This window comes from Schistocerca gregaria, chromosome 8 (assembly GCF_023897955.1).
Source record: "Schistocerca gregaria isolate iqSchGreg1 chromosome 8, iqSchGreg1.2, whole genome shotgun sequence".
In the NCBI taxonomy this organism is placed as follows: domain Eukaryota; kingdom Metazoa; phylum Arthropoda; class Insecta; order Orthoptera; family Acrididae; genus Schistocerca; species Schistocerca gregaria.
Genome location: NC_064927.1, coordinates 286,686,134 through 286,830,312, shown reverse-complemented (window position 1 = coordinate 286,830,312; position 144,179 = coordinate 286,686,134). Strand labels below are relative to the sequence as shown.

The 144,179-nt window shown below is 42.8% G+C and overlaps 1 protein-coding gene across 3 annotated transcripts; it reads right to left on the bottom strand.

The window, feature by feature from the left end:
- Positions 1 to 96,986: 96,986 nt before the first annotated feature.
- On the bottom strand, positions 96,987 to 124,676 carry LOC126284577 (endocuticle structural glycoprotein ABD-4-like). Of its 3 annotated transcripts, none has more exons than XM_049983598.1 (3): positions 124,569 to 124,670; positions 102,216 to 102,334; positions 96,987 to 97,577 (listed from the first exon to the last, which is right to left on the bottom strand). In XM_049983598.1, exons 1-3 carry the CDS (start codon positions 124,578 to 124,580, stop codon positions 97,295 to 97,297), a joined length of 414 nt encoding a protein of 137 aa, XP_049839555.1. In that variant the 5' UTR covers positions 124,581 to 124,670; the 3' UTR covers positions 96,987 to 97,294. The 3 variants fall into 3 exon arrangements, with proteins under 3 accessions (XP_049839555.1, XP_049839553.1, XP_049839552.1); XM_049983596.1 differs by lacking the exon at positions 124,569 to 124,670 and adding an exon at positions 107,262 to 107,351; XM_049983595.1 differs by lacking the exons at positions 96,987 to 97,577; positions 102,216 to 102,334 and adding exons at positions 118,105 to 118,697; positions 121,074 to 121,192 and having other exon boundaries at positions 124,569 to 124,676.
- Positions 124,677 to 144,179: the final 19,503 nt, after the last annotated feature.

Here is a 144,179-nt window from a genome sequence, read left to right as displayed (position 1 = left end):
TAATTATTTTATTCTTTCTTCGCTTTGCTCTAAATCTACATTCTTTACTCATAAGACCATTTCACTCAACAGGTTCTGTGATTCTACCTCACTTTCTGTGATGGATATCACTGTCATCTGGGAGTCTTGTAATTGATGTCCTTTCATCTTGAGTTTTAATCTCACGTTTGGCATTGCTTCACTGTCTTACACCCTTTTTAAATCCAAGGACTTCGTTCTAAGTCTTCCATTCTTACCTCTATGGACGTAGACTCTTCCCATCGTGTAGTGAACGGTCTAACATGTGCTGTCGCGACATTGTCGAATGAAAATCAGCAGACTTTGTATGCCCCAAAGGAAGTGCTACACGACAGTGTCAACATCATTTTCGTAACGCCTGAATATACTGTGATTACTTTACATAAGTGCCAAGGTACGTAAATCTACTAAAGTAGGAACGGCCCAATATGGTAGACATTTGTTTGGCAGATTGTCTCCTTATCAGTGAGGAAGACGTGTGTTCTCCTATGTGTTCTCCTACTGCGTCCTTGGATAGTAGTTGGCGCCAAAGGAGAAACAGTTTGGTCCGAGAGACGGGTTGATCGGTCTGTTGATTTGGGGGAGGGGACCAAAAAGCGACATCATCGGTCCCAGCGGGCTAGGGAAGGATGGTGGGGGAAGTCTGCCGTCCCGATTCAAAGGAACCATCTCGACAGTTGCCTGAAACGATTTAGGAAAATCGCAGAAAACCAAAACAAGATGGCTGGACGCAGCTTTGAACCGTCGTCCTCCAGAATGCGAGTCCAGTGTGCTAACGACTGCGCCATCCCGTTTGGTCGAGAGACAGGATTTGTGCTTGCAGTGTTAATTAATTAAGGTTTCGTTTGTCAGTATCATTTTCTTCTGTATCATTTTCTAGACTAACATTTGCAAACCACTATTAAAAATAACAGAAATGATGACAGAATTAAGGCTTTAATGACACTGTAGCTGATACACCTTTTGGGCTATAAGGTCATGATCCACGAAACTCCTCTGTTGCTGTCATGTTGTCCATAACTGCCCTGGACATTGCTTGTCCTTTGAATGTTGCCGTCGTCCAGCGCGTTTCCTGGCGAAATGTTAGGAGAAGAAGAGTTTCGTGGAGCACGACCTTATAACTGAAAGGTTTACCAGCAGTGTGGGTCGATGTAATGTATTCTTTCACTCGTACCGCAATCTGAGTGAAAACAAACGTCACGTCTGAGTAACTATTGCGGATGTTGTGCGAGAAACTGTACTTTGAGGTATAACATCATACACCGTTTTCTTCGGTGACGAAAGCACGTACTAATTGCCAGTCATAAAATTATATTGCTATCGGCCACGGTCACGGCACGAAAAGACATTCGACTTCTTCTTGCAAGGAATGTAAAATTCTAGGAGACTCACGAAACACATCTACGTTCTTTTTCTTAATGCTCATTGAAGCGCGTAGCGACATTAGCCTAAAATGTTCATAATTTAGCTTCTATACTCCCATTAAGATAGTGAAAAAACAAAAAAACCTAAATTATGAACATATTATAACGCACCGTTTTTATGACACTGCTTTGTAATATTTTTCATTCGTCAGGAGGATGATTTAATTATTTTTCCACTGAATACGATTTTAAGCAAATTTGTCTACGATGATTAAGAACATTACGTATAATACCAAAAAATTAATATTATTTGAGATAGTGAAGTATGTATTGTGTATGCAGAGAATGGAAAATGTTCTTGTATGAATCATTGCAGCGTCATAATGAGAAAAATTCACTCCATCTCAAAGAAGCGTCAGAACTTTCGACCGACTGTTAGCATACGCTTCTTGTTATTAAAATCGCAACACCATGAATGCGGCTGGCAAGAAACTTCAGATTACTCTGAATTATATTACGGTTTCGGATATGTAAATGATTAGCATTATAGAGCAATAAGAAAAAAGTAATCTACATAAGTTGTAAATTAGTTTTCCGTCATGTTTTCCTGTCTGTATGCGAAGTCTAATCTCAGCAACTACTGTAGGAGTTTTGACAAGGTTTTCACAAATAGATGGAATGATTTGTGAGGAATGTTTGTGGACATAATTGATAATTATAGTAATGATGAGTGTGTAATACATGTATTGTTATGTGTTCCACATTTAGGTTGCGTTTACAATTATCGGAGTTACTTTCTGATATTGTACAGAGATGGCGGTATCTGGCGGGAAAAGCAGTAAACAGCTAAGCTTGACCACAGTTTATGCGTAGGCCTAAACATATTTTAAAGACTTCCGCAGTGTTTTTATGAGAGTATCCGTAACAACTGGCGGCATTTTAATAAGACTTTCACTAATAGTTTAACGAGGAAGGTTTATGTATACCTATAAATAATATAAATTAAATACTCCGCTGAGTTTTCGCGTCGACAGTTGTCGCTGGGAACTCCCCTCTCAGTTCCTGCGCCAAAGAAAGCGTCAACAATGGTTGGATAGCTTACAGATGTAGTTGCAGTATGTTGTTGTGTTACCATAATCAATCAAATTTTCTGACTCAGCTTACGTAAGAGGGCTATGTGACCATGTTATCAGCTGGCTGAAAAATGATATCAAGAAATTACTAATGGGCTCAACTTATAAGAATTACCACTTTCGTCTTGAAATTTTCATTCAGATATGTAACGTATATTAGGGCTTCTGTAACTCCAGTATTATTTATATGGGCTACAGGTGATGAAAAATATATCAAGGTGCACTTATGGAAATGAAGAAAGAGATCATGACGTATAAATAGAGGGTACAGTGACCATTTAAAAAGTTAACTGACAGATCTGTGAAGAGGGAGGGGATCGACACAGACAAAAAGGCAGACCACCCCCCTCCCCCCCCCCCCCACACACACTGCTTATCATTATCTAGCTAATGAGTATTTAAAATTATTCCTTACTTTTCTCGAGCAAGTAGTTGAAGCGTCGCTCTATTTTACATTTATTTAATATTTTGCTTAGGTACCAAACTGCTGACCAAACTACTTGTATAACATGTTCATTCAATGAATGTTTTCACGTTCTGATACCTTAGCTGCTACACGATTTGTTAACTTTTGCTGCTGCAGTAAGCCCATTTTCAATTTCCGCACATCTGGTAAAAAAAAGGAGCAGCGCAGGTAAGTAAATTAGTTTTTCCAACCAGTAGTATAAACAGACCATTTTCAGAATGTTACTGAGTAAAAAACGTTTCAAATGACGAAAAGGGGATTGGTTCGTATTTTCAAAATCATGGCATTTTTTTATCGTTTTCACCGCAGAGTTTATAATCCCTTGGTTTCGTTACGAAACGGACTGCATAAGATGGGCAACACTTATCTACATTATGATTTCCCAAACCGTGTTCCACGAACACTAATGACATGCGGAAAATACACACATTAAAAAAAGTTTTGCATCACGCTGTTTCCGAGGGTTCTGGAACCTGTACAGAATACTGGGATAGAGATCGACATAAACATCATTTGAGCGATGCTCATGAATAGCACATATTGCATGTTGTACCGCCACTCAACGAGACCTTCAGACCTGGTGGTCCAGATTGCTGTACACACTGGTACCTCTAATACCCAGTAGCACGTCGTCTTGCATTGATGCATGTTTGTATACGTCGTGGCATACTAACCACAAGTTAATCAAGGCACAGTTGGTCCAGATTGTCCCTCTCCTCAACAGCGGTTCGGCGTAGGTGGTGGGTCACATCGTCAATAAACAGCCCTTTTCGATCTAACCCAGGCATGCTTGATAGCCTGAGTGGTTTTAGGCGCTACAGTCTGGAACCGCGCGACCGCTACGGTCGCAGGTTCGAATACTGTCTCCGGCATGGATGTGTTTGATCTCCTTAGGTTAATTAGATTTAAGTAGTTCTAAGTTCTAGGGGACTGATGACCTCACATGTTAAGTCCAATAGTGCTCAGAGCCATTTGAACCATGTTTGATAGGGTTCATGTCTGGAGAACATGCTGGCTACTCTAGTAGAGCGATGTCGTTATCTTGCAGGAAGTCATTCACAAAACGTGCACGATTGGGGTTGAATTGTCATCCATGAATATGAACGCTTCGCCATTATGCTGCCAATATGGTTGCACTATCATTCGGAGGATGGAATTCACGTATCGTACAACCGTTACGGAGCCTTCCATGACCTCCAGCGGCGTACATCGGCCCCACATTATGCTACCCCAAAACACTTGAGTACCTCCACCCTGCTTCATTCACTGGACAGTGTGTCTAAGGCGTTCAGCCTGACCAGTTTGCCTCCAAACACGTCTCCGACGATTGTCTGGTTGAAGGCATATGAGACACTCATTGGTGAAGAGAACGTGATGCCAATCCTGAGCGATCCATTCGGAATGTTATAGGGCCCATCTGTACCGCGCTGCTTCGTGTCGTGGTTGGAAAGATGGACTTCGCCATGGACGTGGGGAGTGAAGTCGTGCGTCAAGCACCCTATTGTGCAGAGTTTGAGTCGTAACACGATCCCTGTGGCTGCACGAAAAGCGTTATTCAACGTGGTGGCGTTGCTGTGAGGCGTCCTCTAAGTTATAATCCATAGGTAGGAGTCATCAACTGCAGCAGTACCCATTGCGCGGCCTGAGCGAGGCGTGTCATCGACAGTTTCTAGCTGTCCGCATCTCCTCCATGTCCAAACAATATCTCTATGGTTCACTCCGAGACGAGTGGACACTTCCCTTGTAGAGAGCCCTTTCTAGCAAAAAGTAATAATGTGGACGCAATCGAATAGAGGTATTGACCGTCTAGGCATAGTTAAATTACAGACAACACGAGCCGTGTGTCTCCTACCTGGTGGAATGATTGGGACTAATTGGCTGTCGGTCCGCCTTCGGAGGTGATGCTCATGCAAGGTTGTTTATATCTTTGGGAAGGTTTAGAGACATCTCTGAACAAAGGGACAGTGTCTGTAATACAGTATCCGCAATCAAGGGCCACCTTCAGGAATTCTGGGAACCGGGGTGATGGAAAACTTCTTTGATGTGTGTAAACAAGTGCACCGCAAGAAACTATTAATAACATAGCGTATTTCTTCGATACCTTTATTTTCTTTTGTATTTTCATTATTAATCCTGTGTTATCAGCTACGGAGGGTGGAGAAAAATTGTGTCACGAAATTTTAATCCTGGATAGCTGAATCCAGTAGGAACCAAAATTACTAATGTTGGTCGGCCCGTGTGGCCGTGCTGTTCTAGGTGCTTGGGTCTGGAACCGCTTGACCGCTACGGTCGCAGTTTCGAATCCTGAATCGGGCATGGATGTGTGGGATGTCCTAGGGGATTGATGACCACAGACGTTAAGTCCCATAGTGCTCAGAGAAATTTGTTTACTAATGTTGAGTAGGTCGACGCCGCCCAATTTTTAAACCACGGAAACTAGGCGCCGCGCGCTCCGACTGGCCGCATGATTTCCCAGTTGTCGGATGCTCTGGATAACGCATGACTGCGAATACTTCGCTTACCGGAAATCGCGACGTATCCAAGGCGGCCGGCACGCTTGGTGGTAGGGCAGCAGCCTTCCACACTGGAGGCCTGGGGGCGTAGTCACTGGGGTCCGACACATCGATTGTAGAGAAAGTCTTTTACAATTTTTGTAACAAAGACATTGTTTACATAAATCAGGTGGTCGAACTGGCGAGCCTCTGACGCGACAGAAGCTTGGCAACGTCGAACGGAGTTTTGCTGAACTCTTTTAAAAATTCCTGGCATTGCCCTGTTGTGATTGGCGGCATGTTGAATGCTGTCGATTACCTCCTCTTCGTTTGTAGGTGGCTGGCGTCGTATAGGAAAACGTACGATGGCTTGAGGTCTGGTGATCGCGGGGGCCATGTCCTATGAACACCTCTGCCAATTACACGGCCGTCTAAGAGTTCATTTAAATACCCGCGCACAGCACCACTGCTATGTGCGGGCACCCCATCATGCTGCAATCATATGCGTAGTCGTATGGTTCAAATGGCTCTGAGCACTATGGAACTTAGCAGCTATGGTCATCGGTCCCCTAGAACTTAGAACCACTTAAACCTAACTAACCTATGGACATCACACGACACCCAGTCATCACGAGGTAGAGAAAATCCCTGACCCCGCAGGGAATCGAACCCGGGAACCCGGGCGCGGGAAGCGACAACGCTACCGCACGACCACGAGCTACGGACGTAGTCGTATGTCCAGGGGAACATCTTCCAACAGTTCGGGTGGAGTTTCTTGCAAAAAGTGAAAGTAACTTGCACCGGTAAGTCGAGCAAATAGACGCACCGGCCCAATAAGATGGTCACCCACAATACCTGCCCAAATGTTGAGCGAATATCGATCCTGCAGTCGGTGGACATACGTGACGTAAGTATTTTCCCTTGCCCAGTAATGAAAGTTTCTAATGTAGTAAAGGCCGTCCCGATGGAAGGTGCACTCGTCGGTAAACAACACAATGGCGGGGAAGTCGGGATCACGTGCAAAAAGTCGCAGAAACCACGGCAAAACCCTAGCCTGTGTTCATAGTCCGCCACAGGATTTAGGTTCTGGACAGGGTGGAAACTAAATGGATGCTAGCATTCATCCCACAAAACCTCCCACACTAAACGATGAGTGACCCCCATGTCGTGCCCAACCGCTGGAGTACTTGTCCTAGGTGCTTCCTCGAAGCGCTTGACAGCAGTGTCTTCGAATGCAGCACCCGGTCGTGTTCGAGGTCTTCCAGCATCGTCGTGATATTCCGCTAACGAGCCTGGCCAAGTCACCGGTGAATTGCTGTAAACTTTTGCGGGTGTTGGTGGCACTTGCTGGGTTCCGTTCCTCGAACAACCGACGACTTCATGCGCATTAACGTTGGCTAGCTCATTAACATTAACCATATCTCGCTGTTCTTCAAACGAATACTGCGCCGCCATGCTTACTTTATGACTAAATCGCAAGTAACGTGCGTGTGCTCCGGAGGGAAACCTACGCGGGAATGCCTCTGACATGAGGTGGAGACAAAGAGCAAGACCTGTTCGACACGTATGCATATCACGTCGGGGCAGTGACTTGGCGATGGAGGTTTGTATGTGTGGACCTAGAAGCATAGTGCTGCCCGCCAAGCGACGAACGGAAACAGGGCAATCGGAGAGCGTGGCGCAAGTTTCCGTAGTTTAAAAATTGTGCGTTGTCGACCGACACAACATTAGTAATTTTGTTTCCTACTGGCATGCACAAATAGTAATTTACATTATTTACTATTTATACTGTCAATGTTTAATGCTAAATAAAAATTAAAAATTAAATAAATTTTGCTTTTTTACATGACAGTTTTTAGGCTAAGAGGGAAGTCAGAAAACCTTTTCCTTTCTGAAAGTGGCAATCTTTTGTTGTTGTAACTGAATGTGTCTACAGTTGTGTATTACACTACCACGTGGCTCCCGTCCATAAAGCGTAGGCCAGCATGACTCATTGCTTTCATCATAAAATACAAATTGAACTTACTTATTCACAGTAGGAAGTAATTAAAGACTTTATAGCTGTAGCCAAAATTATTGAAATAATTTTTCTGTTACATTACAGTGCACGCCTGACTCGTCACACGAAGAAGATATTTCAGTAGTTGTAGATTAGTTTTCCTTATTCCCTCTACAAAAAGCAATGTTGGGGTAAAGAAACATTTTAGAAATTTATTACCCAGCCACAGACACTATTGGTCACGGATTTACAACAGTTCTGGTAAATCCTCTATCATATATCTTGCATATGAGAGGGATCAGAGGAATAAATTATTTTCTTCTATAGTTGGACAATTCTCTTTCTGCCATGAGTCCAATACCGCAAACACAAAATAATTGAAAAGGATGAAATTAATTCAGACCAAACCAAGGTAACTGCTCACTTCAGCACCAAGAAGAACAATGCATATAGCATCTCCACCCATACTTATCATTTATTTAAAGAATACTCTTCGGTCGCAGGTTCGAATCCTGCCTCGGGCATGGGTGTGTGTGATGTCCTTAGGTTAGTTAGGTTTAAGTAGTTCTAAGTTCTAGGGGACTGATGACCACAGATTTTAAGTCCCATAGTGCTCAGAGCCATTTGAACCAGTTGTTCATGGGAGCGTTATGTCAGCAGGAACAATGAACAATATTGCCTTTATGTCTCTTTCAACAAACTGGAGTTGTTCAGTACTGGTAACACTCTAAAACGCCGTTTTAATAATTTTGGTACAGTACCCAATGCCAAGCCAGCTGATACGATGTTCAGGATCCGGTTCATATCTTTTAAGGCACAGACTGCAAAAGTTTTCGAACTTATTATGAAGCAGTAGCACACCAATTTTTAAGTATAAAAGAGAATATGGTCGAAGTGTTTTGACACTCGAATACATTTTAGACGTTTCAAGCATTTGGTACATTGATTCTATTATCGTTTCATCCGTAAATAATGAATTAATTTGAAGGTAAGTGATGCTCAATTAACTGGTTGCTCTGACAGGAAATTTCCCTTCTTGTTAACTGTATTAAATTCTCCTACATTGGGAAAATATGTACTCACTATCTTGAGTTCATCTTATTTCAGGTATAACGCACACTTTCTAGAAGAGCACATCAACAAATCGATAAATCTAAAACTCAGATTTTGGATCACATTTTACCGAAACATTTAAAGCAATAATTGAATCTGGTGCCAGAAATTATTAAAAACAATTCATATTTTTTCCGAAATTTTAAAATATAAATTATGTCACAATATTACAGTATTTCCAAAAGATGGGCGTGAAGTACCCATCTCTGCCCACTCTAGGCACTGTGAAACTTCATATTTATCCATATCAGATGATAGAAGATAAATGCAACATATATTTTATTTACTTCATCGTTGACACCTGTTGAAGTTTGTGTACATGTGTTTGTCATGAAGAAATATCCATCGTATTTGTTGAGATTGTGGAATATGACAGTGACTCTCCCGTTAGGCCTTTAATTCGTACTGCAACTGGCAGTATGAAACTGCATTTGGTTCTGTGTTTAATATGCCTTCCTCAGGCAGTTCCCAGCAAATATGGTAGACCTCTGCTGAATGAAAGGTTATTGCTTCTTCACTGATTATTTCTAACTTTTTATCCAGCAGTACAAAGTCTTTCACACTCAAGCATCAGTGAAACATTCCATGCAATGGCGTCCTCCGTACAACTTAAACTGGGAATGTCCCTGGTCATAGCCGCAGTGTATGTTGGTTTATGAAACTGTACATTACAGAATACGAACCTGAGTCTTGCTAAAATTGCATGTAGCAACTGGTCCCAACACATATCGTTTGTCCACATTAATTAGGAAAGGTAGATTCATTTTGTTCATAAACTCGTTCTTTCTGTGGCATGCCACTAATGACTGGTTTAACTGTTAACCAGGAGTTGCTGGGGTTTATCATTGAAAGATTAATACATATTGTTGTCAGATACAAGTACTATTGTTTGAACTTGTTATTATTCTCATTTGTGGGGTATTGATTGTTTATCAGTACCATAAATTGCTTTTTCAAATATCCTTATGGGTGTGGGCTGTGCAGTGTGTAATTTGGGGAACTTGAAAGAGAAGCTCACTTTCTTATTACTGTGTCTTTGCTCAATGTATTTTATTGATATGTTTTATAAGTACCAAAGACTGGCGTATTTGGCCAGATTCTGTGGAATGGCATTTTCAGTACTGTGAATTGGTTATCGGTTTGAGTCTACCACAGTTTAAGATAACTTTAAAAAGAAGCAATTAGGTTGTCTGTTGGCATTTATAATTATAGCGTAAATCTTTTTAGTTTTGTTATTCATGGGTGTAATGTTGGTGTACTTGAACAAAGTTATTGTTGTGCAAATAATATTTATTTCATGGTTTTTTCCCATCAGTACCCAAACACCTTGCACAATGGCCATATCACACGTTTTATCAAAGACGTTCGTCTAGTACTAACCACGATTAATGCTTGATGGCACTGAATTTTAGCACTGACAAACAGGCTGGCCGAGGTGGTCGAGCGGTTCTAGGCGCTTCAGTCTGGAACAGCGCGACAGCTATGGTGGCAGGTTCGAATCCTGCCTCGGGCATGGATGAGTGTGATGTCCTTAGTTTAGTTAGGTTTCATTTGCTCTAAATTCTAGGGGACTAATGACCTCAGCTGTTAAGTGCCATAGTGCTCAGAGCCATTTGAACCATTTGAACTGACAAAACGAAAACATAACGAAAATGATAGACTGCGACTCACCATATATCGGAGATGTTGAATCGAAACAACAATAAAAAGGCTACTAAACATGTAAGGTTTCAGTCAGAAGGCCTACTTCTGACCTAGACGAAATCCACACACACACATTCACGGAAATGCAACTCACACACACACATGAGCGTGGTCACGCAAACAGCGCTTTACCGTCCCCCAACCATGCCATGCTCTTCCCATCCCGATGTGCTTATCGCCCCCCCCCCCCCCCCCACCAAGACTGCTTCTCCCACCATGTGCAGTTTCTCACAGTCTAGCTTTGGCAGCATAGAGACATCGGTCTTATGCGTGTAAGTTGTATTTGCGTGAATGGGTGTGCGTATGTTGTCTGTTTAAGAAGAAAACCTTCTAGCCAAAAACTTACGTGTTTAGCAGTCTTTCTGTTGTTCCTATTTGTAATTCATCATCTCTGATATATACTGATTCTCAGTCTATACTTTTTATAACATTGTTATTATTTGCACAGATATAAATTTCTTTTTCCTAATCTGATATTTGGGCAAGAGAAACTTGTAGAGTAGCGATCAACTGATTTTAAAAGGTTTGTTCATTAGATGAATTCTGGTCTCGAAAATGTAAAAACGGGAGCCAAGAAATTTTTATGCGCTTTATACCCAGCCCCATTTACTGTCACCGGCACCATGATTCTTGCTGGCACTGACAGTGGGGCCTGACAGTCGTGTACTTCCTAGCTCTGGTCTCCGTATCCATCCACGGCTGAAGACGGAGGAGGACTTCTCCAGCCGTGTGTCGAACTGCTGAACCCTCTCTGACTGCCTCCTCTGCCCTGCTTCATGGTCCATCACTTCCTACCTCATTGCTGGACAGGGGCTTGTTACAGGTCTGGCCAACAACCGAAGACCAAGGAGTACTTTGCTGACCGAATGTGAAACTGCAGATCTACTGCCAAGTGCCTCCTTGCCACTGCTTCGTAGGACTTCACCTCCAACACTGTCTGAGCATTTTGCTTCGCGGGACTACATTGAACAATTGATTGTGGCCATATACAAGCGATCCAAGGACATTACAGTGCACAGTGATTGAATCTAAGCTTGTACCTGCATCTACATCTGCAGGGATAATCTGAAAATCGCAATTAAGTGCCGGGCAGAGGGTTCATCGAACCAACTTCACAATACTTTTCATTTATTGCAGTCTCGAAGAGCTCGCGAAAGAAATTGACAACCTTATTTTTCTGCACGATCTCTTATTTTATTATGATCGATTATCCCTATGTAGATCGGCGTCAACAAAATATTTTCACATTCCGAGGAGAAAGTTGGTGACTGAAATTTCGCCAAAAGGATTACGCCGCAATGAAAAACAACCTTTGTTTTAATGATGTCAACCCCAGATACTGTATCGTGACCGTGACACACTATCCCTATTTCGGGATACTCTTCTTTGAACTTTCTCGATGCACTCCGTTAATCCTATGTGGTAAGGATACCAGACCGAGCAGCAGTACCCTAAAAGAGGACGGACAAGCATAGCGTAGACAGTCTCTTCAGTAAATCTGTTACATTTTCTAAGTGTTCTACCACAAAAACGCAGTCTTTGGTTTGTCTTTCCCACAACATTTTCTGTTTGTTATTTCCAATTTCTGTTGCTCGCAGTTGTAATTCCTAGGTATTTAGTTGAATTTACGGTCTTCAAATTTGAATGATTTATCGTGTAACAGAAGTTTAACGGGTTCCTTTTAGCGATAAAGCAGATGGCCACAGTCTTTTCATTACTTAGTGTCGATTGCAATTTTTTTCTCCATCTTTCTCAAATACTTTGTAATTTGTTTTGATCTTCTGATGACTTTGCTAGACGACAACCGACAGCATCATCTTAAGACGGCTCCTCAGATTGCCTCCTAAATCGTTTTTATAGATAAGGAACAGCTGAGGGCCAGTAATACTATCTCGGGGAGCACTTCTGTTTTACTCGGTGACTTTCTGTCTTGTTACTACACACTGTGGCCTCTGTGACAGTAAATCACGTATCCAGTGTATCGGTGTCTTGCCACCAGCATACTTTAAATACACAGGTTTCGAGACAAAGTCTCATTGCGGTAACTATTTGCGCTAAATTTCGGGCTTCTGTGAAATATCACCAATCTTGGAGATTTTGCGTTATTTATTTATTTATTTAAGCATTTATTTTACCTGGCAAGATTAGGGCCTTCAGGCCTTATCTTACACCTAACCAGGCATACTCAGATCGAACGAATTACAGTTTCTACAGAACATTGAGGACATATAAAGTGTTATACAGTATTAATGTTAAAGAAAAAAATAGAAATTATAACAGTAGTGCAGTGATAATTATAACAATCAAAAAATAATTATAACTATGAATAATAATAATATTAATAATAATAATATTAATAATAATAATAATGACTATGTATATGAAAGTAAACAAATTTTTCTTTTATGAATGTCAGTCCTAATGCTTGTCGGGAATTTACTCGTTATGTTCTTGCAGCCTGTGAGTTATTCTCATCGAGCACAAAGACGATAGAACGGGGTGAAAAAGATATAGATGAGGTTGATTAGGTTAGAGGAAGAGAAATAGAATGGTAAAATTCGAAGCTATGATGGAGACGACAAAGAAAGAGATGAGAGTGGCACAACAATGGTGCCTATATCGTCCCTAATATGTAGGTTTTGAGTTCCCTCTTGAATGTTGAGTGGTCCTGGATAAGACGCAAATCACAGGAGTGCGTGTTCCATAGTCGTATGGCTGAGATGGAGAATGACACGGAGACTGATTTTGTGTTAAATGGCACGATTTTTTCTTTGTTTCTACAACAGTGTTTTAACCCGTTTTGTGTTACACGGTGGATCTGCTCCGATGTTTGTTAATTTATTTGGTGCAAATCTTTCATTTTCTATCGATACTATTTCTTTGAATACAAGCCGCATCTGGTCTACGATTACATTGTTACTTTGGAAGGAGTGGAGACTACCTCTCTGGAAGGTGTAAAGTGAATTTTTATTTGCTTTTATGAATAGATACATTTTTCGTCTATTTTTGGAGGATATGGGGGTTGCAATATTCAGTCTCGCTAGGAAACCCAGTGTTCACTAATCCCTGTATCCATTTTAATGCTTGCTATTAACTCAGGACTATTTGATGTTAAGATGTGGACTCTGACCGCAATCTATTGGTTATGAACTGTAGATTAAAACTGAAGAAACTGCGAAAAGGTGGGAGTTTATGTAGATGGGACCTGGATATACTGACAGAACCAGAGGTTGTAGAGAGTTTCAGGGAGAGCATCAGGGAACAACTGATAGGAATGGTGGAAAGAAATACCTGAATGGGGGGACTCCATATGGAGTAGAAGAAGAATAGATAGCTTTGAAGGATGAAATAGTGAAGGCAGCAGAGGATCAAGTAGGTAAAAAGACAGGGCCTAATAGATAAAAGGAGGAAATATAAAAATACAGTAAATGAAGTGGGCAAAAGGGAATAGAAACGTCTCAAAAATGAGATCGACAGGAACTGCAAAATGGCTAAACAGGGATGGCTAGAGGACAAATGTAAGGATATAAACGCATATTGCACTAGGGGTAAGATAGATACTGCCTACAGGAAAATTAAAGAGACCTTTGGAGAAAAGAGAGCCACTTGTATGAATGTCAAGAGCTCAGATGGAAACCCAGTTCTAAGCCAAGAAAAGAAAGCAGAAAGGTGGAAGGAGTATATAGAGGGTCTATACAAGGGCGATGTACTTGAGGATAATATTATGGAAAATGAAGAGGATGTAGATGAAGATGAAATGGGAGATACGATACTGCGTGAAGAGTTTGACAGAGAACTGAAAGACCTGAGTCGAAACAGGGCCCCCGGGGTAGACAACATTCGATTGGAACTACTGACGGCCTTGGGAGAGCTAGTCCTGACAAAACTCTACCATCTGGTGAGCAAGATGTATGAGACCGGTGAAATACCGCCAGACTTCAAGAAAAATATAATAATTCCAATCCCAAAGAAAGCAGGTGTTTACAGATGTGAAAATTACCGAACTATCAGTTTAATAAGTCACAGCTGCAAAATACTAAAGCGAATTCTTTACAAACGAATGGAAAAAGGGGTAGAAGCCGACCTCTGGGAAGATCAGTTTGAATTCCGTAGAAATGTTGGAACACGTGAGGCAACACTGACCCTACGACTTATCTTAGAAAATATATTAAGGAAATGCAAACCTACATTTCTAGCATTTGTAGACTTACAGAAAGCTTTCGACAATGTTGACTCGAATGCTCTCTTTCAAATTCTGAAGGTGGCAGGGGTAAAATACAAGCAGTGAAAGTCTATTTACAGTTTGTACAGAAACCAGATGGCAGTTATAAGAGTCGATGGGCATGAAAGGGAAGCAGCGGTTGGGAAGAGAGTGAGACAGGGTTGTAACCTGCCCCAATGTCATTCAATCTGTATATGGAGCAAGCAGTAATGGAAAGGGAAGAAAAATTCAGAGTAGGTATTAAGATCCATGGAGAAGAAATATAAACTTTGAGGTTCGCCGATGACATTGTAATTCTGTCAGAGATAGCAAAGGACTTGGAAGAGCAGTTGAACGGAATGGACAGTGTCTTGAAAGGAGGATATAAGATGAACATCAACAAAAGGAAACGAGGATAATGGAATGTAGTCAAATTAAGTAGGGTGATGCTGAGGGAATTAGATTAGGAAATGAGACACTTAAAGTAGTAAAGGAGTTTTGCTATTTGGGGAGCAAAATAACTGATGATGATCGAGGTAGAGATATTTGTTAACATCGAGTATTGATTTAAGTGTCCGGAAGCCGTTTCTGAAAGTATTTGTATGGAGTGTAGCCAGGTATGGAAGTGAAACGTGGACGATAAATAGTTTGGACAAGAAGAGAATTGAAGCTTTTGAAATGTGGAGCTACAGATGAATCCTGAAGATTAGATGGGTATATGACGTAACTAATGAGGAGGTACTGAATAGAATTGGGGAGAAGAGGATTTTGTGGCACAACTTGACAAGAAGAAGGGACCGGTTGGTAGGACATGTTCTGAGGCATCAAGGGATCACTAATTTAGCATTTGAGGCCTTCGTGGTGGGTAAAAATCGTATAGGGAGACCAAGAGATGAATACACATTATCAGATTCAGAAAGATGTAGGTTGTTTTTTAATTGCCTGTCTACTATGTTCCCAGTCTGCTCCCTGTGTATTTTATTAGCTCTGCCAATCCTTTGCTTTATGTTTTAACTTTCCACAATTTTCCGCCGTTTTACAATTTCAGCCACCGTTTCATCACCTGCTTTTACTGTTTCTTATCTTGTTTCTTACATTTAAAGAAGTCTGGTGGCTGCAGAGCAGCGTAATAAGTTGCTGTCAGCCCGCCCCCTTCGGAATCGAAATACAATAAAGGGGAAAAAAAGGAAATCGGAAGTATCAAACTGTGTTTTTCGTTATCTTTCAGTGTCTTGCATATTCGTAGCTGGCCATATTATTTGTATATCAAGATACCACATTTAAAATTAGTTGGGAAACCTTGACAGTTGCTTATTTTCGCTCTTCGAATTCTTTGTTTTTCCAATATTACCATCACTATGATTAGGTTTTACGTTTTCTGTACAATGTAACTTCTGTTGTCATGGAATACTTTTTGCTTTTTTTTAGAAGTATATAAAAGATTAATTGATCAACACTGTAATCCGTGGACGGACAGATTGAGTAGAGAGATGCTCAGCAACAGAATTAACTCTTATCCGAGGCCGTGTGTTTTAGGAATAGCCTTCGATTCGCTAATTAACTGGTACATATGTCACCTCACTGAAACGTCCTACGTCTGTTGTCGCAAATACTTATCGGTCGCATTACAGCTGCCTGCCGATAATGTGCTTCAGCTGGGGGCAGCTCCACTTACGGAAAGCAAGTTTGCTGACGAGACGTCGTAACACCTGTTCAGCGTACGAAATGTGCATGCAGTGATGACGAGCCATCCACGTAACGTTCGTATTGTTATGAAAATATCTGCTTATATCACATACTGGTATGTGTTGATCGACTGTGACTGCAACGAAATGTCAATAGCACTTTACCTCCCTCAGATCAGTCATTCTGCTAGACATCATAGTTAAAACTTATATAATTCTGTTTCACAGATATAGTGCCACAAGAACAAACGTCAAATTTTGTAGAGGACAGAGTGGACGCATAGGCTCTCAACTGGTAGTACATTTTTCCAACTCTAGAGGCGTAGTGAGACCTAATTTCAGCATATTTTATGGGGATACTGAATGGGATTTCAAAGACATTCAAAGACATTTCAATTACACCCTCCCTAAACGTCTCACGTGCTCCTGCAAAATGTATCATAAGCTTCGTCTCCTCCTCCCCCCCACCCTCCCACCCTAATTGTAGTTGGCAATTTGGTCTTTCTATATCCTTTCTTGCGGTCCAGTCGATGTAAAGCAGAAGTAGTGCATGTAAAACGTAACGCTATCAGCGTGATAACGATGCGTCACGGCTACCATCTGTCGTAACAGGAAAGACATAATACACCCACGTACGTACATTATGGATTCGTTTGTTCCTCCAACAAGTACTGCGTCGTGAGGACACAGTGACGTCTTAATTGTAGATGAAACATGTGCCATTTAAGGACAATATAGCTTCGTGCGTAGGAAGTCAGTTGGGCAGACGTTTGGGTATAGTGCAACAAATTTCGTGCATTTGACTCTTACTATTCGTGTCGTCGAGAAATAGACTCGCAAAATGATTTCTTTTGTGTGACGTTAGGCGTGAGCATGCCACTGTCTGGCTAACTGCTAGATGCAAGAATTTAACCGAAACTGGATTCTCGTTCGCGTATTTTGTGCCCATCTGGGAGAGTACATTTGGCAAGCAAGGTGAATCCACTGTTAGGCTCGACCAAACGGTAGCTTCCTCTAGACACAAAGACACGGTATCACATGGGAGATTCGATGTTTTGCCCACCGCAAGTTGACGCAGAACACTGTGTTAGTAATCTGCTGACAGCAATACCTGTACATCTACGCCACTCTGTTTCTTAGGGACATTATGACGTTCGAAGCCAATTAGGAGGAAACCTCTCTGTGGTAATGGTCACGCGTTTGTGGTTTATATAGGTGCTTGTCGTGACTGAAGAGCTGGTAGAAGCCTGGTGAGTGTTTGAAACTTTGGGGAAGCGGATGGAGGAAATTTGCCACATAGGGTGTATCATGTGATTTCAGTCTTTCAATGGCCAGTTCGTTCGTAGATTGGAATGTATTTGATTCCGTATTAAAGAAGAGAGTATATTTCATGCTCTACGAGAAACAACTGCAACCCTAATAGATTTATCACGGACTATCGTTGACACTCACAGGGAACTGGTCCAACCATAGTGGGCATTAGCATGATAAATGACGATAAACAGTAGGAAATGATTACTGAGAACATAATGATAAATTCTGCTACCTAGGTAACAAAACAAAAAAAAAAACAACAAAAAACACAATGGCGGATGGAGCAAGGAGGGCATTAACAGGAGGGTAGCACTCGCAAAGAGGCCATTCCTGGCCGAGAGAAGTCTACTATTATCAAACATAGGCCTTAATTTAAGGAAGAAATTTCTGAGAATATATGTTCCGTTTGTGAAATATGGAGTACGGGAAAACCGAAACAGAAGAGAATCGAAGTATTTGAGATGTGGTGCTACAGACGAATGTTGAAAATAAGATGGACTGATAAGATAAGGAAGGAGGAGGTTCTGCGCAAAATCTGACGGGAATAGGCGTAAAACACTGACAAGGAGAAGGCACAGAATGGCAGGACTTCTGTTAAGACACCAGGGCCTGATTTATATGGTGCTAGAGGGAGCTGTGGAGGGCAAAAACTGTAGAGAAAGACAGAGATTGGAATATATCCAGCAGATAATTTAGCACATAGGTTTCAAGTGCTACTCTGAGATGAAGAGGTTGGCACAGGAGAGAAACGTGGGGGGACCACATCAAGAATGATTACTCGCATAAGAAGAGCAAAAAAGGTTATCTGATTACTTGGATACATGGTCCGAAGTGCCTTCCACGTGACCCTTGGAGATGAAGCATCTTTGACAGAGTATGGGGAAATGGTCGGCAGGACACCAATCTCAGTGTGCGCTCGGGTCAGATGATGATGTCCTCGCATGAGATGTGGATGCCAGCTGGAGCTCCAGCACGTAGTAACCACAAAACCATTTATACAACCAAAAGCACGTCTTCCAGCCGGGGAGGAGAGGTCCCGCACAGACAGTACAGGTACGCCTTGTCAGTGAAATATGACTTGTCCCATGAGGCAGTCACAAATAATCCCTGCTAACGAGTGCTGATGGTTTACTGCCACCGTACCACTAATACAGACAGAACATTCCTTCTTGACGAGTGTGTTCTCACGTGTGTCTTCAGTAACGGAAACCAAAGTTGTCAAAGATCATTCATCTTCACCTTCAGGTTTGTGCACTGGCCTTTGAAACCCTTTTCCAGCTATATATCCTTATGAGATTTTTAGTTCCTTACTCACTTAGGGACAGTATATTTCAGTTTGGCCCCAGTTAGGAAAACCACCCTCTCTGTAATCTTTCCAATACCCAGACATATGATAGGGAACCGTTGTCCATCCTGTTTCTCTATAAGCTTGCATCGTATGTCGTGTTGTACGCTACCTCCACCAAAGTGCCACTTGTCGGTATGTTCGTAGTGAATTTTTGGCGTACATGTTATTGTTTTGCCTCGTTGTAGTTCCCTAACTTGTGGTAACATTGCTGGCGATTTTGTTTATTTCATCTTATGCAAATAATAGGGGAGAGCTCGAACAGATCGTATTCAGAAATGTGGCGTATTATGAGGTAGTTCGGTCTGTGATCACAGACTATTTGCTAGGCCTGTTTGTCCAGTAATTATCTGGCAGTACTGCAATATGCCGCTATGATCAGTTACTCATTTTTCTGTATCTGTTAGCATGTAGACTAATGAGCCAAAATATTATGACCACGGAGTAGCCGAGCGGTTATAGGCGCTACAGTCTGGAACCGCGCGACCGCTACGGTCGCAGGTTCGAATCCTACCTCGGGCATGGATGTGTGTGATGTCCTTAGGTTAGTTAGGTTGAAGTAGTTCTAAGTTCCAGGGGACTGATGACCTCAGAAGCTAAGTCCCATAGTGCTCAGAGCCATTTGAACTGGTGTGTTCCGAAATACTTGAGCGTGATCCAGCGTTGTGCTTTTACGGCAGAGATGTCACAGATCACCTTCTATCCGATTTTACAGAGCAGACAAGCCTCCGAACCCCACACTGTCTTTCTCCCTGCTTCCGTAGATGCTCACTGCAGTAACACGTGAACTTTCTACGAGCTTCGTCGGTTTTGAAATGCTCGTTTACACGCTTTGCATAACAATAATCTGCCCTTTATCAACGTCGCTTATCACAATGGATTTCCTCCGTCCTTGTCTGCTCAGCTTATACACTTTTTTTTACTATGTCACATATCCGCAACGCTCGCAGGTGCACCCATTGTAGCCGTGGGCGGAGGTCAGAGTGTTCTGGCTGATCAGTGTACTTCAGCTATCAGACTACGTGGGAGTAGCATAATTTCGTGAGCCAAAGCGATGTGACCACCCACTTAACTGCGCGTTGATCCAGACTTTGAATGCATTACAGCAATGATTCTGCATATCGTATATGCGACACCTCTTCCTTTGGTTTTCAGAGGAATGTGGCACGCGATGTCTACACACAGGTCATGCAGCTGTCATACGTTCCTGTGCGGTAATGTGTGGCGGAAAGGCGATGCCTGAGAGAATGTAGTACATAAGGTTAAGATCAGATGAGTTTGGCCACCAAGACATCAAAGTGAGTTATCCGTGTAGGCTTGTGTCGATCTTTTTTCCCGACAGGAGTCGTTATCTTTGACGGAGAACACAGCTGGGGGAGGGGAGGGGGGGGGGGGGACTTGAGGGCGTGTGTGGTGAGCGGAACGTGGTGTAAGTGAACAATGTTCGGATCAGCCAGAGGCAGTCGTGGAGTGACGGAACACGAAGAAGTGAGCAATACAAAAGTGAACGCACGGCGAGACGGGGCCAATTTTGGAGTTACTGAGGGACTGGATTTTAAGCAACTGGCCTCTCAGGATCGCATAACGATTCACCTGCAGGATTATTGAAATGAACTGTGCGGCCGTGGGTGGTGGAACGCCTTGCTCTGAATTTCATCCACTTTAATACCAGCTGCCTGTACCAGCAATGTGTTATTCTTAATCCTGGCCATTTTTTCAAGACTACAGTTGATTCGTTAAGAAATTCTGTTGTTTGTGTAACGTGGAACTGCCGCATTTATGTTGTTTTCCGGTGTGTGATTCAGTTTTAGATTGAGCGTAAAATCTGTAGTAGTAGCTTGTTCCATTTGGATCGTAGCAAACACTATTAGTGATTTTGGTAATTCATTGCGCTTGTGTTTGTGTTCTTCCATAGGTTGTCCCCTTGGATGAGTCTAATCAATGCAGCACCCATGCATGGTAGCCTTTGTTTGTCTGGTACTTAGCAGTTAGTATTCGAAGGCTACTTGAGGCCAAGCTGCGGAGCAAACTTTCTGAATGTTCCTAATGAGACGTTATTCCTTATTCGTACCACACTTGGACAGCATATCTTAAATAGCATAAAAGAGGAAGCGGGATGGAGTCATGGTTGGTAGTCACACCTTATATTTAAGGCACTTTATTGGCATTACGCCTTTAATAAAAATATTTGAGAATTACAAATTGTGGACGTCACTAGATAAAACTTTTCAAATACAATGAGGAACCCAACGTACTCAGTACTCTAACAAACAACTTTTTTAAAAGCATAATTGACAATTACAAATTGTGGACGAGCCACTAGATTAAACCTTGAAAATATAATTAGAAATCCAATGTACTGAGTACTCTAACAAAAAAATTCCAAATTAAGAAAAGGGTGTTACTGACAAACTTGAGACCTTCAAACTCCCATAAAGCACTTCCCTGAAAATAGATATAATGACTCAATTTCAAGTAAAGTGTGACTTAATAACTCTTGAGCACTAGTGCCAAACTAAGATGCCATTACATAACATGACAGAATCACTTTATTAAAAAAACTTCAACAGAGACACTGATCTTAATAAAATAGATGTTTCGTGTTAGTAAAAAAAATTACTGAAAAGTGCTGCACTAGAAACTCAACAGATGCTACGCAGTTAAGTTTTAACCAGTTGCCAGTCCTTAATGTTTAAGAAAAGAAGTTCATATACAAACAGATTACATACAAAATATATATTCACCTTGGCGGAAGGAAGATATATACTATACTTGTGAAGGGGATATGTGACCAGCTCCGGTAGTATCCACGTTCTTAAACACTGCCAGGCCTAGACTTAGGATGACACTTCACTCCCCCATTTCACTCCCCATCAAGGCACAATGAAAAGTTCCTGCCCGCATCACAAAGACATTCCAGTAACTCTGAGACATAGAAACACTGGGCAGAACCTTTGGCTCACTTACACATGGACTACTTGAGCCGTGGGAAAAATTGCTGTTTTGATGAGCGCGGCGCAGTGCGTAGTGTGAAGTAGTCGCCCTCCGTTTCTGGCGGTGGCGCCTCTGTGGCACTCGCAACTTTGGTGGCTCCCTCTGGTAGGAAAGGGGAAAGGCTTGCCTGTTCACGTGCGTTGAAAGGGTGCTATGAGCTCTCCAATGGGAGAGTCTGGGTCAGTCTCCCGTCCCCCCGCTTGCTAGTCTGTCTCTCGACCACATTTGTTAGGCAGTTAGTGTCTGTCGTTCGGAGTGGTAGTATGTCTTTCGTTCGGATCAACCTTTAAAGCAGGCAAAATGAGAGTCTTTCCTCTCCGCCAGTAAGAGATATCTGCGAGTGGTCGCCCGGTCAGGGCTCAGTTCCTGCACCTAAGTCTGTGCGTTAGGCCGCCAGTCTGCTCGAGTTTGCTCAGGCAATGGTCTTTGGCGGTTGGGTAGATCGGGTGGTCGGTCGCGCACTGAGACACGAGATGACTGGTCCGTCTTGAGCGTCTGCGCATGTGAGGTCGCCACGTGGGTCCAGTGGGCCGCGGCGTATAGCGAGGGGTAGTGACTTCGCGGTCGACACGAGAGCAACAGGGGTCAACCCACGACATCGGTCTGACCGGTGCGAGCTGCGACGCCGTGAGACGGGAGATCGGCGCGCCTTCCTGCGTCCGTTGAAGCAGCTGGCAGCAGACGGTTCGGGAGAGCGATTTGGGGATGCGCCAGGTCTTCTAGACAAATCGCAGATTATTAGAAGTTAAGTGATTGGTGACATGTTGTTTGATTTACTCTTGCTAAATTCTACCTGTTTTCTTGGTGAGGTCACCAGCCGTTTTCCTTTGGGGTCGTCCCACCATTCTTCTCCGTTTGCTCACCCGCGGGAAGGTGGTTGTTTATAAATTGGGTGGCCCGTTTTTCCCTTGTGGAGTAGCGGCGGGTTAGAGCAACCTGCGGTTCGGGTTGTTCGGTTATCTCCCTTCAATCTACCGTACGTTAGTAGCTGCCTCCGTCATGTTTGTCGGATTTGGTGTGTTAACGAATTTATTGCTTGGAGTGTAAAGGCATAATACTGAAATATGTTTTGATCTTTATAAACTTTGATATTACTGCCTATGATCTTGAGATTCGGTATCTGTGTACTGTAGAGCATCTTAACTATTGTTTGGCCAAACTTGAAGAATTATATATAAGGTTGCATTTCATGGGCTTTTATTTAAATGATCCTTTTAGTGTATAAAGTTGACACCTTTTCACCGTAAGACTTTTCTTAGAAGTTAAAATCAAGATGCACCTTCGGTGGCAAGGTTAATATTTTAGTTGTTAGTGTTTGTGCCATTTCCCCATTTCCTTCCCTCCTACGGGGGTGGTGGGGTGGGGGGGGGGGGGTGCCTAGTTTATGTGCTTGTGTAAATTGTTAAAACTCTTAGCAGATTTGCACCAGTGTAGTCTTTTAGAGGCTGTTGTGAGCGGCCGTAACTACGACCGTGTCAAAAGGGAGCGGCAAGGTTCTCTGCCCGAAAGCTCATACAGTCAAAACTTGTATTGCTCTGCTCTGAATAAATTGTAACTTTGATGTTTAGAGGGTGCTTTCTGATTACATTTTTAAATTTGTTTCTTAAAAAAATTGCTTTTAGGAAATATTAAAATGAATAAAATTCCCATTCGTTAAAAGGAATTTGGTTATGATTTCATCAGTTACTCCCTGGCAACTACTTCCATGCTTACATAGTGTGATTAAATGTGTTAATGTTCTTGATGAATCGCAAGTAAATAAAATGAATTCTTAAGAATATTTTTTGAAAATAAATCGCGGTTCACAACAGTATTAATAGAGTGCAGGTTTTAAAAACAGCAACATAAAATCATTTGATTGCCAGAGACACCATTTTCAATTAACGGCCACCATTTAACTAGGCAAAGAAAGTCTCACATAGTAATAAAAAAGTTCATAATTTCTGAGTGCGTCGGTGAACAAACAATTACGCCGTCTTACTCCGTATCAGGTACCCAATACGAGAGAACGGGTTCCACAGCTTCACCGCTTCCCTTCAAATTTAGTTCCCAGCGAAGACACAGAACTTGTATCTCTAAGCTGCCCATGTCGGCAAAACACCCAACCAGTTTCACCCCACACCGAGTAACGGTCATCACACTCCTTCGGCAGCCGTTGACACTCGTCGCCCCCGCGAATGACACCAGATCTCGAGTGATACCCGTCGAAGGCTAACAACCAACTCATTCGCCTGCAAATCCGCAAGATAAGACACGCAAAAAGCAAAGATAGCTTACCTCAACCACAATCGATCTCAACGATACACGAACAAAATAAGACTGGCGCCAGCTCGCCACGGCTCACTTAATAAGAGCAGTTCTAATATATTCTCTTATACCACTATGGAAAGCAAAGCTGTTTCAATCTTCCGTTATCGTAATCTTTAGAATTACATGGGTTCCTCATATTGCGCAACTTGACTAAAACGCTTTCGTAGCCTAGAGAAGTTTATGTCTTTCTTAAGTTGTAAAACTGCTGTGCAGTCTGAGTCAGGTTTTGCAGTCACTAGAGCTCATTAATCTCTGGGTCGATACTCGTCTTGTTAAGTAGTTTACTTCACAAACGGCTCTTGCCAAAGAAAGGCAGTTATGTGGCATTGTGGTAAACTGTTCGTTGCCGTCCTCAATTTCTTATAGTTATTAAACTTCAAGCAGGTATTTGTTCTTACGTTAAACATTTTAATTATTTTTGAAACATTACTTATGATTAGCGTCTTCTGGAAGCACACTGAAAATTTCTTAAGGAGACCGAATTTAAAAAAGGCAACGTTTAAGTTACTTGTGGTCCTTTAAGCCAAGCCAAGCTCCCTATCCACAATTGTTTTAATATTTACAAGACCTTTCTGTTGTGCCATGGTTTAATATTTTAAAGCGTTTTAGCGTTTTGGTCAGAATGCGTTGTGGCTCTATTTATATTTGAAATGTAATCTTACTTTTTGGTGGTGGTGGTTGTTGGGAAGTTTAAGGGGGACTAAACAGCTAAGGTCATCAGTCCCCCACTTACTTTTTGGTTTGCTGTAGCGACTATCTGCGAGATTCTTGCTTTACATTTGACTTTCTGTTTTTGTGGAAAAACATAGAAAAAAGATCTAAATACTTCCATTATAAATAAAGTATTAAAGTAACCTTTTAAAATAAATATTTATTGAACTTCGTTGTTTGTGAATGGCATTTGAAATATGATTTCCGTTCACATGCTGTAGCCTGGCCCTCCCACCCAACAGTTATTTATAGAGACGTAAAAATGGCACACTATTTCAGTGAGTTCATTACTCTACACCTTAGAATCGTTCAGCTCGATTGTGGCCTTGTTGAACGGACTGATATCCTTCTGGAAGATGCCACCGCGGTCAGGAATGACACCAAGCTTGAAGGGATGCAGATGATCCGCAATAGTGTTCGTGCAGATCACAGCTATCACAATGTCTTCAGTCACTAACACAGATCCGTGAAAGCTCATGTGGAAGTGCTGCAACGGCCTGTGTCCAGTGTTTCGAGCGGCGGTTCTCTTGGATGATGGCATATGCGGACGTGACCATAGACCTGGTTTGGAATCAAAGTGCTTCCGCCATCCAAGCCATTTGTTTCCGTTGAGCCATGGTTCAATCGCGATCCACTGCATTTCTACATCTACATCTACATATACATCCATACTCCGCAAGCAACCTGACGGTGTGTGGCGGAGGGTATCCTGAGTACCTCTATCGGTTCTCCCTTCTATTCCAGTCTCGTATTGTTCGTGAAAAGAAGTATTGTCGGTATGCTTCTGTGTGGGCTCTAATCTCTCTGATTTTACCCTAATGATCTCTTCGGGAGATATACGTTGGAGGGAGCAATATACTGCTTGACTCTTCGGTGAAGGTATGTTCTCGAAACTTTAACAAACGCCCGTACCGAGCTAATGAGCGTCTCTCCTGCTGAGTCTCCCACTGGAGTTTATCTATCATCTCCGTAACGCTTTCGCGATTACTAAATGATCCTGTAACGAAGCGTGCTGCTCTCCATTGGATCTTCTCTATCTCTTTTATCAACCCTATCTGGTACGGATCCCACACTGCTAAGCAGTATTCTAGCAGTGGGCGAAAAAGCGAACTGCAACCTACTTCCTTTGTTTTCGCATTGCATTTCCTTAGGATTCTTCCAATGAATCTTAGTCTGGCATCTGCTTTACCGACGATCAACTTTATATGGTCGTTCCATTTTGAATCACTCGTAATGTGTACTCCCAGATAATTCATGGAATTAACTGCTTCCAGTTGCTGACCTGCTATTTTGTAGCTAAATGATAAGAGATATATCTTTCTATGCATTCGCAGCACATTACACTTGTCTACATTGAGATTGAATAGCCATTCCCTGCACCATGCGTCAATTCGCTGCAGATCTTCCTGCATTTCAGTACAATTTTCCATTGTTGTAACCTCTCGATACACCACAGAATCATCTGCAAAAAGCCTCAGTAAACTTCCGATGTCATCCATAAGGTCATTTATGTATATTGTGAATAGCAACGGTCCTATGACACTCCCCTGCGGCACACCTGAAATCACTCTTACTTCGGAAGACTTCTCTCCATTGAGAATGACATGCTGCGTTCTGTTACCTAGGAACTCTTCAATTCAATCGCACAATTGGTGTGATAGTCCATACGCTCTTACTTTGTTCATTAAATGTCTGTACGGAACTGTATCGAACGCCTTGCGGAAGTCAAGAAACACGGCATCTACCAGGGAACCTGTGTCTATGGCCCTCTGGGTCTCGTGGACGAATAGCGCGAGCTGGGTTTCACACGATTGTCTTTTTCGAAACCCACGCTGATTCCTACAGAGTAGATTTCTAGTCTCCAGAAAAGTCATTATACCCGAACATAATACGTGTTCCAAAATTCTAAACTGATAGACGTTAGAGATATAGGTCTATAGTTTTGCACATCTGTTCGACGTCCTTTCTTGAAAACGGGGCGCGACTGCTACGGTCGCAGGTTCGAATCCTGCCTCGGGCATGGATGTGTGTGATGTCCTTAGGTTAGTTAGGTTTAAGTAGTTCTCAGTTCTAGAGGACTGATGACCACAGTAGTTAAGTCCCATAGTGCTCAGAGCCATTTGAACCAATTCTTTGGAACGCTACGCCCTTCTAGAGACCTACGGTACACCGCTGCAAGAAGGGGTGGGCAAGTTCCTTCGCGTACTCCGCGTAAAATCGAACTGGTATTCCATCAGGTCCAGCGGCCTTTCCCCTTTTGAGCGATTTTAATTTGTTTCTCTTTCCCTCTGTCATCTATTTCGATATCTACCGTTTTGTCATCTCTGCGACAATCTAGAGAAGGAACTACAGTGCTGTCTTCCTCTGTGAAACAGCTCTGGAAAAAGACATTTAGTATTTCGGCATTTAGTCTGTCTTCCTCTGTTTCAGTACCAGTTTGGTCACAGAGGGTTTGGACATTTTGTTTTGATCCACCTACCGCTTTGACAAAAGACCAAAAATTCTTAGAATTTTCTTCGTAGTCAGTACATAGAACTATACTTTCGAATTCACTGAACTTCTCTCGCATTGCCCTCCTCACATTACATTTTACTTCGTGTAATTTTTGTTTGTCTGCAAGGCTTTGGCTATGTTTATGTTTGCTGTGAAGTTCCCTTTGCTTCCGTAGCAGTTTTCTAACTCGGTTTTGTACCATGGTGGCTATCTTCCATCTCTTACGATCTTGGTTGGCAAATACTCATCTATTGCATATTGTACGATGGTTTTGAACTTTGTCCACTGATCCTCGTCGCATTCGGGAGGACGACGGTTTAATCCCGTCTCCGGCCATCCTGATTTAGGTTTTCCGTGATTTCCCTAAATCGTTTCAGGCAAATGCCGGGATAGTTCCTTTGACAGGGCACGGCCGATTTCTTTCCCAATCCTTCCTTAACCCGAGCTTGCGCTCCGTCTCTAATGACCTCGTTATCGACGGGACATTAAACACTAACCACCACCACCACTGATCCTCAACACTATCTGTACTTTAGACAAAACATCTGTGTTGAACAGTCAGGTACTCTGTAATCTGCTTTTTGTCACTTTTGCTAAACTGAAAAATCTTCCTACCTTTTTCAGTATTTCTATTTACGGCTCAAATCATCGATGCAGTAACCGCTTTATGATAACTGATTCCCTGTTCTGCGCTAACTGTTTCAAATAGTTTGTTTGTCACCAGAAGGTCTAATACGTAATCGCCACGAGTCGGTTCTCTGTTTAACTGCTCAAGGTAGTTTTCAGATAAAGCACTTAAAAAAATTTAACTGGGTTCTTTGTCCCTGCCACCCGTTATGATCGTTTGAGTCTCCCAGTCTATATCCTTCAAATTAAAATCTCCACCCAGAACTATAACATGGTGGGGAAATCTACTCGAAACATTTTCCAAATTATCCATCAGGTGCTCAGCCACAACAGCTGCTGAGCCAGGGGGCCTATATAGAAATCCAATTACCATGTCTGAGCCTGCTTCAACTGTGACCTTCACCCAAATTATTTCACATTTCGGATCTCCGTCATTTTCCTTCTTATCGCTATAAACACGCCTCCCCCTTCACTGTCCAGCCTGTCTCTGCGGTATACATTCCAATCTGAGTTTAGGATTTCATTACTGTTTACGTCTGGTTTCAGCGAACTTTCTGTCCCTAGTACTATACGGGCGTTGTGACCGTTTATTAATGAGAGCAGTACTGGGACCTTTCTATAGACGCTCCTGCAGTTTACTATTAGCACATTAACATTGTTATTCCCTGTTGAATTTTGCCTACTCCTACCTTGCCGCGTCTCAGGAGGCGTCTTGTCGGGCCTAGGGACGGAATTCTCTAACCTAAAAAACCCACATGTGCCCTCCACACGTACTCCACTACCCTTGTAGCCGCTTCCGGCGTGTAGTGCACGCCTGACCTATTCAGGGGGACCCTACATTTCTCCACCCGATAGCGGACGTCGAGAAATTTGCACCCCAGATCTCCACAGAATCGTCTGAGCCTCTGGTTTCAGCCTTCCACTCGGCTCCAAACCAGAGGACCGCGGTGGGTTCTGGGAACGATATTACAAATAGTTAGCTCTGATAACACCCCGCGAGTGAGGCTTTCCGCTTTCACCAATTCCGCCAACCGCCTGTACGATCTGAGGATGACCTTTGAACCCAGACGGCAGGAGTCATTGGTGCCGACAAGAACAACAATTTGCAGTCGGGTGCACCCAGTGCTCTCTATCGCTGCCGGCAGGACCTCCTCCACATCTCGGATGAGACCCCGCAGCAAGCAGACAGAGTGAACACTGGCCTTCTTCCCCGACCTTTCCGCTATTTCCCTAAGGGGCTCCATCTCCCGCCTCACGTTGGAGCTCCCAATAACTAATAAACCCCTCCCCCCATGTGCCTGCTCGGACCTTGCTGAAGGAGCGGCCACATGTCCACTCACAGGCAGAGTGGGCGATGCCACAGGGCCAGCCTCCACATTTACCCTCCGCCTCGTGCGCCGCGAACGCCGCTGAACCCGCCACTTCCCTTGGGGAGAGGGTGGCCCAACCGCGTCCGGTACCCGCGTAGATGTCTCGACAGCAGGGACAGTGGGTGAAGCATGTAACACCTGGGGTGTACCATGCGACGCACCAGACTCCCCACTGCTGCTACACTCCGAGGCAGCAGCCTGAAGACGGCTGACCGCGCCCACCAACACGTTCAGCTGTTCGCGAGCAGTGACCAGCTCCTCCTGCGTCCGTACACTGCAGTCACACATCCTATCCTTCCTAAGGAATCAATTTACTGTAGAGAGTTAATCGACTTTTAACTAGACTGCTAATTCAGTAAAGGCGGCTGATTGTTGACTAAATGCCTGCATCTCGTGGTCGTGCGGTAGCGTTCTCGCGGGGCCAGGGATTTTCTCTACCTCGTGATGGCAGAGTGTTGTCTGTTGTTCTTAGGTTAGATAGGTTTAAGTAGTTCTAAGTTCTAGGGGACTGATGACCATAGATGTTAAGTCCCATAGTGCTCAGAGCCATTTGAACCATTTTTTGTTGTTGACTAAACTGTGGTTGCTAGCCACTCCTTGTAGAAAACAATGAAAATAACACTACTTGTCTCTGGACTGTATTGAAAACAAACAATAGCACTACTGGCACTATGGCTGACTAAAGGGACTCTCTCTGACTATTCAAAACAAACACGAAATCTATGGAACACTATTACTAGCACTCGACAGTTAAAGCTTTCTAAAAGCAAAAACACACGGAAGAAGAAATGACAAGTAAGAATAATACAGTTAATACTTAAATTAAGTAGCTCGCTGCACAGCAGACGTGAAGCATGCGGCGGTTACGACGACACTGTTTGCTGAACGTAGATTATCTAGAAGTCATTTCTTCAAGGTTAAAGTAAAGCATGATTGCCATTTCTTTTTTTTTATTTCATTGGTCTGGTGAATCTAATGAAACATGTTCCAGCCGCGTATCTCCAGAAATCAGGAACTACTATATGAAACTGAAACGAGCAACAAAATCAGTTCCTACACGTGCAGTTAACTGCATTGAACTCGGTGGAGACATTTTTGAACGTTTATTGTGAATGTACACTGTGCAACTGCACATGGATTCACGTGTGCTATGGTATTACTAAAAGCAGATTACCTGACACATTCATTCAGTTTAAGTTGAAGTTACTACCATCATTTTTCCAAAATTAAATTCTCTACAATTTCCGTTGATAACTTTGTGAAATTGTCCGGAATTTAAAAAATAAATTGGGCCAAGTAATTAATGAATTAAAAATATTACGAAATTTCGTCTTTGGTTCTCAGGATGTTCTGGAAAGCTACTGCAGATACACGAGTGGAAGATGTTTTATTAGATTTACCAATTCAATAAGAACAAAATAAATGGAAATCGTGCTTTACTTTAACCTTGTACAGTTTTGAGATGGCTTCATGTTAGCGAAGTTGCTAAATTGTAGGTAATATCTTTTACTAGCCGTAACTCCGCAGTTAAATATTTGCGGTGCTACGATTAAATGAACTTTTTCTTTAGTTTTACTCGTAGAATGACATATTAAAATTTTTGTATATCTACATGAACCGAGTTGTACATCCACGTCATAATCTTTAGAAATTATAACGGAATATTTACTAAATGCACATAATTACAGAATTCATCACTTCTAACAAAAGTTCATATAGTTTGTATATTTTGTATTTAGTTGTCAAAAGTATTCATGGGAACGCTATGAAGAACGTTTAGGAAGAAAACCGTGTGTTTACATTAACCCCCCTCTGATGTAGACATCCGTTCCGCAATCCTTCCTGTATAAGGTACTACAAACACAGCATACGTATGGATTGGGCATGGGTGTGGCAGGAAATTGACTATAACTAACTACAAGCATATATAATTTCATATGTATGGGCGAAGCCAATGAGGAGGACCGGCCTAGAAAAGATTAGTTACAACATTCATTGCTACAACATGGACAGCGGCTTCAGACTTGCCAAAGATACATCTAACAAACCCTGCAATTAAAAACGCCACGAGAACAGGTTCTGAGTTCGAATATAGTGAATTTCCCAGAGACCAAGAAACTTATGTCAACGAATCAGCACACTTTTAAAAATTGTTGCTAGTGCTAATCTCCGATTCCCTTTTCCAACAAAGTTTACCGCGAACCGTGGATGAAGGACTACAGGCAGACTCCGTATTTCTACACTTCCGAAAGGCATTTGACGCAGTGCCCCACCGCAATCAGTAATGAAGGTACGACCTCATGGATTAGTTCCCAGATATGTGGGTGGCTCGAAAACTTCTTAGGTAATGGAAACCAGTATGTCGTCCCCGTCTGCGAGTGTCCATGAGTGAGAGGGGTATCATCAGGAGTACCACAGGGAATTAAGATAAAACTGTTATCATTTTATACACACATATAAATAATCTAGCGGACAAGGAGGGCAGCATTCTGTGGTTGTTTGTTGATGGCGCCGTGGTGTACGGGAGGTGTTGAAGTTGAGTGACTGCATGACTATACAAGATGACTTAAACAAAAACCGTAGTCTGTGTGATGATTTGCAGCTATCTCTAAAAGTAGAAAAATGTAACTTCATGCTGACGTGCAGGAAAAACAGACCCGTTAAGTTCGGATACAGCGTTATTAATAGCAGCGAAATCCACAATATACATCAAGAAATGCTGAGTACTGGAAAGCGTCACAGACAGAGACTACAACTCATCCATACAGACGCAGTCGTAAACACAAGCACAAGAACGTTACATCAACAAAAATAACGAGTTCCTCCATAAAGTCAGTGGTAGCATAGACAACAAAGCACACCTCCTGACGTACTTGCTTAAAAAACCACGACAATTAGCTATCCTAAAGTCAAAACGTGAAAAGGAACAGAAACTCCCCTGGTCCACTGAGTTAACAAAATTAGGGACAAACGCTAGAGGCAAAAGGAAACATTAGCAAATAGTACTACAGAACAAGAGAGTGAAGCAAAAAGTGCTACAGAACGAGAGAGGAAAGTAAGACTGGAATTATACCCGACGCAAAGCACAAATGCACACTTTAAAATGTTTGCATCGCCTCGGTTCCCAGGACACGCGAAGATAGATGTCGATTGTGGATATTACCACAGACAGTCCCTTTGACTGTTCAGAGATGCACTGAACACGCCCAAAGATGTAAACAACCATACATGAGCAGCGCCTATTAGGCGGAGGGGGTCCGACAGCCGATCAGTTTCAGTAATTCGGCTTGTGTTGTCTGTAGTTCAACCATGCCTAGACGGTCGATACCTCGGTTCGATATCGTCTGCATTCTTACTTTGTGCCAGGAAGTGCTCTGAACACGGTAAGTGTCTAGGCGTCTCGAAGTGAACCAAAGCGATGTTGTTCAGACATGTAGGAGATACAGAGAGACAGGAACTGTCGATGACACGCCTCGCGCAGGACGCCCAAAGGCTACTACTGCAATGGATGACCGCTACCTACGGATTATGGCTCGCAGGAATCCTGACAGCAACCCTTCCATGTTGAATAACGCTTTTCGTGCAGTCACAGGACGTTTACGACTCAAACTGTGCGCAATAGTCTGCATGATGCGCAACTTCACTCCCGACGTCCATGGCGAGGTCCATCTCGGCAAACATGACATCACGCAGCACGGTACAGATGGGCCCAACAACATGCCGAATGGACTGCTCAGGATTGGCATCACATTCTCTTTACCGATGAGTGTCACATATGCCTTCAACCAGAGAATCGTCAGAGACGAGTTTTGAGGCACCCCGGTCACTCTGAACGCCCTAGACTGTCCAGCGAGTGAAGCAAGGTGTAGGTTCCCTGCTGTTTTGGGGTGACTGTATGCGAGGCAGACGTACGCCGCTGCAGCATACTGGTGAGGAATTCATCTTCATGGACGACAATTTCGGCACCCATCATGCACATCTTGTGAATGACTTCCTTCAGGATAAAGGCATCGCTCGATTAGAGCGGCCAGCATGTTCTCCAGACATGAACCCTATCGAACATGCCTGGGATAGAATGAAAATGCTGTTTATGAACGACGTGACCCACCAACCAATCTGAGGGATCTACGCGAAGCAGAGTGGGACAATCTGGATCAATAGTGCCTTGATGAATTTGTGGGTAGTATGCGATGACGAATACAGGCATGCATCAATGCAAGAGGACGTGCTACTGGGTACTAGAGGTACCGGTTCCTATAATAGTCTGGACCACCACATATGAAGGTGTAGCTGTATGGTGGTACAACATGCAATGTATGGTATTGAAGAGCAATAAACAGGGCGGAAATGATGTTTATGTTGATATCTGTTCCAATTTTCTGTACAGGTACCGGAACTCTCACAAACGAAGTGATGCTATTTTTGATGAGTGTATGCAAACGAACTGAACAAGACCAGACAGTATCACTGTTGGTCAAAATTGGGCTACAAGGAAAGAGAAGAGCCATCAAAGTTTCCAGCAGGTGAGTTGTTCAACAGAGTACATACTGAACAAGGTTCTACCTGATGACGAAAAGACAAATGACCATCACCATCACAAAAACTTACGAAGACAAATGGATGACACCAACATAAATGGCCTCGTTAGTGTTTCATTTGAAAAGAAGGTGTTGATAGTAATTAAACAATTAAAGAGAAAGATTGCCCCCGGTCAGGATAGCATGTATTCAGAAATACAAATGAAATTCAGTTGCACTTATCCCTTTCTGAGAGAGTTACTGAATGAAGTATTGCTGATAGGATCCCCGCAGTGTGGGAAACTCCGAACGTAGTAATCACCTAAAAATCATAGGATCCGGGCTCAACAAACTCATAGACTTACAAGCCAACGTGCCTCTTGACACCTTGGTTAAGGTACAAAAAAGGCTCTTCTGTAATCGATTACAGTCTTACAGGATGTTCTTCGTCTTTAGTCCATATCAGTATGGCATTACACGCAAAACGTTAGTAGAAGACGTAGTTAAACGCTTGCTGTAAAGAATACAGGACAGACCATAAAAATACCCAGTAGCAGTAGCAACAAACATAGCTGACGACTTCGACAATCTCTGGTGGCCTACCTTGTTTGTAAGGCTACGAGAGATGCAGATACCAACAGTCCTATACAGTAGCTTATTTACCTACTGCATAGAGTGTGTGGATCAATGGCAAGCATGAAAAAGATTACCAAGAAAATAACTAAAGGTTGCTCATAAGTCACAATATTTTGGTCTGTTTTCTGGGATAGTGCCATAAACCACCCCTAACCAACCGAACGAAGGTGACAGGATTAAGGGTCTAAAAGCCTATGCTGACGACTTGCTAGTAGTAATAACCGCAAACTCGAAAGCGGAACCTGAAAGCAAAGCTACACAACTGCTTGTAAAAATAAGTAACTGGTGCAATCATAACAACCTCGCGATTGCCGCAAACGAGACGGAATATTTAACGATCAAAGGGGAACTGCAAAGAAATCCCACCATTAGACTACAAAAAATAAGAGTACCCAGGCATATACTATGACGAATGATCATCATTCAACGAGCACATAAGACTTGCTGTCAGAAAGGCGACAAGATTCATGCATAAACTTTCAATGCTAAATTCACTACAGACTACCATTTCTGATGCTACAAATGTTCCATTCAATAGTGTTTAAATCTATTACATGCTTCGCAACGAGTGATTGGACACGTCGACTGTCCATTACAATCCACGAAACCGCTGTGAGGCGTGGACAGCGGCATTTGGCACCACGTCTGTGGAAGCCTCATACACTGTACTTGCAACATACCCCATTGACATAACCATTAAACACAGAGCATATGGAGAAGACAGGACAACGTACATGAGATAACCGAGGAGCATATTACGGAGAAACGGTAATTACGTCTTTGGAAGGTTGATAAATGGAAAAAGAAGAATGGGAAACATCTGAGAAGGGTAGTATGGTCTCCTCCTTTCACCGAACATACGGGAACGTTTGAGGCGCAGACGTGTTGACCCAAGTCGCGGCATCGTACACTTCCTGAGAGGCCATGACTCTTACGCTAGATACCTGCACCGCTTTGGCCTTCGCCAAAGAGGTACATTCGAATGTGGGGAACTTGGATCCCCCGAACACGTAACACCAAAATGCGGTTCATTCACACGTAACACCGATAATAGAAATCGAGGACACAGGGCAAGCTTTAAGAGGCCCAGATAAATGGAGCATGCTTAACGGGATCGCTGATGAAACAAAAAGAGTGATACAGAAGACTTATTAGCAGGAACGACCGTATACACGATAAGACAATAGAGATTCAGATACTGATATGAAAACAGATGGTGACATAGAAACGCCAGTATCGCCAATAGAGATACAGATACGTATACGGCGTAGTAGCATGTCACATGACAACAACAATACTACAACTAATATATTTGTGGAATTTAGAGACAAATTAGTAACAAGAAATAATACAATAAATTTTATTGTTTGTACAAAATAAAACTACTAATTCTTTAGTTTTTTGGATCATTATTGTATCGTATAAGACACAAAATGTGCCGGTCAGGGTGGCCGAGCGGTTCTAGGGGCTGCAGTCTGGAACCGTGTGACGACTACGGTCGCAGGTTCGAATTCTGCCTCGGGTATGGACGTATGTGATGTCCTCAGGTTAGTTAGGTTTAGGTAGTTCTAAGTTCTAGGGGACTGATGACCTTAGAAGTTAAGTCCTATTGTGCTCAGAGCCTTTTGAACAATTTGTACAGAAAAACGAATTATCAACATAGATAAGAAGTATCTTTCGGGGAGACGAGGTTCGAGGTGACCCTTCCGTGGCTCCTCTCCCGCTTATGGCGCGGACAAACACAGGAAATAATTGTACTAGCACATAGTACTGTTAAACCTCATAGACATATCATGCAGAGTTAGTCTCACGACATACATACAGTAGTAACATAATATATATTAGAATATGAAGGTTAGAAATGTTTACCGCAACCGTCCCACCTGAAATAGCCACTTGACGGGACCTCTTTTATTGTGTAAACCTTTCCCTCTTTCAGTTATTTCTTCTTAAGCATTTTTTTTTTTTTTTTTTTTGTCATCAGTCTACTGACTGGTTTGATGCGGCCCGCCACGAATTCCTTTCCTGTGCTAACCTCTTCATCTCAGAGTAGCACTTGCGACCTACGTTCTCAATTATTTGCTTGACGTATTCCAATCTCTGTCTTCCTCTACAGTTTTTGCCCTCTACAGCTCCCTCTAGTACCTTGGAAGTCATTCCCTCATGTCTTAGCAGATGTCCTATCATCCTGTCTCTTCTCCTTATCAGTGTTTTCCACATATTCCTTTCCTCTCCGATTCTGCGTAGAACCTCCTCGTTCCTTACCTTATCAGTCCACCTAATTTTCAACATTCGTCTATAACACCACATCTCAAATGCTTCGATTCTCTTCTGTTCCGGTTTTCCCACAGTCCATGTTTCACTACCATACAATGCTGTACTCCAGACGTATATCCTCATAAATTTCTTCCTCAAATTAAGGCCGGTATTTGATATTAGTAGACTTCTCTTGGCCAGAAATGCCTTTTTTGCCATAGCGAGTCTGCTTTTGATGTCCTTGCTCCGTCCGTAATTGGTTATTTTACTGCCTAGGTAGCAGAATTCCTTAACCTCATCGACTTCGTGACCATCAATCCTGATGTTACGTTTCTCGCTGTTCTCATGTCTACTACTTCTCATTACCTTCGTCTTTCTCCGATTTACTCTCAGACCATACTGTGTACTCATTATACTGTTCATTCCGTTCAGACGATCATTTAATTCTTCTTTCACTCGGGATAGCAACATCATCAGCGAATCGTATCATTGATATCCTTTCATCTTCTATTTTAATTCCACTCCTGAACCTTTCTTTTATTTCCATCATTGCTTCCTCGATGTACAGACTGAAGAGTAGGGGCGAAAGGCTACAGCCTTGTCTTACTCCCTTCTTAATACGAGCACTTCGTTCTTGATCGTCCACACTTATTATTCCCTCTTGGTTGTCGTACATATTGTATATGACCCGTCTCTCCCTATAGCTTACTCCAACTTTTTTCAGAATCTTGAACAGCTTCCACCATTTTATATTGTCGAACGCTTTTTCCCGGTCGACAAATCCTATGAACGTGTCTTGATTTTTCTTTAGCCTTGCTTCCATTATTAGCCGTAACGTCAGAATTGCCTCTCTCGTGCCTTTACTTTTCCTAAAGCCAAACTGATCGTAAACTAGCGCATTCTCAATTTTCTTTTCCATTCTTCTGTATATTATTCTTGTAAGCAGCTTCGATGCATGAGCTATTAAGCTGATTGTGCCATAATTCTCGCACTTGTCAGCTCTTGCCGTCTTCGGAATTGTGTGGATGATGCTTTTCCGAAAGTCAGATGGTATGTCGCCAGACTCATATATTCTACACACCAATGTGAATAGCCGTTTTGTTGCCACTTCCCCTAATGATTTTAGAAATTCTGATGGAATGTTATCTATCCCTTCTGCCTTATTTGACCATAAGTCCTCCAAAGGTCTTTTAAATTCCGATTCTAATACTGGATCCCCTATCTCTTCTAAATCGACTCCTGTTTCTTCTTCTATCACATCAGACAAATCTTCACCCTCATAGAGGCTTTCAATGTATTCTTTCCACCTATCTGCTCTCTCCTCTGCATTTAACAGTGGAATTCCCGTTGCACTCTTAATGTTACATCCGTTGCTTTTAATGTCACCAAAGGTTTTTTGACTTTCCTGTATTGACTTTCCTGTATTAACAGGGTCATTATATAAAAGACAAAAAAGAAACAGCACTGAGAGAAGCTGTAGAAAAATACGAGGAGTCTGTATTTGCAACTTGTTACTAATTTTTGGTATGAAACGATCCACCGTAGTTACAAAGGCGATGTGTCATTCCGTAATGTTAATAAATAAATAAGTAAATATTATGAAGATGCTTCAGGAACTCGAATGGGAATCTCTGGAGGGAAGATACGTTCTTTTCTATGAACATTACTGAGAAAACTTTGAGAACCGCCATTTGAAGCTGATGCAGAACGATTCTACGGCCGCCAACATACACTTCGCGTAAAGACCGCGAAAATAAGATAAGAGCAGTTAGGTCACATACCGAGGCATATACGTAGTTGTGTATCGCTGGCTCTATTTGGGAGTGGAACATGGAAGGAAATTACTAGTACTGGAACAGGATACCCTCCTGCACCACCGAGCTAGGTGGTGCAGTGGTTAGCAAATGGGACACGTGTTCGGCAGGTGACGGTTCAAACTCGCATCCGGTCATCCTGATTTAGGATTTCCCTGATTTTCCTACATCGCTTTTGGCAAATGCGGTGATGGTTCCTTTGAAAGGGCACGGCCGATTTCCTTCGCCCATGCTTCTTCGTCCAATGGGACTAATGACATCGCTGTTTGGTCCCCTGCCCCAAATCAACCAAACAGCCCTCCTTCACGCAACGCCGAGGACGTGTGTAGAGGTACATCTAGATATAAAACTCAGGCGTTATATCAGTCATCGAACAAGTCTTTATACAACTGAAACAATTTTAAAAAGAAAGAAAAGCATTGAAGATTTCGAAAAAAGAGAAAGAAAACTAGTAAAGGAAACTGTAGCTCTAGATCGATTTCACGCTGGAAATTGGAACATACAAACTAAGAGTAAATAAAAATAATTGAAAAGATGTCAATATTTATTCGGATATGAAAACAGGCAGACTGAAACTTTATGGCCAAATTGAAGTACACCAAAGTACACTACTGGCTATCAAAATTGCTACACCACGATGACGTGCTACAGATGCGAAATTCAACCGACAGGAAGACGATGCTGTGATATGCAAATGATCAGCTTTTCAGAGCATTTTCACAAGGTTGGCGCCGGTGGCGACACCGACAACGTACTGACATTAGGAACGTTTCCAACCGATTTCTCATACAAAAACAGCAGTTGACCGGCGTTGCCTGCTGAAACGTTGTATTGATGCCTCGTGTAAGGAGGAGAAATGCGTACCATCACGTCTCAGACTTTGATAAAGGTCGGCTTGTAGCCTAACACGATTGCGGTTTATCGTATCGCGACATTGCTGCTCGCGTCGGTCGAGATCCAATGACTGTTAGTAGACTATTGAATCGGTGGGTTCAGATGGGTAATACGGAACGCCGTGCTGTGTCCCTACGGCCTCGTATCAATAGCAGTCGAGATGACAGGCATCTTATCCGCATGGCTATAACGGATCGTGCAGCCACGTCTCGATCCCTGAGTCAACAGATGGGGACGTTTGCGAGACAACAACCATCTGCACGAACAGTTCGACGACGTTAGCAGCAGCATGGACTATCAGCTCGGAGACCATGGCTGCGGTTACCCTTGACGCTGCATCACAGACAGGAGCGTCTGCGATGGTGTAGTCAACGACGAACCTGGTTGCACGAATGGCAAAACGTCATTTTTTCGGATTAATCCAGGTTCTGTTTACAGCATCAAAATGGTCGCAAGCGTGTTTGGCGACATCGTCACAATACGCCAGTCACTACTCTTGATGAACTGTGGTATCGTGTTGAAGGTGCATGGGCTGCTGTACCTGTAAACGCCATCCAAGCTCTGTTTGACTCAATGCCCAGGCGTATCTAGGCCATTATTACGGCCAGAGGATGTTGTTCTGGGTACTGATTTCTCAGGATCTTTTTTTTGGTCATCAGTCTAATGACTGGTTTGATGCGGCCCGCCACGAATTCCTTTCCTGTGCTAACCTCTTCATCTCAGAGTAGCACTTGCAACCTACGTCCTCAATTATTTGCTTGACGTATTCCAATCTCTGTCTTCCTCTACAGTTTTTGCCCTCTACAGCTCCCTCTAGTACCATGGAAGTCTCCCTCATGTCTTAGCAGATGTCCTCTCATCCTGTCCCTTCTCCTTACCAGTGTTTTTCACATATTCCTCAGGATCAAAGCACCCAAATTGCGTGAAAATGTAATCACATGTCAGTTGTAGTATAATATATTTTGCCAATGAATACCCCTTTATCATCTGCATTTCTTCTTGGTGTAGCAATTTTAATGGACAGTAATGTAAGTAGACAGTTAGTGTCATTCTAGGAATGTGGCCATAAGGCTAAAGCTGAAACAATTAAATGAGTGTGTGAAGTGAAAGGGGACATGAAGGGAACAAGGACAATAAGCTCGATATACCAGACAAAAGAAAACGATACTGAGAAAACTATTCACTTGGACAGCTGGCCTGGACGAATACCGCAAGAATGCCGGAACAGCTTGTCTGACGAGCGTGAAATATCGCATTCTGAGAGAATGAAAGTAATATAAGAAGACAGGGAATCTGAAATAAAATTCTGAAAATGTCCTATGCTGTTCACTATGTAGTACTGGGGCACGCAAACGAACTTGGACTGCTTCTCCACTCTTGCTGGATTCCAAGGCCTTATTGCTATGCAACCGACACCCTGTTGATCAAATTTCTTAATATAGAGCCATTTCATTACATGGCTTTCTTTCATTTAATCTCTAATAGTATGGTGAATGTGTGTGTGTGTGTGTGTGTGTGTGTGTGTGTGTGTTAGGCGTCGACGTCGGTGCTAGGGTTAGGAAATGTAAATCCGGTTATGTGGTAAACAGAAATAAATTCAAAATAAAGTGTGCGCCATAACGAGCTTGAACAAGCAACCATTATTTGGACCTCAGAGATACCTCCCGTTATTACGACAATGGTCCGTGTAGCGCGCACATAAGGCCGTGGTGAGCAGCAGGTGATGGTGGCCCGTCGTGACGGAATGTTGCACCGGGTAGCAGGTGATGGATGGCCGCTAAGCAGTTCGTCCCCGCGGCCCGTCTCTAACGAGGCGTGTAGGACGCGCCAGAAAGCCGCGCGCTGCGCAACCCTCTTCTGGCGGCAGAAGGTATTGCAAGGTGATTACGTGACATTAACCGAGATTACTACACTTGGCCTCCAGCAACAGTAATAGCATCGCTTGTAGTAATCACTGGAAGCGTATCGTCATGAAATGCTAATAGGAATCTAATAAGACTTAGCTAAGTAATCAGAATTTAGCTCTGAATGCAGCCATACCATACATCTATTATACGCCTATTCTGTTCTAATGAGACGATAAAGAAATGTTTGCAGAAGCAGAAGCTTCTCAAATGGTTCAAATGGCTCTGAGCACTATGGGACTTAACTTCTGAGGTCATGAGTCCCCTAGAACTTAGAACTACTTAAACCTAACTAACCTAACGATATCACACACATCGATGCCCGAGGCAGGATTCGAACCTGCGACCGTAGCGGTCGCGTGGTTCCAGACTGAAGCACCTAGAACCGCTCAGCCACTCCAGCCTGCAAGAAGCTTCACACCAAATGGTACTATCAGAAGTGTATCTCACCGCTGCCCGCGGCATCTCCAGTCACGTCGTCAGCTTGGAATCTCGTTGTATTCAGTGGTCGGTCCCGCACCGAATTCAGTCTCTAAGATCAACGAAGACGAGTCCGGAGATGTCGCGGTCAACGGTGGGCTATCAACCTGACTGTCGCTCGTAAAAAGAGCGGTAAACTAGGGGTGGTGGTCTGGAGTGCCATTTCTCTTCATAGCAGATCGATGATATTCGACGCCCCGTTCTGTTGCCCTTCCTGTTAAAACATCCTAAGATTACATTTCAGTAAGCCGCTCGCACACAAGTTTCTACTCCTTGCTTTCGCTGTTCCCAAACCATAACTTGCCCAACAACGTCGCCCGATCTTTCCGCAGTTGATAACCTTGGGTCCTCCGGCGTAACGGACCAACTGCGCAGAATTTCGTTCAACCCTCAGAAGTGCATCCAACAACTCTATCAACCAATGCCAAGACGAATAACTGCTTGAACATTGGCCAGAAGTCTATATTTAGAATCTTTGACATGTCATGAAAACGTTCTGGGAGCCGAGTTCGAAAACCACCGGCAATAACGACTGAGGTTTTCCCGCATAAGAAGTTAGCCCCATCCTGCCAAAGCCCTAGTCGAAGAGGGCAGAGGAGCAGACGGAGGTTGAGGGCAATTTCTCATCTTTGGGGTGGGAAATTGTCCCTAAAAGACGGAAAAATCAACAATTATCAATGTCATAAAGATGCAGAAGGCAATCACTGCTTTAAAGAAATCGAATGGCTCTGAGGACTATGGTACTTAACAGCTAAGGTTATCAGTCCCCTAGAACAGAGCTACTTAAACCTAACTAACCTAAGGACGTCACACACATCCATGCCCGAGGCAGGATTCGAACCTGCGACCTTAGCGGCCCCGCGGTTCCAGAATGTAGCGCCTAGGACCCCTCGGCCACATCGGCCGGCAGCGGTATATCCACAGAGCATGTAGCAGGTAAATGAAAAAAGTTTCATGATGATCCCTCCATTGGAAGAAGATCCACGACTAATCCCCCACTCGGATATCGTGGAGCAGATGACCAAAGACGAAGTGACGATGAGAAAAAGACCGAGCAACCAACGAAAGGACAACGTTATACGACTCATGGCGCGGATTAGCCTATGTTTGAACATGTGTATTTGTATTTATGTATTGAACTGGGGACCTAGAAAAGACGGAAAAGCTTCGTTCCCGCCATAGCCGTCAGTGGTTCACAACCTAACAGGCCACAACAGTCCATCCACCCCACCGCCGCCCCACACCGAAGCTAGGGTTATTTTGCGGTTCGGCCTCCAGTGGACACCCTCTCCGCCCCCCCCCCCCCCTCTCCCTCCATGGGAACGTTTCATATCAGACGAGTCTAACCCCAAATTTTCCGTGGCAGAGCAGTTATGGTGAATACGTAAGTGGCGGATTCATGCCAGGGACCGGCTCACCTTCCGCTCTGGAAGCAGTGCGTTAGACCGCACCTCTAGCTGGGCAGGCCATGTTTGAACGTGGTATGGAAGCGACAAAACCTGAAGGTGAAATTCTAGCGTTCAATTTAGGTATAGTGTGGGTTAGTGCGGCAAAATGGAAATGAATTTGAGCTCAGATGAGTATAGCGTAATACGACGGTGAGTCAAATGAAACCTTAAATTTGTAATAACACAACGAACTTTCGCACCGTTGTCTTGTAAGTCGGTAAGCGTGCTACAAACTGCTTGCAGAATGGCATGTAGGTGGCAGCATTGTGCAGATGCACACATACCGTCGCAGTATCAGTGTAAAGATGGCCGCCCCACTTGCGACTTGCACCAGGGAAGAGCAGCATTCTGTTATTCGGTTTTTGCGTTCTGAAGGTGTGAGACCTATTGAAATTCATCGACGAATGAAGGTTCAGTACGGCGATGCGTGTTGGTCACAGCAGCAAGTCTACGAATGGTGTAGGAAATTCGCAAATGGTGTGACTTCAGTGAAGAGGCTCCTCGTACAGGTCAGCCACAACGAGTTGTGACTCCACAGAACATTGCAAGCAGTTGAAGCCATAGTGAAGGAAAACCACCGAATGACTGAATGAAATTGCAGCATGTTTACAGATTAGTCATGGGTCAGAACACCACATTGTGCGTGATGTGCTCCCGTTTCACAAAGTGTCTGCAAGATGGATGCCACGGCAGCTGATGACTCCTGAAATGAGAAAACGACGTGCTGATGCTTGTGAAGAACTTCTTCGGTGCTTTGAACGAGAAGGTGATGACTTACTTGCGAGAATCGTTACTGGGGACGAAACTTGGGTTCACTTCCACTAACCGGAAACGAGCGAGGAATGGCGCCATTCCTCATCACCAAAACCAAAGAAGCTTCGAACAGAACCATCAGCAGGGAAGGTTACGCTGACTCTCTGTTAGGACGAAAAAGGCGTCATTTTGGAACATTGCCTAGAGGCATCATACACAGATCTCCTAAAAAATCATCTGAGGCCTGCAATCAAATCAAAGGGACGTGGTATGCTGTCAGCAGGTGTCCTTTTGCAACATGAGAATGCAAGGTCCCACACTGCCCGTACAACAGTTGCAACAATCACAGACCTGCATTTTGAATGTTTTTCTCATCCACCATACTCACCAGACCTGGCCCCAAGCGATTTCCATATGTTTGGACCACCCAGAGACGCAATGGGAGGAAAGAAGTTCCGTTCTGATGAAGAGGTACGCCACGCGGGTGCATGAGTGGTTGCGCGGACTACCAAAATAATTTTTTCTAAAGCAATTTATGCACTTTCTAAGAGCTGGAGGACTTGCATTGAGCGTAGGAGAGATTGTGTTGAAAAGTAATACAGCTTTGTACCACGTTTGCACAATAAATAATAATCAAACAAATATTTTTGGTTTTCATTTGACTCACCCTCGTATTAACAGCAACAGAAAATGGTGTGACAAGAGTAGAATTCGTTATGAATATGAAGGTAGGGTACAGACAGAATTACTGTGAAAATTAAAGTGATATGGTTGTTCTCATCATAATCGATAGCAAACCAACACCGGCGACAACGCTTTAGGTATACCTGCCCACGTCGTATGCAGAATAAGATGAGAAAGAGAAAGTATATAATGACATTGAACGTGAAGTTCAGTACGTAAGGGAAAAAAATTAAATTAAGAGTCATTGGGGGTAGAAACGCAGTTTGGAGAAGGAGCAGAAGAAAGGGTTTCAAGAGACTATGGGCTTTCTAGACGGAATGAGACAGGAGAATAATTGAGATCTGCAATAATCACAAGACGAGGAGATATAGTTCGAATTGGCAAGGAGATACGAGAAGCTTCCAGTTACATTACTTCATGGTCAGGCAGACTCATATCGATTCTTAGTGTTGATGAAGAGTAGCCTGAATTTTAAGAGACTAGTCAGGAAGAAAAAATATGCAAAGAAGTGGGATACAAGAGTACTAAGGAATGAAGAGACAAGCTTCAACTAGTTCTCTGAGCCTATGGATACTGCGATACAAATAGCTTCGGAGGTAGTTCAGCTGATGAGGAAAGGACATTTCTGGAAAGGACTTGAAACGCCTGGTTAAATCCGCAGGACAGAGCAGATAGTTGGAATTGTAGAGAGGGGCCCAAATGAGCGGCTGTCAGTTACACTCGAACATACATCACTTTATTTAGTTGCCTAAGCATTACTGCGCATATTTCCCAGGTTAACTATCGACTGAATATTTCACACAATCGAATGGCTTAAGGGCACAACCTCTTTAATTTTTAAAAAGGATGGAGTCCCATGATTCAAAACACAAGTACAATAATTTTTCAGAAGGCTGTAGCGCTAATTTTTATCGTTAAATAATATTTAAAATGTGGCTGAAGGCCCAAACAACCGAAGACTTAACAATAAGGAATTTTACTTTTAAAACGGCTGAAGTCCCATTATTCAAAACACAACTACAATAAATTTTTACAAGGCAGAAAGCCCAAGTCTTTATCCTTAAATAATTATTTTTTAAAATCAGGCTGAAGGCCCAAACAATGTAAGATTTAACAAGCAAGGAATTTAAATTTTAAGATGGCTGAAAGCCCATAATTGATAAACACTACTACAATGAATTTTCAAAAGGCAGAAGGCCGAAAGCTTTATCCAAAAATAATAATTTAAATGAGGCTCAACGCCCAAACAATGCAACACTTGACAAGTAAGGAACTTTCAATTTTAAAACGGCTGTAGGCCCATTATTTAAAACGCAACTAAAAGCTTACAAATTCAAAGCATCGGCTATGAGCCATTAAAGTACACATCAAACACCAATAAGAAAAAGCAATACGGCCAGCGGGGCTCAGAATTTTCCGGGGGTCAGTCTGCACTTGAAATATTAACGTTTGCTTAGGGCAGACAGGTAGTCGGCCCAACTATATCCGATGCGCTGGCAACACAATCAACAGACAGTCAACGGACCCATCGACAAGACGACTTGCTTTCCACCCGACCAGTACACAAGGAACTCCAAAGCCAAAACCGATGGTGGCCAAACTTTCGCCAACTCGAACACTCGCTGTTGCTCATGGGAATGCCACCAACAGTCAAACATGAAAACCAGTGGCACAATGTGAACATACTGGCTTTGGTAATTAAATCACCACTCAACTCTGATGTCATGGGTCGGTGAGCCACGAACCTTGTAGCAATTGGAACAAAATCCACACACTCCGACACTGCGCAGAGACCGCCAGCGGGCCCGGCCCACTGCGCCACGTGGAGATTTCCTGGCTGATCGACACCAACCGACTGACTGCTGCACGCTGACTAGCCGGAAACTATCAGCACCAGACCAAGACAGTACAAGGTGCGAATATCGATACACACCGCTGTTGCCACATGTAGAAAGTGGAAGAACCATAGCATAACGGCAATAACCGCGGGAAACCAAATGCAGTCACGGTTTAAACTAACGCGTATTCCGGGAACAGCATGGCCCAGGACTATCACTGAATTAGGAAAGGAAAATAGGAAAGGTAACAAAGATGGACGTACAAACATGTTCATGGAAATTCAGGAATACAGAGATAAAAGTAAGTTAGGAATGAAATAAATATGAATTGCAGGGAATGTAGGGTGAAATGTCTGCATGATCAAATGTGAAGAAATGGAGAAAACAGATTGTCGATAGGACTGGTTCATCGTATAGAAAACTCTAATCAACCTGCGGTAAAATTAAAAGTTAGGGTGGGTAATATTGAGAGGGCATTGGGAATTCTACTGTTAAATGCAGAGGAGAAAGCAGACAGTGGAAGAGAGTGCAATGAAGGCCTCTAAGCGGGTGAGTATTTGATGACGTGCTAGATGATAGAAGAGGCGTTGAAAGAGAAGAGATAGGGTTTACTGTTTTAGAATCAAAATTTAAAAGAGCTGTGGAAGACTATACGTCGAAGAAGCAATTACTGATACAAAAGAAAGATGCAAGATAGGGATTAACATAGAAAAGAAGGGATATCAATGTTAAGATCCGCTAATGACATAGCGTGGCTCAGTGAAAGTGAAGAGGGATTGCACGACCTATAGAATGGAATGATCATTCTGATAAGTACAGAGTATGGACTGAGGAAAGGCGAAAGTAATGGAAAGTGGCAGAAATGAGAACAGCTCGAAACTTGGTAATACGGAGTAGGTGAACTTAAGGAATTCTTCTAACTAGGCAGCAAAGTAACAATGATGGTCACAGCAAGGACGCAAAAAAGCGGACTAGCACTCGCAACAATAGCGTTTCTATCCAAGAGAAGCCTGGTGGTATCGTACATACATTTAACTTGAGGAAGGCATTTCTGGGAATGTACGTCTGAGGCAGAGCATAGGTTGGTAGTGAAACATGGACTGTGTGGAAACAGAAAGGGAATATATTCGAAGCATTTGAGAAGCGGTGCCTCAGAAGAGTGTCGAAAGTTAGGTGAATAGGTAAGGTAAGAAATGAGGAGGTTCTCCACAGAATCGCGGAAAGAAAAATATATGGGAAACTGTGACGAGAAGGAGAGAGACAGGATGATAAGACATGTATTAAGCATCAGGGAATAACTTCCGTGGTACTAAAGGGAGCTGCGGTGGGTAAAAACAGTAGAGGAAGACAGAGATTGGAATACATCCAGCAAATAATTGAGGACGTTGGTTGCAAGAGCTAATCTGAGATGAAAATTTTAGCACAGGAGGGATATTTGTGGGTAGCCGTATGAAAACAGTCGAAAGACTGATGATACAAAAAAAAAGGAAAAAAACTGAAAGGCGTCATAAGTGGATGAACGCGTTATTGGCTTGCTCTCTCTTGCTCAGTTCGTTAAGTTCTTTCTCTTGAACAAGAGACTCAGTTCTTACTTTATTTTTTTCATTTTACTCGTCTAGTTCCGTAGCAACATCGGAGGAGCAAATCTCTATGGCCATGGAACGTGTCAGTACATGAAATTACAATGCAGGAGTTATAACAGATAAAATTAACGTTTATGAATTATAAGATGCCAAGCTATGGTTTATGTAAACGCAGTCAACAATATAACAGAGAAATTAGCTTAATTTTTGAAGAAACCTCTTGACACTATAGGAGTGACCATCAGGAAACGCTTGAGTTTGAAATGGAGTGTATTACAGCTAAGTTTTTGAATTCTTGTGGCAGCTTTCTGAAAATGGTTGCAGCATAATACTGTATGCCTTTCTGTGCAAGAGTCAATGAAGTGCGATCCAAATTCAGATTGCATTTCTGCCTAGTATTAACAGTTTGAAAGTTGTTAATTCTTGGGAATAAGCTGATACTGGTAACGAAAATGACGTTAAAGACTATATATATTGTGTGGCCAATGTCAGAATACACAGAATAATGAATAGGGGTCGACAACAGCTTACACCACTTATTGCCCTAACCGTCTGTCTCTGAGCCAAGAATACCCTTTGAGTATGGGAAAAGTTACCCCAGAACATAATGCTATACGTCTTAAGTGAAAAAAAATAAGCAATGTAGACTAGTTTTCGTGTCAGTTACTTCAGACACTATTCTTACAGTAAGAAAGGCAGCAATATGTCTTTGAATAATCGCCTGAACGTGGGCTTTCCTCGACAGTTTACTATCTACCTGAACATCTAGAAATTTGAATTGTTCAGTTTCACTAATTATACGCCCATTGTATGAAACTGAAACGTCAGATTTAGTTGAAATGTGCGTTAGGAACTGCTAATATGAGTCTTACTGCGATTTAGCGTTAGTTCACTTTCCACAAGCCATAAACTTCGATCTTAAGGGCTGCGCGGTATAGCCAAGTGGTGTTGGGCGCCTTGTCACGGTCCGCACGGCTCCCCCCGTCGGAGGTTCGATCCCTCCCTCGGGCATGGGTGTGTGTGTTGTCCTTAGCGTAAGTTAGTTTAAATTAGATTAAGTTGTGAGTAAGCTTAGGGATCGATACCTGAGCAGTTTGGTCCCATAAGACCTTACCTCAAATTTCCAAACTTTTAGATCTTGAAGTGCACTGTTTGAAACAGTGCCAACGTTGTATACAACATCCTTTACTGCCAAGGTAGTGTCACCAGCCAACACAAATATTTTAGAATCATCTGCAATACTAGAGAGAATATCATTTAAATAAATAAGGAACATGAGTGGCCCCAGCAATGATCCCTGGGGCACCTCCTATTTAACCGTGTCCCACTCGGACCTCACATCATAGCCATTCTCAGTATTGTGAAGAATCGTCAATTGTTATCTGTTCTTAAAGTAACAGGTCCACCAGTTGTGAGCAGCTAACCATATTTCATAATGGTCCAACTTCTGATGCAATATTATGTGATCAACATAATAAAAGGCTTTACTTCAGTGAAAAAGATTGCTAACGTCCGAAACCTCTTGTTTAATCCATCCAGTATCTGCAAAGAAAACAGAATGTAGCATTTTCAGTTGTTAGACCACTTCTAAAACCAAACTCTACATTTGACAGCCAATGATGTGAAGTAAAATGATCAATTAACCTTACATATACAAACCTTTCAATAACCTTAGCAAATACAGATAGCGGAGAAATAGATCCAAAATTATCTGTAATGTCCCTTCCTCCTTTCTTATAAAGCTGTTTTACTAGTGAGCACTTTAATTGTTCAGGAAACTGACCGTTCTTACGGGAAACGTTACAAATATGGCGAGGTATAGGTCTAACATGTGCAGATCGGTACTTTAATATTCTGTTAGATACTCCATTGTATACATGGGAGTCCTTAATCTTTAATGATTTAGTTATTGTCAGTATCAATAATTTAATTATTGTCAGTATCACAGAGGAGTATTTCAGATAACAGTTTCTGAAAGGGAGTTTCCAAGAAAGTTACATGATACCTAGTAGAAACCAAATTTTTATTTAATTCAGCAGCTATGTTCAGAAAGTGAATTTTAAATACTGTATATATATTAGACTTATCAGTATCAGGAAAATTTTTACTACATACTGACTTTACATCCTCGACCTTTTGCTGCTAACCAGACACTCCTTTCACAAATGACCGTATGGTTTTAATTTTGACCTATAAATTAGCTATTCTGTTTGGATACCATACACTCTTTGCCTTCCTAACAACATTTTAAGCACCTTACCGTACAGTACTGTAGCTCGATAGTGACTACTTTAACCTTTTAATAGAATTAACACTTTGTTCTACATGATATCCGTATCCCAAGAGTCAGACACCAAGGCAGACTTTTACTGCTAGTACTCTGTTTAGGACCTTGTAATGGAAAGCAGCTTTCAAAGAGCGTGCGAAATGTGCTAAGGAAGGAATTATATTTGTCATATACGTTTTCAGCACTGTAAACATCCTGCCACTCTCGTTCCTTGACAAGTTTTAAAAATTCTCTATTGTCGTTGGATTAGCTTTTCTACATATCTTGTAATTGTATATAGGTTTTTTTTTAGTTCAGAAAGATTTTAGTGATAAAATTTGTGCATCATGGTCTGAAAGGCCATTCACCCTTTTACTAATAGAATGCGCATCTAGTAATGAAGAATGAATTAAAATGTTGTCTATGGCTGTGCTACTGTTCTCCAGCATCTTGGCTGAAAAAAAAACACAGTCTGTGTCAGATCATATGAATTTAGGAAATCCTCCAACATCCTTTCTCTTACACACTCGCATACAAAATTAATATTGGAGTGACCGAATACAACTGAATTTTGGTACTTCCCATAAAGTGAATCCTTAGCAGAAATAATTCAAAATCAAAGTTTGGGGACCTGTAAATAACAACAATTAGCATTATCATCACTAAATTCAACTGCACTTGCACAAAAATTCAGATTTATGTTCAGGGCAGTGCTTTGATACATCTACAGGCTCATATGGAATCCTGTTTTTTTTTTTTTTTACATACATGACCACTCCCTCACATCACAAAGAGCTCCTTGAAAAACAAAAAGATAACCTGTACCTTCGTAAAGAAACCCCTTGAATTGTGAAATTATATAATTGGTGCTCTGATAATAGTGTCAGAGCCAAGACCTATAAATAGTTCATTTATTTTATCTCTAACATATCTTATATTTTGATGAAATATGCTACCGTTTTACTTTCTGGATACATCAACTTCTCTGAAGTTTGTTCCTTTGTTAAAGAGACTTTTTTAAAGCAGGGATACGTATCACCTGTTTTAAGTCTAAAAAACTGTGCAGCTCTGTCACCAACTAGTACAGGAGTTTTTTAATAAGTGATTTCGCCGTCGCCCACTACGCTGTCACCTGCAAGCTTTGCCATCCTCCCCCTCTCATACTTTATGAGTTGCAGGCCACATTTAGTGAAACCCGATCTATTGGTAGACTCAAATGGCAACACTGCAATGTGAGAAATGACCTCCGAAATTGGTGGCTTGCTAAGACCCGTGTTAACACGCCTAAGAGTGACATTACCATGAGGCCGATTATGACGCTGTTGCCCAAGTACACATTTGTGACACCAGTCTGAGTAGCTATGTTTTCTACGTCACCACTCACGTAATTTTCATTCTCACTGTCAAAACTATTCCCATCTCTACCCAGAATCACAACCTGATCCTCTTTCGTAAAATTCCTACATAACTCCCCAGCACCACTACAAAGTTAATTCTCACCGGAGCCAATACAGAATTATTCTTCACAATGCTGGTGTCCTATTATTCACACCCCAACAGTTCCGGCAACTGCTGGACTCCACCTCCGCGATGTGAACTACCTAGCAACAGAACCTTCTTCTTTCTATTTTCAACTGTCTTGGGGTCCTTAACTACCGAGCTCTGCTGCATATTTCCTACACCTGCAGCTACAAGATACGCCTCTCCCCTAAACTCTGACGGTTGGTCAAATCCATTCCTAAATGCAACTTACAACTGTCTGAATTTCTCCTCCTCCTAACGTCAGAAACTGTAGTTATCTGTTTATTTTTTTTTTTTTTTTTTTTTTTTTTTTTTTTTTTTTTTTGTACAGATACATTACATTTACCGTTTTCTTCCCATTCGCATAATTCGTTCGCTGTGTGTCGTTTCTTTTTATGTTCGCTTCTTTGTAGTTCTTAGTGTGTATTTAGAGGCCTGACCACTGCGTCAATTCAAGGTCACAACGGAGCATGATGTTAGCTGATTGGAGGTGGCATAAGCACATGTGATCCAGAATAAGAGTGCAGTATCTCAGCACTGCGACACCTGGATCTGTCAGTCCGGGTTGGAAGAACTAATTCGTCATATTATGGAAATGTCTAAATAGCACTCGGAAAACTTAAAACGAATAACAGGGGTAAACATAAAGTGTGCATAACTAAATTCATTGATAATTGTGGATGATTCACTGGATTAATGGAAATATGGTCATCGAGGAAGAAACTTTTAGATAGCTTGACTGAAGAACTTATAGGCCTCGATTTGGAAGACATAAGGGATAATTTGTAAAACTTTTGTGGGGAGCATGGGGGCTGATTAGGTTTTGATTTCGGTGATGCCACGTAGCGCTCTGTATGAAAATCACTGACAGTGTTGTGTGCAGTCTGGGGCTGGTTGGACTATGTTGAAATATTCGCTTGTGGTGTGTTGGGCAGCTGTATGTGAACAGCGCGTAGCGTTGGGCAGTTGGAGGCTGAGCCGCCAGCAGTGTTGGATGTGGAAAGAGAGAGATCCCAGAATTTGGAGAGCTTACTATAAGCGGACGTGTGTCCGCCAGAAAAGGGAAATGTGTCATGAATTGATAGACAGATATGACCTTTGAACGCTATTAAGGTAAAATAGATTGTTTGTTCTGTATCAAAATCTTTCATTTGCTAGCTATGCCCAGCAGTAGTTTGTGCCTTCAGTAGTTAGAATCTTTTATTTACCTGGCAATATTGGTGCTTGATGTATCGCAGTAGTTCAACTAACGAAGATTTTTGTGAGGTAAGTGATTCATGAAAGGTATAGGTTATTGTCAATCAGGGCCATTCTTTTATGGGGATTATTGAAAGTGTGAGTCAATATAGTGATGATCAGAATAAGTAAAGAGAGAAATGTCTGATTACGTTCAGTTTTACTCGGCTTTCTTTGTATCAAATAACTTAGAAGTTAACCAGCATAGTCATTCATAATTACTTCTAAGGGGAGTTTTCAATACCACAAAAAAAGAGAGTGCCAAACGATTGTTAAAGTTAGTGAGTAGCATCTATGACAATGAAGACATACCACTGTACTTTCAAAAGTATATTATTCACAGTATCCCGAAATCAAAGACAGAAAAATGAAAACGTTATTCACAATCAGTTGAACAGGTTAAGCATTAATTTGACTGACCTGAATAACATAAAGCACAGAGATAAAATATCGATAACTGAGCGAAAGTTCAGAGAAATCAAGAAATCTTCGGACGAATTACAGACCCAGAAAAAGTGTGCAACAATGTAAAATAATGGAATATGTTTAGAATGATTGGCAAAGTACAAGTACTCCGTAAAGAAATACAGTACACAATGCGTGCACATCAATAGTTAAAAAGCAAGAAAGTAGATGTGCTCGAATTAAAAAGAACGTAAGGCACTATCCCTACTTTTCAACTTGCGAATTACTGAAGCCACGTAGGTGATAAACGAAAAGTTGAAGAATGGGGAAAAAAGTTAGGGTGAAACTTTATCACTCGTTAAGGACATTGCTATCCAGTGCGAAAACGATGAAGAACTGTAGGATTTATTGAATCAAAAGAAGTCTACTGAGTACGGAGAAAAAGACTGGCAAAAAACAAAAGGAAGATGAAAGTACTGAGCAGTATCAGAAACTGGAATAGTGAGAAAATTAATAGAAGAAGTGGGGGCCACGTAACAGACGAATCAAACAATTTCTGCTTAATTTGAAGAAAAATTGTATACGAAGGAAGAATCAAGCAGGACATAAGATTAACATGGGCTACGAAAGCATCTCTGGTCGAAAAAAATTCTGCTAATAACAAACATAGGCCTTAAAGAAATTCGTTACAGAGACTGAACATCTGACACAGAATATTGTGTCGACTGTGGGACTGTGGTAAACAAGAGCAGAAGATTCCATTAGCATACGAGACGTGGTGCTACTGAAGGGTGTTGAAAATTGAGTGGCCTGGAAGGTGAATCTGAGAAGAAAGAAATAGGAGGAAAAATGTGGAATCCTGCTAGAGGGAACATTGTTTTTAACCGAAAAGGAATTTATTAATAAATAGTTTTCATGGCGGGTTGAAGAATCTGTGCTTGCTAGTGGATTATGAGAACTCGTCACAACTGAATTATCAAGACAAGAGCAGATGCAGGGACGGACTATTATTGATGGGCACCCAGCTGGTACTACTGATGTCAGACGCACTTCAACCAGTGTTGGAACGTCGCTCAAGAATTTGGTTACGGGTAAGTGAAGACAAAGGCACCGACCCGTTGCTGAAAAATGTCTGAAGTCTAGTTATACGCAATAATTGTTTTTCCACTTCCAATACGTCATTTCCTGGAGTGGGGTTCTTATCCTGTTCCAGTGAGCCTAGATAGTAGTCTTTTTACAAGGGCTGTAAGAATTATTTATGGTGAATTCGCTACAACTAAATTTTCAGATTCACTTGTAAATGTCCTGATGGAAACGTTGAAACCGGTCCTCGACTTAAAATGGTTCAAATGGCTCTGAGCACTATGGGAAATTTGAGGTCATCAGTCACCTAGAACTTAGAACTACTTAAACCTAACATGCCCGAGGCAGGATTAGAACCTGTGACTTAGCGGTCGCGCGGCTCCAGATTGAAGCGCCTAGAACCACTCAGCCACACCGCCGGGCTCTCTGGACTTAATAAAATGCTTATTAGGAGAACGGCTTTTCGTTAAATGAACATATAGTTGCGGAGTCAGCAGTTTCCGAAAACTTAGAAACTAATAATCATTTCACGACTTGCGACATTTCGCAATAAGGTTTCACAGCCATCCTGGAAATAACTGTTTTGTTATTAATTTCATTTTATTAACCAGATAATTAATTTCGGTCAGCTCTGACCATCTTCAGAAGTGAGCGAATGCAATACATTATGTAATTCGTATCATTAGGTACATGGATGATATAGTCACATTAATCAGCCACAATAAAATGTAAAAACATTGAGTATGACGAAGCATGTATGGCTGATTAATGTGACTGTTCCATCTCTATACTCAATGACAAGAATTAAGTAGTAGATTCACTCAGGTCTGAAGATGGTCGTAGCTGAGCGAAATTAATACCTGGTTAATAAAATTATTGCGATCCATGACTCCACGTATACCAAAACTGGTAATTATTAGTTGTACATGTTACAATCTCCGTCTTGGTCGCTGCTAGTGGCAAAGAATTATTGAATTGAAACTTCCTGGCAGATTAAAACTGTGTGCCCGACCGAGACTCGAACTCGGGACCTTTGCCTTTCGCGGGCAAGTGCTCTACCAACTGAGCTACCGAAGCACGACTCACGCCCGGTACTCACAGCTTTACTTCTGCCAGTATCCGTCTCCTACCTTCCAAACTTTACAGAAGCTCTTCTGCGAATCTTGCAGAACTAGCACTCCTGAAAGAAAGGAGAGTGAAAATCTCATTCTGGAAACATCCCCCAGGCTGTGGCTAAGCCATGTCTCCGCACACTCCGCTGCAGAGTGAAAATCTCATTCTGGAATTATTGAATTGTCATACCAATAAAGTAGACTCGATCATAGCCGTTGTAATTAACAGCAGTAAATGAACTGTAGCATCTGATCACCAACCAAAATTTAATATCAATTAGAGACTCGACAGACCAGGCAACATGTTTCCAGTCACAGTCCGATGTCGGTGCTGAGGGGCCTATGCGAGGCATAAAGCTATGTGTCGTGCAGTCATCAAGGGTACACGACTGAACGTTCGTTTCCGAAATCCCATACCGATGATGTTCCGTTGAATGGTTCGCACGCTCACACCCGTTGATGGCCCAGAACTGAAATCTGCAGCAGTTTGCGGAAGGGTTGCACTTGTGTCACGTTGAACATTCGATTTAGTCGTCGTTGATCCCGTTCATGCAGTATCCTTTTCAAGCCGCTGCGATGTCGAAGATTTGATGTTTTACCGGATTCCTGATATTCACGGTACCACCCTGAAATGGTCGTACGGGAAAATCCCCACTTCATCGCTACCTCGGAGATGCTGTGCCCCATCGCTCGTGGGAAGACTATAGCACCACGTTCAAACTCACTTTAGTAGCAGTAACTGATCTAACAACTACTCCAGACACTTGTTCTCTAATACAGGCGTTGCCGAACACAGCACAATCTTCTGCTTGTTTAGATATCTCTGTATCGGAATACCCATGCCTGTACCAGTTTCTTTGGCGCTTTTGTGCAAAATGGTGCAAGATGTTCGAAATGCCTAGAAAAGTAATGGTAAGCTATTGGGAGCCTCGGGTAATATGCAATATGTACAGGAGCCAAGAGGAAATAAAAATAATGGACGACCAAAAAGTAAATGCTCGGATTAAGAAGGGTGTAAGACAGGGCTGTAGTCTTTCACCCCTGCTCTTCAGTCTGTACATCCATGAAGCAGTCACGCAAAAACAAAAACCAAAAATTAAATAAATAAATAGGTTCAGGAGTGGAACTGAAATTCAAGGTGAAAGGATACCAATGATACGATTCGCTAATGACATTGCCATTCTGAGTGAAAGTGAAGAAGAATTACATGATCTTCTGAATGGAATGAACAGTCTAATGACTGCAGAGTATGTATTAGGAGTAAATCGTAGAAAGACGAAATTAGTGAGAAGTATCAGAAAGAGAACAGCGAGGAACGTAACATTACGATTGCTGGTGACGAAGTAGATGAAGGTAGGGAACCTAGGTAACAAAAAAAAAAAAACAATGATGGATGGAGGAAGAAGGGCATCAAAAGCAGACTTGCACTGTCGAGAAGGACATTCCTGGTCAAAAAGAGAAGTACACTAGTAGCAGACATAGGCCTTAATTTGAGGATGAATATCAACAGCAGCAGGTATACCGGGAGCAAGATTCGTTATTGTTAGGGAAGTAGGAGGAGAGTGAGTTTCTGTAAACACGCAAGGGACTGATTTTTTCTCATCAGAATCGACAGCAAAGCAGCACCGAAAACGATAGGCCAGTACACATGCGGTGTCGCGAGCTGAAGATGAAGAGATAGAGAATATATGAGAATATTGAAAGGGTAATTGAGTACGTAAACGGAAATGAAAATCTAATAGTCATGGGAGATAGAAATGCGGTTTAGGTGAAATAGTGAAAGAAACGTTTACAGGAGAATATGGGCTTTGTACTAGGAATACGAGAGGAGAAAGGCTGAGTTCCGCAATAAATTTCATCTAGTAATAGCCAATGCTCTGTTCACGAATCACAAGAGGAGGAGGTATACTTGGTAAAGATCGGGAGGTGTGGGGATATTTCAGTCATATTACATCATAGTCAGGCAGAGATTGGGAAATTATATACTGGACTGTAAGGCGTGCCCAGGAGCAGATGTTGACTCAGATCACAATTTAGTAGTGATGAAGAGTAGGTTGATGTTTAAAAGGCGAGTCAGAAAGAATCGTTCCGTAGAGAGTGGGATAACGAGAGAACTAGGAAATACTCTGGAACTTCTCTGAGACTGCAGATCCTGCGATAAGGAACAGGCGTTGGAAATAAAAATTATACGTACAAAGAAGATATATGCGAAGCTGTTCACTCTCTAGAGTGCACGTAAGTAGACAAAACTTTGCCTGAAAATGCTTCAGTGTTTACAAAGAAAATCACCCTCCCAGAACAGAATGGTTTGGAAGCTTTCAGTGATATTAGTTATTGGCTAGAAAATGGTAGCAGGACTTCGAAACATTAACTTGTTAAGAGACGAACATGAGAACTTCTTAATTAAGAAACATTTTATTCCAGCGGGCGATACTGGTACTTCTTTTTCCAAGGATAAGTTAGAAATAGTGACAAAATGTTAACGACATGATTACTGTACTTTCCCATGAAATATCCAATATATTTATTTAAATTCACGCTTTTTTTTTAAAATGAAGGGAGAAGTTCTTTTGTACAGCCACATGGTTTCAAAACACAGAAAAAGATTAACTTGAGAGAATTAGATAATGAAAAAGCTGTCACTGTGTTGACTCATTTGAAAACTGGGAAGAGTTTGAAATGCGGCTACAGAAATGTGATACGATCAATGATATCGTTCGGTTAGAGCAACGGAAGTCATCTGGGAATTGCAAAGCTGTATCATAAAGAAGTTTCCATTATGTATGGCATTTATCCAAGCATTGATTATCCTCGCGTGGTCACTGAGTAGAGCTTAGTGGAAGTGATAACAGCGGAAAATTCTTTGACGTTTTTAAGCTACTGGCCGAACAGGATCCAGATGTGAATCATCATCACTAAGGCCAACAAACAGAGGGCTATGGTGAGACTCTTCTCAACTAAGTCGAAATGATTTCATCAAGCTCCTTGATGATGTAGTCAGTATAGAGTTACGCAAGGATATTTTTAAGACTAAGTATTTATCCATAATGTCTCATAGTACACTAGATATATATCGCATACCGACCAAATTTATCAATTAATTCATTAGGTACATATAGAGGGTTCAATACTCACCGTAGAGGAACCATGTGTCAACTATTTCTTATTTTCGGTATAAACCCCAAAGCAGTGTTTGTGCCATGTAACAATCAATCATTCTTAATGGAGCACAAGCAGTTACTACATGAGCAAAACAGGCGAATTTTCTTCACACTGTGCAAAATGTGTGCTTATTCCTCTCAAGCTCTCCACATGAATAAGATGTTCTTAAACATCATGTTACAATGAATATGAAGCGATACTGCGAAATCGGATGGAACTGATAGCATGAAATCATACATGTGCTTTCTCAGCATACTGAAACCATACTAGAAGCTTTGGAAGTCATGAGTGAAGTATCAGAAGAAATGCATTCTTTTACTATTGGAACCAGAAAATGAACTCATTGTTCGAAAAATTTCAACATTTATGTGAAAAATACTCGGAATCGAATGCTTGAGATATGACTGACAAAGTACATCGAATTTCATACCACGTTTCTTTATTGAAAGAATTTCATTATCTAAAGAACGTATTTCTGGATCGACTGTAGGCTTCTTAGATTAGATAATCAATTTAGTTTGTTGTGGTTCTAGAAATGGAAGATGCAACAATGTTTACTTCACACTGTTGTGTCACAAATAATTTTTTTAATAATCACCATGTGAAATGAAGCAAGCTTTTCGAAAGTAAAGCTAATAAAGACATATCAGTGATCGACTATGAGGCAAGAAAGGTTATGTACCCTTGCAACTTTATAAAGAAATAAATGTACTTTTTAGGCAAGTAACGGAATAATTTGTAAGAATAAAATCTAGAAGATTTTAAATAAATGCAATATGTAAGTACTGAAACATACCATATTGGTTTTCTGTTTCCCTAGATTTGTGCCAATAAACTGTTAAACTTTTGAGGTATACGTTAATGAGTTTGGAGAAATAGTTTGATTTTATCATTGTAGGTTTAAAAAAAAAGCACTGGCACAAAAGTATATAAATCCAACCCCTACGATAACTTTAAGAAACATGATTACTGAACTGAGTAGAATGGTGGGAAAAGAAAAGATCATAGACAGATTCGTAACAAAATTATTGCAGAAGCGGCGTGCAAAACAAAGCCTTCATAGCAAAAGAACCATTACGAACTGATCCTTATAGGCAATGAGTCCCATGTTTGACATCCGAATGAACAATCCAGAGAAAAAAAGGCTGATGGCGAAATGTAATTGTTTCAAAGAACGAAGATCTACGAGACACTGAGAACTCAACGTAGAATGAGGAATACACAGTGACAGTTCGTAAAAGGTAAACTACGTTCATGCGAGTCATATTTTAGCTTCACGTCTGGAAGCAGTCTATGGAATGCAGTCTTTCGTATAATATCAGCAGGGAAAGGAAGGCCTCCTTTCTCACGACACTACAGAAGCAAGACGGTACGATGACAATAAACGTAGAGAATAAATGGGACTACACGTTAGACTAATTTATACCAGTTGATACTAAAGACAAAGATAATGAATACCACAAGAATGTAGGAGTGTCACTCCAATAGTTGGAAAAACGGAAGACGGTAAGGGTTTCATAGCAAAGAAATATCTTGAAGCACAAGAACATGCTGATCCAAAAACACTCCAGTAGAAAATGTCGTTCGTTGTTTAATTCTACTTAGAGTTTTGAGCACGTTCCCTCAGTTTCAATAATCGACAACCGTTGCCTTCAAACTTCGTGCTTTCCGAAACTATGGAAGAGAGAAAATTATATTAATACTGAAGCCTGGGAAAGAACACAGCATAAAAGTCAGTTCCATCCAATAAGTCTTTTATATACAGAAGCGAAGATCCTTGGAAATGCGTTTCACCTACTCCAGAGATTTCCTACGTAAATACTAAATACCCCCCCCCCCCCCAAAAGCCATGATTGATGTGTTAATGAAAGCAATCAATTTGTCCATAGCAGTCTCGCAGGCAAAATATCTGCAAACATGGTGAGTCTTGATGTACAAGCTGTCTGCGACGCAGTTTTGGTGGCCTAGTATATAAAAGCGTTTTCCACATTTTTCCTGCAATTCTGTAAACTTGACAGGTGGATACTTCAGCCACAGAACCGCAACCATTGAGAAGAGAGAATAGCAAGCAAAGGATGTCCACAATTACCTTGTGTCCAAGTCTATAGTATATATTAGTTAGTTCACTCACCTCACTCAAGGCACTCTCTCCTATCTTCTTTTAAACACCTTCTAAAACTACTAACTAAAGGCAAGAGCGTTCTTGAAACTAAAGACATGTGCAATACAGAGATGCCACAAATTGCGACTTGGGCCGCAAACAACAAGATCCGATCCAGCGAACAGAAATTTAACCTAAACTCATCGCAAACACATTCAACACACCGCTGATAAATATATGACTTTCATTAACGCTCTAGGAAGCTCAGCAAGGTAGAACACTAACTACTTGTATTTGGGGAATATTACCTAAAAGCGTATTATAAGCAATTCAACTGTGAACATGTATTGGCGATGACCAAACTATTGACCACCTGTTTGTGATCTGCAGTAACTCAGCTACAGGGACGTACATTCTCCGGAAAATCAATACGGAACAGATGTCTGTTTTATCCATTGCACTTTCTTGTCATAGACGCAGGTTGGTGTGAGCCAGTAACTCCAGTGCTTCGATGATGAGATCGTGGATGAATTGTAACTCTCCCATGAAGGAAGAATCAGGACAAACCAGGGCAGCGTAAACGACCGTTTGGTCTTCAGCTCCACATCGGAATATATCAAACTAAGTATGAATTGACAAAGAAGGCAAACTTCAATCAACGAATCAAACGTCAATCACGAATTCACAAAATATTTTCACAAATTTTGTAATATGATATGATTCTCACCTGTATGACGACCTTTTGCTATCAACTATAAACATATACATGCTCCGAACGTACTGCATGTGTGTACCAGGATTGTTGAAAAGTAATGCCTCCGAATACTAAACGTGGAAACTCTGAAAGCTTTTTATATAAATTAAACTTTATTATTATTCTACAGCTTTACTCTTCACCTCTGCGTATTTGCAGCCGTCTCCCGTTAGCGGGCACCGAGTGTAGAGTGTAGCATGGCGGTGTGTAACGTTAGTATGTCGATACTTGAGAAGAAGCGTAATGTACTCGAATTCGAACAGTTGTTCTACACATGGATGGCCCTCTCCTTCAGCATGACAACACCAGACCACACACGACTTTGGTAACATTGTTTTTTGAATGCGTCGCACAGAGAAACGTAAGAGACCTGCAACCACTTTATAAAATTATAAATTTTAAGATCTACTGCTATGGCCCCTGAAGAAAGAAAACTTTGTCATTTGATTTTCAGCAGCGCTGTAAAAACTAAGTCGACCAACATGAAGTGACAAACAATTTTTTCGTTGCCAGTCACGAAAAGCAGTATTTAAAATTTATTACAGCTGCAACAATCCGATGCCTATGATTCACTGTCATCGATCCGACTTTCATCTTTTTCCAAAATTAAAAGAACTTCTACGTGGGCTTCAGTTTGTCGGTGATGGTGCAAGCACAGGAGAGGCTGTGGTTCCGTCAACAAAGTCAAATATTACATATTGACAGTACCAGAAAACTGCCTTTCCTTGGGAGAAATATGTTCTTTTCCGGGGTTACTATGTTGTGAAATAGATATGTAGACATGAAGCATAAATAATTAGATTGTTAATAACGTTTGTTACGTTTAAAAAGCTTTCACGTAAGGAGTTCGGAGGCATTGCTTTATATAACACAATCGTAATACGACTAACAGAATTGTCCTCACAACACCAGCAGTCATTGGCATAGATATTAGATTTTTTTACGAAACAAGGTACACATAATTACGAGACTCCGATATTTAAATTGTTGATATCTTGAAGAACCAGAACTGCACATATAGATACAAATGTTATATTTATGTCTGTTGTTAAATTTTGACACATTCGAATTGCATATTTGGAAAATAAGGCATTTAACATAACCTCGTAAGTTGCATTATCTTTTCTGATCAGAAAACTAGGGCCATGATTTTAAGTTAACCTTCAGTCATGTAATATTGTATTTTGATGGGGAATGTTCAGTAGATAAATAAATAAAACACCTGGTAGTGGGATCAATCGCAGGTAATTTTTACGTTAGTTTGTGTGGTTTGCCTTTTGACGTCGACTAGTTAGTACAATTCCTCCAGTGATTTATAAGTAGTGTTGCTGTGTTCCTCTTATAAAATTATTCGTTTCAGAAATACTTTACCCATGAGCTCTCCCCCAACTGGGCAAAGTTTGCTGCTAGGAGCGGAAATCGGATAATCGTTAACCTATGTTGATACAGATTCTCCGCAGCTTCCCAAAATTATCGTGACACAAGTCCTTGCATGGGTTCTTCGATAACGCCACGTCAGAACCCTCCACCCATACTTTCCTTAGACCTTTCGCTGAAGTGTACACGATTCTAAATTCTCTGTGTTCAAAAGCTGTTGTAGTCAATATCTTCTTGCTGTGTATTATTGCCATTTATGCGGATTATTTAATAGCTATGTTATCATCTGGATGTAGGCAACAGTTATGTATATCTGTGAAATATAATACCTTGAAGTTGCACGTGTTTGCGGAGGCCTGTAGTAGGCCTATAGTAATCCTCACGATGAATTTGTTTCGCAGTCTTAAAATCATCTCTTAGACGTCCAGGGTTGTTGACTTCTTTCTGGTGATGTCTTATTCTTTTCATCTATGAAGTACATAATTCCTCGCATAAATAGCTCAGTATAAAACTGAAATGTATTCAGATATTTAAATCTCATCGCCCTTATCTGTGGTCCGCACAGTGTCGTAATTAGTACTTAATTGTGTTTATAATCTCTCCTCCTTCTCCTTTTTAATCCGACACACAACAGCTTGTATTTGAGTCGTCAGTCTTCTATCTTGTTTGTTGTGGCCTGCCAAAAATTCCTCTCCTGAGTAAACCTTTCCATCTCAAAGCACCACTTCCCCCTATGTCCTCAATTATTTGTTGGATGTACTTCAATCTCTGGCTACCGCTACAGCTTTTACTCTCTGCACCTCTGTTTTACGCCTTGGAAGTTACTCTCTGATGTCTTAAAATGTCGTGTAATTTTTATGTACATTAAATGAAGACAGAAATTTCATCTGCGAATTTGGTCGATGATACCGTTCCACTGTAAATTTCAATCCTTTCCCTTCTTGTTACCAGTGTTTTAGTGAATTCTACGGGGAATCTCCTCATTCTCATCTTTTCCGGCCATTCAATTTACAACAACGTTTTTTTGCTGACCTCAAATGCTTCGATTCTCGTCTTGTCCGGTTTTCCACGTTCCATGACTACCAGACAGCGCCGTGGTCTAAACGCTTGTTCTCAAAATTTTCTTCTTCAGCTAAGGCCAATGTTTGGTGCTAATAAACTCCATTTGGCCTGAAATGCCGTTTTTGCCTGTACAAGTTGGCTTCTTGTGTCCTCATTACTTTGTACGTCGCACATTATTTTATTTGCAAGGTTGAAGAATTCCTTAACTTTGCCTACTTAGTGGTCCCCCATCATGACGTAAAGTTTAACTCTAGTATAACTTCTGCTACTCCTCTTTGCTTTCGTCTTTCTTCGGTTTATTTTCAATCCATAGTCGGTACTCATTATACTGTTGATATGATTCAAAAAGTCCTGTACTTCTTACTCACTTCCACTGAGGATTTCAGTTCCATCTACGTATCTTATCATTTCACCACAAATTTGGTTCCTATTCTTATACGTTTCTCTTATTTTCGTCACTGGCTCATTAACTGTACAGACGAAGCACTATATCCTTTTTAACCATATGTTCTTCGTATCCCATACATGGTTTGCTCTTGAGTGTTGTGCGTATTGTATATTCTGGTCTTTCCCTGTAACTTAATCCTATTTTTCTCTCAATATCGATCATTTTACACTGTCTAACCCTTTTTTATGTCTAAAAATCATGTTATGGTTTTTTAATTTTTCGTAAGTCATACTTCCACGCCCAAATGCAACGTCAAAACTGCCTCTCTGGTACTTTGACTCTCCCGAAAGCCAAAGATCTTCGTCTAAGAGTTTCTGGATTATCTTTTCCTTTATATTAATCTTATCAGCAACTAGGAGGCGCCGGCCGGTGGTGGCCGAGCGGTTGTAGGCGCTTCAGTCTGGAACCGCACGACCGTTACTGTCGCAGGTTCGAATCCTGTCTCGAGCATGGATGTGTGTGATGTCCTTAGGTTATTGAGGATTAAGTAGTTCTATGTTCTAAGGGACATGACCTCAGATGTTAAGTCCCATAGTGCTCAGAACCATTTGAACCATTTTTTTGAACTAGCAGGCACTGGCTGTGAAGCAGGTTGTGCGATGGACAGATAATTAAGAAATGCGTGGAAATCGGAGTGAAGCAACAAACGGAATTCAAAATGGTTCAATTGGCTCTGAGCGCTATGGGACTTAACAGCGGAGGTCATCAGTCCCCTAGAACTTACGACTACTGAAACTTAACTAAACACACACATCCATGCCCGACTCAGGATTCGAACATGCGACCGTAGCGGTCGCAACAAACGGAGTGTTTATGTGCTTATGGAAACAGAAATAATGCACAACAACGTGATAAACTGGCAAACAAAGGTACTCAGGATTTTTCATAACTAACACTAGTGTTCCAGAAGACGACTGACACACGGAAGGATGATATATAATACTGGCTACAGCATCTCCCGAACTTTTGTTGCGCGGTAAGCATTGCGGCTAACCTTGCACTGAGGGTGGGGGTCAAACATGTCATAACATGAAGATATCTGCTCTGCGTTGCCGCATCGTATTACACTGCCCAGCAGATTTAGACGAACACTTATTTGAAATTTAGCTCAGCGGCGCCTACAACCTTCCTCTGTATCGGGGCGAAAGCGCAGCACCACGCGACCACACCTTCGAGCTTGACGTCACCTCAAACAGCAAGGTGTTGAGGCATGCAAGAAAAGGACATGTCACAAGACCATGTGAGCTGTAAAATGGTTTAATGATGTCACATTGGCATCAAACTACACCACACTTCTGTCCAGCCGACCGTGGTCGCGTGACAGGATGGGAATCTCGTAACTGTCTGTCTTGCGCATTTTTCATCCCTTCTATGACTCCTCTGCGATGGAGGTCAGAACCGCGGCGCCTAGCGTTGAAATCAGGCCATTTCTTTATGTGGGGCCCCTCACCATTGCTGAGAATCTGCACGAAAACGCCGCAGGGGATGGCATGAAGGTAGTCAGTTAAACAAACTGTTTCCATGAGGCTTTGATTCCCACATATTTCGCAGTCGAAAGCGGCAGTTTGTGATGAACAACAGGTAGGCGTTCCTCACCATCTTTGAAACTGGTGACACTCTCGGGCGATTCAGACCATCTCCTAGACGACTGCGTGGCTGCACACCCATCAAATGTGATCGCATCCGTATGTCCTCGTGTGTCATGATCACGGGCGGATGCGATAGTGACCCATACGTGAATAAAACGGCGAAGGGTGCTTCTAAGTCGTTTCTCCCACCTTCCCCATCCGCAACTCAGGAAAATCCTCGGAGACGCCCCCACCATTTAATTGAGAAATTTAAAAGAAGAACCTTTACAGACAGAAACCTTCACCATCACGAAGTACTACGAGCTTACAGACAGACAATCACTTCGATACACAGCAGTCCCTGACGGTCTACTGTAAGGCACAAAAGTGTAGCGGAGAAAGAACAGCAACTTAGCCCGCTTTCAGGCGTCTGGGACTCTTGTCGCGGTTGTTAAGGGGGGGGGGGGGAGGGGGGGGGGGCTTAGAAGGATCTTATGCCGATTTATTCACGCATGACTAAATGTCGCAACCCTACTTGATCACACTACAGGAGGACGCAAGACACGAGGGATGAAAAAGCGTGAGTACCCTTTTCTGCTTTTAACCACCCTCAGATTTCATCGAATGGTTTTGAATAGTTTGTAGAGGACCGAACCTGTATACGAACCTGTATACGGGTGCGATCACGTTCGATGGGATGCAGCCCCAGAACGTCCTTATACAACGGTTGAAATGTTCGAGGTTGTCAGAATGTAAAGGATTTTGTAGGACGTATGCCTGTTGCTCATCGCACTGCGAGCTGTCGACAGCGAAATGTGTGGGAATGAATCGCGATGGAAAAGGGATTGTTTAATTGGGGGTCATCGTCCCAACCTCTGCGGACGTTTCTTGCCGATTCTGAGCGGTTGTCTGGCTGGAATGTATTCCGCGACCACTCATAAGAATTCCGAGTGGTTTCAACTCTGTATTCTGAGGAAAAAAGTCATTGAATACCTCCTAATATCGTGCCGGAGCCTTTTCCGGTCTGGATGGCCAATCGCTGAATGGTCGAATCGCGCAGGATGTTCTTCAAACCAGTCGCGGAAAGCTATGGTCCAGTGACCTTGCATATTGTCTTCCATAAACATAGAATCTACGAATGGCCACAAATCATCTCAGTGTAGCAGTCAATGATCGGTTTCGTTGGACCAGAAGACCAAGTCCATTGCATGTAAAAGCCGTAGTATTATGGAGCCACCACCAGCTAGTACCGTGTCTTGTTCAGAACTTTTGTCCATGACTTCGTGAGGTCTGCGCCACACTTGAATACTACCATCAGCTCTTACCAACTTAAATTGGGACTCATCTAGTCACGTTTTTCCAGTCGTGTAGGTTCAAATCGATGTCACGAGCTCATCACTGCAAGCGATGTAGCGTTGCTAGAAAAGGCGGCGATCGTCTGCTGCCGTACGTCGTACATCCTACGTTGATATCTTCGGTTATTTCAAGCACTGTTGCTTTTCCTTTACCGCTGAAAACTCTACCCAAACGTCGCTGCCCTAAATCGTTAACTGAAGGCCGTCTGGCGTTGCTTCGTCGGTGTGAGAGGTAATGCCTGAAAGTTGGTATTCTCGGCACGCTCTTGACACTTTGGGTCTCGATTTACTGAATTTTCGGACCATTTCCGAAATGAAATGTGTCATGTCTCTAGTTCCAACTACCATCCGGATTCAAAGTCTGTTAATTCCCGTCGTGCTACCATAACCACGTCGGAAATCTTTCCAATGAATCGCCTGAGCAGAAATGACAGCTCCGCCAATGCACTGCCCTTTTATACCTTGTATACAAGATACTACGGCCATATATATGTGTGGGTATCTCCATCCCAGGGCTTTTGTCACTCAGTGTATGTGGTGGTTCTAATCTCCACCGCAGAGTCGTTCAACGGAAGGGTGAATTGTGGATTATGTCTGGTGTGACGACCTTCAGATCTGGTGACACGTTCACTGTGGAATTGAACATAATTGTGGTGAAGTCTGATGCCAATGCGACGTCATTAACCCACTTTACATATCATGAAGTTCTGAGCTTTGGCCTATTGTCGCATTCGTCGACGGCTTCCTGTTCGAAGCATCGTTTAGCCCTAGAGGTGCGGTAGGGCGCCGAGGTTTTGCACAAATACAGGGGAAGGTTGTACGCAGGCCTTAGCCAAATTTCAGTCTTAAGCGACGCAACTGGTGGGAATTAATTGGTTTCGAAAATGTGATCCATTAATTCGGTGGCACTGTTTACTTTGTGCCTGCCGAAAGGCAGCCCATTTAACTTTGAGAGATTATCTATCTACTGATATTTGTTTATTTTAATTTTGCCTTGTTGTCTGTGTGCACCGCGATGGTATTTGTCAATAAACCTTTACTATATGATTCAAAACTACCATATTACTTGAGACTCTATATACCCTTAATATCAGAGCAAGACTGACTGACATATGAGAACAGAAGGTTAAAATAAACACATACACTCAGAATGTTAGTAAGCAACAGAAATTACTAACAATCAATGAAAGACGTAAAGTCTAAAAATGAGTTCGTCATTATACACACATTTACACCACCTCGGTTCCAGATAGTTCCGGAACCTGTACGGAAAATTGGAGTAGAGATCAATATAAACATCATTTCCGCCCTTTTTACTGCTCATGAAAACCACACATTTCATGTTGTACCAACATACAGCGAGATCTTAAGAAGTGGTCGTCCTTACTGCTGTACTCACCAATACCTGTAATACCCGTTAGCGCGTCCTCTTGCATTTATGCATGCCTGTATTCGTCGTGGCATACTATCCACAACTTTATCAATGCACTGTTGGTCCAGAGTGTCCCTCCCCACAACGGAGATTCGGCGTGGATACCTCAGAGAGGTTGGTGGGTCACGTCGTCCACAGACAGCACTTTTCAGTTTATCCCAGTCATGTTCGATAGGGTTCATGTCTGGAGAACATGATGCCCACTCTAGTCGAGCGATGTCGTTATCATGAAGGAAGTGATGTGAACGTTGGAGACGCGAATCGTCGTCCACGAAGGCGAATGCGTCGCCAATATGCTGCCGCTGTGGTTGCACTCTCGGTCAGAGGATGGCATTCTTGTATCGTATAGCCACTACGGTGCCTTCCGCGACCACCAGTGGTGTAGTCGGCCCCACATAATGGAACCCCAAAATAGCAGGGAACCTCCACCTTGCTGCGCTCGCTGGACAGCGTGTCTAAGGCGTTCAGCCTGACAGGGCTCTGACGATTGTCTGGTTGAAGACATATGCCACACTCACCGGTGCAGAGAACGTGATGCCAATCCTGAGCGTTCCATTCGGCATGTTGTTGGGCCCATTTGTGACGCGCGGCATGGTGTCGTAGTTACAAAGTTGGACTTCGCCACAGATGTCGGGAGTGAAGTTTCGCATCATCCAACCTATGCCCCAGTTTTAGTCGTAATATGACGTCCTGTGGCTGCACGAAAAGCATTATACAACGTGGTGGCGTTGCTGTCAGGGTTCCTCCGAGCCATAATCTGTAGGTAGCGGTCATACACTGCAGCAGTAGCCCTTGGACGGCTTGAGCGAGGCATGTCATCGTCAGTTCCTGTCTCTCTGTATCTCCTCTATATCGGAACAATATCGCTTTGGTTCACTACGAGACGCCTGGATACTTCCCTTGTTGAGAGGCCTTCCTGGCACAAAGTAACAATGCGCGCGCGATCGAACCGCGGTATTGACCGTCCAGGCATGGTTGAACTACAGACAACACGAGCCTTGTACCTCCTTCGTGATGGAATGACTGGAACTGATTGGCTGTCTGGGAACGGGGGTGATGCAAAACTATTTTTATGTGTGTATTTTGGCACTTTATATTAGAGGTCCGTCTTGATTACTAATTCTTTTACCTCCTCGTGGCCGGCGGCAACCTAAACGCTTATTTCGATGTATTGAAAACCCTCTAGTCTGAGCAGCGTCGAGTGCCTCAGCGAGTTGTCGTGTGGTGGTCTGCGCCGGCTGCCGACAACGAGGAGACTGGGCTTTCCTTCGCAAGTTTCGTCGCAGGAAAACAAGCACGTCATACGGAGAAGCCACGGCGTGCCGCTATTGAGATTCTACTACGGATGTATTATCGACAATAGATTTTTTAATTTTTAATTAATAGTCGGCCTTTTGTTAGTTTTCTTCCAACTACGGTTACGGTAACTATTTGTCATGCTGGAAGATTTCATTTCATAGATGTGATTTCAATGTTATACTTTTAATACTGCCTTTCACACAATTGTATGTTTTACTTTGCCAGGCTAGGAGCTTCATATAATTAGTATTTGCACATTTTATGTGGATTTTAAATATGGTACTAACTCCACGTATAGAATGTTTGTACATGTCTTATTGACAGCAGATCAGTGTGGCCGAGAGGTTCTAGTCGCCACAGTCTGGAACCGTGCAACCGCTACGGTCGCAGGTTCGAATCCTGCCTGGGACATGGATGTGTGTGATGTCGTTAGGTTACTTAGGTGTAAGTAGTTCTAAGTTCTAGGGAACTGATGACCTCAGAAGCTGAGTCCCATAGTGCTCAGAGCCATTTGAACCATTTATTGACAGACGCTCGTTTTCTCGTGTGAAGTAATTTTAATTAATGACTACGGACGCCACATTTTAAAGGTTACATATGCGATACTGGTTAATGATTAGCGGTTAGTGTGTTTAGGTCTTATGGGACCAAACGATTGAGGTCATCGGTCCCCAAGCCTACACACTACTTAAACTAACTTAAACTAACGTACGCTATAGACAACACACACACGAGGAGTTAATGAATAACCCTAGGCATTGTGCCCTCTGCTGGCCCCAGTTTGGTCGTATAAATACCGGATGCATTCTGATCATCACCAGCACTTACCATGTACCCATATGTTTAGTTTGACGCTGATATTACATCAAAATATTTTATGATATATATGTCTGGTACACATGGCGGTTAGTGATGTACCCTAGGTATAGTGCCCTCTGCAGGCCTCAGTTTCTTCATATAAATACTGGATGCATTCTTACCATCGCCAGCACTTACCATGTACCCACATGTTTAGTTTGATGCTGATACTACATCAGGATATTTTATGGTATATATGGCTGGTATACATGACGGTTAATCATGTAAACACATTTTATCTTGCAAACTTAATTTAGTTGGTTACACACTGTTTTTGTTTGTAACAGATCCGAAGATGGCGTAGCCGAAACCGGTAATAGTAAAGTGTAAAAGTTTGTTTAATCAAGATGGATCTGTAAAACAAATTACAAATAAAGCATTATTTCAAAATTTGCGCAAAGCCAATAACTCAGAAGGAAGCCTTGTGTTTTTCATGATATAATATGCACATACACATGAATTCAGCCATTCGATATTGAGACTGTTAACCGTGAGTCGGGGAATGAATAATACCATGTGATACAAGGATTTAATGTGGAGTAAACTCCGCATATGTTACAGTTGGCACAAAATCGCCAGTCGTAGGTGCAACTTACACATTAAGAATAAAACATTACATGCCATGAGTCAGAAAATCCATGGATTATGGGAAGTCAGGATACTGGTGCCATGTCCGAGCTGTTCTAGGTGCTACAGTCTGGAACCGCGCGACCGATACGGTCGCAGGTTCGAATCCTGCCTCGGGCGTGGAGGTGTGTGATGTCCTTAGGTTAGTTACCTGTAGGTGTAAGTCCTAGGGGACTGATGACCTCAGAAGTTAAGTCCCTTAGTGCTCAGAACCATTTGATACTGGTGACAGCCTTAGTGTATTGACATTTTGCTGTCAGGGAAGCTGGGGAAATGCAACTGACAGACAACCTGTTCAGTTAAGATGAGAGTTACCTCCTCAGGTAATCGTGGTAATAACTAATTTTGCGTCTGTGGTCACAGAGCAGTTATTATTATGAGTCGTTCATAGCTTGCTTTCAAATACATGCAACAACTTCAATAATTTCTAAATGGTGTTGATGGAGTGGTAGGGAGATAAGTTGTCTAGTGATTTAATAGAAACGATTGTAGTTTAAAAAATTTATTTAAAAATTATACATGTATATATATATATATATATATATATATAGCATTTTTAAATAAATAAATATATAACATTTTTAAATAAATTGTATATATATATATATATAATTTATTTAAAAATGTTATATATTTATTTATTTAAAAATGCTATATATATATGTATAATTTATATATATATATATATATATATATATATATATATATATATATATATATATATATATATATGTATAATTTTTAAATAAATTTTTTAAACTACAATCGTTTCTATTAAATCTATTATATATATATATATATATATATATATATATATATATATATATATATATATATAATTTTTTTTCACGACAAAGATTATATTTTCGACCTTCCATCTTTATTTTGTTGCACATTTATCTTTGGACATGTTTGATCCCTGTCTTGTTCCATTACCAAAAAAAAAAAAGGACTTAACTGCTATGGTCATCAGTCCCTAAGCGTACACACTACTTAAACTAAATCATTCTAAGGACAAATACACTCACCCGTGCCCCTTGCCCGAGGGAGGACTCGAAACTCCGCCGGGACCAACCGCACAGACCACGACTGCAGCGCCCGAGACCCCTCGGCTAATAACCGCGTGGCATTCCACCACCGCCATTTTTGTCATGTCCTGATGAATTTAAACAGCTCAAAAGTTTTCCTAGTATTTTACGAAAATATGAAATTTAAGTGCTACATTGCAATAAATATCAAATGTGCACTCTGATTACACTAAGGTATTCAACCAACGTATTTCGAGTGAACTGTGCTTATGTTAGACTGATGAGCGTCTACCACTACTAAGGTCTTTCAAGAAGTTATCTGCTTCGTTCTAGGGAGCCTAAACTTTCTATAACATCCTGGTTTCCAGTCTGTCGAATGGTAGTTCATAGAGAGTGCATTGTAATCTAAAGTGTATTTAGAATAATTGGTGATACCAAGTAATGTGTTTTGTTGCCTTGCACAGCTGAATGAGCCACTAACTGACATCCGGCACTGGTAAAATACAATGCATGCACGCTTGCTTGCTTGCGTTCAACATTATAGCAGTCATTAAAGCACTAGCATTTCACTTTGCAATACCTTACCTCGCACTTACATTAACTTGCGTTCTTGCAATATTTAAATTTGCTACATAGACAAAAGTATTCCCGAAAGGATGTTACTCTACATGAATTACATTTTGTTGGCGCGAATTTATAAGGGGTGACTAAAAATTTTTCGTTTGAGGACGGTGCCGCAACGCATATGCACTGCACTGTCACTCGTATGGGAGCACACAGGCAATGGAGTATTGTGGCATTCGTGTCTTTACGACATGCGTGCGGTAAATGTGGAAACATGGTGAGGTTATTACGAAATGCGTCCAAACAGGACTAACGAACTGTTGTTTTTATTTGGTTCTCTGACAAACATTGGTAGGCATCCATCGGGTAATGAATAATGCGTTTGGGATAGTATGCTTTCCAGAAACCACCGTTGTGTAATGTTGTACCAAGTTCCGTGCTGGTGGCAATTCCATACAACACGCCCCAGTATAGCATATGTAGTAACGCAGAAATTGAGAAAAACTGAAGAAGTTGAAGACACTCGAAAACTTCCCTGTAGTCCTGATCTCTCCCCACGCGATTAAGATGCCTTCGGTTCCTTAAAAACGACCTTAAACAGTCGAAGATTCCTGTCGGACAAATAAATATAACAGGCAGTTAGCGCCTTCACCACACAGTAGGACACTGCGTCTTACCAAATGTGTATCGCCATTCTGGTGCGTCATTTGGATGACTGCCTGACTGGCATACCTTGTTCTGTACTGCACGGGTATTGACTGACAGTTTAATGGTTGGTTCTTGTATACATAATGTTTACTTTAATGAAGGAAGAACATTATAATGTATCACAGAAGGAAAGAAAAAGTACAGTGTTTCATCAGTAGCCAGCACTTCGAGTACCTGGTACCTCCATACCCCTGGTAGTTGGGACTCACTGCATGTAAACACTGTCAGTTTCTGGTGAAATAAAGTCTCTAACTAATCTCAAGTCATAGTTTGTCAGAACAAGTTTCAACTTCCTTAGTGAGCATTATTATTAGATTTGCTGACATCTGCATATGCACATTGACGAAATGTTGTGTTTCGCCATGTCGACAGAAATTCTCATGTGTTGTAATGACAGTCACCCTTTAGAGTGACGATCATTCCCCCTCATCCAATAGTATCCATGGCTGGGGACTGGCGATCACCTTGCAAGTTAACCATCATTGTTCCAGTCATTAGTATCTGGTGCAATGGCAATCGCCTTGTTAACTGGCCATATTTGCCACCACATAATAGTATCTGAGTGTAACGCCAGTCACCCTGACATGTGACCATAAGTGCAGCAAGAAGGCAACAGCGAGTAATGACAGCCACCTACGATGGCGCTTGAACATGACAATGTGACTTGTAGCAGCTACTTCGAACTAATCAGAAGTAATCATAAGTGTTATGAACTTGCCGAGTGGTGTAAGGGAGGCCATGCTAAGATGTGCACATATACTCACCTGGATAACGGTGGTCGCGCTGGGAACTCACCATCATTATTCTCACCTTGCAAACTGGTTGCTAGCAACTATCTCAGCCGTGACTCCTAAGCATTATTTACATAAAACGACAAACGTTTGTACTGTAAGGTAAAATTAATACCCAAGCAGGCACATCACTATAAAATTTGGGAGAACTTGGGAGGCACATACACTCCTGGAAATTGAAATAAGAACACCGTGAATTCATTGTCCCAGGAAGGGGAAACTTTATTGACACAGTCCTGGGGTCAGATACATCACAGGATCACACTGACAGAACCACAGGCACATAGACACAGGCAACAGAGCATGCACAATGTCGGCACTAGTACAGTGTATATCCACCTTTCGCAGCAATGCAGGCTGCTATTCTCCCATGGAGACGATCGTAGAGATGCTGGATGTAGTCCTGTGGAACGGCTTGCCATGTCATTTCCACCTGGCGCCTCAGTTGGACCAGCGTTCGTGCTGGACGTGCAGACCGCGTGAGACGACGCTTCATCCAATCTCAAACATGCTCAATGGGGGACAGATCCGGAGATCTTGCTGGCCAGGGTAGTTGACTTACACCTTCTGGAGCACGTTGGGTGGCACGGGATACATGCGGACGTGCATTGTCCTGTTGGAACAGCAAGTTCCCTTGCCGGTCTAGGAATGGTAGAACGATGGGTTCGATGACGGTTTGGATGTACCGTGCACTATTCAGTGTCCCCTCGACGATCACCAGAGGTGTACGGCCAGTGTAGGAGATCGCTCCCCACACCATGATGCCGGGTGTTGGCCCTGTGTCCCTCGGTCGTATGCAGTCCTGATTGTGGCGCTCACCTGCACGGCGCCAAACACGCATACGACCATCATTGGCACCAAGGCAGAAGCGACTCTCATCGCTGATGACGACACATCTCCATTCGTCCCTCCATTCACGCCTGTCGCGACACCACTGGAGGCGGGCTGCACGATGTTGGGGCGTGAGCGGAAGACGGCCTAACGGTGTGAGGGACCGTAGCCCAGCTTCATGGAGACGGTTGCGAATGGTCCTCGCCGATACCACAGGAGCAACAGTGTCCCTAATTTGCTGGGAAGTGGCGGTGCGGTCCCCTACGGCACTGCGTAGGATCCTACGGTCTTGGCGTGCATCCGTGCGTCGCTGCGGTCCGGTCCCAGGTCGACGGGCACGTGCACCTTCCGCCGACCACTGGCGACAAAATCGATGTACTGTGGAGACCTCACGCCCCACGTGTTGAGCAATTCGGCGGTACGTCCACCCGGCCTCCCATATGCCCACTATACGCCCTCGCTCAAAGTCCGTCAACTGCACATACGGTTCACGTCCACGCTGTCGCGGCATGCTACCAGTGTTAAAGACTGCGATGGAGCTCCGTATGCCACGGCAAACTGGCTGACACTGACGGCAGCGGTGCACAAATGCTGCGCAGCTAGCGCCATTCGACGGCCAACACCGCGGTTCCTGGTGTGTCCGCTGTGCCGTGCGTGTGATCATTGCTTGTACAGCCCTCTCGCAGTGTCCGGAGCAAGTATGGTGGGTCTGACACACCGGTGTCAATGTGTTCTTTTTTCCATTTCCAGGAGTGTATATCACATCGGAACAACCGAAACTAAATGTTCAAACGTACCTACGTTCTGTATTTTAATTTAAAAAACCTACCTGTTATCAACTATTCGTCTTAAATTGTGAGTCATACGTTTGTGACTATTACAGCGCCATCTATCACAAAGCGAAAAAAGTGGCCCAACTAAAATATTCATATTTCTTTACGTGCTATACGAATATGTAATAAAAAATGGAGTTTCCTATTTTCAATGAAACGCAGTTGATATCCGTTTGACCTATGGCAGCGCCATCTAGCGGGGCAAGCATGGCGCCATTTGGTTTCCCCCTTAAAGCTAGACAAGTTTCGTTCTTTGTAGTTTTTTCGTTTGACGCTTATTTCTTGAGATATCAATGGACCAGCCTGCATATGTAGGGTTTTCATTTAAATGAAAACATCGAAATATCTACAAACTACACATAGGAAATAAAAGAGTCATAATTCCATTTTTTTTTGTCTCAGGTGGGGTACATCAATTGACAAACTCGACCCTTCCAACCTACCCCACTCGTGGGTGGCGTTGAGTAACTTTGAAATCTTCAATGGGAACCACAGTTTTTTATTGCAAATTACGACTCTACGGCAAGCATTTTCTTCGTTCCTTCTCAGGTAGCGGTATAAACGGAGGAACAGAAAAGGGTACACATGAATGCATGTCCAAAGAACATTGCAACGTATTTTGCAATAACACAACCACTTCTTTCGTACTTCTCCGCCGACAATGGACAAGCGACTTTCAAGTAAAATGTTTGACCTGTACAGAAATGTACAGATTGTAAACACGTGGTTGACAACATATGCTAATTTGGGTGTGGCTATTAGTCGTGCACGGATAGCCTAAAGCTAAGGCGACCGCTCGTCATAAGCGTGAAATACGGCTTCGAGTGCCGGTCCGGCACAGATTTTCGCTGTCGTAATTCCATTCTAAAGCTGATGGGGTCCACATTAGCAATTATGGATACATTTAAAGTACGTAATGAAATTAGTTTTCGATAGCGACGTTCTCTTGAGTGTGGGCAGCAACCGGCTGTTGCCTGATCTGTTTGTCTTGTCCCTGCGCAGTGAAAATCCGCAGTGCCTCCTGGATTTTGTGGCATCTTCTCAATGTATAAAGATGTACGCCTTCCCAATTTGCTCTTTTTGCTTATGGTTTGGAGTTTTCTGACAAGCGTGGGACAGGAGATTGTCCACGTACTTCATACACGAAGATGGCAGGTGGCAATATCTGGTAATGTAAAAGAAATTTTGATATCTTCTGTGTTATGGAAGGCCCCTCTTTCTATCGATATGTTTCAGTTAGCAAATTGCCGACGTGAAGAAATTTGACATCATATACTAACTCGCGGACTGGGCTTGCCAGCAGGGTCACACAGTAGACTGGCTGTGGTATTAGCTCGCTGGTTTGTTCATTCTAGATTTGAACTGATGGACGAAGCCTTGTTGGAAACCAGCGCCGTACAGGGATTAGAACTTGTGTTACCTCTTCTCTCGTGACTTCGAGGGGAAGCTACTTTATGACGACCTTGAGAGACTTGTTGGTTTGTGATCGGTGTGTAAGCCACCGATGCTCTGGTCAGCCGATGATGAGAAGTGATACTTGGTTGTGCCATCCTTATAAACCGTCCTCATGGGTCCTTCGATATGATTCTTAAGTAGGTATCTGAGCATTGAATGGCCGCAGGTGTTATCTCTGCTGATGATACCGGAGGGTATTGCTTTGGTGCATGGTTTAAGTCGTTGCTAGTTCCTGTTGCGCTCTGTTCTGTTGGCGCTTCCATCTGATCGACTTCAGCCTTTAGCGGTATGTATTTTTTGACGTGGGCACAGGGTGCTATCCTTTTGCGATGTCCTCCACTTCATACACGTTTTTGCGTTTTCTTCTCAATCTTCGATGGACATTAATTTGAAAATGATTGGGTTGTAGTTGTTGTCGTTTTCCAACATGTTTAGTGCCTCAGAATCTGTCTAACTTGGCAATTCTGTCGATTTCTTTGCATTAGTAGCGATGTCCTCTCCATTATCAGTAGTAGGTGACACTTTATCCACGTCTGCCTGCTAGTCCTTTAGCACGTTCATCTCGGAGCCTTCTGTCTTGGCCGTTCATACGATGGTCTGGTGCCGTGGATAGCTGTTGCATTAAGGAGGAGTGCGTGGTTCTATTTGAACGATCCTGCTTGATTCCGCATACCGCGTTTCCTACAGCTACCTGTATCTGAGAGGTCGAGGGCTGACCTCTCTGATAACGGGCCCTGGCGCTCCGGTGTCGTCTGTGCGACCTGCTCCTTCGCATACCGTTTTGGGTGCCCGGTTCATCATAAGCCGTTGTCCGCACGTTGTTGTCAGAGTCAACGCAAGTGGAGTGACCGACGGCAGTGATCGGAGAACTTCTGGGCGGTCAGGCGCCTGCCTCCTGCTTAATTCCACCAGCCTCGGCCGCGCTTGCACATCTGCCCTGTGCAGGAGATCTTCCTCAAACCCGTGGTCGACGTGCGAGCAGCAGCGGCCGGGATGCCAGAGCCATCCACGTGAAGAAGTCACTGGGCCACCACAGTGTCCAGCTGCCAGCACTTAATGTGCTGTCAAAACGACCAGCCGGAAAGATTCTTTTCGTGTCGGAGTATAGCCAGCCTGGCAGACCGCTAGAAGAAGCGGACTTCGAAGCCCTGCTGCCGATGGAGGGGCGAGCTTTCAGTGCCGGGATTTCAATGCGAAATACGCCCAATGGATCTCGCGAACTGTCAACAGCCGTGGGCTCCGCCTCTTCCGCGTTGTTCACCGTAACGGCGCGATCACCGTGGCGTCGTTTGACCCCACGATGTACTCTGTACGGAGACAACCGGACGTGCTCGATATTTCTGTTGTCAAGATTATCGGGCAATTCGCGACTGCCGAGACGCGACACACCTAGTCTTCCGACCACGTATGGATCATTTTTGGTCTCGACGTGGTCGGAGCTTCTCTTCCAGAGAGCCTTCCGAGCTGTCGTAGGATGGACACCGAGCGCTTTCGGACGAAAGCCCTCGAACTTCTCGAGGACTCGCCAAACCCCACGGAGTTAGGGACAGACGCCACCCTAGCATTCTGCACCCGGAGAATACTCCAAGCAGCAGAAGAAGCCACGCCGAGACATCGCCGAGGGCCACGAGACTTCTCGCGACAGCTACCGTGTCATTTTTGGGACGTGATCACCGAGAAGAAGTGACTGCTTCGTGAGTGGCAGCTCACGCGGCAACCAGACACGAAGGACCGCTTAAACGGTATAAGACGGGAAAGTAAGGCAGCAGTCGAGCAACACCGGAACCATGAATGGGTTGACCTTGTGTCTACACTCAATCCTGAGGAACGACAGTGCATGGAGGGCAGTAAAGTCCTTACATGTCGGGAAGGATTTTCCCAGCGAGCAGGACGCGAAAGCCAGCGCTCTAGCTGACGCGATCGCAGTGAATTGCACACCAGTGGCCGACGTCATAGACGAGGAACACTTACGGCGGGTCCACGAGCAACTACCAACCTTCCACGCCGCAAGGGAGGAAGGCGACATTATCGAGCCGATAACGGAGGAAGATGTAGTTGTACAGCTTCACTCGCTGAATCCCAAGAAGGCAGGAGGCAGCGATGGCGTTACAAAACGCATTCTGAAGAATCTTCCACCGGGATAACACCGGCAACTTGCCGATGTCTTCAACGAGATCTTCCGATCAGTTGTCTATGCCTCTGCATGGAAACATGCGGAGGTTGTGGCCATTCTTAAATTCAGCTAGGTCCGACGCCAGGAATCCAGATTCCGACCAGTCAACCTGCTCCCGTCGCTCTCGAGGGTTTTCGAGAGACTGTACGCGAGAAGACTGACGCGGCACGTCACCCAGGAGGGCATAATCCAAAGAACAGTTCGGGTTTCGAGAAGAATATGCCACTTCCCACCAGCTCCTGCGGATGGTAGAACTGGCGATGAGAGCACTGGAAACAAGGGAATACTTTGGGGCAATGTTCCTCGACATCTCCCGAGAGTTTGACCCTTTGCGGCACGATGGTGTCGAGTTAAAACTTTTTGAACGCGAAATACCGACGTCCCACGTGACGCTTCTGCTGTCGTACCTGTCTGAACGAACTTCCCACGTGTGGGCCGACGGCGGTACGTCCACGGATCTGTAGATACGTACAGGGGTGCAGCACGGGTCAGTACTCGTCCCCTTCGCTGTAATCTCTGTCCACTGCCGACGTCCCCAAAGCGACAGGAGTTGAACTGCCGCTCTATGCGTATGATACAACCCTGTTCACTCATCATGAACGCCCAAGTGCTGAGAAGCAGCCTCCAACGCGGGTGCGACGCCTTGTGCTCATGGGAAACAAAGTGGCTGCTGAAATTCAACGCCACGAAGAGCTAGGCAGTGGTCTTCACTCGAAGACTCCCGCGGCCAGGGCTTACACCAGTCTAAATCCTGGGATAACCTATTCCATGGATCGGGACGGTGAAATACGTAGGGGTTACCCTAGACAGCAGGCTCACATGGAAGCATCAGATCCGTGATGTCAAAGGGATAACAGTAGTACGACTTCGCGCGTTATATTCGCTGCTAAACCCGCAGTCGTCATTGCCACCGCATCACTCTATACCTAAAACTGGTTCGCCCACTGTTAGAATATGCGGCCTTGGTCTGGGGGAAGGCAGCAGATGTACACATTGTGACTCTGCAGCGGATATAGCATCGCGCCCTGAAGACTGCTATGCGTCTTCCGAGGCGCTACGCGACGCGCCAACTCCACGAGGACACCGGGATCCTGCGGCTCCGAGATAGGATCCACGCCATCGCAAAGATGTTTTACGGGAAAGCGGGTCACTCCCGCAACCGGCTCATGCGGGGACTGGGCCAACAACCTCACCACAAGCCAACCACCCATTGGCCTGACCAGCTGAGGGATAAGTTTTACTAATCCCCCAGAAGAGTGTGTTTACCTCGTCTACAGGCTTCCACCAGCTAGGACGAATCAAGAAGACAGGTAATATATTTTCTCTCCCCTTCTGGAACCGCAGGAATGATGATTCTGTCTAAACTGCACCAGCTCGAACCATGGACCGGCTCGTCATATAGCATCAACCTCATCGTGAGCCGCCCTTGCACCTGGTTCGTCCATCCAGCGTAGCACCATGCACTCGACTGTATGTGCGGCAAGCCATTAATACTCGGTTCCCGCTGAGTAGCATGTCACATGTTGAAGTAAGGATGTGTGGAAGTAAAACGGTTGGTCTACACGGGCAGGCGTAGTCCACTTAATGGTGCTGTTCCGACGGTGCAGAAAACCTCAGGTCGTGTAGCTCTTGACATCTTTGTGGAAAGGTTGTTCGAAGAAGAGAAAAGAACAACCGACACACTGATGTATGTCCATATTAAGGTACCACATATGGGAATATCTGCAGTTATACAAGATCGAGAACGTTGGTGGGTGTGATATATTTTCCCAACTCACGCCATTTGAGTTTGCGTCCAGAAGCTTGTGTTCAGAACCACTAACCGGAATGAATCTTCTGTCATTCGAGAAGAACACATGACCCATTCTTCGTTGGTTGGTGCAGTCCCTATGCTCTTGGCGCTATCGCTGACGCTGCAGCCTATGTGCTGGTGCCACTGGAGCAGAAATTAATAGTTGTCGGAAAACGAGAGAACCCCCATGCAGTAGCTGTGACACTGTGACGCGTGAAACTCCGTTCCTTGCAGTTCTTTTAAATGTGGTAGCAATTGAATTCGCTCTTTCACGTGGACGCCTTCTTGACTGTTGCACTTAGTTCCGGTCATTTGGTACTATAGTTGACTGTGGTCGGTCATCACCTCCGGGCAGTTGTTCATGTGGTTCACAAGGCATCACGTGAGTTGGAATCGATTCTGCGACCAGTGACAAGTGGCTATACTCATCGCATTTCCTCTTCCAGTGTTTGACCACTATTCCCTGACTGAATTCATCCAAACGTTGTCTGTAACGACGAATCCCACAGACACCGTAACTGCTCTCCTAGCTTGGCACACTCTGCCTTTTCCCGATCCCTAAACCACCTCCTGTTCTGGGGCCTGTCGCATAAAAGCGTAGTAGGTACACTGTCCTGAATCCGTCTCTCTTCCAGCTTCCTGTACACGACAGCGGGGAATCTGCCAACATTCTCCCTCACTTTCATATAGTTTCAGTGAGTAATTAGTATCTTACTTTATCTCGTCCTTAAGATCTGCAGAGCAGTGTACACAAACATATAGGGAGTATTTCACAACCTTTGCATCAAGCGTCCTTGGGAGATCGATTATGTCACGGGAAATTTCTTTTGCTAGCGATGGAAGTTCACTATTGCTTCCCTTAGCATTCAGTGGCCCTGGAACGATGGGATATAACCGATCTTTTACGGTCTAGTAGCCTGGTGTGCTGCGTACTATTAATTTTACTGGGCCTGCCACCCTTCTTACAGAACACAAGACTGAATTATAGGTAACTGACAAGTCACACGCATACTGCAAAGTGCGTATGCTGTGCTCCTGTATGGGGCATAACCGATGATAAAAGATATCAAGCGTCGGCGTCAAGCGTCAGCAAACGTTTACTCTCTAACCAAAGATACTCCCCATGGTGTGATCCGTAAACCCTAGACGTTTGATTGGAAGACTCAAAAAAAAACAAAAAAAAACAAAAAACCACCATATATAAATGATAGTCCAGTTCTACAAATTTTCAAAGATTGGTAATTGTGTCAGACTCTATCTTCAGTCAGGATATGGGCAAACGCTTTGAGTCACGCATATAGTCCTTATTGATGTGGACTGTAACTATATACCGAATTAGTTGTTTTAGTCAGAAACATCATTAGACCTACATTTCACTTATGACTTCTGCTTGAATTTTCGACTGTCACACGTAAGTCTTTCCTTAGACTTTTTAATAGCTTATGATTTTTCAAAATAAATTCGTAACCCTGTTGTGTCCGAAGATTGTCAAGGTAAGAAAGACACAAAAAAAACAACCGAAAGAAAGATAAAATGTAATTCACAGACTGAATTATAACACGCTCGTTCAAGTCGCAGATATTATCCTATTGGTTCTCAATATCTGTATGACCTAAGGCATCATTCAGATACCAGATACAGATACAATTAATGTTACTGCCTGTTCTACAGCATTCACAGCAAAAAGTCGATTTGTCGTACCTCTACGTTTCTGCTCACCATCATATTAAAGTGAAAATTTGAGAACGAAGTACGATCAGAAATGTGTTACAGATCATATTTCCAGCAATCATGTTGAATTTATGAATGGATGAGATTGACAATATTAATTTAAGATGAATCTGAAGATAAACTGTAATTGCCCTTGAGTTGTACTTCAAAGATGCGATGATAGTGGAAACTAATACGCATTGGTAATAGAAACGCAGTGGAAACTGAGACTAGTGGTCAGTCATGCAGACTAAGTATTTCTCTGCCCATTTCTACGGCCATTGTCTTCCCATCACTTTTATGATAGCGCCTTGTGGATGATGGGTGTTACCTGATAGCACCCCTAATAAGGCGAAAACTGTTTTCTTAGTAAACTATTATTACGAAATTAGTTGTACATTTCTGTGCTTTCTCACTACTAAGTTTTCTAGGAATTTTCATTTTATCCCACAAACTTTAACGGAATAGCTAGGAAGGCTTTGCTGTTTACACGAAGTGGTATCATGATAAATGATGTCAACAAAACAATATCGTCTTCACTGAAACTTATCAAGAGATCACCCGACTCTCTCTTCATTGGGCACACGAGAGTGAATATTAAGGGGCAATTAGTTCCCAGTATTCGGCGCTTTCTCTGTGGCGAAAGACCGGAGTGTCTGGGCGGGCGACGTAACCTGCTTACAGTATTGTATGCGCACTTGCTGTGTGCGCAGGCCATTAGAGCCCGTTGCGTCAGCCTCGGTATTGACAGAGCCGCACGGGTCTCCCTGAGTATTACTCATTGTCAGTCAGTAGGCTTTCTAAGTGCAGCAACTTGGGAAGTACTAAGGTTTCAGCGATACTGATACCTTCCAGGCCCTACAGCATTTCATAGTAGCTTAAAGAAATGGGAGTGAAAATATGTGAATGAAATATATTTAATATAAGTTTCTCGGGCTTCCAGATGATTAAAAGTGACTTAAAATTCATTTTAAACCACTTGAAGCGGGTGGAAGTCCGAGGAACTTTTATTAGTACATATCGCCGTGAAACTAAGCACTTTTATATTAGAGGAAGTATTTACTTACTAAAATCTTCCGTGCTATTGTGCCATTGTCGGATGAATTTTTTAGAAACTCAGTGTTTCGTCCCTATTTGTGGAGGACTCTTCAGGAGAGGATAAACACATAGAAAGTCAGGTGCACACTCTGGTGCGCTACAAAGTCACACTAGACGTTGAGAAGTTTATTTCAGGTACGCTGCTGAAGTTTCATTGGGAAGCCCTTGCACAATCCTCCATACAGACCCGATCTCTCCTTATACAATTCCCATGTTTTTGCTGCCCTGAAGAAAGACGTTTGTGGCCGTCAATTTGCTTCGGACTAAGAGGGCACGCCTCAGCGCTATTATAGTTCCATAGGCCACAACATCCATAGAGGCTCTGACCGAGTTTGTTCAAAGTGGGATAAAAATACCTATATAAGGGTTGTTACGATTAGAAAAATAATATCGCAATATTGCAGTTCTTCCTTTCTTTTCATCTTCCTGGTTTTCATTTAACTGTTCCTTATGCTAGGACAATTGCCTCTTTGAGGTTTTATTTAACAAATGATTCGTAATGACGTTTCAGTTTTGCTGCGTATGCAGTACCTCAATAGCCCATCAGTGCGTAGAATTACTCCACATATTCCACGTCAGTTAAACAAAGGAGCCTAGCCAGTTACGGTTCCATGTGCAACGACACATGTTGCCTTCATTAGGGGCATACGCTGACACAACTGCTGCTTTCAGCGTTTCCAGACCCATCTTCACAGGTCGTAGGGGCTCAATTCGAACGGTCACTCATCACTGAAGACTGTTATACTCCAGTCAATGAGATTCCAGGCCGAAGACATGTCTGGAGTCGACCTGGACAGCTGTGGGATACCAACTTGATTGTCGATCGCAATACGTCCCGGCAACCAGGAGTGATTGTTCTGGGTGCCTTTTCTTTTCACAGCACAAAGCGTTTGGTTGTCACCCGCGGCACCATTACAGCTCATCTTATCGTCGATGATATTCGTCGCCCCTGCTTGTGTTCCTTCAGGGCAATCCTTCCTCGGTTTACATTTCAGCAAGACAAAGCGGCCAAAGCTTCTACAGCTTGTCTTTGTGTTTGCCAAGCCCTGTCTGTACCAGCAAGGCCGCCACATTTCTCCCCAGTTGAGAATTTTTGGGGTATTTTGGGCAGGGTCCTCCAACAAGCTCGGGATTTTGACAATTTAACGCGTCAATTGGACAGAATTTGGCTCGACATCCCTTAAGTCATCATCAGTGATGCCAAACCAAATAACCGCTCGCATAAGGGCCAGGGGTGGACGGATGCGTTACCGACTTTCTCAGCTTGTGAGGCCTTTTCTCTTGAATAAATCATCCAGTTTTTCTGAAACTGTACTCATTTGTTTGTCAGTAAATGTAAACCACATCTTCCGATTTCCGTCCCACTTAGGTAATTCCTTCTGCATCGTCTTTTTATTCTTGTCTGAGAGTGTACATAGCACGAAACAGTATATTGGTTCACTCCTCTCTGAGAGTACGCTCTTGAAACTTTAATGGTAAATCTCAGAAAGCCTCTCTTACAGCGTCAGCCACTGGTGTAGGCTGATCACCTCCGTGACACTTTTATGGTTTCTTAAAGAACCTGTAACAAAACTGAATGTTTTCTTTACGTACTAACGGGCAGTATTCGACTACTGGTGGAATGACGTTTTTGTAGGCCACGTACTATGTTGATGGAGCACGTTTCGTGAGGTTTCATCCGATAAGTGTCAGTCTAGGCTGTGCCTTCCTGCTATTAGTTCGATTTGTTCCACTTAACGCTATCACTCCGTACGCATACTCCGAGAAATATTACGAAATTAACTACTTCTAGTGACTGTTATTGATTCGTGTCTTCCTGTCTGTGTGCATGCAATATGTTACATTTGTTTACGTTGGGCCGGCCGGGGTTGCCGAGCGGTTCTAGGCGCTGCAGTCTGGAACCGCGCGACCGCTACGGTCACAGGTTTGAATCCTGCCTCGGTCAAGGATGTGTGTGATGTCCTTAGGTTGGTTAGGTTTAAGTATTTCTATGTTCTAGGGGACTAACGACCTTAGAAGTTGAGTCCCATAGTATTCAGAGCCATTTGAACCATTTGTTTACGTTGAGAGTCAATTGTTACTCTCAGCACCAAGTATACGTACTCTGCAGATCCTCCTGCAATTCCCTATGATTTTCTATCCTTGCAACGTCTCTGTATGCAACAGCATCATCCGTTGTAGGAGGAATTTGTTGCTAGCGCACTCGAGCAGATGTAATTTCGATGGATTGCTCATGCGCTGCCTCCGATATGTAAGCCATAAGAGAATCTCAGATCAAAGAGCAGTGTTGGCTGCAGTAGGAACTGTGTGGCAGTAGCAGTAAGTAGTATCTATCAGTCGTGTGTATGAAGTTGGCTGGGCCGGTCGTTGGGAGCGATGGTGGAGCCTGAGCGATATAATATAAGGTAAAAGCAGCCCCGGGCATATATAGTATTGTTATATCAAGGCCCATGTAAATGTTTAAAAAAATCTCTTAATAATAATCCTTTTTATAAAAATTAACTTTTGACAATCATTCCTCTCAATTTAAAGAATTTACTAATTTCTCCAATCCATGGTCATCCCGATTATTGTAAAGAAAAATCAGTTGTTTCCTTTTATACATGACAAATCTATCGGCCAGCATTGCACTAGGCTGTGCCAGAAAAATTTATTATAAGAGCAGAAATATATGCGTTATCCGGCGACTTCATTGAGGTAAGAATTTTCTCTTTTTTATTCAGAATAATCTTTCAGGGCCATGACGCAGCGCTGCTGACGTTCAAAATTTACCAGTTTAAATTCACAGTCAATTACTGAAAGGTTATAAGTGAGTCACATTTTTATTATTCCTAGGTTACGGAATAATAAACTGTAGGAAGGTTACGCTGAATGTGAATGAAATAAATAGTTATATATATTTTACTGTTGGGAGGGTACAGAATCTTCTGTTGGGAGGCTGCACTTGGAATGAATAATATAATTATATATTTTTTATCTGTTGGGAGGTTACACTAAATGTGAATATTACTTTATTGCGGGGAGGTTACACCGTGAGTGGCCTAATGGAACTTTCTCCGAGTTTTCAATCTTTTATTTACACTGTGAAAAGTAATGGTACTGTAACATTCTCTTGGGGAGCGCCCTAAATTACTTTTACGTCTAAAGAATTCTCTCCATCGAAAGTGACATACTGAATTCTGTTCGATAGAAACTGTTAAGTCGATTTATACAGTTCGTCAGATATTCCGTACGTTGCTATTTTGTTCAATACGGGGACAATGCGGAACTATGCCGAGTACCTAATGGATATCGAGGAACAAAGAATCTGCCTGGGTGACGCTACCTGCCGCCTTTTCGGTTTTCGTGCACGAATTTAGCGAGATGTGTTTCCAAAGATTTCCTGTCTCCGAAAGCTTCGTAATACGCTAGCATAAAAGATGTACCAGTATTCTACAACAGGCCGTCGTCAGAGATATAGCTATCTTATTTCGTGTGTATGATCGACAACTCTTTTTGAAAACCGGAATGTTTTAGTTTTTCCAATTGTCAGCAGTATATCACCCCTCCGGAAACCTACGGTAGCCAGTTCTTTCGCTTACTTTATGTAGAATACCGATACAGGGGCGATATTCCTAAAGCAAGAAGTATGTGTGTAGCTTTGTTTTCGTACGTAGGTCAGACACTATGACGAAAACTTCTGCTAGCGCGCAAAAGCAGGTATAACTTCGGGAGCCCGTCCTTCATTGATGACCGCGAGACGGAGTGGAGGTATTCCAGACGGAGTGCGCTGCATACTGTGGATAACAGTCGTCATTTCAGACGTGTTCGTGAAAGGTATTTAATCACTTCTGTTATCTGTGTTATCCATCAAAATTAATGTCGTATACCAGCCATATAAATGTCGCAGATTGTCTAATAGTGGGTTTCTGTGAACCTGAACACGTATAAGGACCAACAGACAATTCGGTGAGTATTCTGGCCTACAAGGATGCTCATGCATCTCCCATGGTTTCTTTGCATTCTTTTTCACCCCCTCTCTATGTATTTTTCAGTGCCTTTTAATAATTACGATTATTTGAAGAGCTCCTAAGGGTTAAATTTCAACCAACACATAGTCACGTATTATGTGCTTTTAGTATTTGGTGACCGTATTTGGAACCCCGCTGTGTTTTCACTATTTTCTATGCAATACAGATGTATTCGAAATTTTTATTACTGGTTTCACGCACCCTGTTCAGAATTTTCGGTAATGTTCGACCTATATTTTTCATGGTCAGAAACTCGCCTTGTAACAGGGCACATGCAGTATTTTTTCTATATTTCTCTTTTATTTTTAAGGACGCATAATCCTGCAGGAGTTAGTGCTAGACAAAGCTGGAAGAAAATTTCCTGTAATAACGTATTCAGAAACCAATGCCTGTTGAAATATGCTCCAGTCTGTCCCGCCACACCCATCTGTCTGTTACTTAGAAGGAGACACCGTAGGTTGTTCTGCACGTTGTTACCAAGCAATTTGATACATTCTTCGCCCTTCTTCGCAGTTAATCGCAGTCTCATTCAAACACACTTGCCTCGTTCGGATGACATCATACGTGTTAATCAAATGGTCTTATTATTTCTGCCCATTGTCGTCGGGCTAGGGATACACCAGTACCTTTAAATGTCCCCATCGCCAGAAATCCAACGGATTCAGATCCAGAGAAAGGGATGGCTACGCTACCGGAGCTCCTCAAGCAGTCCATTGACCAGGAAACTTTGTCAGAAGGTATTGTCGTTCGATCCGTTGAATACCGGTTGATCAACTGTGGCACATGGACCACAGTCATTGTGTTTCTGGAAGGATAACTTTCTCCAGTGGCGTTGGTAATTCATCGGACAGAAATCTGTGGCACACGAGAGGAGGGAGAGTTTTATCTAGAGGACAGTGAACCTAAGGACAAATTATGGTTTTTGATCGGCACTTAACCAAGTGATTGATTTTAGAATCCCATAAAGAAATGTGCGCTACATATAATAAATGCACATTAGAGACATACGTGAATTTGTTTCGTCGATTTCTAGAGTTTTTGGTGTGTGGGACATTCAGATGCGTTTAGTGCAGCATTCGTAGATATTTATTGTTCTCCACATTTAATTTCTGTTTAAGACATTAAGGCTATTTCGAATATATTGTTAATTCTTGAGTAACAAAATATTATGGTGAGTAAATTGCTATGTATTTTTAAAACTATTTATATAACATGCGGACAGTTAAGCCATACTTCTTCGACTGTGATATTTTAACTTGAAGCAGAAAGTCTTTTACTATGTAACATGTAACAGTAGCAAATCGACTGAGTTCCTGCAGTGTCTACACAGTTCTACATGTCTTGATAATGAAAATTTGCGTTAGCGTAAAACTGCTTCTATTTAAAAATGTATTTTGCTTGTAACTGGTTTTATAAAACTTCTACTTAACTTGATTCCACTTACTGATTATTGCTATGCAGTACAGTAATGATATGACACATAGATATTAAATACATACTGACAAGATTTTCTTTCCTTGCAAAGCTTTTAAGTATCGGTAGAATATTAGTTCCTTGGTACATGACCGTGTAGTAGAATGGAACATATTTCCACATTCCAAAAAACCATAATTTCACATAAAAAGTTTTGTAATTTCAGAAAAAGATCCATGAACTATTTTGCATTTACATGACAAACCATAATTCTAGGGCTATCTTTCATTTTTGACAAATGGATTCATGCCGACAATTGTAAAAACGGCGTTGCTACGTTAGTCCTTACTAATGTAAAATTTCTACCTTCTGAAGAAGACAAATTTATATTTCTCAAAACATAGGTAGAGAATTTCTTTATCCATTGCAACTGGTCAGCTGGTTATACTTTTATTACACTCCAATAACTTGGAAGTTGAAAATGGACAAAGAGAGAGAAGTAGTCAACATCGGCCTCGAGATGTTTCGGGCGCAGTAGACGAACCTCTAGTGCCGTTCCAGACTGTCGTGGATACAGATGGTCGGGACACTCAGCAGCCTTCAACGTACTAAACGTGGCCCACAATTAACAGATGTAGAGACTAAAATGTCTTTCTCTGAATGGTTTCTTCTTTACTACCGACAGACTTGTTATTGCGCGGGTAATGACTTTAGCAGTATCCTGTTATCAATGAAAGTAAAAAATGAATTGTGTTTGTGTTGTAACATCGAAAAAAATTTTTATTTCTTTCTGTTCACGAAAACACCTTTGAAATTATGAAACAATGAAATGCGCTTAATGTACATAGAGTATCCCGGAAAGTTTCCGTACGCTGGACGCAGCTGGTTCGCATGTCTACGTGTACAAAGTGATATCGTCAAGTCTCCGAGGCAACGCCTTTTCATAGACGAATATGGCTTTCGCCTACAGCCTTTTGCTGTCAAAAGCCCTGCCAGTGGTCAGGGATTTCCTAAATCGACTCGACTGTAGGAGGATCATACACTGTATTTTTCACCCATGTCAATGTTTATGATGTCTTATCTCTTCAACTATGAGTAAGGTGCTATTACACATGTGAATAGGCACGTTCAGCGTCCCTGTGATCTCTCTGTAAAACATATTGTGAACAGAGTTAGTAGCAAAGAAATATGAAATTTAAACGTTATGCATTATGCAACAGTTTGACACATCTCAACGTTATGTCGTAATATCTCCTGAACTATGTGAGGTGCCATGATATAAATTTGTAAGTGCGTTTAACTGCGAATGTGCTTACTGTACGGACAATTTATTCCGTATAGAGTTGGTGGTTCAGAAGTTATAAATATAAAAGTCGCGGGTTATGCGCCCGTTTTTCACGCATCTCATTGTTTGTGACGCTATATCCCCTGAACGATGATAGGTAGGTGGTTCATACCCCCACAGCGATTGTGAGCAGATGTGGAAAACACACACACACACACACACACACATATGAGTCACCTAACGTTACCACTGGATATATTTCGTAAACCACATCAAATACTGACGAACTGATTCCACAGACCGAACGTGAAGAGAGGGGCTAGTGTAATTGTTTAATGCAAACTATACAAAAATGCACCATGGTGTATTCGAACTCTGAAAAGGCGCAGATGATATCTATGGCGAGTGTCGACGAAATGCAGCTGAAGCCTGCAGGGTGTAAGCAGAACGGTACGCGGACAGAGAACATCCAACGTGCCGCACATTGCAGAGCATCTACCGCCAACTGTATGCAACATGTATGGTCGTAGCACGCAAACGGGTCCGTTACAGGCCCGTCACAGGAGAAGCGGGTGCAGGTGGAGTGTTAGCGGCTGTTGCCATGAACCCACAGATGAGTACACGGGGCATTGCGAGAGCCAGTGGACTGAGTCAAAGTAGCGTCCTGCGCATACTGCATCGTCACCGCTTTCACCCGTTTCATGTGTCGCTACATCAGCAATTACATGGTGATGACTTTAATCATCGAGAGCAATTCTGTCAATGGGCATTAACAGAGAATGCTTTGCAGTTCTACCTGTTTACCGATGAAGCGAGTTTCACAAACAAGGTGCAGTGAATCTACGGAACATGCATTGCTGGTCCGTGGACAATCCTCGCTGCCTCAGAGAGGTAGAGCGACAGCGACCGTGGACTGTAAATGTATGGTGCGGAATCATTGGCGACTACCTCATTCGTCCTCACTTCATTGCAGGGGCCCAAACAGCTGCAACGTACATCGCGTTTCTACAGAATGATTTGCCAACGTTGCTCGAAAATGTCCCACTGGAAACGCGTCGACGTATGTTGTATCAGCATGATGGTGCACCTGCACATTCCGCAATTAACACTAGGCTGACCCTTGACAGGATATTCGACGGGCGTTTCATAGTACGTGGAGGACTCATAAATTGGCCAGCCCGTTCTCCTGATCTTACACCTCTGTGGGGTACGAAAGGAGAATGTGTACCGTGATGTGCCTACAACCCCAGAGGATATGAAACAACGCATTGTGGTAGCCTGTGGCGACATTACACCAGATGTACTGCGGCGTGTACGACATTCATTACGCCAGAGATTGCAATTGTGTGCAGCAAATGATGGCCACCACATTGAACGTCTATTGGCCTGACATGTCGGTACACACTTTATTCCACCCCGTAATTGAAAACGGAAACTACGTGTGTACGTGTACCTCACCCCTCATGATAATGTACATGTGCGTCAGTGAAAAAGACCAATAAAAAGGTGTTAGCATGTGGACGTAAAGTGCTGTTCCAGTCTCTTCTGTACCTAAGGTCCATTACCGTTCAATTTGGATCCCTACGTAATTCGGTGCTCTCAGATACACACGATCGAACAGCGGAGGAGTGGTACTCAACCGTCAACTTTAGGTTACAATATCTCCGGATGTAATTAACATTTTACACTGCAACAAACCCAACTGATTACGTATTTGTTTATATGTTCAAATGTGCTAACAAAACTAACGGAGTTCCATTTATAAAAACGTAGGTTTGTGTTAAAAAACATATTTCCGTGCATTTTTTATGGTTTGTATTAACCAATAACACTAGCCCCTCTCCTCACGTTCGGTCTGTGGAATCGATTCGTCAGTATTTGATGTGGTTTACGAAATACATACAGCGGTAATGTTAGGTGACTCACCCTACTCTGAAGTAGTTAAAGCTTAATTAGAGCCACCGCGTATTTTGCCTGCTTTAACTCAAAATGGTTCACATGGCTCTAAGAACTATGGGACTTAACGTCTGAGGTCATCGGAACTACTTAAACCTAACTAACCCACGGACATCACTCACATCCCAGCCCGAGGCAGGATTCGAACCTGCGAGCGTGGCAGCAGCGTGGTTCCGGACTGAAGTACCTAGAACCACTCGGTCAAAACGGCCGACTGCTTTAAATCACATTGCATTAATTTTCTGATGGCATTTTGATACGTGAGTCATTGTGTCATTGGTAGTCTTAGGGTCATAAAATTGGGTAATAAGATATTTTTGCTCTGACATTAAAAAAAATAGTATCTTTTGCAAAAGTTTTCTTAGTCTAGCACTTTCAACCCCAGCTCTCCGGTCTCCCATCTTTCAGTTTTCCTTCAGAGCATGAGATATATTTGTCACTGCATGAGTCCACCAGGTACAACCTACTGACGGGCAGCCAAGCTGTAACTACCCGAACTCCTGCAATGGCATCATGCTAATCCGCTGCAGAGTACGCTCGTGCAGTTTGGTATAAGTCAACACATGCCAAGCAGGAGGATATTGCCCTAAGCGACACATGCAGAATTTAATGTAAATAAGTTATATAAAACCGCCACAACTCCCTTTTTTCAATAATTATGTTTTATTCCGTGAATCGGTGTCATAGAGTCATCACCCCGAATTATGGTAGAAATTATGACGTAACTTCGTTTAGAAAACCGGTTCATGGAATAGAAAATAATTATTAAAAAAGATGACTTGTGGAAGTTTTATATAACTTATTTACATTCAATTTACAGTCACGGTTCCAAAATATCCGTAATGCATAAGCATAACATGTAGAATTATTACAGGCTGCATGAAGTCGACTCCAGTCGAGTGGCTCTGCCACCTTGCAGTACTTTCATCCCCACCTGTTCGAAGAGAAAAAGCATCAAAAATGGAAAGAACGAATCGGAAGCAAGTGAAAACGCGTCCCATGTATGTGCAACAATCATACCTAAGTCTTCTAAGGTGAAGGAAATTTTCCTCAGGACATCGGAGAAACTAACAACCACTGATGAAGAAACCAGACTGTAACTATGGAAGGCTCAGACATCCAACCCTCCTGGTTTGGGAAGATTTTTAAAATCTTTACCCCCTGGCCATGATGACAATTGGCCAGTCTGGAAGTCCATGAATAGGCTCAAATCAGGAGTGGACAGAACACGGGCTAACCTGGCAATATGGGGATACATTGAAGAAAACCAAACTCAATGCGACTGCAGGGAAGAACAGACTGTTCAACATGCGCTCCAGTGTCGAGTGTGGCCAGCCACCTGCAAAGAAGATCACCTTTCCTGGCCACGGAATATGTACTGGAAGTGCCCAAATTTTGGTCAAAGGCTATTTAAAATGTGTTGATCTGTCAATAATTGTATAAACTGTTTTTATGTTTGTTTCTGACACGAGAATAATAATTACGCAGATTGTTACTGACTAAATGCGTGGATCCACTTCAGTGTTAGGATCAGTAAGATGAATTGTTGATACACAGTAGTAGTAGTAGTTATTGTTGTTGTTGTGGTCTTCAGTCCTGAGACTGGTTGGATGCAGCTCTCCATGCTACCCTATCCTGTGCAAGCTGCTTCATCTCCCAGTACGTACTGCAGCCTTCACCCTTCTGAATCTGCTTAGTGTATTCATCTCTTGTTCTCCCTCTACGATTTTTACCCTCCACGCTGCCCTCCAATACTAAATTGGTGATCCCTTGATGACTCAGAACATGTCCTACCAACCGATCCCTTCTTCTAGTCAAGTTGTGCCACAAACTCATATTCTCCCGAATTCTATTCAATATCTCCTCATTAGTTATGTGATCAAATAATCTAATCTTCAGCATTCTTCTGTAGCACCACATTTCGACAGCTTCTACTCTCTTCTTGCGCGAACTATTTATCGTCCATGTTTCACTTCCATACAAGGCCACACTCCATAAAAATACTCTCAGAAACGACTTCCTGACACTTAAATCTATACTCCATGTTAACAAGTTTCTCTTCTTCAGAAACGCTCTCCTTGCCATTGCCAGTCTACATTCTATATCCTCTCTAATTCGACCATCTTCAGTTATTTTGCTCCCAAAATAGCAAAACTGCTTTACGTCTTTAAGTGTCTCATTAAAAAAGAAATGGTTCAAATGGCTCTGAGCACTATGGGACTTAACAGCTGTGGTCATCAGTCCCCTAGAACGTAGAACTACTTAAACCTAACTAACCTAAGGACATCACACACATCCATGCCGAGGCAGGATTCGAACCTACGACCGTAGTTCTCCCGCGGTTCCGGACTGAGCGCCTAGTACCGCGAGACCACCGCGGCCGGCAAGTGTCTCATTCCCTAATCTAATTCCCTCTGCATCACCAGAGTTAACTCGAGTACATTCCATTACCCTCGTTTTGCTTTTGTTGATGTTCATCTTATAGCCTCCTTTCAAGACACTGTCCATTCCCTTCTACTGCTCTTCCAAGTCCTTAACTGTCTCCGACAGAATTACAATGTCATCGGCGAACCTTAAAGTTTTTATTTTTTCTCGATCCATTTTAATACATACTCCCAATTTTTCTTTTGTTTCCTTTATTGCTTGATCAATTTATAGATTGAATAACATCGGGGAGAGGCTACAACCCTGTATTACTCCCTTTCCAACCACTGCTTCCCTTTCATGTTCCTCGATTTTTATAACTACCATCTGGTTGCTGTACAAATTGTAAACAGCCTTTCTCTCCCTGTATTTTATCCCTGGCACTTTCAGAATTTGAAAGAGAGTATTCCAGTCAACATTCTCAAAAGCTTTATCTAAGTCGACAAATGCTAGAAACGTATGTTTGCCTTTTCTTAATCTAGCTTTTAAGATAAGTCACAAGGTCAGCATTGCCTCACGTGTTCCAATATTTCTACAGAATCCCAACTGATCTTCCCCGAGGTCGGCATCCGGCAGTTTTTCCATTTGTGTGTAGAGAATTCTCTTTAGTATTTAGCAGCTTATTAAACTGATAGTTCGGTAATTTTCCCATCTGTCAACACATCTTATCTTTGGCATTGGAATTATTATAGTCTTCTTAAAGTCCGAGGTTATTTCGCCTGTCCCATACATTTTGCTCACCAGATGGTAAAGTTTTGCGAGGACTGGCTCCCCCAAGGCTGTCAGTAGTTCGAATCGAATGTTGTCTACTCCCGGGGCTTGTTTCGACTTAGGTCTATCAGTGCTCTGTCAAACTCTTCACGCTGTGTCATATCTCCCATTTCATCTTCGTCCACATCCTCTTCCATTTCCATAATATTGCCCCCAAGTACCTCGCCCCTGTACAGACCCTCTATATACTCCTTCCACCTTTCTGCTTTCCCTTGTTTGCTTAGAAATGGGTTTCCATCTGAGCACACACAGTAGTTGTAGGCCTCAAATACTGACTGCGCATATTTTGGATCGAAGGTTTGGTAACTGTCAGTAAAGAAGTAAACTAGATGTTTTGATGTATATACATGTGCTTTTATTATACAGTTGCGATGTACAAAAATTACAACAACAGCTTGCTGAAGAGTTTGGGAGGGGACTGTGGGGAGACGGGGGACTGCGGCGGGGAAAAGGTCACAGAGACGGGGAGACTGGCCGCACGGCGGCCAAGACGGGGAGACTGGCCGCACGGCGGCCCACGGATAGTGTTCAGAACGATGGGTCGTCGTCGGAGTAGCTTGGTGACGGAGAGGCTGCAGTGCGCAGCGGAAGTGTGCGACGGGCAGGAGCGCCGGTGCCGCCGGAGGGTCAGCGACGTCTCTTACTGCGTCCTGGCGGCGACCACCTCGGGCGGGGGCGGGTGCTCGGCGATGTACTGGAGGGCGCGCGCGATCGCCTCGGGCACCGGCGGCGCCACGGGGATGTGGGCGCCCTCGGGCCGGAAGCCGTTCTCGTCGGCCGTGTAGGTGAACTGCACGGGCGTGCCGTCGGGCGCCGTGTAGGAGACGCTGCCGCGCACCGCGATCGTGTCCGGCACCTTGGGGTCCTGCGACTTCACCAGCGTGCCGTCCTCCTCGGCGCGGGTGCCGTCGCCGGACTCGAACCTGCGCAAAGGGTTTTGCCGTCTTCATTTGTTCCACTGTCTGCGCCAAGAACGAGGGCGAGCCGGTGGAGTTCTGCCCTAGAAACACTACGCAAGCTACTGCACAGTGCGTGGCGCAGGCGGAGTTGTAATTGCAAATTTTTCAGTTCCGATTACTCGACTGACGAATAAGACTACTGTCCCAAAATAACTGATGACTAACTGAAACCCTCAGCTGCCGACAGTTAGTCATAATTTATTCTAGGGAAAAGCTGCACGGTCACCTTGTACATACTGTCGGAAGTTCCATGCGGCTTTTTGCGGATGATAATGAAGTATACAGAGAAGTTGCCGCATTAGAAAATTGTAGCGAAATCCAGGAAGATCGGCAGCCGATAAGCGCTTGGTGCAAGGAGTGGTAACAGACCCTTAACATAGATAAATGTAATGTATTGCGAATGCATAGAAAGAAGGATACTTTATTGTATGATTATATGATACCGGAAGAAACACTGGTAGCAGTTACTTCTGTAAAATATCTGGGAGTATGCGTGCGGAACAATTTCAAGTGGAATGATCATATAAAATTAATTGTTGGTAAGGGGGGTACCAGATAGAGATTAATTGGGAGAGTCCTTAGAGAATGTAGTCCATCAACAAAGGAGGTGGCTTACAAAACACTCGTTCGATCTATACTTGAGTATTGCTCATCAGTGTGGGATCCGTACCAGATCGGGTTGACAGAAGAGATAGAGAAGATCCAAAGAAGAGTGGCGCGTTTCGTCACAGGGTCATTTGTTAACTGTGATAGCGTTACGGAGATGTTTAGCAAACTCAAATGGCAGACTCTGCAACAGAGGCGCTCTGCATCGCGGTGTAGCTTGCAGTCCAGGTTTAGAGAGGGTGCGTTTCTGGAAGAGGTATCGAATATATTGCATCCCCCTACTTATACCTCCCGAGAAGATCTCGAATATAAAATTAGAGAGATTCGAGCGCGCACGGAAACTTTCAGTCGTTCTTCCCGCGAAATATACGCGACTGGAACAGAAAAGGGAGGTAATGACAGTGGCACGTAAAGTGCCCTCCGCCACACACGGTTGGGTGGCTTGCGGAGTATAAATGTAGATGTAGATGTAGATGTACAGTATCTGCTCTTTCGAGATCAATTACTGTCTTCATATATATAGTTAAAAGGCTACCCATCCATTGACCTTCGTCTGGGCGAATGCGCACAGGTTGCCCAAACTCTTACGGGAATCGCCAAAGCGTGCGCGAGTAATGAGTGAATGGGCAAATGTCTATTAGGTACATTACATAGGTAGAATTGTGGACAGTTGGGAATGTGAGTCTCACTGGGAGCGTGCAAGGGATCAGTCCCTGCAATCGCGCTATTCGTCTGTGTCCTCGGTGGCTCAGATGGATAGAGCGTCTGCCATGTGAGCAGGAGATCCCAGGTTCGAATTCCGGTCGGGGCACACATTTTCAGCTGTCCACATCGAGGTATATCAACAACACCTGTCGGCAGCTCAGGGTTTTAGTTAGTATTCATTTATTCAAGGGAAAAACTGCACGGTCATCTACAGTATCTGTTCTTTCGAGACCAGCTACTGTCTTCATATATACTGTTCCAAAATGTACCCAATGTCCATCCTCAAAACGCTATACAACTGTTCCGATTATCTTGTCCTTCGAAATACAGTGTCTTACAGAAGACAGCAAGAGCTGACAAGTGCGAGTATTATCGCACAATCCGCTTAAAAGTGAGCTTTTATGCATCGAAGTTGCTGACAAGAATGAAACGCAAAAGAATGCAAAAGAAAATTGAGGATGTGCTAGATGACGATTAGTTTGGCTTTACAAATGGTAAATGCACGAGAGAAGCAACTCTGTCCTTGCGATTGACGATGGAAGCTAGAGTCCGCCCCTGGTGGCTGAGTGGTTAGCGCGACAGACTGTCAACATTAAGGGCCCGGGTTCGGTTCCCTGCTGGGTTGGGGTGGGTTGTTTTGGGGAAGAGACCAAACTGCGACGTCATTGGTCTCATCGGATTAGGGAAGGATTAAGAGGGATGTCGGCCGTGCCCTGCCAGAGGAACCATCCCGGCATTTGCCTGTAGCGATTTATGGATATCATGGAAAACCTAAATCGGGATGGTCGGTCGCGGGATTGAACCGTCGTATTCCCGGATTTGGTCGGAGATTTTCTCCAAACTGGGTGTTGTATTGTCCTAATCATCATTTCAACCCCATCGACGCGCAAGTCACCGAAGAGGTGTAAAATCGAAAGACTTGCACCAGGCGAGCGGTCTACTCGAATGGAGGCCCTCGTCACACGACTTCATATGGAAGCAAGACTAAAGAAAAATCAAGACACGTTCATAGGATTTGTCGACCTGGAAAAAACATCGACAGTGTAAAATGGTGCAAGATGTTCGAAATTCTGAGAAAAAAGGAGAAAGCTATAGCCAGTGACGCGTAATATGCAATATATAGAAGAGTCCAGACGGAATAATGAGAGTGGACGACCAAGAACGAAGTGCTCGGATTAAAAAGGATGTAGTTTTTCTCCACTACAGAGAACAACCAGTGTTGCAATTAAGAGAAAGGTTCAGGAGTCGAATTAAAACTCAAGGTGAAAGGATATCAACGATCAGATTCGCTGATGATATTGCTCTCCTGAGTAAAAGTGAAGAAGAATTACAGAACCTGTTGAATGGAATTAACATTCTAATGAGCACAGAATGTGGACTGAGAGTAAATCGAGGAAAGGCAGAAGTAATTAAAGGTAGCAGAAAAGAGAACAGAGAGAAATCTAACATCAGGATTGATGGTCACGAAGCAGACTACCACTGGCAAAAGGGCATTCCTGGGCAAGAGAATTCTATGAGTACGAAGCTTAGGCCTTAATTTGTAGAAGAAATTTCTGAGGATGTACGTCTGCAGTACAGCACTGCATGGTAGTGAAATATGCACTGTGGCAAATTTCGGAACAGAAGAGAATCGGAGCATTTGAGATGTGGTGCTACAGACAAATGTTGAAAATTAGATGGACTGATTAGGTATGTAATGTGTAGCTACTACTCAGAATCGGAGACGAAAGGAATATGTGGAAAACACTGACAAGGAGAACGGAGAGGATGATAGGACATCTATTAAGATATGAGGAAATGACTTCGATGGTACTAGAATGAGCTGTAGAGGGCAAAATAAGAAGACAGAGGCTGGACTATATCCAGCAGATAATTGAGGACGTAAGTAGCTAGCGCTACTCTGAGATGAAGAGGTTAGCACAGGACGGGAATCCGTTGCGGGCTGCATCAAACCAGTCAGAAGATTGATGACCCAAAAAATAAATTACTTGGGACTTGTAGGAGGCAGTAGGAAACTATACCCGGAAACCTATGTTTCTGTATCACAGTCGTTAGGAAACATGTTTGCTAGGTACGTATGCAACAGGGTAGTCATGGTAGGAATAGGGGTGCTTACACCGGTTCGTCTGCTGTCCTTTGACGTCCATCTTACCTCTCTGACCTCGTTCAATGTTCATTCATGTGTCCCTGAGTATTACAACAACACTGTTCAGTACATACTTGCAGAATACAGCGACGTGATCCTTCTGTATGGCAGTGTAATGGAAGAGCTGATCGTCACCTTCATCAAGGTCGTCATCCACAACATCCAACACCATCGCATTCCGTTTTCTCCACAACTACGCAGAACCTTCGAGAAAGAGGTACGTTCACCGTCACCAGGCTGTGATGCTCCAAGGGCACATCGCTCACACCAATTGATGATGTCGTACTTTTCCTTTTTGTTTCATTAGTTATTAATGATGGGAATTGTAAAACCAGTGTTATACTGGGTCACACCTATCAAATTACTAGTAAAAAGTATTCGAATTAGCAACATATTTCCCAATAGTTGCAGCACGTAAACGGTACGTTTTCGGACAGGAGTTTCAGTTCAGAACATTATCTATTTTGTGCCCTCTAAACGTTCCAGAAGTTTGTAACAGGAATTTTCGAACACCCTGTATAATCTTTCTTGATTACTTTATATACTCAGCTGTTACGACAAATTAGGCTGCTAGTACCTGATATTGCTGATCGGCCAGTGAACAATTTTTCTTTGACCTTTCCTTTTTTTCACGTTGATAGTCTGTTTTCAATAATCAACACATCATTGAAAGGTGTACCTCTCAAATGTAGCGTTGTTATGATTTCATATCCACATGTATTTAACCTCTAAACTGCCGGAGACCCGCCTTTAATGAAGTAAAGCTAGAGGTCAACTCAGCACCTAAATGTCTCTACTTGCCACCGGCCCGTCTTCGTCAGCAGTAAATTACTTTTATTTCATCAGATACCTGGTCTTCCGATAAGACTAAAAAAATTAAGCTTCGTTTGACTCCCCCGTTCTAAAGTTGAGCAGCGTGCAATCCATTTCTCCACAATACAGCACGAGGTATTGGTTTGAAAGAGCCTATTTTGTTAATCCTTTGGCCCAGCTACGGCATACTACAACTGTAGCTGAATGAAAGTATTCGTCGTGCTAGAATATCGTCGTTCTAATTATTTTGATTGACAACACAGACAGAAGCTAATACTATTACACTCATTTTCCGATCATCCGTTCTACAGAAAAATCGACAATATACGTACAAGTAGTGGAAGTTTCCTTCGGGGCTGATGACGTTTTCTTGCTTGACGATGGGAACGACGTCCTTGGTAATCTCCGCAACGGCTCCCATGGCGACGGCCACGAGGGCAGACAGCACCAACTGCAAGGAAAGTTTTATAGTATGAGTTATATAAAATAGATGTATTTAATGACAGGGACGTAATAAATAAGTACTGCAAAATAGGAACTAAATTCACGACTTACTGGTTTCAAAAAGGTTTTCTGTATAGATTTGTCTTTTGTTGGCTGTTGGCTGAAACTACAGCGACCAGAGCACTACTATTTTGTTAGATTCCTATGTGCCTTCAATTTGAGGTCAGGTGACAATATCTCTTCTCATCGGACTACGAACTTTAAGGGAGCGTACACTGTGAATTAAAAATATGCGACATTTCCTGTCAGTCACATATTACTTGCTTATGTAATAATTTGAGTGAATTTTGTTTATTCGTTTTAATAACTGTACAAAACTGTCCTACTTCGATCAAGTCCCATATTAATGGGCGTTTTGTTCTCTCGTTACTACAGTCATACTAATGGCGTATACCTCACTGGAGACACAGTTAGAATTTTTCTCTCTGATTCAAATTCTGCGTTTATTCTAATCAGTTAAACGGGAACAGTTTCATACTTCCTGTCGGACAGAAATACAGAAGGAAGCACCTGTTGTGGACCCACATAACTTGGCTGGTGTAAATAACCCAATTATCTATATGTGGAACAAACGGTTGGAAGTTATAGTTGTCTCCTACGATGGTTTCTAATATTGTGTCCCGAAACGTTCAGAACTTTTCCTTGTGCATTTGGAGTAGTTTTTATAGTCATTCTGGTCGTTTCTCGAGGTGAATACCTAGACTGCCGGTAAAGAGTGTAAAATTTCCTCAGGGGGTAACGAGCACTTAAATCGTGACATTTAAGAAAGAATATTCTATAGCTGTCCGTTGGTCTTCTCACAAATTTATTTTGCTACGAGCATCTCAATTAAGCCACCTGCGGCCTGCAACCTATTGCCACACGAGACGGGCCACAAGGTGTCCCTTATTTAGGAGCGCGTCATCAACCTTGACCACGCGCCTAGCTTCACGAGCTTTATCTTTCTCTCTCTTGGGTGCAGCAACCTCGGAAGGCCACTTACAACTGATTCGCAGCCTCTGAGTGAAAACTCATGATGCGACTAAACTGAAGGACACCTATAAGTGTTTCCTAAGACAATTCCCGCATGTTAGAACTGAAAATCAGCTTTCACTATAACAATCCCGTGCTCTGAATTTTCCCCGTAACATTTCGCTAGCCGAAGTAGCAGTACTACTTGAAGCAAAGTAGCCGTACGTCTTGTACCCGTTGTTTCAGTTTACCCTCGAAATGAAAAGTTATATCTCAAATAATAGTCCTCTCGTCACACCGTTCCAGCCAAAAACAATTGACTTAGCACAGCAGTATTCTTCCTCACAAAATGTGTCCATATTTAACCAAAACGATTTTATTATTAGGATTTATGGCATGTCTTCCATTGGAAAGAGTACTTAATTTTTAAGACCGAATGCAATATGAAATACGCTGTGAGTGTCTGGACAGACCAAAAGTATCATTCTAGTCATTAAAATTCCTATGCCGCGTCATTGCTAAAAACTAACAACAATAATAGACTAAAACCGACGTTTCGGCCGAATTGCAAAGGCCTTCCTCAGGGCACAACTGGTCGGTTTTAGCAATGACGCGGCCTAATACCCAGAAGAATTTTAATCATCATGACACCGGCCGCTGAAGCCTACGTTCTTGTATAATTCTAATTCATTTTCAGTAAACTGCTGCACAGGAGCACTGCTATTTCTAAATAGTTATCACCTATCAGGAACCTAAATGGTGCATTAGTAACACTTTCTAGATGACACAAAGAGCGTTAAGGTCCGCTGTTTCATACAACATCTCCCTAATGACCAACTCTCCTCGACTGATGCCTATGTAACTTCTGAGTAGGTGCCGAAAGTAACCTGAGCATCCTGACAACTAATGTCAAGCCCATTAACCCAAACGGTGCAGACCAAACGAGGACTAGGCTAACACAGTGACTTGCTAGAATTTTTGTCAGTCAAGGGAGCATCAGATACCTATTACGGGCGTTAAGGAACTCTCACTGCCTGTATTACGCAGAATATGGCGTGGGACGCTGGTGACGCAAAGAGAAGACCTTGAATGGTTGCTTCTTGTCGTGACATCATGAGTGATCATCCAACAGCAGAAGACCACTGGCACTCATTTTAATTTTTCTGCCTCTGTGACCTTGATACCGAGTCGGACATGACACAAGAATTTTCATTTAAGCTTGCTTCCACGCTAGGTGAAATTTATGAAATTTAACTTCTGTAGTATCCAATGGGTAAGGAAAAATTATTCCAGCTGCAGGCCTTACTTCAAATAACATTCCGCGTTACGTAGAGAGAATTACTGAAGCTCACATTTTACGCTAAAACAATGTGATACATTTGCGTGTTCCTCTGAAAATAAATCTAATCTATCGATTACAAATAAGTACGTTGATAATATAAGAGGAATATCTTAAATGTATTTTAATCCATGTTCTGTCTAGGCTGAAACGTGAACAGAAATTTATTGGATCTGGTATAGCTCCACGGGATGCTGCCGGTGACAGCGTATACATAGGTGGGGATTTCCGTAAGTTCGTTGACAAAAGAAATAATCAGGTGGTCGTATTAAAGGCACACAACGAAGTTTTATGAGGGACCTGAGTTTTAATTTTCTCCTATGATATTAGTATAATGTTCCAAAAGAACAAGTGAGTTATACGACATTGCAGTATTGTTATTCTGCATTACGATGGAATGTTTGTCTGGACGTATATACATGTGACATAGACTGGAGCAGTGCTACTTCTAAACAGTTATTACATATGACGTATGACGAATTACGATGGAATGTTTCTTTGGACTTATATGCAATTGACGATAACCCTAATGTCCGCGTCAGAGAAGCTGCTCCTGTACGAGGTAACGTTGACCACGTACCACGTCACTGTATGGAGAGTGCTACGGGAGAAGCAGTTGTTTCCGTACCATGTACAGCGTGTGCAGGCACTATCAGCAGCTGATTGGCCTCCACGGGTACACTTCTGAGAATGGTTCATCCAACAATGTGTCAATCCTCATTTCAGTGCAAATGTTCTCTTTACGGATGAGGCTTCATTCCAACGTGATCAAATTGTAAATTTCCACAATCAACATGTGTGGGCTGAGGAGAATCCGCACGCAATTGTGCAATCACGTCATCAACACAGATTTTCTGTGAACGTTTGGGCAGGCATTGTTGGTGTTGTCTTGTTTGGGCCCCAAGTTCTTCCATCTACGCTCAATGGAGCACGTTATCATGATTTCATACGGGATACTCTACCTGTGCTGCTAGAACATGTGTCTTTACAAGTACGACACAACATGTGGTTCATGCACGATGGAGCCCCTGCACATTTCAGTCGATGTATTCGTACGCTTTCCAACAACAGATTCGGTGACCGATGGATTGGTAGAGGCGGACCAATTCCATGGCCTCCACGCTCTCCTGACCTCAGCCCTCTTGACTTTCATTTATGGGGGCATTTGAAATATCTTGTCTACGCAACCCCGGTACCAAATGTAGGGACTCTTCGTGCTCGTATTGTGGACGGCTGTGATACAATACGCTATTCTCCAGGGCTGCATCAGCGCATCAGGGATTTCATGTGGCGGAGGGTGGATGCATATATCCTCGCTAAAGGAGGACATTTTGAACATTTCCTGTAACAAAGTGAAGTCACACTGGTACGTTCTGTTGCTGTGTGTTTCGTTTCTATGATTAATGTGATCTGAAGAGAATTAATGAAATGAGCTATAACATGGAAAGTAAGCGTTTCCGCACACATGTCCACATATATTTTCTTTCTTTGTGTGTGAGGAATGTTTCCTGAAAGTTTGGCCGTACTTTTTTATAACACCCTGTATGGGTCTGGCGGCACATTTATAAAGAGAATTTCCGTGGAGATTTCTAGAAATATTCCACTGAAACATATTATGCTACGTAACAGACGTATTTTTCGAAGTCAAGGTAGAAATGTGTATCTAGAGCTGACACACAGCAACAGTCTTGTGATAGATGCACCACCAAGGGTCTAGGGATAGTCATACCTTCGCACAATAAATTGTAGAAATGTTTCCTGAAAGTAAAGAAAACTATCGGACCTATTGTTCTGCATTGTTATTTCGCATTACGATGGAATGTTTCTTTGAACGTATATTCATATGGCGTAGACTGGAGTAGTGCTACTTCTAAACGAGAATATTCGTGGAGATTTCTAGAAATATTCCACTGGGACAGACTATGCTACGTAAGTAAAGAAAGCTGTTCTGCAAGCTCATTTGATTACAGGGCCTGTTATCGGTTATAGTTAAAACGATCATCTATCAGTCTACATTATCTGTCCGGACACGATACTAACATAAGTACATAGTAATTATTACTATAACAGCACTCACAATTAACGTGGGTTAACTTATATAAGAATGAAGCTCACCTCGGCAAACATCCCTAATGATATTATGATACTATCAGACGAATGGCAGAATTCTTTAAAAATAACGATCAAACAAATAGTCTCGTACTTTCTGAAGTTGATGAGCTGCAACGTCGTAGGTAATTGCTTAGAGTAGATGATCCTACGGAGCTTATGGTCGACAAGAAATGAGATGTAAGAATTGGCGCTGTCCGGGTGCTATCATATTAGGTGAAACATTTGAGAGCTATTCCAACAAAAACGATTTCGTGAAAATTGATCCAGTTCTCTACACTAGCTATGGCTATAATAAACGCTTCGTATATCTATAAATGAGATAAATAAGAATTTCTATCTCAGTGTTAAAGGTAATACAGTGCTGAAGTTGGAACAATATTCCATACGCTCAAAATTAAGGAGATATTTTTAAATTCTGTTCCAGATCATAAACTGGAAATTGCCGGTTACTGTAATTGTAGGTTTCACTTACCAGTTTGTACATGGTTATGCTGGTAGTTGTTGCTTCCAGGTTCGTACCGTGAGCGGGACTGGTGGAGTGTCTGGATGTGTAACGTATTTATACCCACCCGGGCCACCGAATCGTCCACCTCCACTGCAATAAAAAAAAGGCAAACAACGAAGAAGTCCAGCAAACACAGGTGAGGCCTTCATTGGACGCGTACGACTTCACTCTCCACTCCCCTCCCCTCCCCTCTACGGCCTTTGCCACGCGGTCCAAAGATGACGACTTTGGCGCCTACGCTATCCGCCATTACGCTACTAACTGACACGTAGCTACAACAGCTCTAGAACTCAACCACAATTCCTCCAGAACATATGCATTCCACAGTGCTGTGGCATATTGCCGAGTCTAGACTTGTGAGAGACAAACAGTTACAGCTTTTCTTTTCCACTGCACGACGTTTTCAACAAACAGATAGCGTAAGAGAGTAGTTCAAGTGGAAAGGAACACTTTCTATTTAATTTTCTGCATAGTAAACTGTTGGCAGTTCTGTGTAGGTGGCAGTAACTTGATTTTATTTCGGTGATTACAAAATAGAGTCGAATGTATGCACTGGGTAGCCGAGGCAGGTAGTTCCTGGTGACTCGGTCAACCAAGTAAATGAATTTACTGAACATGCTGCAAATTACTACAGGGAGCCTGTGTGTAACAATTCTCAGCCAGTGTGGCGCAACAGCGTTACCATAGAAAAATGAGTGACAGTGAAGAGGATTTGGTGGTCTGTTGGACTGATGATAGGTTCCTATACCGATGGTCTGGGTTCGATTCCATCTTCTGTCAATGAGTTTAGATACAGGGAGACAGATTCCATTCTTTTCTGGCTACACCGAGTGAAGAAGATATAATGGCATTGTGGCCTGAAATTCACATTAAAAGCGATATTCGTTCTCTATCAAGTAGACGTTAGGTTGAACCACAATAAAGTCTGGAGTAGCGACATGTAGAAACTCTATCACCAGTAACCTTTCTTATACTACTTATTTATTTCTACTGACGAAACAAACGAAATGTAGGGCCACAGAAGACTTATTCCATCTTTTATTAGAGCTTTTGTATGTCGATAAAATTGGTTCTGAACTGGGTATGCAACTCAGACCGCCCTTAACGCGGAATTTGATCCCTTCGTGCCAATTCAGCTCGACTGCAACTTTTTGTTTGTTCAAAACTGCAGATTCCTCAACATCTCACATATTGAGCGTGAATGGGTTCGAATCCTGGCCCGGCACTAAAGATTTCATAATGTATTATCAAGCTCTAGCATGCGGACACCTACTTGCTGGTGAACAATAATTTGGATTTTTAATGTATTTTCATTCGTTGTCAACACTCACGATACCTGACGTTTTTGACTCCCAGTGAGACACAGAACTATTAGCGAGATCACTGTAAGTTCAAGATGCTATTCCGAGCTGCTGGTGGAGAAAAATTCGTTAGCTGACGTCTCTTTGTGTGTAGTCAACAACGATATGTATGGGGCTCTATTCCCAGTCAGCACTGAACTCTTCGTCACATTATTTCTACTTCAAACATGCCTACATGTCGCTGCTGGTGCAAAAACCCATATTTAACGTTCGTTTTCTCTAGAATATAACAGCGATAGGTGCCGGGTTGGAGTCCTGCGAAGGAAAACATTAATGTTTCGTCTCGCCATTTCAGTTAAAACACCTAACTACTGCCGAGAAAATCCGATATGTCACTGTTGATTGTGCTTCAATATCAATCTAATTAAGTTCTGGGTTCGAATCCCTGTCCCACACAAAACTTCACCTCACTTTCAAGTAAGTTACTTGTGAAGAAGCAATATTTAACTTCTCTCGTGATTCGTTAACGGGAACAATAGATGCTGGGTAGGAATTCGCGTCGATTACAAAATTTGCGTTATGTAATTTAAAGTTGATATTTGCTAACTGATACTGTCTAGAATCGAGGTGTATCACTCACTGTATGCCTAATCAGGAATGACTGTTCGTTTCCATCAGTCACGAAATCTGTGCTTAGTTTCGGGACCTGGGTTTCAATCCATATGCAGAAGGAGACTGTTCGTCGTGTCATTTGAAGTTCATACATATTCCCAACTAGCTGTTCGTGAATAACTTAAATTTTTAATGTCATTTTGTGTTGAATAGTAATTACGGTATGTTACTTTGAAGAGGAAATCATGAATACGACTAACTTACTACGTGCACTACCTATCTGACGTAATAATGAGAGTGGTAACATTTCAGGTATGTCATTTATTTATACCAAATGTGAGCTTACAAGCCTTAAGGACAGACTTATATGTGATAAGGTGTTCCCTGATATTAGTAGTATCGTGCTATTACATTACATCTTGAGTTATTGCGATACAGAGCAGTGTTTTCTAGTGGTGACTTGTTAGAACAAATTTTCAATAGTCAAACGACTTTACCGAGGACTGGTTAGAGGAATTAAAAGACAGCTGCGTTATGCGCGTTGCATGCGAATCAGGCGAAATGAAATTCAGGTCGTTCGGATACTTTTGAGTATGACTGTAATAATTTTTGTAATTTCAGAAAAAGACGGTAGCACACAAAAAAGAAATGCCTTCATTTAAAAATGGTATAAGAAAATTCATGAAACCTCTCTTACAGGGAAGGCTCCAGGTTAAAGTCTGAAATGTGTGCCAATCTACAACACTCTCCCCTACCTGTTAACCCGTTTGGAAACGTGTACGGTCGTATGAATCTGACTGTGACAATTTCTGCTCATAAATTAGTACTGAAGCGGCCCTGATGGCTCACCAGTATGATTTCTTGAGGATTCGCACCTGCCCAGAGGTGCGTATTATACACTCCTGGAAATTGAAATAAGAACACCGTGAATTCATTGTCCCAGGAAGGGGAAACTTTATTGACACATTCCTGGGGTCAGATACTCGTACATCACATGATCACACTGACAGAACCACAGGCACATAGACACAGGCAACAGAGCATGCACAATGTCGGCACTAGTACTGTGTATATCCACCTTTCGCAGCAATGCAGGCTGCTGTTCTCCCATGGAGACGATCGTAGAGATGCTGGATGTAGTCCCAAACATGCTCAATGGGGGACAGATCCGGAGATCTTGTTGGCCAGGGTAGTTGACTTACACCTTCTAGAGCACGTTGGGTGGCACGGGATACATGCGAATGTGCATTGTCCTGTTGGAACAGAAAGTTCCCTTGCCGGTCTAGGAATGGTAGAACGATGGGTTCGATGACGGTTTTGATGTACCGTGCACTATTCAGTGTCCTCTCGACGATCACCAGAGGTGAACGGCCAGTGTAGGAGATCGCTCCCCACACCATGATGCCGGGTGTTGGCCCTGTGTGCCTCGGTCGTATGCAGTCCTGATTGTGGCGCTCACCTGCACGGCGCCAAACACGCATACGACCATCATTGGCACCAAGGCAGAAGCGACTCTCATCGCTGAAGACCACACGTCTCCATTCGTCCCTCCATTCACGCCTGTCGCGACACCACTGGAGTCGGGCTGCACGATGTTGGGGCGTGAGCGGTAAGACGGCCTAACGGTGATCGGGACTGTAGCCCAGCTTCATCGAGACGGTTGCGAATGGTCCTCGCCGATACCCCAGGAGCAACAGTGTCCCTAATTTGCTGGGAAGTGGCGGTGCGGTCCCCTACGGCACTGCGTAGGATCCTACGGTCTTGGCGTGCATCCGTGCGTCGCTGCGGTCCGGTCCCAGGTCGACGGGCACGTGCACCTTCCGCCGACCACTGGCGACAACATCGATGTACTGTGGAGACCTCACGCCCCACGTGTTGAGCAATTCGGCGGTACGTCCACCCGGCCTCCCGCATGCCCACTATACGCCCTCGCTCAAAGTCCGTCAACTGCACATACGGTTCACGTCCACGCTGTCGCGGCATGCTACCAGTGTTAAAGACTGCGATGGAGATCCGTATGGCACGGCAAACTGGCTGACACTGACGGCGGCGTTGCACAAATGCTGCGTAGCTAGCGCCATTCGACGGCCAACACCGCGGTTCCTGGTGTGTCCGCTGTGCCGTGCGTGTGATCATTGCTTGTACAGCCGTCTCGTAGTGTCCGGAGCAAGTATGGTGGGTCTGACACACCGGTGTCAATGTGCTCTTTTTCCCATTTCCAGGAGTGCAGTAATTCACTACGGCAATCTGCTGAGAATCCTGACATGATGTGTCACCAAATACTACACGTTACCCATTACAAGCAAAACAGTCCATGACTCTATAGGTATTGGTTTCCTGACATGTATTTAAAGCAATACCTCTTCTGTATGTCACCAGTATAACAGCAATATATTATACCAAAACGAAATTTTCACGCTGCAGCGGAGAGTGTGCTGATACGAGACTTTCAGAAAGATTAAAACTGTGTGTCTTACCGAGACTCGAACTCGTGTCCTTTGCACTTGCCCGCGAAAGACAAAGGTCACGAGTTCGAGTCTCGGTCCGGCACACAATTTTATTCTGAGAGGAAGTTTCATTTGTTATACCTTATTGAAACTCTTCGTATAAATGATGTTCAGCCATGCATTGCCTGCTGTCGTTAGAGGCTTCCACGCGTCTCATCTCTGACTTCGTCTCCTAGCAAAGTGTGATGTGGTGCCTTGCTCCGTCGGCCTACTTGTAGAGAGTATTTTTTTCGTAAAGTTTTACTGCTGCAGATTACGAGTGCAGGGGCGTCTGATGAGCCGTGTTGTCCTTCTGCTGTTCAGAGTGTGATCAGACACACTCGCTGGACTGCGTTTGGAGAGACGTGTTGTAGTCCGAAGGCTCCAGGGATATCAGAGGTCGAGTGGCTCTAAGAAACTATCTGATGGCGACTTCATCCATTGCACACGACCAGCGGGTCACCTTGGACATTTAATTTGGTGAAAAGGCTATCAGAATATATGCCGTCAGATTCTGGTATTACACAGCCTCATTTTGTACACGGTTTTTATAGTTTATTATATTTTGTATTTGAAATTATGACACTTTAAAATTATATTCATAGCACTGAAATTTCATAGGGTTATGTGTTTATGAAATTGTTTGATAAATTCTTATTGTGTAAAATTGTTTATGGCAATATTTTAATAAGACTGTGCATTGAATATTATAATACAGTCAGATAACTCCGTCGCAAGTTTGCCAGGCGTAGTTTGCTTGCAGTCTAACTGACGCAAACAGGCTTTTGATAGTATACGGTGGTTATAATTGAACTTTCGTTATTTGAGTCAGTGTATACGGAAAACTATGTACCGAGTGGCTACCACACATCACAATAATGATTTTCTGAGTCTGTGCTGCAATTTGCGCTGTTAGTAGCGATAGAGTCATAACATCCCCTCAGGCGCCGGTACTGGTACGTAAATCAGAACCCCAGAACTAACAACATGCAGCGTGAACGGTACACGTTAGTGTGATCTGCGTCGCCAACACGCGATCCCTGGACTGCGGGATTGGGATGCTTTCGACGCAGCTGTTTTGATGTACGAGTGATCTGTACGTCACACTGCTCGTGAGGTCAATAGGATTATTCCGTAACGCATGTGGAGAAATCAGAACCACTGTCCGATCGTTCCAAACTGCGTGTCACCAGTGACGACGTTTGAACCAGTGTGATTTCTGGGTGTGGGGTTACTTGAAGGACTTTATCACTGAGTCACTAGCATACCTTGGAGGTTGAAAATGGCCAGAGTGACAGAAGCAGTCGGCATCGGCCTCGAGATGCTTCTGGCGCAGTAGACTAACCTCTAGTGCCGTTCCAGGCCTCTTACATTTCCATGTGCAGCTGGTTCGCATGTCTACCTGTACAAAGCGATATCGTCCAGTCTCTGAGGCAAAGAATATTCGTAGCTCTATAGACGTCTATGGCATCGCCTACGGCCGTTTGCGCTTCGCAATTGAAAAGCGCTGCCAGGTGTCAGGGATTTCCTAAACTGACTCGACTGCAGGAGTGTCCTATACGGCATTTTTCACTCATTTCAATGTTTATGGCGTCTTACCTCTTCAACTATGTATCGGGTGCAATTACACATTTGGATAGGCATGTTCAGCGTCCCTGCGAACTCTCTGTAAAATATGTTGCGAACAGAGTTAGCACCAAACTAATAAAAAATTTAAACGTCACGCATTATGCGACATATCATATCCCTTGATCTATGTGAGGTAATATGATATAAATTTGTAGGCGCATTTCACTGCATTTGTCGTTACTGTATGGACAATTTATTGCGACTAGAGTTGGTATCACAGAAGCGATAAATATAAACGTCGTACATTATGTGTCAGTTTTTCATGCATCTCATTGTATATGACGTGATATATCTTAAACTGTTATAGGTAAGACTGTGAAGAGATGTGGAACATGCACAGGCCCACACACACACACACACACACACACACACACACACACAAACACACACAGAGAGAGAGAGAGAGAGAGAGAGAGAGAGAGAGAGAGAGAGAGAGAGAGAAGAGAGAGAGAGAGAGCTGGAACTGAAAGTGCTACAGCAAGAAAACGTCTGCCAAAGAAACGACTTATTCTTTTTTTTAAGTCGCAGCAAAAAGTATCACATTTCACAATTTCATGGTCCTAAGGCTAGCAATGAAACATTCAGTGACTCACGGATCAAAATGCCATCAGAAAGTTAATGCAACTTGAGTTAAAGTAGGCAAAATATACCGTGGTTCTAATTAAACTTTAGGTACCTCAGAGGGAGGCCATGAAAAGGCGGTGATCGTAAGACAATGATCCATTCTGGATGGGGGAAGGGCCTTCTGAAGGAGCTAAAGTTTAATTAGAACCATGCTGTAACTGTAACTCTCGTAGCATTAACTTTCTGATGGCATTTTGATCCGTGAGTCACTGAATGTTTCATTGCTAGTCTTAGGGCCATAAAACTGTGCAATGTGATATTTTTTGCTGCGACTATAGAAAAAAGAATCAGTAGTTTCTTATACTCGACTCCAGTCGAGTGGCTCTACCCCCTTGCAGTAATTGTATCACCTCCTGTTCGAAGAGAAATAGCATCAAAAATAGAAAGAACGAATCGGAAGCAAGTGAAATCGCGTCCCATGTATGTGCAACAATTATTCCTAAGTCTTCTAAGGTGAAGGAAATTTTCCTCAGGACATCGGAGAAACTAACAACCACTGATGAATAAGGTAGACTGTAACTATGGAAGGCTCAGATATCCTACCATCCTAGTTGGGAAAGATTTTCGACATCTTTACCCCCTGGCCATGATGAGAATTGGCCAGTCTGGAAGTCCTTGAATAGGCTCAGATCAGGAGTGGGCAGATCACGGGCTAACCTGGCAATATGGGGATACATTGAAGGAAACCAAACCCAATGCGACTGCAGGGAAGAACAGACTGTTCAACATGCGCTCCAGTGTCGAGTGTGGCCAGCCACCTGCACAGAAGATCACCTTTCCTGGCCACGGAATATCTACTGGAAGTGCCCAAATTTTGGTCAAAGACTATTTAAAATGTGTTGACCTGTCAATAACTGTATAAACTGTTTTTATGTATGTTTCTAACACGAGAATAATAATTACACAGGTTTTTACTGACTAAACGTGTGGATCCATTTCAGTGCTATGATCAATAAGATGAATTGTCAATACACAATAGTTGTTGTTGTTGTGATCTTCAGTTCTGAGACTGGTTTGACGCACATCTCCATGCTACTCTATCCAATGCAACCTACGTCATCTCCCAGTACGTACTGCAGCCTACATCCTTCGGAAACTGCTTAGAGTATTCAACTCTTGGTCTCCCTCTACGATTTTTACCCTCCACGCTGCCCTCCAATACTAAAGTGGTGATTCCGTGATGCCTCAGAACATGTCCTACCAACCGATCCCTTCTACTAGTCAAGTTGTGCCACAAACTCCTCACTTCAATAGCTCCTCATTAGTTACGTGATCTACCATCTAATCTTCAGCATTCTTCTGCAGCACCACATTTCGAAAGCTTCTATTCTCTTCTTGTCCGAACTATTTATCGTTCATGTTTCACTTCCATACATGGCTACACTCCATACAAACACTCTCAGAAACGACCATATACGTCATAAGTGGTAAAACTGACCGTTTCTCTAGGACATGCCGTTCATTTAGTGTGTTAAACGAAGAAAGTATTGGTTATGGTAATTAAACAGTGAACTCGACTAATGAATAAAAAGGAATAACTAACAATGTCCGTCACCCACAACAACCAAGAAATGGAGATTTTAATGGACATTGGATTATGGAATTTATTCCTTAAATTCATCTTATCTGTGATAGGTGCAGAAGTGCTACCTAAAGCGACATACGGAAATTTGTGCCGGACTGACAATAGAACCCGTATTTCGCGCTTGTTGCGGGTGGTCGCCTTACCACTTAGGCTATACGACCACGCTCCCACGACCAACCAAAACTTCCATACGACACACACTTACCTATTTCTTCCCATAGATCATTCATTCATTTATCCGCGTGCATGCATCTTGTTATTCCACTGCAGGTGATTTCTTCTCATTGATTTCATTCTTGCACGGGAATCGAGAGATGTTCAAATGGTTCAAATGGCTCTGAGTACTATGGGACTCAACTGCTGTGATCGTTAGTCCCCTAGAGCTTAGAACTACTTAAACCTAGCTAACCTAAAGACATCACACACATCCATGCCCGAGGCAGGATTCGAACCTGCGACCGTAGCAGTCGCACGGTTCCGGACTGGGCGCCTAGAACCGCGAGACCACCGCGGCCGGCTCGAGATATCTCCAAGTGTGTGTAAATGAATAACAAATCTATGAGAAGAAATAGATAGATGTATTACCGCGCTAAGTAGAAATCCCATCTTGCTATTCCCGGCCCAAGGAATATTTTCTTATGTGTATTTAGATAGTTACAAGGAAACGTAGTCATTAGACACGTTGCAACGTGAGGTTTAGTTTGTTGTTGTTGCTGTTGTTGTTGCAGCTCTCCATGCTACTCTATCCTGTGCAAGCCTCTTCATACCCCAGTACCTACTGCAGTCTACATCCTTCTGAAACTGCTTAGAGTATTCAACTCTTGGTCTCCTTCTCCGATTTTTACCGTCCACGCTGCCCTCCAATACTAAACTGGTGATTCCTTGATGCCTCAGAACATGTCCTACCTACCGATCCCTTCTACTAGTCAAGTTGTGCCACAAACTCCTTCTCAATTCCATACCTCCTCATTAGTTACGTGGTCTATCATCTAATCTTCAGCATTCTTCTGCAGTACCACATTTCGAAAGCTTCTATTCTCTTCTTGTCCGAACTATTTATCGTCCATGTTTCACTTCTATACATGGCTACACTCCATACAAACACTCTCAGAAACGACTTCCTGACACTTAAATCTATACTCGATGTTAACAAATTTCTGTTCTTCAGAAACACTTTCCTTGCCACTGCCAGTCTACATTTTATGTCTCTCTCATCATGAGTTATTTTGCTACCCAAATAGCAAAACTCCTTTACTACCTTAAGTGTCTAAATTCGTAATCTAATTCCCTCTGCATCACCCGACTTAATTCGATTACAATCAATTATCCTCATTTTGCTTGTGTTGATGTTCATTATATACCCTCTTTCCAAGACACTGTCCATTCCGTTCAACTGATCTTCCAAGTCCTTTGTCATCGGCGAACCTCAAAGTTTTTATTTCTTCTCCATGGATTTTAATACCCACTCCGAAATTTTCTTTTGTTTTCTTTATTGCTTGCTCAATATAGAGAATGAATAACATCGGGGAGAAGCTACAACCCTCTCTCAGTCCCTTCCCAACCAGTGCTTCCCTTTATGTGCTCTTATAACTGCCATCTGGTTTCTGTAGAAATTGTTATCGCTCCCTGTATTTTACCCATACCACATTGAGAGTATGAATGAGAGTATTCCAGTCAACAATGTCAAAAGATTTCACTAAGTCTATAAATGCTAGAAACGTAGGTTTGTCTTTTGTTAATCTAGCTTCTAAGATAAGTCGTAAGGTCCGTATTGCCTCACGTGTTCCAATATTTCTACGGAATCCAAACTGATCTTCCCCGAGGTCGGCATCCACCAGTTTTTCTATTTGTCTGTAAAGAATTCGCGTTAGTATTTTGCAGCCGTGACTTAATAAACTAATAGTTCGGTAATTTTCACATCCGTCAACACCTGGTTTCTTTAGGATTGGAATTATTATAGTCTTCTTGAAGTCTGAAGGTATGTCGTCTGTCTCATACATCTTGCTCACCAGATAGTAGAGAGATTTGTCAGGGCTGGTTCTCCCAAGGCTGTCAGTAGTTCTAATGGGATGTTGTCTACTCCCGGAGCTTGTTTCGACTTAGGTCTTTCAGTGCTCTGTCAATCTCTTCACTCAGTATCATATTTCCCATATCATCTTCATCTACATCCTCTTCCATATTGCCCTCAAGTACTGCGCCCTTGTATGGACTCTCTATATACTCCATCCGCCTTTATGCCTTCCCTTCTTTGCTTAGAAATGGGTTTCCATCTGAAAACACACAGTAATTATAGGCCTCATATACTGACTGCGCTTATTTTCGATGGAAGGTTTGGTAATTGTCAGTCCCATTTCATTTTCATCTACATCCTCTTCCATTTCCATAATATTGCCCCCAAGTACCTCGCATTTGTATAGACCCTCTATATACTCCTTCCACATATCTGCTTTCCCTTCTTTGATTAGAACTGGGTTTCCATCTGGACACACACAGTAATTAAAGGCGTCATGTACGGACTGCGCTTATTTTCGCTGGAAGGATTGGAAGCTGTCAGTAAAGAAGTAAACTAGATCTTTTGATGTATATACATGTGCTTTTATTATACAGTTGCGATATACAAAAATTACAACAAAAGCTTGCTGAAGAGTTTGGGAGGGGACTGTGGGGAGCCGAGGGACTGCGGCGGGGAAATCGTTACAGAGACGGTGGGGCTGGCCGCACGGCGGCCAGCGGCCAGTGTTCAGCGCGATGGGTCGTCGTCGAAGTAGTTTGGTGACGGAGAGGCTGCCCGGTCGGGCAGTGCGCAGCGAAACTGTGCGGCGGGCGCCATCCTGGACGTCGCGTCCAGGAGCGCCGGTGCCGCCGGAGGGTCAGCGGCGTCTCCTACTGCGTCCTGGCGGCGACCACCTCGGGCGGGGGCGGGTGCTCGGCGATGTACTGGAGGGCGCGCGCGATCGCCTCGGGCACCGGCGGCGCCACGGGGATGTGGGCGCCCTCGGGCCGGAAGCCGTTCTCGTCGGCCGTGTAGGTGAACTGCACGGGCGTGCCGTCGGGCGCCGTGTAGGAGACGCTGCCGCGCACAGCGATCGTGTCGGGCTGCTTGGGGTCCGCCGACTTCACCAGCGTGCCGTCCTCCTCGGCGCGGGTGCCGTCGCCGGACTCGAACCTGCGGAAAGGAGTAGGGCGAACTGGTTGATTTCCGTCCTAGAAATACTCCGCAAGCTACAGCACAGTGCGTGGCGCAGGCGGAGTTGTAATTGCAAATTTTTGGGCTGGAGCATCCAATTCCGATACTCTACTGACGGATATGGCTACTGTCCCAAAATCTTCTGTGGGACTGCCCAATGTCCATCCACAAAACGCTATATAACTGTTCCGATTACCTTGTCCTTCACATTACAGTGTCTTACGGAAGACAGCAAGATCTGCCTGGTGCGAGTACTATCGCACAGTCATCTTAACAGTTCACGCGTCAAAGTTTCAGAGAAAACAACGGAAAAGAAAATTGAGGATGTGCTAGATGACGATCAGTTTGGCTTTAGAAATGGTAAGGCCGCAAGAGAGGAATCTCTTTGTCGTTGCGGTTTATAATGGAAGCACGACTAAAGGAAAATCAAGAGACGTTCATAGGATTTGTCGACCAGGAAAAAACATTCGACTATGTAAAATGGTGCAAGATGTTCGGAACTCTGAGAAAAATAGGAATAATCTACAGGCAGTGACGGGGAACGTACACCATATACGAGCGCCAAGAGGGAATAATAAGAGTGGACGACCAAGAACGAAGTGCTCGGATTGAAAAAAGTGTAAGACAGGGATGTAGTCTGCCGCCACTAGTGTTCAATCTGTACAGAGAATAAGCAGTGATGGAATTAAGAGAAAGGTTCAGGATTGGAATTAAAACTCAAGGTGAAAGGATATCAACGATCAGATTCGCTGATGATATTGCTATCCTGAGTGAAAAACGTTCAAATGTGTGTGAAATCTTATGAGACTCAACTGCTAAGTTCATCAGTTCCTAAGCTTACACACTACCTAACCTCAATCACCCTAAGGACAAAAACACACACCCATGCCCGAGGGAGGACTCTAACCTCCGCGGGGACCAGCCGCACAGTCCATGACTGCAGCGCCCCAGACCGCTCTGCTAATCCCGCGCGGCTCCTGAGTGAAAGTGAAGAAGAATTACATTATCTGCTGGACTGAATTAACATTCTAATGAGCACAGGATGTGGTCTGAGAATAAATCGAAGAAAGGCAGAAGTAATGAAAAGTAGCAGAAAAGAGAACAGCGAGAAACGTTACATCAGGACTGATACTCACGAAGTAGAAGTAGAAGTTGAGGAATTCTGCTACCTAGGAAATATAATAAACAATGACGGACGGACCAAACAGGACATCGAAAGCAGACTACCACTGGCAAAAGAGGCATTCCTGGGCAAGAGAATTCTATGAGTACCAAGTATAGGCCTTCATTTGAAGAAAAATTTCTGCGAATGTACGTCTGGAGTGCAGCATTGTATGGTAGTGTAACATAGATTGTGGGAGATCCGGAAGGGAAGAGAATCGAAGCATTTGAGATGAGCTGCTATAGACGAATGTTGAAAATTAGGTGGACTGATAAGGTAAGGAATGAGGAGGTTCTACGCAGAATCGGAGAGGAAAGTAATATGGGGATAACACTGATAAGGAGAAGGGACGGGATGATACGTTTGTTAAGACGTGAGGAAATGACTTCTATGATACTAGAAGGAGCTGTAGAGGCCACAAGAAGAAGACAGATATTGGAATATTTCCAGTAGATAATTGAGGACGTAAGTGCCAAGTGCTACTCTGAGATGAAGAGATTGGCACAGGAGGGGAATTTGTGGCGGGCCGCATCAAACTAGTCAGAAGACTGATGAAAATAAAGGACTTGTTAGGGGTCAGTAGGAACCCGTATCCGGAAACCTATCGTTTCTGTATTACAGTCGTTTGGAAACATGTTTGCTAGGTAGGTATGCAACAGGGTAGTCATGGTGGGAATGGGGGTGCTTACATCGGATCGCCTGATGTCCTTTGACGTCCATCTTACCCCTCTTACCTCGTTCAAGCTTCATTCATGTGTGTCTGACTATTTGAGCAACACGGTTCAGTACCCACTTGCAGAATACATAGGCGTGATCCAAGTGGTCAACACAGTATTTAAATGTCTCTACTTGCCACCGGCCCATCTTCGTGAACAGTAAATTACTTTTATTTTATCAGATACCTAGTCTTCCGATAAGACTAAAAAAATTAAGCTTCGTTTGACTGCCCCGTTCTGAAGCTGAGCAGCGTGTCCTTCATTTCTCCACAATATAGCACGAGATATTTGACAGAGCCATTTTTGTTAATCCTTTGGCCCAGCTACAGCATACTACAACTGTAGTTGAATGAAAGTTTTCGTCGAGCTAGAATATAGTCGTTCTGATTATTTTGATTGACAACACAGACAGAAGCTAACATTATTACACTCATTTTCTGATCATCCCTTCTACAGAAAAATCGATAATATACTTACGAGTAGTGGAAGTTTCCTTCGGGGCTGATGACGTTTTCTTGCTTGACGATGGGAACGACGTCCTTGGCAATCTCGGCAACGGCTCCCATCGCCACGGCCACGAGGGCAGACAGCACCAACTGCACGAAAAGTTTAATAGTATGAGTTATATGAAATGGATGTGTTAAATGACTAAACTCACGACTTACTGGTTCCCCTAAGGTTCTGTGTATAGATTTGTCATTTGTTGGTTATAAGCTGAAACTACAACGATCAGAACACTAGTATTTGGTTAGATTCCTACGTGCTTTCAATTTGGGTTCAGTTGACAATATCTCTTCTCATCCGACTACAAACTTTATGAGAGTGAATTAAAAATATGCGACATTTCTTATCAGTAACATATTACTTGTTTATGTAATAATCCGAGTGAATTTGATTCATTCGTTTTAATAGCTGTACAAATCTGTCCTACTTCGATCAAGTATCAGATTAATGGGCGTTTTGTTCTCTCGTTACTACAGTCATACTAATGGCGTATACCTCGCTGGAGACACAGTTAGAATTTTTCTCTCTGATTCAGATTCTGCGTTTTTTCTGATCACTCTAACGGGAACAGTTTCATACGTCCAGTAGAACAGAAATACAGAAGGAAGGACGTGTTGTGGATCCACATAACATGGCAGGTGTAAATAACCCAATTACCTATATGTGGAACAAACGGTTGGAAGTTATAGTTGCCCCCTACGATGGTTTCTAATATTGTGTCCCGAAACGTTCAGAACTTTTCCTTACGCATTTGGAGTAATTTTTATAGTCATTCTGGTCGTTTATCGAGGTGAATACCTAGACTGCCGGTAAAGAGTGTAAAATTACCTCAGGGGGTAACGAGCACTTAAATCGTGACATTTAAGAAAAAATATTCTGTAGCTATCCGTTGGTCTTCTCACAAATTTATTTTGCTACTAGTATCTCATTTAAGCCACCTGCGGCCTGCATCTATTGCCACACGAGGCGGGCCACAAGGTGTCCCTTATTTAGGAGCGCGTCATCAACCTTGACCTCGCGCCTAGCTTCACGAGCCTTATCTTTCTCTCTCTTGGGTGCAGCAACCTCGGAAGGCCACTTACAACTGATTCACAGCCTCCGTGTGTAAACTCATCATGCGACAAAACTGAAGGACATCTATAAATGTTTCCTAATAAAATTCTCGGATATTAGAACTGAAAATCAGCTTTGACTATAATATTCCTGTGGAATGAAATTTCCACGTAACATTTCGCTAAACGAAGCTGCAGGAACGACTTGAACCGATGGTCCGAAGTACCATATGCTTTAGTTTATTCCTGAAATTGAAAGATAAATCTGAAATTGAGCAATCATCTGAAATAATTGTCCTATCGTCACACCCTTCCAGAAAAGAACCCTCTTAGCACAGCAATATTGTTCACTAGTAAATGTATCAATGTTTAATAAAAACGATTTTATTATTTGGATTCATTATGTCTTTCATTGGAAAGAGTACTTAATTTTTAAGACCGAATGCAATATGAAATACGGTGTGATATCTCAACAGACCAAATGTATCATTCTATATAATTTGCAGTAAATTGCAGGACAGGAGGACCACTAGTTCTAAACAGTTACCACCTATCAGGAACGTAAGTGGTCCATTAGTAACACTTTCTAGATGACACAACGACGTTAAGGTCTGCTGTTTCACACATCTACCTAATGACGAACTCTCCTCGACTGATGCCTATGTAACTTCCAAAAGTAACCTGAACATCCTTACAACTAACGCCAAGCCCATTAATCCAAACGGTGCACACCCAACGAGGACTAGGCTAGCACTGTGACTTGCTAGAATTTTTGTCAGTCCAGCGAGCATCAGACACCTATTACAGGCGCTAAGGAACTCGCACTGCGTGAATTACGCAGAGTGAGGCGTGGGTCGCTGGTGACGCAGACAGAAAACCTTAAATGTTTGCTTCTTGTCGTGACATCATGAGTGATCCTCCAACAGCAGAAGACCACTGGCACTCATTTTAATTTTTCTGCCTATGTGACTTTCTCTTAAGCTTGTTTCCACGCTAGATGAAATATATGAATAAAATTTGACTTCTGTAGTTTCTAATGGGTAAGGAAGAATTATTCCAGCTGCAGGCCTTACTTCAAACAACATTCCGGGTTACATAGAGAGAATTACTGATGCTGACATTTTAGGCTAAAAAAATGTGATACATTTGCGTGTTCCTCTGAAAATAAATCTAATGCATCCACAACAAATAAGTACGCAGATAATAGAAGGCGAATATCTTAAATGTGTTTTAATCCATGTTCTGTGTAAGCTGAAACGTGCACAGAAATTTATTGGATCTAGTATAGCTCCACAGGATGCTTCCGTTGACAGCATATACATAGGTGGGGATTTCCGTTAAGTTCGGTAACAATAGAAATAATCACGTGGCCGTATTAAGAAGCCACATCGAAGATTTATGAGGGACTTGAGTTTTAATTTTCTCCCATGGTAGTAGTATAGTCTTCCAAAAGAACAAGTAAGTTATACGACATTACAGTATTGTTATTTCGCATTACAATGGAATGTTTCTTATAAAGTATATTCATATGACGTAGGCCGGAGCAGTGCTATTTCTAAACGAGAATTTCCGTTGAGATTTTTAGAAATATTCCACAGGAACAGACTACGCTACGTCACAGACGTATTTTTCGAAGTCAAGGTACAAATGTATATCTAGGGCTGTGACACACAGCGACAACTTTGTGATAGGTGCACCACCAAGGTTCCAGGGATAGTCACACCTTCACACAATAAATTGTAGAAATGTTTCCTGGAAGTATAGAAAGCTGTTCTGCAAGCTCATTTGATTACAGATCCTGTTATCGGTTATAGTTAAAACTATCATCTATCAGTCTACATTATCGGGCCGGACACGATACTAATATAAGCACATAGTAATTATTATTTTAACAGCACTCACAATTAACGTGGGTAACGTATATAAGAATGGAGGTCACCTCGGCAAACATCTCTGATGATATCTAGATACTATCAGACGAATGGCAGAGTTCTTTAAAAATAACGATGAAACAAATAGCCTAGTACTTTCTGAAGTTGACGAGTTGCAAGGTCTAGGAAATTGCTTAGAGAAGATGCTCCTACGGAGCTTATGGTCGACAAGAAATGAGATGTAAGAATTGGCGCTGTCTGGGTGCTATCATATTAAGTGAAACATTTGACAGCTATCAAGTCTATTCCAACAAAAACGATTTCGTGGAAATTGATCCAGTTCTCCACACTAGCTATGGCTCTAATAAACGTCTCATGTATCTATAAATTAGATGAATAAGAATTTCTGTCTCAGTGTTAAAGCTAATACAGTGCTGAACCTTGAACAATATTCCATACGCTCAAAATTAACGAGATATTTTTAAACTCTGTTCCAGATCATAAACTTGAGATTGCCGGTTACTGTAATTACAGGTTTCACTTACCAGTTTGTACATGGTTATGCTGGTAGTTGTTGCTTCCAGGTTCGTACCGTGAGCCGGACTGGTGGATCGTCGGGATGTGTAACGTATTTATACCCACCCGGGCCACCGAATCGTCCACCTCTACTGCAATAAAAAAAAAAGGCAAACAACGAAGCAGTCCAGCAAACACAGGTGAGTCCTCGTCGGACGCGTACGACTTCGCTCTCCACTCCCCTCCTCTCCCCTCTACGGCCTTAGCCACGCGGTCCGAAGATGACGGCTTTGGCGCCTACTCCGTCCGCCAATGTAGACATTCGTTTTTCGGCTTCGGATCAGACTGTCCCCTTTTTTTCCTTTTGGCGGGTCGCTACGAGCGCTGGAGGGGATGCGCCAGGGGGTCCGTGGAGCGTCGCGAGACACTTGCTGCAGACTGGGCCGGACCAGCGCTGGAGCCGCCTCGGGATGACGGCATAGCGCAGCGAAACTTCCAGTCTGAGTTACGGCGGCCCCCCGGGTCATCCTTACTTCCAGACGACGGGCCGTATCACGGTCAACGTGGTGTTAGAGGTCGACTAAATTATAGGTCCCGTCACTCCCACGAGTTTTGTGGTTCTCTTTCTATCGAATACGACGGCTCATTTCATTGCCAGCGCAAGTATTACACCGAGCAGTAACTAATTTTAGGAGCTCGGTGGTAAGAGTTTGTTATATTCCGCACGTGATCGTACCACCCACCAAGGTCAGCTGAAAACGAAGACGGCTCGACATGTGCGGATTGTTGATAGTGTCTCGAAATATTACCGAGGTAGTTCGATGTGCGGGATTAAGTGGTACGTCTAACCGTTCTAACGTATAGTTAGTTGTCCATATCACTCGCCGAACTCCGGAACAGTCCATCTGAAAAGGGTAGAAGAAAATGATTCAAATGGTTCTGAGCACTATGGGACTTAACTTCTCAGGTCATGAATCCCCTAGAATTTAGAAATACTCAAACCTAACTAACCTCAGGACATCACACACACCCATGCCCGAGGCACGATTCGAACCTGCGACCGTAGCGGTCCCACGGTTCCAGACTGTAGCACCTAGAACCGCTCGGCCACTCCCACCGGCAAAGGGTAGAGCAGCTGTCTTGCCTCAGCCGAAGGTCCCGTCACAAAACTATAGAATACACAACTGGATGTTCAGAAATTATCATCGTTATTTTGTATGCAGCGATTAAGCATCTGGACTTTCCGGCTTCTCAAAGCTTGCACTCTTCGTTTGTTGGTCGACTTATGTCTCTCTCCTTCCTTGCCGGACTGTAGTTTACAATTTTCTAGAATAGTATCTCATATCCGTTCTATACACGTGACATTTACAACTACTTCAGTAATCGTTTATTTACTCTTAATAACATGTACTTTCCATTTATTTCTGACGTGCGTGGTATATAGTTGCCACGTGCGTGCTTGGAAACCAGAAAGGGATGGAATCGGATCCCGGTTGGACCAAGGACTTCTTACAGGTCAGACCAAGGAGTCTTTCAATCTCAACGAAGTAAGCATTCACCGGAAATGACAAGTGGTTCGGATTCCACGTTCAACTCTTTAAGGGTCCTTTCACGTGTAGGTTAGGGACACACAAGTCCTCGCAACTGGCGTCCAATTTAAACTCTTCCACAAGATCGCTGAGCCACGTGAAGTTATTATAATTATTATTACTATTATTATCATTATTATTAATCTCTAACGTTTTCATTTTGTATGAAATATGTGTTTGAGCTGCCCCTCACTCACTTGGAGAATCTCTTCCCCGCTATTTGCGCTTCGCTGTCTTTTATCCTTCTTTTACCCAACCTTTGTTTTCGTACAAGAGTATTTTTATCTCCATCGTTTTAAAAAGTTTAATTTTTCTACTTTCAGGATTTTTAGTCAAGTGTTCTCTTCTTTTGATCCTCATGTCACTTGTAATTTGTGCAGCTTTCGATCTGTTTCATTATTACGATCACAGCTGATGCTGGTGCTGCTTATATACTTAAAATGTGACACCTCTTCAGTTATTTTGTTGTTACTATTGTAGATGGTTCAAATAGGTCTGAGAACTATGGGACTTAACATCTTACGTCATCAGTCTCCTAGAACTTAGAACTACTTAAACCTAACTAACCTAAGGACATCACACACATCCATGCCCGGGGCAGGATTCAAACCTGCGACCGTAACAGTCGCGCGGTTTCGGACTCAAGCTCCTAGAACCGCTCGTCCACCGCGGCCGCCTACTATTGTAGACGGCAGAGGCTAATTAACTTGAATATCCATAACATTGGTCTTATTACGTAAGATTGGTTTTATAAATGTTTGTTTTAGCCGATGCACTGCCAGCCGGAGGATTGATTACGGGTATTACTTTAGTCTCTGTAAACATTAATCCATTTAGGCTATTGCATTTTATTAAATTTCTTGATAACAGTCTCATAAACAATTTTAAGGAGATTTTTAACGTAGTGTGAGAAATAGTGGATGAAAGAAATGTCCTTATTTCACTCCGTTATTTTCTGTCATTTGTTCGTATCTATCTGACAGTGCTGATGGGCTGTTGACGAGACATTGCTGCTTTTTATTTCTTATTCCACTGTACCGCTCCTCCAGCTTAGTATATGCCGCTAAATGTCGTCAAATTATCAAATATGAAGTATCAAACTATATAATTATATAATAATTGAGTATCAAGACGTGCACACAAGGTTTACGTTGCCACTACATTTGTCTACATCTGACACGAACTGTCTTTTAAAATAGTGCAACTAGTAAGAGACAACATTCAAATAAACTTCATGTGCGGAGCCAACGCTGCCAGATCTGTTTTGAAGTGGGTGGATCGGGTGTGGGATTGCCGAATGCAGAGAAGTTAGTTTCCACAAAGTTCTTCTGGTTAGTGTGGTTAAACGCACCAACTTTCCGCTGTCTTGAAACAGTGGCTGAAACGTTGTTACGTTGCATAATGTTGCGCGATTTACAAGATAAACGAATTTTACGGAAACTGATTCCTGCTGTCAAAGCCTAAAAACTTAATTTAGTTAGAATCTAAATCTATTGTCGAATTGTTATCTGAAAGGGCGCTAGTGATCATTATTCTAGGCAGAAGTTGTGTGAAGAAGTACCTTAAAAACAGTCATCAAGTAATACATCGTCGTAGGAAGTAGTATGGCGCTGACTGCGTCTACGAGAGATTCCCACAGCACCAGGCGACAGACATCACTATCGCAGTGGGCTCTGCTGAATTTCTTTCGTAAAGTAATCACTATTAGTGATTCCTTTTACTTTTCAACCTTCCTTCAGCTGCCATTATCCATAGGGCCAAAAATACTTCAAAAGATGCCGAAACAATGAGACTAAACGGAGAAGGCGCGAATCGACGTTTCGGTTTAGTGAGCCGAGCAAATTCAAGGCTACACGCTCGTGAAACCGCCTCATCATGCCGACCTTCGCCAGCTAGAATCAGACTAGCAAAAGCGTTCTTGGAACTGTTTTCTCAGGGGAATTACGCGCGAGAGTATACACACAGCCGCAGCGTTTATGGATTATTGAATTTATGTCGGCAAACGCTGGGAGAACTCTTCCAATTAAAAAGACGGGAGGAGATATATATTTTCACAGGGCTATACTTTCTACCACGAATGAAAATGGAATCTTAGGGTAGGTTTAAACATACATGTGGTACTTAAAGCGTATTTTCGAATAGAATAGTCCAGTTTTCAAGTGTAATTCATTCAAATCATTCTTACAAAGCTTTCGAATACCTTTTTGTAATTACATTCAGGATGGAAAGTTTCAGTGATTTATGACACATGTGCAGCTTTTCCTCCACCGAACTCGCAGCGTGGTATTTTGGCCACGCCTGGTAACTCTATCAATGCCGTCGATGATTTGTTCACCTTTATGTTTTCAAATTATTAAAATTTATTCATGGTTTTTGCACTGAGTGCCGCTTGAGTCAGCAAGAACCCAATTTAAACCTTTGGTTTGTTTCTTGAATGTAACATTTATGGAAATAGTGTAACGGTTCATAGACGAAACACCTGCCACAATAAAAATGTTATTTCCCACTTATGGTATTCTCGTACTCATTGTTAGAGGTTCTTGCCTCATCTGACGTTGAATCGTTTTTACTACCACTGGGCTCTTACGGCCCGATAAGTACACTGGGAATATATATCTCAAAGCTTGCAGTGATTAGCACACTGGACTCGCATTCGGGATGACAACGGTTCAAATCCGTATCCGGCAATCCAGATGTGGTGTTTCCGTGATTTCCCTGAATCGCTCCACTCAGATATCAGGATGTTATCTTTGACAGAGCACGGACGATTTCCTTCCCCATCCTTGACATAATCCGATATGGTGCTCCGTCTTTAATGATAAAGATGTCGACGGGACGTTAAATTAAATCTTTCTTCCTTCTTCCTATGTTTTCAATGCCATTATTTTCCTCCCCTAATTTAATGGTAACCATCAATGTTTTGTTCAGTTTTACATTTACAACGCCTTAAAGCTCATTCCTTTTTCTTGCACTGTGTACACATGGGGTCTATTTGATCTCAATACAAATCTATTTTTGTTGTGTTGGACAGCTATAATATACGTTTTATGTGAGTTCATTAAAATGCTTCCAATATAACCCGTGTAGTTTACTTAGGGTCTGTATTACTCGAATGGAATAGTGAAAGAAAAATGTGTGGTAGTAGGAGGGTTAAGGAATCGAACTGTCACTAATAAATGAGCTTAAAAGTTCAATGTTACAAATGAGTTAGTGTGCTAAATATTAGACATTAAGTCTGTCAGCGAGATAACGTTTAGATTTGAAATTATGTTTATAGTTTGCTGGAAGTCGCTAGGTGCTGTCATAATTAAACTGTCCATGGATAGACGGATTCTGGGTAATTTTCTCTCCGTTTTAAACGAAAGCTAGTTTTTCATGCACCTAAATATTTATGACGTTGTATCTCCTGAACAAGAAATCCTATAATGCTACAATTTTGCAGGTGCTTTCAGCGGTGTATGTGGATGCTGTCTGCAAAATGTGTTGAGAATATGGAAATAATGAAGTAATATATTAGAAGGTCATACCTAATACCAAGGTTTTGTCGCATGAATAGTAAAAATTTAATACGCGGTAATTTTTTACTTTCATTATTTTTGTGAGTGTTGTCACAGATAAAACGTGTCGCAAGGATTTGAAATTATATTTTGAGTATGTTAGAACGCTAAGTCCCCTTATTCTCAAACACTGGATGAATAAAGTTTGGGTATTTGTGCCCCATGGCTTACTCATCCTCAAGATAAATACACAGTTTGTAAGTGTAGTATGTGTCTCATTATGTTAAACCTCTAACGTCATATTACACCTCTTAATGAGTAGATTAGGACAACATTTTAAATGCTGGTACTAATGTTATGAAAAACAGAAAACAACGTTATATAACCAGCCTGCGAATAGCACCGGATTGCCGAATCCCGGGTTAAAAGCTTAGTAAAACATTTATCGAGCATAGTAAATCAAGCTACGCCACTTCGTGGACGAATCCAGCAAACTTCAGCGAAAATATCTTCATGAAAGGTAAGTACAGTGCTCAACAATTAAGAAATATGAAAAACTGTGAAGAAGAAACGAGAAAAACCGTCTTTAGACGTTATGGTGACAGATTGAAGTAGGGCTGTAAGTTGAGTTTAGTAGACAATAGGACTGTCTGCGCACATTCTTTTTCACTGGATTGTAGGAGTCTGGGGGAAACAAGGGAAATCGAGTAGTTCATGGATGGCCAGGTATTAGGCCTCCCACCCTCCTGTATGGCTATGAAGTGTCTAAACAAAGCGTCTCCTCGCTCAGTGACGTATACTATATCCCGTACCTCCCCGCATTGCCAGTGATTAACAATTATGAAAAAGGTACAGGTTGTATAAATTATTCCCGCTGGAGTGTCGTAAGTATTTGAAATTAACATTCCAAGGAGGAGAGCCAACTGCGGAAATGTAATTAATTGAGATCATCCTGAAATTCACGTAAGACAAAGAGAACTTGACGATAGCTGTAAAGGCAATGAATATCGTGCCCCATGATTAGACGACCAGTACCTCAGCCATTACGTCACATCACTACGTGTTTGCCCTGCTGAGTATGTAATAACCACCCTGAGCATCACATTTTCTGGTTTTATATTCTCTGCGGGCGAGGACACGTGCGTATACGTATCTTGTGTGTGTGTGTGTGTGTGTGTGTGTGTGTGTGTGTGTGTGTGCGTGTGTCTGTGTATGGGTGTGTGTGTGTGTGTGTGTGCGTGCGTGCGTGCGTGCTTGCGTGCGTGTGTGTGTTTGTGTGTGTGCGTGCGTGAAAGTATTCGCCGGTCTTTGGTTGGCCTTTCGTACGATTTATTGCCCATTAGAGTACGAAATCACCAATAACAGACCAACATGCTTCGTTCTGCCACCAGGTAGTGTCATTGCCTCTTTTCAAAACATTTCAACACATTTCACTGAGTCGGAGGCGGAATTTTTCAGTTTTCGCTTTAATGACTTTGAGCTAAGCCTAAAAATATTGCGGCAACGAGCTAAAGCTGAGTCGTTTACTGGCAGAGTTCCAGTCATACACTGAAATGCACTTAAGTACTCACATAGCTAAGGTTATGTACAACTGCTTTTACCACGCATCTCGGTAATAATCTTTGTTCGCTTTCGCTCTTTTATTTTATACTTTTCCTCTATTTATTTCTGTTCATTTTTTTGTAATTATTTGTGTTCCGTTGTATGTAATAGGTAATTTAAAAGTTCATTATTTAGATTAGTAGCTAATTAAGAAATTCATTGTCGTCAAGACTGTTTTTCTTCTTTCCTGACTTCTGTGTGTGTCTGAAGATGATCTGCATAACAAATGAGAGTTCGTTAGTGAGAATTAAATGTTTTTGATTTTGATGGCAACAAACTTCTTAACTGAATCTATGATTCACGTAGGTGCTCTTAACAAGTAATCTCTACTCTCTTTCCCACCGTAGAGATCGGAAATCTTCAAGATTCCCTGATAATCTTTTGTTCGTATGGGACCTCTGTTATCCATTACTCTTTTAACTCTTTAATTTTTCACAACACTGATGAAGTGAAATGAAAGTTTGAGCACTGACGTATAAATTCATCAGTATAATAACATGGCTCTTACCAGTTCCTTAGTTTTCATGGAAACTAAGCAGTGCGTTGAAACTGAGTCAAATCTTTGTTGTAGTAGACTGCATACTCATTTCCGTTATCTGTAATACCTTTCTCTAACTTTGTACTGTATCCACATCTAAAGCAACTTTGTCGCTTTGCCTGATGAAAATCTAATGTGTTTTTTATGATACTGTTTTGGATTAGATTTGATGGTTCCATGATACTTTATATCTGGTCTCTCTATTGTCTTGCATCGAAGAACAATTACATTACTCTTCCAATAATAAAAATGTGAACAGTTTTGCAAGTTCCTTTATCTCCAGATGCCCCTCCTTTATTAGAGTAAGCCTTTATAAAGGCCATCTAGCATTTTTCCCTGACTGATACTGTTTCCATTATTAATTACCTGTATTATGTTACAGAAGCATTAACGGTAATCTTTGAGGGCTCCTATATTTTATTGCGTAACCGTCCATCTTAACTGATGCAATGTCGTGTCTGAACTGCTAAATTTGTATTTTGTTTTGTTCTCGGTTTTATTGTTTTTCGTTTTTTCACCAAAATCTCATAGTATGTTATTATATTGTCTGGAAGATATTTCCGAGCGGTTTAGTTAAATTTAGCACATTCAGTATTGTTAATACTATCGTTTATTTGAAATTTTCACATTCTATTTAATAGGTCACATGTCAGCCGTGGGATCTAAGATTTGTAGTCTTTTCCTAATTTCATATCTGCAACCCGTTTCGGTACTTTGTTTAATTATTGCCCTTTTTGTCTGTTCTCTACATAACGTCTGCGAGAAAGTGCAATACTTTTTTTTAATTCACTGTTTGTACCAACAAGAACGGATCTCTGACTTTTTTAAATACTTACGAAATGTCTGGCAGCAACTTCACAAAATATATGACGTAGAAAAATTTACTTCTCTACTACGTCTAACAAAAGTGAAAGCAACAACGGGTATCAGTAACTTTAAATAACTCATACAAAGGCCAGAAATCCGTGCTACAAGTCACTCGGAAGCGTTAATACTATCATCATCTAGCCTTTACATGGCATACATCTGTCGATAAAAACTGTAGTGGAATGTCTCTCAGCGAACGTGCGACGTAACTGTATCTCAGCTCGCCACTGTTTGGGAACACAATTTACACCTGAGGCCGTTGGAGAAAGTTACACCGGCAACGATTTGCTAAAGGCGAGGGCGCCTGAGCCTCTGGAATAGCGGATGTGGCAGGACCTCAAACTTAAGTACAGTGGTACACAGACCTTGAAAGGCCATTTTGGTTGCTGTGTGAGCGTCCCTCATGCGAGAATTACACCAAGAATTTGTTTGTCCTGTACATAACGTCGGCTCGCCACACGCTGATATCAGCTTCCTGTGAACCGGAAGACCGTCGTGAAGGAAACTGCCTACCCTGTTTCAGTGCCATGTTTGGGTAGCCGTGAAATAAAAGACCTAGAGACGCTACAAGCTACTTTTTTTTCGTCGATGAGCAACAGTTTACATAAATAGTTTGCTGCAGTACATTCGAGAGGCTGTTTTTGACTGTTATGTTGATGAAAAGTTGTTCGAGTTGTCGAGAAACCACGCTGCTTAATGTAACCTATAAAATTCTCTGTAGTATTACCTGCAGCACAGTAGCCTATGGATGGATGTCAGTATGGGCGTAGGCGTAGTAGGCAGATTATACATGAGGTAACTGTGCTGAGACAAATGCATAAAGAAGCATATGAGTTCATAACCTTTATGTAAACTTAAAGCAGGCCATTGAGAGTCATAACTCAGCGAAAGTGGTATATGATTTGTTACTGCCTAGTACAGGGTCTGTTTTACTCGTTCAAGCAACACTGTTTACAGGAGTAACTTTTCTATGTATGATCTTGTGAATTGATATTGGAGTTTACCAGTACTGAGCTGATGTTCTGTGTATTCATGCGAGTCTGGTACACGGTTTGTTTTTTAAACTACACTGAATACAGGAGTAACTTTTCTATGTTTAATCTTGTGGATTGAAATTGGAGTAAACTGAGGTGATATTCTGTATATTCGTGTATGTCTGTGTTATAATCCTGGATAACGCAAGTGGTGTTGAAACAGAAACGCTATCTGATTAATGAGTAGCCAAAACTGAAATTGTAAATGTATGTGCTAATTAACTACAACAAAGTTAATTAGAAACCCAAAACTGTAACCAAAATAAGCTATCCTGTGAGACTCTATTCTGGGGTTGGCTACAATGAGCAGTGTCACAATCGTGGCGTCATAATATGCAACTTGCAGCTGTGAATTTTGAAAAATAAATCACCAAAATGTTTCTGCAAAAATAAGCCTTAAATTTACGTACTTAATGTGGCCAGACAAATTCCAAACATTGGATACTACACGCACAAAGCTAACACTGCACTGTGGAATAAAACTGTCCACGTAAGAAATTAAAATCTGAACTGAACTTTCCTTAATCTGAACCGGTAATGAATTTTGAGAAGTAGAGTTAACTGTAAACGATTTCACTGCCTTGTGACTGTAATGTAAAACTGACCCTAACAAAGTTTTGTATGGATTTACCTGAGACAACGGAGACTTGGTAATGCTAGAAGCGATTGACGTAAGTAAGTAGCAAGTAGCTAAGAAACGTCTTGCGCATGTGAGCTGCAAGGAACTGCAACTAATTTAATGGGATCATGTCTCAGGTTTAGCCGTTGTGTTCCGCAGAGCGCAATGCGGCGACTCACATAATCAGAAAATATGAAATTCTTTCGTGAGGAGACGGTAGTGGAATTTGAACTTACTAAATAGCTGAAAGTAATCTACCATTGAAAAACTGCATTGCAACAACTGAAACTCACTGTCTGACTTACAATCGTATAACAAAGTTGCCTTTCGCAAAAAAACAAAAAAAACAAAAAAAAACTGCCATGTAATTTATTACTAAAGTAGGTTGAGTAGTGGTAAAGTCTGTAGCCTTTGAGTGCAATCTGTGTGAATAGAAAACTTCATTTTTTCTTGTCTGAACACTGAAACCAACTAACCCAAACTAAAGAAGAGAGCTTTTACTAAACCGTCCGGTTGCGAAACACATCATAATTACGGACAAGCGAGCAATGCAGCAACAAAATTACCTCATAATCTTCACTTGTCCACTTAATCTTTACCAAATCATGATTTACTATTGATCCATCTCTGTATCTTTATGCCGGCCGCGGTGGTCTCGCGGTTCTAGGCGCTCAGTCCGGAACCGCGGGACTGCTACGGTTGCAGGTTCGAATCCTGCCTCGGGCATGGATGTGTGTGATGTCCTTAGGTTAGTTAGGTTTAATTAGTTTTAGGTTCTAGGGGATTGATGACCACAGATGTTAAATCCCAGAGCCATTTGAACCATTGTTTTTTTTTTTTTTTGTATCTTTATCTCAGTTCTCCAGAAGCTATTTCCAACCGCTCAGTAACACAGCCAACACCCGACTCTCACATTAGCTTAGCTTAGAATGCTTACTGCAACGACAACCAAAGATCACACTGCTCTGTGGCGTAACGTATCGACTATCGAAAACTTGTTTGAAAAATGTTAAGCATAGAAATATGAAATGCGACACATCCAATGACAATATAAAGCTCACATAACTTTTCGTGAATGCCAAAAATAAACTAGAAATCTTACACAAGGCTGCAGTTCGCGTCCATGGAGAACTGAGATAATGGTTTAGCGTTGGTACAGGAGTCGGACGAGGGGACGCCCTCTCTGCAATGCTTTTCTGCCTGACGATTGAAACAGCCATTCGGAAACTTCAGATGCCTGGATACACAGATATAAAGTCCACTCACATATATGCACAGGCGTATGATGTAGTAATTATTGGCAGATGGCAAAAGGACAATATGTAGGCTAAAAGAAGCCACCCAACCTAGAGACCTTCCTATCGATGAAAAGAAGACTAAGCATATGAATGTGACCAGGGAGGAAAATACACTGCCGGAAAAAGAAAGCAAGAACACCTTGACACAAGTGGCTAAGGCATGCCGCACTTGCACGGGACACAACGAGAGGTAAGCAGTTCAAAACAATCGCCGAGGGAAGCTGACGTCTAATATTTTGTTTTTGCATGACAGTGCCCGACCTTGCACGGCAAGCCGCACTAAAGAACTCCTTAATTCATTAAAATGGGAAAATTTCCCTCATCCGCCCTACAGCTCCGATCTTGCACCAAGTGACTTCCGATTGTTTCCCAAGATGAAGAAATGGCTTGCAACGCAGAGCTTTGATGACGCCGCCTAACTCCAGGCGAGCCTGACTCACTGTCTGAAGTCTCAGGCGGCAGAATTTTACGACGAAGGCCTTTCAAAGCTTGTCCACCGCTATGATATGTGCCTCAATTTGTTTGTTTGGTGCATATGTGGAAAAGTGGTATATCAGTAGCTCTTTCAGATGTATAGAATAAAATGTTTTTTCTTAATGCCCAAACGTTCTCTCCTTTCTGAATAACCCTCGTAAAAAGCATCAAAAGTTCCTTAAGACTGTTCGCAATCGATACGATTCCCCATAAGAAATTAACAACGCCAGGAGACAGTATCTATCTACAGAACAACCACCAGAAGATTGATGAATAGTGCAGGCTCTGGCAGCTAAGCCTGAAGACCAATAAATGTAACGTACTGCTTATACACAGGAAAAGAAATCCACTTCTGCATAACTACAGTATTGATAACGCACTGCGGGAAACAGTATCTGCCGTGAAATATCTAGGAGTAACAATCCAGAGACATTTTAAGTGTAATGCCCACGTAAAACAAATAGTAGTAAAAGCAGACGTCAGAATGAGATTTATAGGAATAATCTTAAGGAAACGTAACGAAGGAAGTGGCTTACGAGGCTCTTGTTGGATCGATTCTTGAGTATCGTTCGTAAGTGTGGGCCGTTACCAAGTAGGACTTGCAGGAGAGAGAGAGAGAGAGAGAGAGAGAGAGAAGGTCCAACGAACAGCGGCCCATTTCGTCGTGGGATCATTCAGTCGACGATAGAACGTTACAGAGATGCTCAACAAGCTACAGTGACAGACGCTACAAGAGAAGCGTTGTGAAAGATGGGGAAGTGGACTACCGAAATTTCGATAGAACATTATCCTTCCAAATACATCTTAGAAAATAATCACGACCAGAAAATTCCAGTAACAATTAAAGTTTATACGCAGGCTTACCGACAACCACTCTTCACACTGGCCATTCCCGAGTGCAAAGGGGAGGGGTGGGGGTGGGGAGAGGGGAGGGAGCGGGGTTAGCTAGTGATTTCAGAAGTACCCTCCCCCACACACCCTCAAGTTATTTGCGGAGTATGACGTAATAGTATGATGTAGACGAATAATTCAGGTATAGGTGTCAGTGCTACAAGCAGAATGTGCCGATACGAGACGTCACACGTCAGAAGCGATTGAACATGCCGCGATCATAGATGAGAGCACGTTCCGCCATCTCTGGCTGTTGGCGCCAAGGCTGCTGCTGCTCCCACACGTCCTGTACCGGAGGGCGCAACAATGGAGGTCCGCTTTGACTGAAAGCTGTGGAACAGCCGAAGAGGACAGACTTGGAGAGCTGCTTGGGTAGCCGTTGACTGGTTCACTGCCGGTTCAGATGTTTCAAATGGCTCTGAGCTCTACGGCACGTAACATCTGAGGTCATCAGTCTCCTGGACTTAGAACTACTTAAACCTAGCTAACCTAAGGACATCAGGCACAGCCATTCCCAAGGCAGGATTCGAACCTGCGACCGTAGCAGCAGCGCGCTTCCGGACTGAAGCGCTTGGAACCGCTTGACCACAACGGCCGGTTAACTGCCGGAGTTAAGAGTGAGTGACCCGCAGGGTGGAACTACAGCGCGTCCGATGATGTTTTTTATGTACAGCAATCTGTTCGGAGAAGACGTTCTGTGAAGTTTGGAAAGTAGGAGACGAGGTGCTGGCAGAATTGAAGCTGTGAAAACGGGCCGTGAGTCGTGCTTGGGTAGTTCATATGGTAGAGGATTTGGCCGCAAAAGGCAAAGTTCCAGAGTGCGAATCTCGGTCCGGCACACAGTTCAGTCTGTTCCTTGCCGGTAAGGCAGATCACGAGAAGGGGCGACATCTTGTGTGTGTGTGGTGGGGTTTACATACAGCGCTTCCCTGGATCCAGCTCGGGTTGTTGTTAAGTCTGCCCGCTAGACGGACGGTTTTGTATTTACGGGAAAGTACATGCAGTAGAACTATTTGACGTATATGAGGAACTGCTCAGAGCAAGAATTACTATGTATCAAAAAGAATCATAACTATTATCTTAACTGAGAAGCGTGCGCGAACAACGTACTATTGGAAACAGTCTGAACTCTCAAGTTTTACATGGTTGCTGTTAGGTAGCAGCAGTGTGCGCTTGCTTCAGTGGTAGTAAAAATTCTGTGGGGACAATAAAACGCGTTTTGCGTTCTCCGTTTTGCGCAGCACTGGTCAGTAATAACTCTTCAGCGTGTCTTTCGTACTAGGTATGGTGTGGATCCTCCTACTGCACAGAGCATTTCACGATGGCACAAACAGTTTTGAGAAACTGATTGTCACTGTAAAGACAAATCGCCGGGCAGTCTCCGAGTGTCTGACACAGACGTCGAACCCATCCGCCATAGTTTCACAAGGAGTCTGCAAAAATCCGTTCGCGATGCAGCTCGACAGCTCAACATGCCCCCAATGTCCATCTGGCTTGTGTTGCGTCGATATTCAAACATGAAACGATACAAAATTCAGCTACTGCAAGCTCATCGTGATGGTGAATAACAACAACGTCTAGAGTTCTGTAATTTCGTTCTTGCCAAGATGGAGGACGACACTTTTCTTCCTCGCTTAGAGTTTAGTGACGAGGGAACACTACATTTAAATGGAAAGGTGAAACGTCGTAATGTGAGAATAGGGGGTACGGAACAACAATGTTAACTTGTAGAACGTGAGAGGGACTCTCCAAAATTTAAGGTGTTTTGTGCAGTTTCACGGGAAAAGGTGCATGGCCCTTTGTACCAAGAACACTTTTACAGGAAGAAGATATCTCGATATACTTGGGAAGTTCCTTTACCCTCAGTTGTAGATCGATTCGAACGACTTCACTTACCTTCGGGATGGAGCAACGCCAAACTTGCATCTGGAGGGGCGGACATTTTTTAAGTCAAAGGATTACTGAACGATGGATCGGTCGCACTGGGCCAAATTATTGAGCCTGACATTACTACCTCCAAAGTCACCGAAACTAACTATATGCGATTGTTTCTTGTGAGGGATTATAAAAAGACTCTGTTGCATGACAACAGCTGTGGAAGCTGCAACTCAAGACATGCTCGGAGCAGTATAAGAATAGTCTGAATACCGCACTGATATAAGCCGTGCATCTCCAGGGGGACATATTGAACACCTATGAAAGAGGGTGGAAAAAAGAACTTTTTGAGCTTAAACGGATGATACTTTTTGATACACCCTGAATTATTTTTACACGGCTGTTAAGTGTTTTTGCGAGTAAGTGATCGCGCCTAGTTCTGAGTGCATGCGTTAAAATTATTTCGATAGTACATGCAGCAATATTCAGTCGACCAATTTGTATTTGTGATTAGCGATGCCTATGGATCTGGTTAATAAAATTGTTGTGGAACAAATTAGGCTTAGTGATAACTATGATTTCTTGTCATTGTATGATTTGGCAGGACATGTGGAAACAATTAACTAGTGCAAACTCCCATCTGCGTCTTGTGCCTATTTTGTAGTCTGATTTAATTTAGTTGTATGCTGCCATCTGCAGTGAGACCTTATCTTTTATATTCTCTCGCAATAAATTCTACTCCGGGACTTTTCCCTGGGTGAATTACTTATTTATTGTAAAATGATGCTTATTAGTTCTTAGTTTTTGGGCCTTGTTTTCGTATCTTGGATTTTATTATTCTTGTAGTGGCTCTTGCATTCTGCATAGATTGAGCAAGTACTGTCCTACAATTAAATAATTTTTTTTATATGGCCACTCTGATGACTGATTTAAACTTTTTCTATGAAAATTCTTGAGTCATGGTAAACTCAAAACTCAAGCGTTTTGTGAAATAAAGTGATAAAATAATAAGACTGTTGAGGTTGGTGTTAGAATCTATGAGACTGGAAGCATATCATCTGACTTGCCGAAAACCGTTATCCACACGATCTGGATGATAGCAAGGGTGGTTTATTTTAGTTACTGTTATTACCTTTATTCTTGAATTCCTGACAGATTAAAACTGTGTGCCGGACTGAGACTCGAACTGTGGACCTTGACCTTCCGAGTGCAAGTGCTCTACCGACTTTTTTTCCAGTATTGTTCGTTGCGTTTGTTCTGGGAGGACGTCACAAGACATCCGTTCAAGTTGATCGTTGATTCCTTTACTCAGATTTATTACAGAGGGCTGCTCGCCCTCTGACCGTACACGCTGAGCTACCGTGTCGACGACCGACTGAGCTACCCAGGCACGACTCACATGCTGTCCTCACAGCTTTACTTCTGCCAGTACGTCGTCTCCTATCTTCCAAACTTCACAGAAGCTCACATTCAGCTGCACATTGAAAATACCATTCTAGAAATGTTATTCTTAATATCATTATTATTATTTTCTAAGGAAACATGATTCACTGCAGTGGTGAAACATTACAGAAAACAAAAGAAATAACGAGATTTGAACACACTACGGACAGAGTTATAGTCTACCGCTTTAGCCGGTGCTCGATGGTTGGCCCTCTCGCATAGTGCACAAATTTGCACCCGATTTCTCGAAAACGCTTGAAAAACACAGCGCACTAGGGCTGCATTTCTTAAATAGAAATACTTACTTCACTAGTGTTTAACATGAGCTAAATCAGTGTATATTTTCTATGTAAGCCACTAACATTTCTGTCCTATCCGTTACAAAACTGCTGAAGCAATGATCGTATGAATTACCCATCTCTTTTTCTCTCCTCATACAACATTCTGTGAAATACCCATGTCCCCATCTTCTCCTCCTGCTTCTACAGAAAAGTATTTGTTTCGTCGCGCATTTAAATTCACAACTTTGCTCACAACACATTGCTGCTTCCTTGGACAAATCTAACGGAATCATCATATCATCTATCCCAGTTTACTTATTGCATCCTTCAAGTGAATTCCAACCATATCGTTTGAGTATGTGTTAAGTTTCGTGGACTCGAGTCCTGATGTTTTGTACCTAAATTAAGCTTACATTCTGATGCAGACTCAAATACGCTATTAGCATACAGCTAAGGTCATCTAAAAATACAAGTTGCGTTATATGCTGCTAATGTAAGGCAACGGATTGGGGAACCAAAATACAGGTTGTATTTTTGGCAGAGTGAATCTGTGTCGCTACACGAACAACCTCGGTGACTTGTCGCAGGCTGCATCCTCGGCTAATGTCACCAGACCGGCTCAAGGATGAGCAACGGACCACAGCCATTAGGGTCGTGGACGGCGACCTGGACGCGTACGTGACGGCATTCGTCCGGCCACAGTGGGTATCGGCCAACAAGAAGCTTATTGCTTAATCTGTTGAACTGCCTAGTAAAAAAAATTAGCTATGAGCGGAGCGCCAAGATCTCTAAGGTCAAACACTTTGTAGTGGACATCAGAAGTCTACAAAATTGTGACAGACTTCTAGCAGCAGGTTGTTCTCCATCTTTGGAAACTATTTTTACACCGAAGAACTAAAGCTTCATCATCAACTGCTTAATAGCCTGTTGCTCCACCTTTGGAACGCAGAAGAGAGGCGATCCTGCTTGGTGCCTACGCACAGGTCCAATTGTTGTTGATGTTGCTGTTGTTGTGCTGTTTTGTCCTAATACTGGTTTGATGTGGTTCTCCATGGTACTAAAACCCAAGGAAGGCTCTTCATCTCGGAATGACTACTAGAATCTACATGCTTTTGGGCCTGCTTACTGTATTCATTTCTTGGTCTTCTCCAGCAAATTTAGGCCCCTTCCCTTGCCGGCCGCGGTGGCCGAGTGGTTCTAGGTGCTTTAGTCCGGAACCGCGCGACTGCTACGGTCGCACGTTAGAGTCGTGCCTCGGGCATGGATATGTGTGAAGACCTTAGATTAGTTAGGTTTAAGTAGTTCTAAGTTCTAGGGGACCGATGACCTCAGATGTTAAATCCCCTAGTGCTCAGAGCCACTTGAACCGTTTGAACCCTCCTCTTCCCAACGAACTTAACTACAGAACTAAACTGGTGATCCTTTGATGCCTCAGAATGTGTCGTACAAACTCATCCCTTCTTCTAGTCAAACTGTGTCACAAATTCCTCTTTTCTCCAATTGTACATAGTACCTCCCCATGGCTTATGAGGGTTGCCTGAAAGTAATGCACCGCATTTTCCTTCTCAGCCGAAAACAATGCTACGATTGCGAAACGTTACGTGTGTATTATTTGAAGACTCCTGAGTGAGTCTGCCAAATTTCTTTCGCTTCCGACAGGAAGCGTAGCTGTAGGACAGTTTCAAAATGGCGTCTGTAGGTAACTTTACAAATGACGTGCCGTCATTGAATATCTCACTGCGGAGAAAGAAACTGTGGGGAATATTAACAAACGCTTGTGCAATGTCTATGGAGCATATGTTGTCGGTAGAAGTACAGTTAGTCGCTGGGCACGGAGGGTGAGGTTATGTTAAGGCGGTTCGACAGAGCTTCACGATTTGCAGCGCTCGGGGAGACCATCCACGGCTGTAACATCTGACAGCGCTAATCTAATCCCCTCGGACTTCCACTTGTTTGGGGCATTAAAGGATTCCATTCGTGGAAGACATTTTGAGGACGATGAGGAGGTTATTCATGCAGTCAAGCACTGGCTCCGTCACCAATACAGAGACTGGTACCCATTGGGCATACACGCGCTTATTTTGCGCTGGAGGAAGGCCATAGATTACGTGGAAAAACAGGGTTTGTAGATAAAACACCACTCTTTGGTGTGTGTAATTCTCATTATGTTTAGCAAAGAACTGTTGAAGAAAAATGCCGTGTATTACTTTCTGAGCAACCCTCGTAATCTACCCATTCAGCTTCATCATCCTTCTGTAACATCGCATGTCAAAAGGTTCTATTCTTTTCTTGTCCGAACTGTTTATCGTTCAAGTCTCACGTTCATAAAAGATAACTCTGCAGAGACCTACCTTCGGAAAAGACTTCCTACCACTCCATATCTCTATTCTTCGATGTTAACAAATTTCCCTTCCCCAGAAACACTTTCATTGCTATTGTCAGTATAATTTTATACCCTCTCTACTTCGACCATAATCAGCTACTTTACTGACTAAATAGAAAAACTCACCCACAGCTATTAGTGTCTCATTTCCTAATATAAATCCTCCACCATCGCTTTGTAAGCAGACAGAAGTGGTCTAGAATCCCGCCACTCCATAATTTTGTATGAAATGGTGGCTGAATATTTCCAGCGTAAGAAGTCACCAGCGTTCTGCCAACGGTCTTGTCAAAGAGGGTGGTAAGAGGGTGGTTCAGAGTACTCTCCTGCTCTGGATGTGGAAGACTGCCCTTAAAAGGCTGTAGAGTCAGCAATGGAAACCACTGAATTAAAGACACATTACGTTCCCAAATAACGAGTGGCCTGTAATTGAAAAGTGTCTTTCTGATCTCATCATTGTCGAATGTTTCCTGATTAGTCCCCCCATTCGGATCTCTGCGAATGAACTGGCAAAGGGGAGGCGTTTATGAGAAAAAGACTGAATAACCAACGAAAGGACAACGTTATATGAGTTGGGGCGTGGGATGTCAGAGGTTTCAACATGTTAAGGAAGCTAGAAAATGTGAATGGGAACATTCTCGATAGAGTGGGTGTCAGGGAAGTGAAATGAGAAGAAGAAAAGGATTTCTGGTCAGACGAGTGTAATGTAACATCAACAGCAGCAGAAAATGAGATGATGGGACTAGGATTCGTTATGAATGTGAAGGTAGAACGGAGGGTGAGTTACTGTGATCGGTCCGGTGATAGGGTTGTTCTCAACAGAATAGATTGCAAGATTAAAACGGCAACAATAGTTAAGGTACACATGCTCGCGTCGCAAGTACGAGGTGCGTTTGGAAAGTCCATGCAAAAATAAAAACTACTTACGTGTTTGGGGTAAACGTTTTTTATTTTTCGACATAGTCTCCTTTTAGACTTATACACTTCGTCCAAAGCTATTCTAATTTGTTGATCCCTTCCGAAGAATGGGAATAGTCCAAGTCTGCAAAATAACTATTAGTTGCTCCAATCACCTCCTCGTTTGAATAAAATCTTTGTCCCGGCAACCACTTCTTCAAATTGGGGAACAAATAGTAGTTCGAGGGAGCCAAGTCTACAGAACAGGGAGAACGCGAAACGAGTTGAAATCCTTCTTCCATTAATTTTCTGACCACAATTGCTGAGGTGTGTGCTCGTGCATTGCCGTGAAGGA

Bases quoted from the DNA above. Each gene is read 5' to 3' on its own strand.
- LOC126284577 (XM_049983595.1), bottom strand. The intron at 118,698-121,073 runs GTAAGTATATTA...TCCTTTCCGCAG, and splicing joins GAAGGAAACTTCCACTACTC to GTTCGAGTCCGGCGACGGCA.